Source organism: Nelumbo lutea, chromosome 7 (genome assembly GCF_056320005.1).
Source record: "Nelumbo lutea isolate HS-2025 chromosome 7, American lotus-T2T, whole genome shotgun sequence".
NCBI lineage: Eukaryota > Viridiplantae > Streptophyta > Magnoliopsida > Proteales > Nelumbonaceae > Nelumbo > Nelumbo lutea.
The window spans coordinates 36792474-36898821 of NC_142690.1; the positions used below are offsets into that span (position 1 = coordinate 36792474).

General features: G+C 39.3%; 1 protein-coding gene across 6 annotated transcripts; it reads right to left on the reverse strand.

The window, feature by feature from the left end:
- Nucleotides 1-10729: 10729 nt before the first annotated feature.
- On the reverse strand, nucleotides 10730-54895 carry LOC148846109 (C5orf35). Of its 6 annotated transcripts, XM_088955578.1 has the most exons (6): nucleotides 54615-54692; nucleotides 49426-49470; nucleotides 49122-49216; nucleotides 39110-39227; nucleotides 37487-37761; nucleotides 10730-11817 (listed from the first exon to the last, which is right to left on the reverse strand). In XM_088955578.1, the coding sequence occupies exons 5-6, from the start codon at nucleotides 37704-37706 to the stop codon at nucleotides 10994-10996; spliced, it is 1044 nt and encodes a 347-aa protein (XP_088811704.1). In that variant the 5' UTR covers nucleotides 37707-37761; nucleotides 39110-39227; nucleotides 49122-49216; nucleotides 49426-49470; nucleotides 54615-54692; the 3' UTR covers nucleotides 10730-10993. The 6 variants fall into 6 exon arrangements, with proteins under 6 accessions (XP_088811704.1, XP_088811702.1, XP_088811703.1 ...); XM_088955576.1 differs by lacking the exon at nucleotides 39110-39227 and having other exon boundaries at nucleotides 54615-54698; XM_088955577.1 differs by lacking the exon at nucleotides 49426-49470.
- Between the last annotated feature and the right edge of the window lie 51453 nt (nucleotides 54896-106348).

Below are 106348 nucleotides of genomic sequence, written 5' to 3' on the forward strand. Positions count from 1 at the left end.
AACCAAACACAGTATAACTAAAAACTTTAGTTTCTTTGTCCAAACAAAGCCAAAAGTCAAGCACCCAAGTTTGAAATTAATGACCATTGAAGTTGCACCTGACAAGACGGGTTAGGTTTTGATGTTTTATACCTGCCATTAATGGTCCTTCTCTCCCTTCTGAAAGTGAATTAAAATACACCTTACTGTGGAAGTTTTCCAATCTTATATCTCCTATAAAAACATATACTTGTATTGTCAAAACATCTGAAATCTCGTTACATTAATTTTCAGATTCAGTAGTTTCTTAATAACATCTAGTTTGTTCTTCTATAGTATCAATTTTGCAAAAGGTAAAGCTCCCCTGATTTTTTAGTTATATATTAAGTATGTCATTTTACAGTTGCTCTTGAATAAAATATAAAAATCAAACACAAAACTTAATCGATTCATTTTTTATGGAAAAATTCATGATCAGTATCTGTATTTTTGGTTCGAATGATAATTTTGTCCCTCAATTTTAAAATACAATAATTTAATATTACAACTTGTGCGACAATTCGGTACCTAGCGTTAATACACCATGAGTCAGGACCTTCACCTGAGATAAGGTGCATTTTAGATAATTTTACAATGCCAAAACTAACCTTTATAATGATATTCAGACTATTTTATCCTTTTTCTTTTCGTTGTTATCCCCGTCGGTGCTGATAATCACGACACATTCATTTATTCATTATATTTTAGTGTTCTACCATTAGTATATAGAGCATCTGCCTGCCACGGTTGGGGCCATCTCCACAACGGCTGGGGCCACAAATTGAAGCGATCTGCATGGCCTTTCACTCGATCGAGAAGGAAATTGATGAAAGATGATTTGGCCCGATCTACAAAACGGTGACACGTGGACTTGACTTAGTGCGGGTAACAGCTCAACTTCGTGGCCTATTACGACCAAATAATGAGCTTATAAAGCAGTTCGCCACATCATAGCTCGTAAAGAAGGAACACGCCACAATGCGAGCTCCGGGTTCCCCGAACTACCCCAAAGGGGATATTCTGACACAACTTTAGCTCGCGAGATAGAGAAACTAGCTCGCCTAGGCCCCTAAAAAGATAAGCCGTCTCGGGGACCAATTCTACTAAGGGTAACCCTGAGGTATTCTCAAACTCGTTACAAAGTGGATCGCAAGTGCACAGCATGAGCGTTCCTTAAGAAGATTCTATCTGACAGGCCGTACTGATCAGACTGCACTAAGTCCCTTGCCTACTTCTGTCACCAGGGAAGTTTTACCCACACCTCCCATCCCATACACCCCAATGACATGGATATTTTCATCTTTCAATGCCTCCATGACTTTATCCATTGTCAACTTTGTGGATGTAAAAATATTGAAATCGCCTTCGTAAATGAATTCCATCGTTGGAAGGGGAGCTGGATTAGATACATTATATAACTTCTTTGGTAGGAGATCACCAATGGATTTCATCTTCTCCACGGCTTCCTTGCTTAGGTCATAAATAGAGCGCCAAGAATAAAGTGTATAGTTAACTTTGCTTTCTCTAAGCAACTTATTTCCATTTTCTATGATTGTTTCTAGATCGTTTAGAAGAGATTTTACTTCATCTTTAACATCATCTCCCATCTTCTCTGCTTCTTTAATGATTTTTGAATCTCCTCTTTCACAGATTTTGCTTTCTCCACGTTACTCTTGAATCTAGAAATTAAAGATAACCAACTTTTTCCTTAAGCGTATCCTTCCCGCAATGTTCTACAATGCAATTTAAAATATCCTTGGCCTTCTTCCACACGAAGTCCGAGAGAGTTGATAACATTTTTATATTCGAGGAGAAGAACCAATATATAATTAAAACTAATTAAAGAAAATGAGAATAGATCTTATTTGCCACCTCTCTTTGACTTCAGCAATGTAATAGACTCTTCCACCAGCTCTTTCAAATCACCTCTCTCTCTCTCTCTCCCTTTGCTGCTCCAGCTCTGCACTTTCAGCTACTGAGGACTCGAGGCTGAGAAGACAACTCAATCCTGAAGAAAACAAAACACTGAAAATTTGGGATAGTTGTTGGTGAATGACAAGTCGATTCATTATACAGCCATGTTTGAAAGTATAAAATTTCACTTGACAAGATGAGTTAGTTGTTGGTGTTTTACTCTGTCCAACGATCCATCTGTCATTAACTGAAATTGAATAAGCCTTGTTAATATTTTTTCCCCTATAAGAAATAAATAAAAGAAATTGTATTTGTATTGTCAAAGAAAATATGTATGAAATTAGTCTTGTTTCCTTTATTCTATGGCTCAATGGTTTTGAACAGTTAATGCTAATGTCATTCTCTAATTTTTAAATACCAAAATTGCCCTTAATGGAGAAGACATGGTTTTATATCAATGAAAATACCTCCAAACGGTATTAAAACATACCACGGTGTTTTAATTGTTTCATTTCCAAAATAACATATGGCTATCAATTAGTTCATTTAAACAAAACAATATATGTAGATACTTAGATAGCCTAATAATACCACCATTACATATGTTTGAAAGAAAATTTAAAACCATAATTTTTTAATATATATATATATATATACAATTTCCCATGAGATGCATGGGAAAATCCAAACACAATGTCCAATTTGATGATAAAAATAATCAAAAGGATATATGGAGTGTTAATTACATGCCAAATTCATGTAATTGTATGGCCTATGTTTGGGCTTGGCTCAGGTGGATTAGGTAGTGACCTATGTGGCCTATGCATGGGCTGGATTAGGGTGGAGTGGTCTGTGGCTCATGTCTGGGCTTAGGTTATGGAAGACTGGGTTGTGGCCTAGGATTACTAAGTTTTAGTAAATTACTCACAAAATGCAGCACAATTTAAGCACTAAATACCACTAAATTACAATAATTCACCACAATTTAAATACTAAATATTATTGAACAAAATAAATCACAAATAATCCAAAGTTAAGAGATAAATTCACCACTATTTAAGCACTACCATCAACTATATCACTGAACACGTAAATGAACCACAATCAGTAATTATTCAATAAAATTTATTTTTTCAGTTATTATTCATCCAAATAATTAATTAAACCTTGATAAATATTGATTAATCATTTCATAAAAATACATAAATTAAATTTCTGAAAATCAATAGTTAAATTTTAAAAATACATTAAATTAATTTTAGTAAACTAGTGAAAATTTATCATTTAATAATAATAATAATAATAATATAGTGTCAAATAAGAATAGATTAATTTCAGGTAAATTACTCATTTGAATAATTAATATTATATCTCTAATAAATTTGAATCATTGATTTTTACTGAAACTAATTTTCCACTAAAAATTTGATTGAATATTTAAAAACATCAATAAATATTTGCAAATTTATATTAAAAAATATCAATAAATAATTACTGAAAATATTAAAATAAATTGATATTACAGAAACTTCTTAATAAATATCTGAATTAGAAAATTTTAATTATTACTTTTCAGTAATTATATTGAAAAGTATACAATAGTTTGAAATTTATTAGTAAATGCTCAATAATTTTTAATTATTAATTTTCAGTAGTTGATTTTTACTGAAATTAATTTCCACTAAAAGTTATTGAAATTTTTCAATAATTACTGAAGCGTTAGTTTTCAATAATTTGAAAATTATCAATAACTAATTACTGAAAATATTAAAACAAATTGATATTACTGAAACTTTTTAATAAACGTCTAAAAATTGTTTTCAGTTATTGTTGAAAGGTTTTAATAAATTGCTGAAATTTTTCAATGCTTTACCCCTTGAAAATATTAAATAAAGGAATATGTATTGTATTGTCAAAGAAATATATGAAATCTTGTTTCTTTTATTCCAAGGTTCACTGGTTTTGAATGGTGTTTGTTTTGTTCAAAGCAAAATATCGAGATGTAGTCATGCTATTATTTTTGGATATTAAGCAAAGTTTACAACATTTTTGAGTAGGAAAGTGTAAGCATCTATGGTTATAACCATAAACTAGAGGAGTCTTGCACTTCCTATCACAAAAAACATAAAACAGAGACAGCTTTTATTGCCCAAAGAGAGAGGTTTGGTGCTGGAGAAAAGTGAGTGTTTGTTCATGGGGGCGCCAATGGACCCAATTTAGACTAGACCTGTCCAAACCAAAATCAATTTGGATGGAATGGACGGACCAACAAGACATATTGAATTGGACCAGTCTAGACTTAATGGCCCAAAAGTATTTATTGGATTGGCTAGGACATGGTCCATCCGTAATGAATTTATATTTGATTAGGTTGGATTGAGCCAATATCTGGTCCATTGATAGAAGATAAGAATATAGGTGTCAATGGATCAGGTTTGGATTAGAACCAATATAAATTAAAATGGTCTAGAATATTCATTGGATTGGATTGGACTTGGTCCATTAGTAACGAACTCACATTTGATTGGATCGGATTGGACCTGCTAATGCTTGGATTGGCCGAGGACAACACAATGAATTTGCTTCGCTTCCGGATGCACTGGCTAATGGAAGGAACCGAGGGTTGCCAAGATGGCTAGGAGAGACCAAAGGTGCAGTAGCCGAGGGCTAGAGGAGCCCAAGGTGTGCTATGGCCGAGGGCTGGCGAAGTCTGCCCAAGGTCAGCAGATGTAGGCCAAGGCCGAGTACCTACGATGAGGGGAACATTAGAGGAACCAGGTGCAAACCCAAGGTGGGGACTCCGACGATCAAGTTAGCATGGGCATAGCAAAGAAGGTAGGCGATGTCCGAGGAGTTTGGACGAGGTTGCCAGAAAACTAGAGAGCTAGAGAGCTTGGAGAAATGAGAGTGTGGGGGTCAGAAAGAAGCCCCTTACCTTGGGGGGAGGCATGCCCTATTTATACTTGAGGTCGCCTGAAAGAGGACGCCATAGACGGTTAGGATACGATCCGGCCCTAGGCAGGTGGCCATCCGAGCTCGTCGCGTGGTCGTGCCATTGGTCCCGTGATGGGTGCCGATCTCTGCTCTGCCCAGATAAGCTGATTGGCTCTGCCCTTGACCATGTGTCGACGTGCCAGTGGCCTACCTAAAGCACCTACATCCTTTGCCCCTCACTCTCGAGGTCATGCTGGAGGTCTTAGTTGAGGACATCGGCTTTGGCTGAAGGGAGTGTCGTTCTTGCTAGGAGGTGCTGAGTGGCCTTCTATGATGAGGACCTTGGCTGTGGCGAGGCCAGAGAGAGCAGCCTTCAGGCGCAGAGGTGTTAGTGCCAATTTCGGAATGGTCTCTATATTCCCTGTCCTTCTCTGGAAATAAATGTTATCGAAACTACGTTAAAAATAACCCCTAAGAAAGAACACGTGATACAGTTAATCCCACATGCCTGTGGCATTATCGACTTGGCCACATAAACATAGATCATATCACTAGGTTGGTAAATGATGGTCATTTGGATTTTTCTAACTGTAGAAGATCTTCCAACCTGTGAATCTTGCCTTCAAGGTAAGATGAAGAAACTACCATTTATAGGTAAGCTTGAAGGATCTATCTATACGTACACTTGACCTAATACATACTGATGTATGTGGTCCCATGAATGTTAGGACATGTAACTACCACATTTATTTTATAACATTTACCGATGATTTCTCACGATATGGTTACGTGTACCTAATGAGACACAAGTATGAATCACTTGAAAAGTTCAAGGAATTTAGACAAGAGGTCAAGAAATAGTTGGGGAGACAAATTAAGGCCCTTCAATTAGATCGAGGAGGAAAATATCTCTCCGACGAATTCAATGACTAATTAAAGGAAAATGGGATTGTTTCACAACTAGCTCCTCCTACTATACCACAATTAAACAGTGTATCGAATAGGAGAAATCGGACTCTATTAAATATGACCCGTTTGCTTCTCGTCCACTCAAAATTACCTATATCCTTTTGGGGTTACGCACTAGGGTTGCAATATACATGCTGAATCGGGTTCCAACCAAATCCGTTCCTAAGACTCCATATGAGTTATGGATCGGTAAGAAAAGAAAGTGTAAGACACATGAAGATTTGGGGCTGTCCGGCATATGTTAAAAGAATAAGTTCTAACAAATTGGAATTCAAGACCAATCGTTGCCCATTTGTAGATTACCCTAAAAGCTCTATAGGTTATTTATTCTATGACCCAAAGGAGCAAAAGGTGTTTTGTAGTCGAAATGCATATTTCTTGGAAGAAGACTACATCCTAGGTAATCATCGTCAAGAAATAGTTCTTGATGGTTATAGCCCAGGGGTAGTGGGAGATATCCCACATGCTCCAGATAGTAACCAACCTAGAAGGTCTACCCAGGTATCTATGCCTCTAGTTCGTTATGGCTATGATTAAGAAAGTTACTTAATGGAAGTCATGATCAACGAGGAATATCCCATGACTTATGTGGAAGCTATGTTGGACATAGATTCCCTGAAGTGGGTAGATGCAAGGATCAAAGTATCAGTATCGGGTATCGTATCGGACAACTTGGATACGAATACGGATACGAAAACGCTTAGGGAACACATGGAAATGGACAAAAGATATAAAAATGCTTGGATACACTAGGAAAATGCATAGAAATTCCATAAATATATTAATTATATTAATTTTAATGTCAAAATAATTATAAATAATATATAAATATATAGGAGCTTTATATTTTAATGGTATATATGAATAAATTTATTACAACTAATAAAGAGAAATACATAGATATTATGCAATTTTATTGATAGAGCATCAATCAAGAATCTAAGACATTATATATATGCTTACAAATTAATACATGCACAAAGTCATTATTATTTTATTTCTATTAAAGCCCAATGCATAAAACATATGCAACTATTCTATTTCAATTACTATATTAATATTTCTATTTTACTATTTTTATTTTTTAATGTTAACAAAAAAAATAATTCTCAAATAAATATGTTATTATAAAATGTAAAGTAAAGTATTAATTAATAATTTATAAAAACATATAATTTTAACTTAAAATATACCAAGCCTAATAAATTTTAAAGATATATATCATATTGAAATTCATAAATTTTAATTACTAAAATAATTATTCTATTATTAATATTTTATTTTATAAAATTTCTAAAATACAAAATTATTTTATTTTTATATAAATGTAGATTAGTGGAATTGAGCAATTCAATTTATGTTATATTCTCAAATATTTTGTAAATAATATTTTTATTTTTTTAAATAGTAAAGACTATTAATTAATGCAAATTAAAATATCAATTAATAATTTATAAAAAATTGAATATATATAATGTGCAAATTTATAAATTTTAAGTATTAAAATAATTATTCTACTAATAATAATTTTATTTGTATAAATTTCTTGAAATTAAAAATCAAATTTTGGTATATATGTAGATTTGATAAATTATTTATTCCATTGTTCATAAAATACTAATTTTAAAAATTATTCTTTTTAATTTATAGTTGGAATTGTTGATATATATTATTTATTTGGATTGTATGTAGACTACTAGACGTTAATGTAATAAATGTTAATGTGTTTCTTTTTTCATCAAAAAGTTGTAAGTGGCTTGGTGGTTGAAAAGACATGCTCCTAATTCTTTTCGTAAGTTTAGTTCTATGTTCGAAACATGCGGGCCTCAACTTTTTCAAGTGAGATGCAGTTTATACGATGGCATGGATGCGAGCACGCGATACACTGTTGTGTCAGTGCATATCGGATTGTATCAGTCGATACTATACAATACGCATCGATACAATAGCGTATGGACCAATACGCACAACTGGAAAAATAAGTATTCAATCGAGACGTATCTTGTGCTGATCAAGTCCGATGCCAATACCCGTATCGGGCGTATCATATCAATATTTTAATCCTTGTGTAAATGCCATGAAAGCCGAGATGGACTCGATGAAGACCAATAAGGTTTTGACTTTTGTAAATCCACCCCCTGGGGTGAAAGCAATTGGTTGTAAATAGATCTACGAGGAAGAAGGGCCTTGATGGTAGTTCACTATAAATCCTAAGATATACTGATGCTGATTTTCAGTCAGACCCAGATGATAGAAAGTCTACATCTAGTTACATCTTCATAATGGGATCATGTGCAATTAGTTGGAAAAGTAGTAAACAGGGGTCAACTGCAGATTCCACAACCAAGGCCGAGTACATTGCCGCAAGTAAAGTTGCCAAGGAAGTCATTTGGATGAACAAGTTCATTCAAGAATTAGGATTAGTTCCATCCAGCACATCACCCATTCTATTGTTATGTGACAACACTGGAGCCATTGCTCAAGCTAAGGAACCCCAAGCCCCACTCGAAGTCAAAGCACATCAAAAGAAAATACCACGTACTGATTCAAAAGGTAGCATCGACGAAGAATGTGGCAAATCCATTGACTAAGCCACTGGCACAGAAAGTGTTTGACAAACATGTGGAAAGTATGAGACTTTGGCTTGTACATGATTGAACCTAAGTGCAAGTGAGAGTTGTTAGACAATGTATGCCCTTAACTCCATTCAGATTGATGTACATTTTGTCATTTATTGTAAATGAATAAAGTACATAATTGATTCATTTTATTATGGTGTGTTTCTCTGTAATAACCTTAAACTGAACACTTATGATACTCATATTAGTTTAGAACCTTCACAGTTGTTGGATAGACCTGGAGAGGTTTATCTTGCCAAGTCTGATGGAAACCTAAACTGCCGATAACTGATTTCAATCTTGTTGAGATTTGTTTTGCAAAATATATTTATATAGAGATACATATATATTATGTTTTTACAAAATGTTTGCAAAATGTTTTAATTCCCAAGATCCATGTGAGTAGAGAGTGCAACACTACATCTTGCAACCGAGAGAGAAGTCATCTCTTGTCGAGTAGTGTTTAATCATTATGGGTTGAGAGGTTATGTGTCAAGCCATTTAGGGTTTTTACCTTATGGGCTAATATCACTTAAGTCCATAGTCCTTGGACCTTCATAAGGTGGTTGGACCCAATGACCATTTAGTGTAAATGTTGGACCTACTAAGAGCACATACTGATGGACTCAATGGTTCATTGTATTCAATAGTGAATTCAACCAAGCCTTGTAACATAAGTTAGGCTGAACACATATGGCTTTCGTAGAGATCAATGTTAGGATCCCATGCCATACAAAGAGAGCCAAAGTAGCCAACAAATTAAAGGGAAAGTGAACCTGATAACTTAATGGGCCTAAAGCCCAATTCGAACTGGGCTAATTAGATTAATTAATAGTGAGCGACTTTGAGATTATATCTGCTTCTAGATCAGCAAGAGGATAAGATGTGTCTTATCCACTCAAGATTTCAAATCCAAATAGGATCAAAGAACCCTTTCTTGATAGGATTGGGAATCTGATCCAAAGAAGTTATAAATAGAGGGAGAAATCCTTCTGTTAAACACTTTTACATATCCAATTCTTCTATTTGTTCTTGCCGCCCTACCCAGTTCGATCTCCATTCTTGGACTGATCAAGAATTGTTCTTGATTCAGATTTTTGCTAGAATAATCATATATGAAGTGCTTACATCCCCTGCGTAATCCTTGATGAAGGATTGCAATCCTTGCTGAAGAATTGCTTTGTTGATCATGTCTCATCCTAAGATCTGTCATCTTCAATGGATGTAGGATTTGATACCCTCTTTGGGCATGAACACCTACTTTGGGAGATATTTGCATGGATTCAGTATCAAGTATAACCCTCCCTTAATCTTGGTTTCAAATTTGGTCCGATTTATTTCAAGAACGAACCCTGAAACATGCAATCTTTCTAAAACAGGGAATAGAATTCCTGAAAGAGAGATAATTTTTTTGAATTTTTGCACAACCACCCTGCATGGTTCGGCCATCCATATAATGGATCTCCCTTCCCTTCAATTATATGGTTTCAAAATAATCGTTGACCTAGGCAAACGAACCGTTCAACTTAAGAACCAATCAACTATCTAATTCTATTTTAAACTTGCCAAAATAAATGTTAACTTGGTCAATAGTTTGTTGACCCAAATAATTGAACCACTAAATTATTCAACTCGATAATTGGTTTTATTTTGCAAAAATGTCATAAGCTTATCATTCAAACCGGGTGATCAAACCATAACACAAAAACTAATGGCCAAAGTGGTTCTATTTTCATGTTGAATTTTAAAGCTTTGCGTAGGCTGCATTTGGCACTCCTTATTTTAAGACTTATCTCCTTTTTGTAGTTAAAAACCCAATTTTCCTATGGGCATTTTAACAGAAAAAATGAGATAAGTCCTAAAAATAAAGAATGCCAAATGCAACCTTAGTCAACTTAATTTACTAATTTAGATCACTCGACTTTCTTTATGTAATTTACTTAATTTAATTTACTTGTTCAATTGCTTAATTTACTTAATTATCTTAATTAGTGCAATTTATTTAATTTAATTAACTTTATTAAAAGGGCCTTTTAAAACTTGAGCAATGCCACATAAGGATTCTTTGTTATTTTATTCATTGCCTATTAGATCTGTCAACGTCTCTAATATCATCTATTTTTGCTTTAAAGTGGCATTTCCTTCATAGTTCGAGGGCGAAAATGGCTCTTTCAATTTTTTAAAGTCTAATGTGGTTTTTGGCAAAGTTCCATGATTGGGAGCCAAAAATCCAAAAAACAAAATGGTGAAAATGCAATTCCAATCTACCACATCACTTTGGTGAGTAAGAAACTTCGATTGATGATTCAATAAATCCCTCTCATGGATCCCAAACGCTAATCATTGCAACAACCTTATTCATAAAAAACGGCTTGTCAAACATTGTGATTTTCAATATATGTTGTTCGAAGCTGACAACCAAATACCTCTCCAAGTTGGAAATTGAGAATTTTTTTTGTTGACAAATGGAACAAAAAACTTCCAAAATAAGAAGCATGCATATAAAGGGCACTCGATGCCAAAGCAAAACTGGAGAATATCTAGCCCCACCTCCTTCGGTCTTCCTCCTCATCCACTGGTGTATACCATGCTGGCCGTCTCTTGGAATTGCTCAACCTGTAGTTTAAGAGCACTTCTTCGTCACACAGCCTCCTTGTTGCCACCAGAAGAAGGGACTTCAAAACTGGAACATCTGATCCATCATTAGCTGAGCTCCCATACTTGAACCAAAAGCTGCCAAACCTCTTCATCTTCACCTGTTCTTCATTCCCAAATACCACATTTGGAATGTAGGCTCTCATGTCCTCCTCTGTTAGAGGGAAGTCATATGGGCACACCATGACATTTGGGGACATCCCCTTTGCGGGATGATTGGCAAAATGACCCAAGGCCAATGGGTTCCGCCGCTCCAAAACCTCCCCAGCATTTATTCCTTGACCACCTTTCAGAGGTTTACTAAGCGTCTTCCAAAACCGATCAGAACCTCTCTCAGTATCTACAGACATGATGGGTGCATTGGAACTAACTTCAGGTACAACTAACCCATCCCATAGTTCACGGCTTCCACCACCAGCACCCCAAGGCTGTGCATTGATCACAATTCCATCATACCTAGTGATCAAATAAGGGTTGTGTGCATCAACCCTTGGGTATCCAGGGATATAACGGTAATAAGCTGGGGAGTATATTACACCAGGGTAAAAGGCAACCACAGCACCAACACTAGCTTCACCACTTAAGAATAAGCCTTGGCCAGCTTCCTCGTGGGGAATTTGAGATGGTTTGAGATCAAGAGTGTAACCAATGTAATCTTTCAAACATTGTGAGAGCTCATCACAAGACAGAGCTCTTGTCTCCGGCACAGCTGTGCTGAAACACCAGAAGTTAGTTTCCAGAGAAGCTTTCAACCAGCCTTGATAAATACAGTAACATACTCAACACATGAACTCCAAGAGAAAAATCGGAATCATGCTTTTCAATTTTTTAATGGATATTTCCAAGTATTTTTTCTAGAATTAAAGAAAAATTCATTAAAATATGAGTGACAAGGAGTCACCCAGATAAAGAAACAAAAAATAATAAAGCTCCCCACTCTTCAACCCAACCCCCACCCCAAGAAACAAATTTTCCACAGAACTCAATAAAGAAAACCATCCTCCCGTCTCTTAAAGAACAATTCCTCCCACCTCCAAACATTTAGAAACCAGACTAATGTTATACTTTATAATGTGAAACACTTTATAAAGAACTTGAGAACAGAAATTAGAGTATTAGATATGTTAATCCAGGCAGACTGGGAGTGTTCAAGGTAGTTTCAGCTTGTTCCTTGACCTTGCCTTTAATTTAGTTCCATTGCAACTTTACTGGTGAGAGATGATACCACTGAATTGTCTATTTATATTCGTTTCAAGGATAAACTTCAGAAAAAACAGACGGGTGATTGAGAGGAATATAAAAGGACAAAATTACCTTTACATAAAGTGAGAAATGACAATGTGGTAATAGGCCCAGGAGGATGAATTTTGAGGGCTGTGTTCATAACTATTTTCTGTTGTACCTCTGTTCTCTGCTCTGAGGTTTCATTTTCTTCCGAGCAGATTTTCCCTGCTAATTTTTTCTATAATTAAGGGCCACGTTGGAAGCATATTGATTTTTTCTTGGTCCCTTGAACATGCAGCACTGTCATATTCTTTGCTTATGTTTGAAGCGTGACTTTAGTGGAAATTAGATCAATTTGGGGCGTTTGATTTGATTAATTGTACCTTACTATTGCTTCCTTAGTTAATTCTTAGATCACAAATTTAGCGTACCTGGTATACTGAATCAGTAAATATTGAAATAATTGAGGTCAGTGTTTTAAAAGCGCAAGGCACAAAAAAAGCGCAAGGGCCAATTTGCATTGCTTCAAGTAGTTAATGTGATATAAAACATATTGCATTTTTTATTCTATGAGTCGCCTTTGTACCACGCCCCTCGAGGAAACCCGAACAAGTCCATGTTAGGGTCTGAAATTCTTATTTCTCACATAAAAAATAATGATTTTATAACTTTCATTGCCTTTTAAGAAGATGTTTTATTGCAATGAATGAATAAACAACATTAGCAATAAGGGATTCTCGGAGGTTCGGGGGTGTTGCCTCGAGAGGCATGGTTGGGGGTCCGGGGGCTCCGCCCCGGCCCAGCCGTTAGACTCAAAAAAAAAAAGCAAAAAGCCCAAAATTTTAAGAAGGCACACACCTAGGCGCACCAGGCGCGGTGCATACCCCAAAATGTGCCTCGCCTGTAAGCCTAGGCACACCTCAAGCACGCCTTTTAAATCACTAATTGAGGTAATTGACTTATGGCTTTAGTGTTGCTAATGCTACAAGGGATCAAAATCATCAAGCTAGTGGTTCCCATACCAAGATGAAGTCCACGGTTTTGTTGGTAATGTTGGGGTTATTAATGGAGATCAGGTACCTTAGCCTAATGTTGTGTCCCAACTTAGTCTTGAGAATACTTTTGGGATATATCAAATGCTACAAGTGGTTGGACTCGCCTAGCAACAAAACACCACAAATGACATCTCTGCATTATTGAACCAGCAACAACAACAGTTGCAAAACTATCAACCACAATTGAAACAAAACATGATGGCACAGTGGAAGCAACATAATGAGTTTTTAGAATTTAAGAGGATCACTCCACCAGCTTTTGAGGATACCATTTACCTATTAAGGTAGAGAAGTGGATCCAAGAGAAGGAGAAAGCTCTTAAGGTGTGTCCAAAGGAGGACAAGGTGGTATATACAACTCATTTGCAAAAGGGAACTGCTAATGATTGGTGGACTCGAAAACAGGTGTATGAGGAGAATGAAAAGAATTACACTTGAGATACATTTGTAAAGGCTTTTATGAACATTACTTCCCTAACAGTGTTTGTCAACAGAAAGAAAGAGAATTCATTGATCTAGTGCAAGATAATCAGACTGTAGCAAAATATGAAGCTGAATTCTCCGAGCCTTCCAAATTTGCTATTGAAATGGTGCCAAACCAATAGAGTCGTGCGCATAGATTTGATGAGAGATTAAATCCCCAAGTCAAACAAATAGTTGTTGTATTTGAATTGGAGACCTATGCTGAGGAGCTTAGTAAGACACTATTAGTTGAGAGAACACTGCCTAGAATCAAGATACTGGCAACAATAATCAGAAAAGTGACAGGAACAATCTAGGAATCTTGATGACCAGAGATTAGGGAAATAGACCACAAAGTTTGGAAACAAGAATACTAGAAACAAAAATCAACAAGGTGGGGATCCTTGGTGTCATAGGTCCCAAAAGCATCATTCTAAAGCAAGTTGTTGGATCAATGGAACTTATTTTGCCCGTGGCCAGCAAGGCCACAAACTAGTTGATTGTCCTACAAAGAAAGAAAAATCCAGCATTCAAACATCTCAAAATACTCAAAAGACTACAAGTAACAGAATTGTAGCCACAGATCAGAAGAAAGGAGGTCAGAAGCCTAAAAGTCAAGCTAGGGCTATGCTCTTACTCAACAAGATGCACAAACATCTAATGCAGTGGTGTCAGGTATCCTCTCCGTGTCATCCACTTATGTGTATGTGTTATAATTGATCCTAGTGCTACTCATTCCTTTGTATTTATGACTTTCGCTAAGAAACATGGTTGAATATGTATTCCAAGTGAGATTGAGTTATCTGTCGAAACTCCATTTGGGGGTGTATTGATTGTTGATCATGTAAGTCTTGTATAGTTAAGGTTGATAATTGGGAATTGTTAGCTGATCTAATGGTACTAGAGTTATGGGATTTTGATGTAATCTTTGGCATGGATTGGCTAGCAACCAATTTTGCCTCCATGGGTTGTCACAAAAAGAGAGATCTTTCGAATTCCTTAATAAACCTAAATTTTACTCTGTAGGCGATGGGGCAAAATGCACAACTTTTTCACTTCTCTTATTTTTCTTTATCTCTATTTTCTACTTGGTATCCAAAACTCTTTTAGGGCTTGAGGTCGAAAATGGCATGGAAGATTAGAAGGCTGATCAATTCAGTCGAGAAAGTCCAATTCTTGGATGTTTTGGTGGAGGGGGGCTGTCCAGTGCTGATTGTTGGACAACAGACCAAAATCTGGAGAGAGAAAGTGTCCTACAAGGTCTCAACCAGGTTTTTCAATCTGGAAGTGAGGCAGTTGAGTTTTTCTAGTTCCTAGTGTAGTTTTACTGAGGGTAATTCATCCTGATGCAATTTCTAGAGAATCTGGTGAGATCAACACCCCACCCTGCAGTTTCTATCAAATCAGAAAGAGCCCGGGAACTGTCAACTTCCTTTTCTCTTGCCCCAAGTCAGTTTTTTTTTTCCAAATTGTGTGTTTACACTTCTAAAGGAGATCAATTTGAACTAGTGCATTCAATTGGCCAATCTTCCCTCCATAGGGTTCCAGGTTCTTTGAACCAAATCGATTAGGTCTAGGAAGTTTTCCATTGCTATCTCTTGGTGTTTTTGGTTGTTTGGAGCATAATTTTAAAAGGCGCTGAGGCAAGCCAAAACGCCTAGCCTCAGGTGCCTTCTCCCTTAATAAGAGGCTACCACCTCTATTTTTGAGAGGCTTGCACCTCAAATTGGTTAGGTGAAAGCCTCATATAAAAAGCATTAAAACTGACAGAAAAAAAAATATTATAAATTAGTTACAATATTTCTTAAAATTTAAGAAAATTGATTATTTAGTTGTTTATAAATAAAATAAACCAATCTATACTAAAATATTTCAGACGCTCTTAGATTGTATATGAGAATCTTGTCCCCTCACCTGAAAGGTTACTTTACTTGTGCTCCCTTCCTTAAGTCCCTTTTCTCTTCCTGTGGACAGTTGGGGTTTCCGGTTAAGGAGATTTGGCTCCCCTAAAATTATCATTTTGGGAGAGTGTTTTATGGAAAAATCAACACTTTGGACCGTTTGCAGAAGAAAAGGGCTTTCATGTGTTTGCCCCCTAACTGGTGTTTACTTTGCAAGGCTAATGGTGGGGATTGCTCCCATCTACTCTTATCCTATTCTTTTGTTGTTGCTATTTGGAGTTGGATCTTTGCCTTGTTTGGGTGCAAGTGGAAACTGTAAGTCAGCTGTTTGATCCGTCCTTTTCTATGTGGCCTACAAAAAAAGGTAGAATTATGTGGAAATGCATTAGAGCAGCTATACTATGGACAATTTGGAGAGAAAGGACTATTCCAAGAAAAGGAAAGAAGCCTTTAATCTGTTAAGGATTACATTCTAACTAGGGCAACCCATTGGTTGAGAACTCTGGATTCCTTTCAAACCTTTTCCTTTGATGATCTTTGGAGGAACTAGATAGTCATGGCTAACAGTTCTACAAGGATAGGATACCCCGCAGTGTGGTTGCTTCCTGAAGGATGGATAAAGCTGAATTTTGAAGGAAGTAGTCAAGGCAACCCAGGTGTATAAGGAGTAGATTCTGCTACTTCCAGTTTCTCAGAACATCATCCATAGTTACACTAGAAAAGCACTCGACATCTGAGCCAATGAGCCACCCTGACCATTATTGTTTGAATCAGGTCTTCCTTATTTCTTTCCTTGTGCAGAAATAATCTTGAATTCCTTTCTTCCCAAATTGTCCATAGTATTGCCGCTCTGGTACAACATCTCCACATCTGTCTTCCCCTCTTGTATGGCCATGGAAAGAATGAGGGATCAAACAATCGTTGCACGTCAACCGGAGGGTTCCACCTACACCCAAACAAGGAGAAAAACCATTCCCAAATATAGGCAGTAAAAGAACAAGAGATAAGTAGATGGTAACAGTTCTCACCATTAGCTTTGCATAAGACACACCAATGAGGGGATAAGCTCCAGTTTTTGTGCTTTCTTTGAAGCAGATCGCAAGTGTTAATCTTTCCATGGACAGCTTCCCAGCAGAAAGCTCCAATCCTATGGAGAATTGGCTTGTAACAAAGCTCTTTAGTTGGAAACGAAGGCAAAGAACTAGTGGAAGGATGGAATAGGGCTCTATAGAAGGAAGCACAGGAGAAGGAACCTTAAGGAGTGCAAGACCAAATTCGGCTATCTGGTTTAGAAGGTTCAACAAAGACTTCCTCTAGTAATTGGAGTAAGTTCATCACATTTTGAAGCTCAGAATCTCTTATACCCCTCCCAAGCCCTAAATCCCAACTTACTCCATTGGTAGAGTTTGAGGGAACAAGGAACTTGGCAATAGGCTCATTTTTCAAACAAGAGAGGGCAAAGAGAGAAGGGAATTGTTCTTTCAAAGGGGATGATCCCAACCAAGTGTTTTCCCAGAAATTAACTCCATTACCACTACAAAGATCATACCTGATAAAGGGAGTGAAAGAAGGCAGGATTTTGTTGATGGCCCTCAAGGGAGATGCTTGACCTGCCCTTGCCGATGCTCCAACGTCCCATCCGTTATCCAAGAGCCCATGAATGCTTGCTATGGCCTTGGCCCATAATTTCTCTTTCTCCAACAGCATTCTCCACAACCATTTTCCTAGTAATGCAGTATTCCTCCTTTGTATGCTCCCTATCCCCAACCCCCCTTTGTTTTTATCCCTGCATGCCACTTCCCACCTTACTCTATGTTCCCTCTTACTTCCCCCCGGTTCCCATAAGAAGTCCCTCATTATCTTCTCTAACATCTTCCCTACATCTACTGGAATCCTAAAACTGACAAGTAATAGACCGGTAGGTTAGACAGGGTTGACCAAATCAGAGTATCCTTCCCCCCAAAGTTAAGTAATCTTTCTTCCACGACGCAAGCCTTTTGGAAACTCTTTCTATCACTGGGTTCCAAAAGCTTACATCTTCAGGATTAGCACCAAGAGGTAGGCCTAGGTAGGTCAGAGGCCATTGAGCTATACCACACCCCAATACATTTGCACAATCAGCCATCTCCTCTTCTGTCATATTGATCCCAGCCATACAACTCTTTTCAAATTTTATTTTCAGATTTGACATTCTAGTAAAGAGTTGTACTAACAATTTTAAGTTTTGTATCCACTCCATTTCACCACCCTCACAAAACAAAATTGTATCATTTGCAAACTGTAGGTGGGTGATAGGCACATTCTCCTTTCCCACTCTCCACCCTTGCACTACACACCTTGAATCTTCCTTGAAACGATCCTACTCAAAAATCTACAATAAGAGTGAATAAAAAGAGAGAGAGGGGGTCTCCTTGTCTAATCCCACACCTAGTAGGGAAGAAATCCACCACTTTAACATTTACGAACACCAAGTAGTGGCAAGTCCTCAAACAGCCCCATATCCATTTACACCATCTATCACCAAACCTATTGTCCCTCAAGATCTCAATTAGGAAATTCCAGTCAACTAGATCATAGGCTTTTCCCAAATCCAATTTATAGATCAGGCATTTTCTCTTGGATCTTTTCATTACATCAACACATTCATTTGCAGCCAAGATCTGGTCTGTAATTTGTCTATTTTGCACAATGGCTCCTTGATTTGGACATATGATAACTGGGAGAACCTTCCTGATCCTTTGAGATAAAACTTTGGCTATTATTTTGTAGAGACTATTCACCAAGCTAATTGGTCTAAAGTCTTTTGGGTGAGTTGCAACCTTCTTTTTAGGAACCAAGGCAATAAAGGTGGCCGTCAACCAAGGGTTTATTACTCCTCTTTCAAAGAATTCATTGAAAACCTCCAAAATATCAGTTTTTATTATTTCCCAACAATCTTGATAGAATGGCATAGTAAAGCCATCTGGCCCTGGAGCTTTAGATCTATCCATTGAAAATACAGCCGCTTTGGTTTCCTCTTCTTCAAAGGACTTTTCCAACCCTGCTTTTAGATCCTCAGGTATAGATGGCCACTCCAACCCTTCGACCCAAAACCTTTCACCAATGGACTGCCTGAATATAGATTTGAAATGAACCACAAAATCCCTTGCTATCTCTCCTAGCTGAGATAGGACCTCACCATCAATCTCCAATTTGGAAACAAAATTCTTATTTCTTCTTCCATTGGCCTCAGCATGGAAAAACTTTGTGTTTCTATCTCCCTCTTTAATCCACTTCATCCTTGATTTTTGCCTCCAACTAGTTTCTTCTTTTAGTAAGGTATCCTCCAATTTTTTCTTCAGCTCCCATCTTAATGATCTATCTCTTTCTTCAAGAGAGCCTTGGCCCTCCTTGTTGTCCAACTCTTCAATCTGATCAATAACCTCTTGTTTGATCTGTTCCAATCTACCAAAGTGTTGCACATTCCATTCCTTGATTTTTGCTTTCAATCCTTGTAATCTCCTATGGAATTGCATTCCTTTCCAATTAGCACTAGGTCTTTCCACCTCCCGCCACTCTTTTATTTTATGAATAAACCCTGGATGACTTAGCCACATGTTTTCAAATCTGAAAGGAGTTGGGCCCCATCCTCTCAAGTATTCCTAATAGAGTGCAACTGGCCAACAGTCTGAAGTTACTCTTGGTAAAACCTTCGAGATTAGTCCACCCCAACGTTCCTCCCAATCCACTGAGAATAAGAATCTATCTAATCTGGAGCAAACAGGGTTAAGTTGGAGGTTTGACCAAGTGAAATTGTGGTGGGCTAAAGCAGGCCTCGAGTTCAAAAATATTCGCAAAGGAATTAAAATTTCTCATACTAGTTGTGACCCTTTGCCTTGGGTTATTTGTTTCCTCTATGAATCTAACATTGAAATCACCCCCAATACACCACAACTCTCCCACAAGCCTCTGATAGCACTAAGATCTTCACAAAATTCATTTCTTTCCCTATACCTATTCGGTCCATAAATATTGATTAAAACCCATTCGAATCCATCCTCAACCTGTCTAAACTTAATGGACACTGTAAAATTTCCAAACAGCTCTTCTACTCCTTCCAATACTTCACTCCTCCATAGAGTGATAATGCCACCCGAGGCCCCCCAAGAAGGGGTCATTGCCCAACTTATCGCCCTGGATTTCCATAGGCTTCTTACCCACCTGTTATCAAAGTCTACCAATTTGGATTCTTGCAACAATACCACATCAGGCTTTTTTTTTCTGAGAACCTCTTTTATTAATGCCCTTTTCCTTGCACTCCCCAAGTTCCAACTTATTAACTGTTAGCGTAGGGGTATTTCTGTCTTTATACCTTGATTGATGATGCTGATCTGTAATGTTGTGTTGAAACATGTGCTCTTAACTAAAATAAGGGCACGTAGGTCTTTTCAGTTATTTTTTAATAATAATATAAATACTTACTGGCCGACTAGGAGAAAACACGTTGACTCTTTCAGTTCGAACCAGAATTCTCTCTTCTCCCTTTCTCTCTTTCTCTCTTCCTCTATCACTCTTTCATCTTCTACATAACTGAACTCAGTCAGGCCAAACTCTAAGGCAGACCTGAATTCTAACATGGTATCAGAGCAGGTTAAATCTGCCTAGATTTCTGCTTGCCTAGGGTTCATTCTTTGTGCACCCTATCTAGGGTTTTCCTCTTTTTTTCTGTGTTCGATTGGAGATAAGGGAAAGGGCTGAAAAGGAGTGATCGCCCTCTTCCCTTGGGGGTCTCTATGCCTCCAATCAGGTCATATGTGGTCAGTTGCTGTGATTTCTGAGATCGCCCTCTCCTAGTAGAGGAAGAATAGAGGGCCGAACTGTGTGTAGTTGTTGTGTGTGAAGCGGCTGTTGTGTGTGGACTGCTCTCCTGCTCGCATGGGTGTTACTTCAGCGATAAGGTAAGAGATTTCAGTTCTTGACATCTGTTATGGATTAAATAGGAGGTGTGTTTCAAACCATTTGCTAGTGTTTCGGCCAGTAAGTGCTAGGGTTTATGCTGGTTTCTTTGTGCATATTGAAGGAAGAGATATGATCATATAGTGGTGAGATTTCAAGTAGTTGTAGGAGTAGGGTTTGTGGTGTAAAGATCACACATTCCAGCAACAATTAGTGTTGCAATCAGTATGACAGGTGTGACCTAGTGGTGTGTAGTGTGCAGATCTCAGTGATAATAGAATTCAGCAAGTGTGCAGAATTGGTGATAACATAATGGGAGACAGTAATGATTATAAACCTAGTGTGATGGTACCTACAGACTACCTGAATGTTCAGATGACCTCCATTAAGTTAAATGGAGAGAATTATGTGCCTTGGGCTAAATCCGTTGAAGTCTTTCTAAAGGCAAAGAAGAAGGTAAAACAAATCAGAGAGGAGAAACCCTCCTCTGACTCTCACGAGTATGAAGATTGGGAGCAAGAGGACGCTCAGATCATCACATGGTTGTGGAACAGTATGGAACCCAGGATTAGTGTGAACTTCATGTTCCTTGATACTGCCAAAGACGTGTGGGACCAAGCGAAAAAATTGTATTCGGGGCAGGACAATACAACCAAAGTTTATCAGCTTTATCAAGAGTACTTTAATCCGCAACAGGGAAAGTCTTGAGGAGTACTATGCCAACATGAGGAACATACGTAATGAGTTGAATGTCTATCATCCTCTCACTTCTAATGTCAGGATTCAGCAACAACAGAGAGAGCAGCTTGATGTGACTAGATTTTTGGTGGGACTAAAATCTGAATATGAACCAGTACGGGCTCAAATATTAGGGGGATCAGCTCTTCCATCCCTAGAAGAGATATTTGCTCGACTTCGAAGGATTTCTATCGAATCTACTAAGAACTCTAATATCTCGTGTAGATATGCCTTTGCTGCATCGAGAGACCGTGGTGGTAGAGGTGGAGCTCGGGGAGCTCAGTCTGGCTGTGGTGTTGGTAGTGGTTCTACATATGGCTGAAGTGGCAATGGTGCATGGTGGTGGTCGTACTGGGAGCAGAGATTCAGGGGGAGCCCGTGGTAGAGGACGTAGCTCAGGCCTAAGGAAGTGCACTCATTGTGGTATGGATGGACATACCATCAACTATTGTTATGATTTACATGGTCCTCCCTCAACCTGGGCCAATCATGCCGCAACCGGTGACTCAAGTTCCAGCTCTAAACAAGAGAATCATTCATCTGACCAGTTGCCTCCTACATCCACAGATAGTCCCATGAAGGAGATGGTGAGTGTTCCCTGTGATGAATATGACAGGTTTATCCAATCACAGCAGATCACAGCAACTTTTGCTCACTCAGGTATGGCTTGTCTGGCATCTACACCCAATCCCTGGATCATTGAATCTGGAGCCTCCGATCACATGACTGGAACTCCAGGTGTGTTTTCCTCCTTATCTCAATGCTCAACATCACAATCTGTCACCCTTGCTAATGGTTCCACATCCTCAATTTGTGGTGTTGGTAATGTTGACCTAGATCCTATATCCCTCTCATCAGTTCTGTATGTTCCTAAATTGCCTTTTAACCTTATGTCTGTTAGTAAGCTAACCAAATCACATAACTGCTCCATTACCTTTTATCCTTCTATGTGTGTCTTTCAAGATCTCAAGACGGGGATGAAGATTGGCGGAGGGCATGAAGCAGGTGGACTGTATTATCTTGACAGTGGTGGTGGTAGAACTTCAACAGCTCTCTAGTCATCTCTTTCTCCTCTCCAGTGGCACTGCCGATTTGGTCATCCGTCGCTCAAAGTCTTGAAGTCCTTGGTTCCGTCCTTGAATCAGCTTTCTGATTTGGATTGTGAGTCGTGTCAGTTTGGGAAACACTATCGTGTTCCCTTTAGTTCTAGGGTTGATAACCGTGTGTCGAGTCCTTTTTCTTTAGTTCATTCAGATGTTTGGGGTCCTTATAAAGTAATGCCATATAATGGATACAGATATTTTGTCATTTTTGTGGATGATTTTTCAAGGATGATGTGGCTCTATTTAATGAAAGAAAGAAGTGAATTGTTTACCATTTTCCAAAAATTTTATGCTGAAATTCGTAACCAATTTGGTACCCACATCAAAGTTTTTCGTTCTGATAATGGCCGTGAATATTTATCCTCATCATTTTAGGAATACTTGGACCAACACGGCATTATACATCAGACCTCGTATACCTACACCCCACAACAAAACGGGGTGGCTGAGAGAAAGAATCGCCATCTCCTTGAAACAACCAGATCCCTAATGCATCACATGCAAGTTCCCAAACCTTTTTGGAGTGATGCAATGCTTACCTCTTGTTTTCTGATTAATTGGATGCCCACGTTCATCCTTGATGGTCAGTCTCCGTTTCAGGTCTTGTTTCCCTCTTTGTCTTCGTTCCCTCTTATGCCGAGAGTTTTTGGGTGTGTCTATTTTGTCCATAATCTGGGTCCTGGGAACGACAAGTTTGATGCCCGTTCTCTCAAGTGCATCTTCCTTGGCTATTCTCGAACCCAGAAAGGGTATAGGTGTTACCATCCTAGTTCTCGACGGTCCTTTGTGTGTGCTGATGTCAGTTTCTTTGAGTCTACTCCGTTCTTTTGGGATCTGGTGATGCTTCTTCCTCCTAATCACCTCCTCCCCTTCCACTTTCCGTTGTCGATCCTCCTCCCTTTGTTCCAATTGTGACCAAATCCTTGCCTCCGGTGCCACCACCTGTTGAGCGCCCACCTATCCGTCATGTGTATACACATCGCCCACGTGCACCGGCTACTACTACTCCGGCTACATCTCCGTCGACGAATCCGGCACCAGAACCCCACTTGGCATCTGAGATTGATCTACCCATTGCTTTGCGGAAAGGTAAACGTACTTGCACCCTTCATCCCATTTCTAATTATGTTTCTCTTACTCACCTTTCCGCTTCCCATCGCTAGTTTGTTACCTTGTTATCATCAGTTATTGTTCCTAAAGATGTCCAAGAAGCCCTTGCCTCTCCAGGGTGGTGTCGTGCCATGGAAGAAGAACTCTCAGCCCTTCATCATAATCATACTTGGGGCCTCGCTGCTCTTCCTCCTGAGAAGCAAGCTGTTGGTTGTAAGTGGGTTTATACGGTTAAGTATCTACCTGATGGTAGTGTTGAACGCCTGAAAGTGCGATTAGTTGCAAAAGGGTACTCCCAAACCTATGGCATTGACTACACAAAGACCTTCTCATCAGTTGCTAAGATAGGGTCAGTTCGTGTTGTGATCTCTCTTGCAGCCATGTATGAGTGGCCACTATATCAGCTTGATATCAAGAATGCCTTTATGCATGGTGACTTACTCGAGGAGGTCTACATGGAACAACCTCCAAGGTTTGTTGCTCAGGGGGAGGATGGTAAGGTGTGCAGACTAAGGAAGGCTATATATGGGCTTAAATAGTCTCCTCGAGCATGGTTTGGTAGGTTCAGTGAGGTGGTAAAGAAGTTTGGCATGAAACAGTGCAAAGTTGACCATTCTGTATTTAGTCATGACTCTCCGGGAGGAAAAATACTGTTGGTGGTGTATGTAAATGATATTGTTATTACTGGGAATGATAACATTGGTATTGATTGGCTGAAGACTTATCTGCAGGATCACTTTCAGACAAAGGTTCTGGATAAACTGAAATACTTCTTGGGGATAGAGGTAGCGAGATCCAAGTATGGGATTAACCTGTGCCAGAGGAAGTATGTGCTTGATTTGCTGGAAGAAACAGGCTTGTTGGGTGCCAAACCAGCTGAAACACCCAAGGACACAAATACCAAGCTAAGCAGTGATATGGGTGAAGTGTTTGAAGACCCTGGCAGATACCGACGACTTGTGGGCAAACTGAACTACCTAACCATTACCAGACCAGACATCTCATTTGCAGTTAGTGTGGTAAGCCAGCTCATGCAAAAACCTCTGACTCCTCATTGGAATGCAGTTCTGAGAATTGTGAAGTATCTAAAAGGGGCCCCGGGTCGCGGTCTGATATACAAGAGTGGGGGAAAACATGAAATAGAAGGGTATTCTGATGCTGATTGGGCCGGTTCTATGTCTGATAGGCAGTCTACTACAGGCTATTGCACATTTCTGAAAGGTAACCTGGTGACATGGAAAAGTAAGAAGCAGACGGTTGTGGCAAGAAGCAGTGCAGAGGCAGAATATAGGGCTATGGCGCATACCGCTTGTGAATTAGTGTGGCTAAGGAACCTTCTACAGGAAGTAGGGTACAACATTAATACTCCAATGAAGCTCTATTGTGATAATCAGGCTGCAGTTCATATCTCCTCTAATCCAGTGTTTCATGAAAGAACCAAGCACATTGAAGTTGACTGTCACTTTGTGAGGGAGAAGGTGCTGAATGGAGAGCTAGACACTACACATGTTAATACAGGAAATCAATGGGCTGACTTATTTACAAAAGGCTTGAGTCGGGGAATAGTGGACTACATATGTAACAAGCTGGGAGTATATGATATATACTCACCAGCTTGAGGGGGAGTACTAGCGTAGGGGTATTTTTGTCTTTATACCTTGATTGATGTTGCTGATCTGTAATGTTGGGTTGAAACATGTGCTCTTAACTTAAATAAGGGCACATAGGTCTTTTCAGTTATGTCTTAATAATAATATAAATACCTACTGGCCGACTGGGAGAAAACATGTTGACTCTTTCAGTTCGAACCAATATTCTCTCTTCTCTCTTTCTCTCTTTCTCTCTTTCTCTATCACTCTTTCTTCTACATAACTGAACTCAATCAGGCCAAACTCTAAGGCAGACCTGAATTCTAACATTAACCTTGTTGAATGGGCCGATTTGTGTTTAGTTTATTTTCTTTTAAATTAAGTTGTTGGGCATTGGGCCCATTAGTTTTTATTTTTAAAAGAGCTGTAACTATTTAGTTTGAGTTGCCGCCCTACTAAGGGCATCTTTGTAATAACTCATATTTAAGTAAAATATAAATAGAATGAGGGGCTGGCAGCTAGGGTTATGATAGACAAGCTTAGTTGACCTTCTCCTTTTCTTCCTCTTTCTCTTCCTATTGCTGAAATCTACAACTTTTACCTCTTCCTTTCACAAGAAGCTTGACCGAATCAGTAGATAGTGGTTTCTACTTGGTATCAGAGCAGGTTGAAGGTTTTGGAAGTGATTCTATCATGCAGCCCTAGATCGGCGACTGCATGGAGATTTAAGAGGCTGATCAAAGCTCTCAAGTAAGCCCAGTTTTTGGATTTTATTGATAGATCTGTATGCCATGTAGCTGGTCTAGGGTTTCTCATCAAAATCATGAAAAACTGGAGAAAGGGGAAAAGTCTTGTTTTTGTTGGACTCTTCAATTTTGACTCAAGTAGTGGCGCCTATTTTTTAGGATTCCTTAGAGATTTTTATAAGGGGTGATTCAAGTACCACGTGGTTTGGAGGCTTCTAGAGAGGCCAGTTGCTTTTTCTCTCTCTTCTACCATCCCACAGAAGAGGAATCTTTTGTGGGAAGAAAGTCCAGGACAGCAAAGGAGTGTCGTTGGTTCCAAAAAGTGTTTTGTTTGCTCAAGCTGTTTTTTTTTTATTTGTTTCTATACCCTTTTGAAGAAGCATGGAGGGCCACAGAGTTGAATATAAGCCTAGGAATGAAATGAGACCTGTGGGAGTAGGTGTTGGAGACCCCTTCAGAGTTGGGACCATTACTACAATTCGGTTGGATGGTACAAACTGCTTGGAATGGTCCCAATCTGCAAAGATGGCCATTACGGCTCGTGGAAAATTGGGGTATATTACTGGTGAAGAGGTGAAACCTGAAACTGGCAACTCCCGGTGGGTGCAAGAAAATTATATGGTAATGACATGATTGTGTAATTCCATGTTGCCACATATAAGTAAAATTTTTTTTATGGGCAAATACAGCTTAGGAGATATGGGATGTGGTTGCAGAAACCTATTCACAAAGGGAGAATGTTGCTAGGACTTAACAAAGAGGAATCAGATTATTGCTACAAGGCAGGGAGATAGATCTGTTGCAGCCTATTTTTCAGTCCTTAAGACCCTATGGCAGGAGATCGACCATCTAGAGACTTTTGCTTGGTAAACCACCAAGGATGCAGCTACCTATCAAAGACACTTAGAAAAGTAGGGTGTTCGAATTCCTTGCTAGCCTTAACCCTGAGTATGACATTGCACGACAACATCTTCTTTCCAAGGACAGAGTCACTCTCTCCCAAGCATATGCCTTTGTGTCAGGAGTGGAGTGCATGAGGGATGTAATGATGAAGAATCTCATTTCGGATCAGTCCGCTATGGTAATCTGTTGTGAAATCTAAACAGAATGGAAATGAAAACAAGAAGGAAGACAAAAGGGACTTGGTCTATGACTTCTGTAAGAAGCCAAAGCATACAAGAGATACTTGTTGGAAGCTTCACCAACATCTTGTGCCGACCAGATTGAAGAATAAAAAAGGAAATGCGCACATGGCAGTTACTGGTGACACACTGGCCCCTCCTAGTACAGCTGCTTCGGAGTCCGTTTCAGCTGTTGCAGCAAGGGCCGAGCTTTAGGGGTTTGGGTTAGTTCTGAATCAAAGAGATACAGCTAGTTCTAGTTCAACCGCAAACGGAAAACAAGGTACAGGTAGCACAGGTGGAGCTCACTCTACCTCCTTTGCCCACACAAATAGTTCACATGTCACTACAAACTATGTTTCTGCTTCAGGTAAGGAGAGATCTCCTTGGATTATAGACTCTAGAGCCTCAGAGCACATGACACATTGCTCCACTATTTTCTCCTCTTACCAGCTCTGTTCGAGTAGAGATAGGGTCTCCACAGCTGACGGATCCCATGTTCCTATTGCTGGGAAGGGATCTGTCAAGATTAATGATTCCATCTGTTTATCCTCTGTCCTCCACACTAAGAATTTGAACTGCTCAGTAATTTTTTCTCCTGGACGCTGTATTTTGCAAGATCTGGATTCAGAGATGATGATTGGGAGTGGTCGTAAGGTGAATGGAATCTACCTCCTAGATGCTCTCCCTCTTCACCAAAGTAATCATGTTTGCAGGGACAGTGAGTCAAAATCTGTAGATCGGATTATGCTTTGGCATAATCGTCTAGGTTTACACAGTAAAATATAAGGCAGATGGAAGTATAGAGAAGTACAAGGCAAGACTTGTTGCCAAAGGGTACACACAGACCTATGGAATTGATTATCTAGAGACATTTGCGACAATTGCAAAGATGACCTCTGTTCAGATACTCCTTTCTCTTGCTGCCTCATACTCTTGGCCCTTGTTTCAATTGGATGTGAAAATTGTTTTCCTAAAAGGGGATCTGCAAGAAAAAGGTGTATATGGATCTTTCCAGCTGGTTTTTATGATAATGCTGAAAAGGGAAAGGTATGCAAGCTGAAAAATTCACTATATGGCTTGAAACAATCTCCTAAAGCATGGTTTGACAGATTCAGAAAAGCCCTGATTGTTTTTGGCTACACTCAAACTCAATCTAATCAGACCTCGTATGTGAAGCGCAGGGGATCTTTGGTGTCAATCCTCATTTTTATATGGATAATATTGTTGTCACTTGGAATGATCTAAGTAAAATTGATAGTCTGAAGAGGAACCTGCATAAGGAATTTGAGATTAAGGATCTTCGAGAACTGAGATACTTCTTAGGCGAATTTGCAAAATCGAAACATGGAATTTTTATCTCTCAAAGGAAATATGTCTTGGACCTTCTCCAAGAGACAGAGAATCTTGGAACAAAGGCAGCCAGCACCCCCATTGATCAGAACCATAGAATCAGAGCATCAGAAGGTGAGCCAATAAAGGACCTTGGAAGAAACCAAAGACGTGTGGGTCAGCTACTCCACGAGACCAACACTGGAAAGCAGTTGACAGGATCCTTGCTTATTTGAAGGGACATCCAGGCAGAAGCATATTGCTTACTGATCATTGACAGTTGAAACTAAAGGTTTATACAGATGCGGATTGGGCAAGATGCCTTGATGACAAAAGATCAACTTCAGGACTGTGCACCCTAGTTGGGGGTAACCTAGTCTTATGGAAGAGTAAAAAACAAACAGTTGTAGCAAGATCAAGTGCAGAAGCCGAATATAGGACCATGGCACATGGAGTTTCAGAACTTCTCTAGATCTGTTCGCTCTTAGAAAAAATCGATGTACAGGCAGAAGAACCTATGATGCTATACTGCGATAACCAGGCAACAATTAATATTGTCCATAATCCAGTCCAGCATGATCGAACTAAGCACATTGAAGTAGATAGACATTTTATCAGAGAAATGGTAACTTCAGGAGAAATTTGTCTTCCATACATTTCTTTTGAACTACAGCTTGCTGATGTTCTCACAAAAGGCGTTGCAAAGAATAAGCTGGAGCATGATCTACGCAAGTTGGGAATGTGTGACATCTACTCCCAACTTGAGGGGGAGTGTTGAGTGGGGCCACCTATTTGTGTTGTTGTGTGGGCCGATTTGTGTTTAGTTTATTTTCTTTTAAATTAAGAAGTTGTTGGGCCTTGGGCCTCTTAGTTTTTATTTTTAAAAGGGTTGTAACTATTTACTTTGAGTTGCCGCCCTACTAAGGGCATCTTTGTAATATCTCATATTTAAGTTAAATATAAATAGAATGAGGGGTTGGCGGCTAGGGTATCATATACAATCCTAGTTGACCTTCTCCTTCCTTCCCTTTTCTCTTTCTATTGCTGAAATCTACAACTTTCTCCTCTTCCTTTCACAAGAAGCTTGATCGAATCAACAGATAGTGGTTTCTATGAGCCCATAAGGACTCCTCATGTTCCTCCACTCACCCTACATTCATGGAATAAATTTCAACCTAAAAAGCCTTGGCCAACTGCTCAAAATAAACCCTTTTTTTATGGAAAGTATTATATGAAAAATTAAAAACTTTGGATAGCCAATAAAGTTGGGAAAACCATCAATACAAGATTGGATTAGAGATGATGTATACTAAAGGATTAAACCTGTAGTCATTCCAAATGGTCCCCTACATGATGGATGTTTTCGATTGACCGCATCATTCATCCACGCGGCAGATATAGGATGGGTTGTGCAGGGAAACTCTACATTCAACCCAATTGGCAAACCTTTTATACAAGTATAGATGTATACAAAAACTGTTGGGCAATGAAAAGACCATATCTACAAAGGCACAAAACAAAGATAAAGATATTGAGATTCATGAGTCACAGGACTAAAAAGGACAAAATTAGAAATTACTGCATCCATTGTGAATGTAGGAGTAGCCTCAATAGATGATAAAATGCAACAAAGTAGAGATAAATGAATGGGCCACATGCTTAGAAGACCGCCAATTACACCATTAGGAGTGATCCAAAAATATGAATGAAGTTTTCCAATCAAAACATGCCAACCATATCCATAAACCACTAGCCTTCTCCATAAAGTATCCAACTCCTCAACATAGTTGTCAAGGCAACACCTAGGCACTTTTCGAAGAGCGGCTCCCCCAAGCACCAAGAGAAAAAATATTAGTCGCATGCTTAGGGGACTGAAACACATAAATAATTTATAATATTCATAAGATAAAAATAAATATATAATATATAATATTTTATTGGTTGGTTTTACTTTTTATAATAGGACCTGTTGCATGCAGCATTTAAAAACCGCATGGCGCAAAAAAGGCACAGGGGTCAATTTGCAACCGAGGCGCAAAGCGCAAGGCAAGGTGCACCCCTTTTTGAAGCAAGGTGCAAAAACTAAAAAAATTTGTTAAAAAATAAAAAAAAGTCAAAATTTAAAAAAAATGCCAAAAAACACAAAAAAGAATATTAAACATAATATCAATAAAATATAAACTTAAATTTTAAAACAAATGTTTTAAAAAAGTTAAAAAAATAACTATTGTCTAAAATTAAAATACATAAACATAACATGTAAAGCATATTTAAATGAGAATTTACAAATAAAATCAAACATATAAAACATTTTCAAGCATGTAAAACCCATAATCCCTTTTGTTTCCTCAATTGCATTACTCCAAGTAGCTAGTGTGAGGTAAAACATATTACATTCCTGGGAGATACCAAACATATTACATTCTCCAAGAGACAGAGAAGCTTGGAACAAAGGCAGCTAGCACCCCCATTGATCAGAAACATAGAATCAGTGCATCAGAAGGTGAACCAGTAAAAGACCTTGGGAGATACCAAAGACTTGTGGGTCGGCTACTATACTTGTGTATGACAAGACCGGACATCTCCTATGCAGTAAGTGTAGTGAGTCAATACATGCATGCTTCACGAGACCAACACTGGAAGGCAGTTGACAAGATCCTTGCTTATTTGAAGGGACATCCAGGCAGAAGCATACTGTTTACTAATCATGGACAGTTGAAGCTAGAGGCTTATACAAATGCAGATTGGGCAGGATGCCTTGATGACAAAAGATCAACTTCAGGACTGTGCACCCTAGTTGGGGGTAACCTAGTCTCATGGAAGAGTAAAAAACAAACAGTTGTAGCAAGATCAAGTGCAGAAGCCGAATATAGGACCATGGCACATGGAGTTTCAGAACTTCTCTAGATCTGTTCGCTCTTAGAAAAAATCGATGTACAGGCAGAAGAACCTATGATGCTATACTGCGATAACCAGGCAGCAATTAATATTGTCCATAATCCAGTCCAGCATGATCGAACTAAGCACATTGAAGTAGATAGACATTTTATCAAAGAAATGGTAACTTCTGGAGAAATTTGTCTTCCATACATTTCTTTTGATCTACAGTTTGCTGATGTTCTCACAAAAGGCGTTGCAAAGAATAAGCTGGAGCATGATCTACGCAAGTTGGGAATGTGTGACATCTACTCCCAACTTGAGGGGGAGTGTTGAGTGGGGCCACCTATTTGTGTTGTTGTGTGGGCCGATTTGTGTTTAGTTTATTTTCTTTTAAATTAAGAAGTTGTTGGGCCTTGGGCCTCTTAGTTTTTATTTTTAAAAGGGTTGTAACTATTTACTTTGAGTTGCCGCCCTACTAAGGGCATCTTTGTAATATCTCATATTTAAGTTAAATATAAATAGAATGAGGGGCTGGTAGCTAGGGTATCATATACAATCCTAGTTGACCTTCTCCTTCCTTCCCTTTTCTCTTTCTATTGCTGAAATCTACAACTTTCTCCTCTTCCTTTCACAAGAAGCTTGACCGAATCAACAGATAGTGGTTTCTACTGAGCCCATAAGGACTCCTCATGTTCCTCCACTCACCCTACATTCATGGAATAAATTTCAACCTAAAAAGCCTTGGCCAACTGCTCAAAATAAACCCTTTTTTTATAGAAAGTATTATATGAAAAATTAAGAACTTTGGATAGCCAATAAAGTTGGGAAAACCAACAATACAAGATTGGATTAGAGATGATGTATACTAAAGGATTAAACCTGCCGTCATTCCAAATGGTCCCCTACATGATGGATGTTTTCGATTGGCCACATCATTCATCCACGCGGCAGATATAGGATGGGTTGTGCAGGGAAACTCTACATTCAACCCAATTGGCAAACCTTTTATATAAGTATAGATGTATACAAAAACTGTTGGGCAATGAAAAGACCATATCTACAAAGGCACAAAACAAAGATAAAGATATTGAGATTCATGAGTCACAGGACTAAAAAGGACAAAATTAGAAATTACTGCATCCATTGTGAATGTAGGAGTAGCGTCAATAGATGATAAAATGCAGCAAAGTAGAGATAAATGAATGGGCCACATGCTTAGAAGACCGCCAATTACACCATTAGGAGTGATCCAAAAATATGAATGAAGTTTTCCAATCAAAACATGCCAACCATATCCATAAACCACTAGCCTTCTCCATAAAGTATCCAACTCCTCAACATAGTTGTCAAGGCAACACCTAGGCACTTTTCGAAGAGCGGCTCCCCCAAGCACCAAGAGAAAAAATATTAGGCGCATGCTTAGGGGACTGAAACACATATATAATTTATAATATTCATAAGATAAAAATAAATATATAATATATAATATTTTATTGGTTGGTTTTACTTTTTATAATAGGACCTGTTGCATGCAGCATTTAAAAACCGCATGGAAGAGTAAGCATATTGTTTACTGATCATGGACAATTGAAGCTAGAGGCTTATACAAATGCGGATTGGGCAGGATGCCTTGATGACAGAAGATCAACTTCAGGATTGTGCACCCTAGTTGGGGGTAACCTAGTCTCATGGAAGAGTAAAAAACAAACAGTTGTGGCAAGATCAAGTGCAGAAGCTGAATATAGGACCATGGCACATGGAGTTTCAGAACTTCTCTGAATCCGTTCTCTATTAGAAGAAATCGGTGTACAGGCAGAAGAACCTATGATGCTATACTGTGATAACCAGGCAACAATTAATATTGTCCATAATCCAGTCCAGCATGACCGAACTAAGCACATTGAAGTAGATAGACATTTTATCAGAGAAAGGTTAACTTCTGGAGAAGTTTGTCTTCCATACATTTCTTTTGATCTACAGCTTGCTGATGTCCTCACAAAAGGTGTTGCAAAGAATAAGCTGGAGCATGATCTACGCAAGTTGGGAATGTGTGACATCTACCCCCAACTTGAGGGGGAGTGTTGAATGGGTCGATTTGTGTTTAGTTTTTTTTTTTTAATTAAGAAGTTGTTGAACCTTAGGCCCATTAGTTTTTATTTTTAAAAGAGTTGTAACTATTTAGTTTGAGTTGCTGCCCTACTAAGGGCATCTTTGTAATATCTCATATTTAAGTTAAATATAAATAGAATGAGGGGCTGGCAGCTAGGGTTATGATACACAATCCTAGTTGACATTCTTCTCTTTTTCTTCCTCTTTCTCTTCCTATTGCTGAAATCTACAACTTTCCCCTCTTCCTTTCACAACAAGCTTGACCGAATCAGCAGATAGTGGCTTCTACTAACCTCATTCTCACTTTATCAGAACTTGCTCTTATTACTACCTTCTTTTCTAATTCCCTCTTCTTCTCTCCCCTCTTCTCCTTCCCCCTCTACCACTGAATTCCTCATCCCCTTTGACATCTATCCTTAACCTCTCAACTCACTTAGTTTGAGTTGCTGCCCCACTAAGGGCATCTTTGTAATATCTCATATTTAAGTTAAATATAAATAGAATGAGGGGCTGGCAGCTAGGGTTATGATACACAATCCTAGTTGACATTCTTCTCCTTTTCTTCCTCTTTCTCTTCCTGTTGCTGAAATCTACAACTTTCCCCTCTTCCTTTCACAACAAGCTTGACCAAATCAGCAGATAGTGGCTTCTACTAACCTCATTCTCACTTTATCAGAACTTGCTCTTATTACTACCCGCTTTTCTAATTCCCTCTTCTTCTCTCCCCTCTTCTCCTTCCCCCTCTACCACTGAATTCCTTATCCCCCTTGACATCTATCCTTAACCTCTCAACTCACTTAGCTTCTTCTTCCTTTTTTTCTCCCCTTCTTCCAACTTTCTGAGGTAAGCTTTTAGTTCATTAGGATCCTTAACCTTACACCCTAATTTTCCAATAAAACCAGCAACCAAATCGTTCTCTCCCTCCCTCCTATCCTGCTCCTCAAAATCAACAGGATTTGTTCCTCTTGAGTCAGATAAGGGACCTACAGACTTCTCTGTCAATTTTTCCAGTTCCTTTTTTAAGCCTCAAGAAGATCAATGATTAAACTCCAGATTTTTCCCCTATTTCCTTCTCTTCTCTCTCTGATCTCTCCTCCTCAAAGTTTCGGAAAACCCTTTCAACCATCTTATTTGGAGCTAGCAAATCAGTGACTCTTGGATGGGTAGGAGCAGAGGACTCTGGAAACCTGTTTCAGGCACAACAGAAGGACCAGTACTAAAAACTGAATTGACTTCAATACCTGGTTACAGAGAGGAAAAGTCTGGTGCAATTTGCAGAAAGTTCTTTGGTTTCCCATCCAGCTTAAAACTAGGAACAGCCGCTTCCAATAGGGAAGTTACTGACATGGTGTCATCTGCCATGTTCCTCCAATCCCCCAAACAACCAATCAGAGTTTAGGTCCATATCTAATACTTCCTCCCCTGTATTGCCTTCGCCGATGCTTCCTATGTTGGAGTCTTCCTCTGTCTGAATATCTTCACTGTTGGAATCTGAACAAGGTATCCAGTCCTCATCACCATCCTCGGGCTCCTCCGATCTTGCTCGGTCATATCTTGGATTAGGCCTATCGCTCTGAGAGCTCGACAGAAGTCTTTTTCTCCATTGTAAAGACATCTGTGAGTTTGTGACTGTAGCAGTCCTGTTTAGGTTCCACTTAGAAGACAATAGACCCAAATTATTATCCACTGTGCTTGGCTTCCTTTTGACAGTCACGCGGTGATGTAAAAGACCACGTGCCTCTTGCCCTTTAACCATTGACCTGCCGTCCTTATGTGGTCCTCCTTTTTGAGCCGACCCTTTTGAAGAATGGTTCAGCCCTTTAACTCCACTTGGTTTATTCATCGGACTTTACACTTGTTTTGAAGCTACCCACCGCCATATGTAGAGTAGGATTTTGCTTATCTTTACACACCACCACCTGAGAGAGGGAAAACAGCTGGGTCCTTAGGTTCGTATTCTGAGAATTACAACTTCTATTAAAAGCAGAGAGTTTCCCAGAGCCTTTCCATCTTCCAGACTTTTATTCTTCCATTTTCGTTTAAGGTCTCCCTTTCTCCTGCTTCTCCTCTTGCGATAGGCCACGTGTACTTCCTCTCTCCTTGTCAGCATCGTCTTCTTCACCAGCACCTCCTTCCTTCCACCACCAAGCTTCTAAGGAGGATGTTATCCAGACCTTGTATGCTACATCATCAACAAAAACTTCTACCATCCTCGGAACCAGTTCTGGTTTTACATCTACTATTCTCAGTTTTGCAGCATGAAGGTCAGAACCATCAAAGGATTCCAGGTCTCCGCATAGTTTTGCTATTTTAGAAAAGACTTCTTCAAACCAAAGATGGAAGGGAAGACCCAAAATCCTCAGGTTGATGTTTTCTGTAGGTTTCAGGGTCTTTTCATTGCTTGAGAATCCCCATCTATGCACTGTTGCCAGTCCTTGCTTAGTCACCGCCAAGAGTGCTAAAAATCTGGAAGACTTTGTGGAACTTCGAGTATCGCCTTGTTGTCTTCAAAGGGAGAATTTCCCATTTTACCTGATAGCTTTAGAACCCCTTTTAACTCTTCGCCGAGCTCAATCCAGTCTTTGACTTTCTCTCTCGCTACTACCACCAACTTCTTCTGCCACTCCTCTGTAGAACCATTGACCCAAATTAATGGCTTCAATGGCCTTGTTACATACATGAAGTTGTTCACAACATCATCAGTACCTTCTGCTTCCGTCAAGGCAAGGGTTGACTGTCTTCTCAGCAACTCCAACCTCGCTTCTAACCTTCATTGCTGCTCTCCTTATTTCAGTCTCAAGCCTGGAACACTCCTGTATAGCCTTGGAAATCTGCATCCACCCTGAGGCTCCTTTTCCTTCTGGAAAACAAGTATATCGTTTGAGGCCTTCCCCGTAAAACTCATACACTCCAACATACCAACCTTTCTTACTTTCCTTTCTCTCCGCGATATACTTTTTCCCTTCTTCAAGATGGCAATGCTTCCAGGCTCCTGGTTTAGTTAACCTTGCTATTTCCAGCATCTTCTGAAACCATCCCACAGCCTTTCTTACTAGTATCAGAGAGGCCTTTCTCAGCTCTACTATATTCAAAGCTGCAGTCCTTCTTGTTCAAACTTCTTCCAAAATGAAAGTTTTTGCCTCTATCTTCACCACTTTTCTCCAACTTCGCACTGGTGAGAATCCTCCCTCCATCTACTCCAAACTTCTTCCAAAAAAACTTCAGAGTGGCCTCTGTAATTTTGTCTTTGCTTTGATGTAAATCTCACTTCTTAGGAGAGGTAACATCTCATGCCTCTCCCAGGGCGGCTTGTAATGCGTTCACCATTTGATCTATTTGATAATAAAATTATGTTCAACTATCAAAAAACAATAAAAGAAAAAAGAGTAACCTTAGGAGAAGTTTGTTTGACTTATGTTTCATCTAAGTTGTAGTTAGCTGATGTCTTCACCAAGGGAACCACTAGAAACAAATTTGAGCATGATCTACACAAGTTGGGAATGATTGACATCTATTCCCAACATAAGGGGAGTGTTTACAGTTTAGTTTTTTGTTATGTTTTTTATCATTATTTATTTTTGGGCTTGGGCTGCGGCCCATTATATGGTGATTCTAGTTACCGCCTTAGTGGTCACATTATTGTCCTTGTACACAGCTTTATGTTTTTATATAAATACTAATGAGCGAGGCGGCCAGAACTCTTTTTGGCACCCCTTTCTTCTTCTCCCATCTTCTTTCTTCTTTCTCTACTTCTCCAAGAATTTTCTGCTTCCTTTTTCACTTTCTTCTCTTATTTTAACTGATTTCTATTTTCTACTCCAAGGATGGATGCTTTCAAATGGATTCAAATACATATAGGTCAAGAAACTCAAGACTGGACCTAGTTCAGTCAAGGAATCCACCAATAACAAGGTCAACATGCCTATATATTTGTGTGCCTCTGCACTCTATCATGGATTCGAATATTATGAAGCTGCTGATTATTGAATAGTACAATTTTAAAAATTTCCTCCTAAAATCCAACTTCATAAAGATGTTTAGAAGCAATGAGAAAGATAAAACACAAATTCTCACCAGCATTTTTGGTTGGTAGTTTGCTTCTACCAATAGCCAAACCAAGGCCACTACGTCGGGGAGAAATATTTGTTTGTGTATGTGAGTTAGGTAGCCCTTCCATGCTTTTGAAACTGGGAAGAAGAATTTCATCCATTGATGTGCAGAAGGTTTTGATTTGATAATGGATGTTTTCTTGTACTTGTTTCTGCTGATCAGCAAGGGGCGCTTTGCTAGCCATGTCAATAATCTCTTCTGCATCTGCCTCTTCAGCATCCCTTCCAAGACGATTATAGCTGCAAATTAACAATGACAATCCAGTGGCCAATTAAAAGAGCCATTTTCAGGCAGCAAAGTGTCACAGGTGTATAAGACAACCTTCGCAATATACAAATTAAACCATAAAGTCGATTAACGGCATTGGAAAAATGAATGAATATATCTATATGTGGAATCCAGACATGAAACCGAACTCAAAGGATTGCTCATTGAAAGGCACATAAATGAAATTACGTAAAAAAAATTACTTGTTAAGTTGTTAACAAACTGCAAAGAGTCAATCTATAATTTTTTCTTTTCTTTCTTAATTTTTAATTCCTTGAATTTTTCTCTGACCAATTGAGAATTATGGCAATTAGATGATTACAAATATGGCTGTCAATGGATCAAAACCAATTTAGGTTGGACTCAGCATGGGTTCAAACCCAACCTAAAAAGCTACTCTAACCGGACCCAGCACCCAAACCAACCAAATTAAATAAAATGGGATATTGACCCTAATCTCACCCACCCCACAACAGGTCAGGTCTCACACAGGTCTGCTTAACCATAAGCTGATTAAGAGTCTGATCAAGTATGAATCCCCATCAAGGGTCTTCTCCCAACCCCCTATAGGTGCACTTATTCCAATATGAAGAAACACCAAAAACTGCTAAGATCTGCCCAGTGATTTAGAAGGCGCACAGGCGAGGCTCATTTTAAGGTATGCCCTTGCCAAGGCCCCAGGCACAGCAGTTTCACAAGGTGTGCACCTGGTGTGCCTAACACTTCAGCCCAGGCATGCACATTTTTTTTATTTTTTGCACCTTTTGTTCTATTTTGAACTTTGTGACTGGGCCCAGGGCTCCACCCCTGAACCTTGAACCAAGCCCCTTGAGACAAGCCCAAACTAATCCATGTTAAGGTCTTAAACTCTTAATCCCTACACAAAAAAAAAAATGATTTTATAACTTTAATTGCATTTTACGAAGATATTTTATTCTTAAAAGGAAATTAAAGTTATAAAACCTTTTTTGTGTAGGGATTAAGAATTTAAACATGGACTTGTTTGGGCTTGCCTCATGGGACTTGTACAAAGGTGACTTGTAAAATCAGGAATGCAAAATGCTTTACATCACATTGGCTATTTGAAGTAATGCAATTGGAAAAAAAACAGAGAGATTGAAAGTTTTATATGTTTGATTTTATTTTTAAATTTCCATTTGAATATGTTTTACATGTTATGTTTAGGTATTTTAATTTTAGATAATAGGTCTTTTTTAAAACGTTTATTTTAAAACTTAAGTCTATATTTTTTTAATTAATATTATGTATAATATTTTTTAAACTTATTTGCTTTTTTTGAATTTTTAGGCATTTTTGCACCTTGCTTTGAAAAGGCGTGTGCCTGCCTTGTGCCTTGCACCTTGAGCACAAATTGACCCTTGCGCTTTTAAAACACTGGATCTGCCCAGAAAAGTGCTCTGATACCATGAAATCCAACCTGCAAAGGGGGGAAGGGAAAAGAGAGGAAAAGAGAAAAAGAAGAAGAGAGTAGACAGAATAGAAGGGAATCTTAGTTGACCTCCAGCACCATATCTATTGTTTTATTAGGATAACTCAATGAAAGATAAAAAGAAAAGTAGGCAAGTGGCCTCAACAGCTGTGTATCTAATTAACCAGTTACCAACTCCTGTTGGTGAAGTTTCTGGTTTTGAATCTCTTAGTCAACGTCCTTCAGACTATAATATTTTACATGTTTTTGGTTATGTTTGTATTTTTCAATTAGCACCTCATGAAGGGACTCTAAACCTTCTTCTCAATCTATTTTGTGTTTTTACATTGATTATAGTCCTAATCACAAGGGATTTTTTCTTTGTTATGATCGTAAACACCACTATGCATGTTTTCAAAATGTTGCTTTTCTAGAAAAGGTTTCATGCATTGGCTCCATGGCTAAATCCTTAGGTTCCCCAATTGCACATTTTCATATATTTTACTGCATTAATCCCATAGTTAGCCTTCCACCACTTGCTGTCGAACCGCCTATATTTGCTTATCAAAGGAAGAATGAAGAAGACATGAGTTCAATCTTTACTGCTTCTTTCTTCATTGCTAAAGCCAGATCATCTCGTATTTCTACCTTAAATAAGTGATCAAATCTCCCCCTCTTCTATTATTCCTACCTCTATTGTTCCACTTCATCATTCATCTCGTATTTCTTGATCTCTTGATCATTATGGATTTTTTTCCACATATAGTGCTTTATCTACTATTCTTGACTCTAAAATATCCTAAATAAATACCAACAAGCTATAGCCATTCCACACTAGAAAGAAGCCATTGACACACTGAGCTCCAATCTCTCGTTGAAAAAGATAATTGAGACCTTGTACCTCTTTCATCTAGCACTTCTAGTGATTAGCACTAAGTGGGTGTCTTTCATACTTAAATATGATGAAACTATTGACAAACATAAGGCATGTCTGGTTGCGTAGGGATTAAGCAAGAAAACAGGATCTACTATGAATAAGCATTCGCTCTAGTTGCTAGAATGACCACTGTACGAGTTACTGTTTTGTCATTTATAAGTGGACCATATTTTAGATGGGCATAAAGAATGCATTCCATCATGGGCATTTGAAAGAGAGTTTATATGAAACCTCCTCTAAGTTACTGCACTAATAATTCAGTGATTTATAAGCTGAAGAAATCCCTTTATAAAGCAAGCACCCCACGCTTGCTTTGACAATTTTCGCCAAGTAATCATGATGATAGGATAAGGGCAGAACCAGTATGATATTTTTTTCTATTCATTCCAACTCTTTCAGGTTTACCTTTCTGATGACAATTTGATCAAGGATCAAAATAACAATATAATACACCCAGTATCAGGTGTATCGTATCTGTATCCAAGGTCATGGATACACATATACACAGAGTTTGGTTTTAAAGTTTAGGATGATAGAAGACATCCCTCTCAGATTGATAAAGTAAAAATAAATAAATAAATAACCCAGTAGTATCAGTCTATCGATACGCACTGATACCCAATTTTTGGTATTGGTATGTATCGACATTTTGATCCTTGATTTTGATTACTAGAGATGACTTGGATGGCCTAACACAATTGAAAGATCTTCATAACCCTTTCATGATGAAATATTTTGGGCCATTTACTTATTTCTTGGCTTGGAGGTTACTTAGACGTCACAGAGGTATTGAACTAACAAAAGTATGAATTAGATTCTATCAAGTTTGCAAACTTAACGGATGATAAGCAGGTGGATGTACCCAAGGAGATCAATATCAAACTCTAAACGAGACAGTGATTCTCTTTCCACCAGAATTATAAATTGCCCTAACCCATAATTAAAGGTGTTTACATTGAGTCCAAAACATATTTTCCCTACTCGCTCCTTGTTTAGCAAAGCCATCCACCAAAGCATCAGCTAATCTTTGCACCCAATTATAAGAAACCACTAAGCCTTTAGCCAACCAGCTTATCGCCTTGATCTCTTGCTTGTATTGCCACATTGCCTCTGTTGTCACTCAACAAGCTAACTACCACCCAATTATAATGCCTCACCAGATTTCTATCAAACTTCTTTTTTAATCCCTTAACCCTCTAGCATTCCATGAACAAACCCTCATCTTATGCCCCCTCTAAAGACCCCTCTTTCCCCAGTTCACCCCCTCCCCTCATTCTCCTTTCTTCCTTACTCCCCTGGTTTTCCTGCCACTTCTCTTTCACTACCTTTCCTTCCACAATTGACAGCCCATTTCTTTTCTCCTGCAATTCTTTAAACACCTCTCACAAAATCTTTTCCCCCCACGAAAAAGCCCAGTGTTCTGCTAACCTCCACTTTGTGTTTACCACAGTTTCCAAGTCAATCATTCTTCTACTGTCTCATCATTTTCTACCCCATCATCTTCTAATGGTTTCATTCTATATCTCCTCTTCCTTTTATAGGCTTGAGTAAGCACACTTTCCTAGGATCCCTCTTCCCCACCCTCTGTTGCACTTTCTTCTTCACCCCCCTCTGAGACCCCCTCCTCCTCAGGCCCTATTTGTTTAAATTCAGCCCCTTCTTCCCTAATAGCTCGTCCATCCTCCGCAACATCCATCCCTCCTGATTCTTAACAATCTTCAGCCCCCCACTCCTAGGCATTTATTAACTTTTGATATCACCTCCACTGCTCATTCTGTGAAATGCACCACCTTTATGAATTTTAACAATCTAATCACACAGCAAGGGGTTCAAAGCTGAAACTTGCCTTTATAAGTAGAGAGTGGCAAAAAGAACACGTTGGATCCTTTTCAGCCTCCAATCATACTGCAATATGGAAGATCCCAGTTGTTTCAACTCCATTTAACAACCCAAATACATACAAACAAATAGGGAATAGATTTGCTAACCAGGCTGTTTAGTGAACTTCCCTAGACAACCCAGGAAATTTCTACATGGTAACTAAGCTTGAAGCCTGTTGAGTGGGGCCACCGATTTGTGTTGTTGAGTGGTCCAATTTGTGTTTAGTTTATTTTCTTTTAAATTAAGAAAATGTTGGGCCTTGGGCCCATTAGTTTTTATTTTTAAAAAGGTTGTAACTATTTAGTTTGAGTTGCCGCCCTACCAAGGGCATCTTTACACAATCCTAGTTGACCTTCTTCTCCTTCATTCCCTTTTCTCTTTCTATTGCTGAAATCTACAACTTTCTCCTCTTCCTTTCACAAGAAGTTTGACCGAATCAGCAGATAGTGGTTTCTACTTGGTATCAGAGAAAGTTGAAGGTTCTGGAAGTGATTCTCTCATGCAGCCCTAGATCGGCCGACTGCATGGAAATTTAAGAGGCTGATCGAAGCTCTCAGGAAAGCCCAAATTTTGGATTTTCTTGGTGGATCTGTATGCCTTGTAACTGGTCTTGATTTCTCATCAGAATCAAGTCCCACGTGGTTTGGAGGCTCCTAGAGAGGTCGGTTGCTTTTTCTCTCTATTCTCCCATCCCATAGAAAAGGAATCTTTCGTGGGAAGGAAGTCTAGGACACCAAAGGAGTGTCGTTGGTTCCAGAAAGTCTTTTGTTTGTTCTTGCTGCATTTTTTATTTGTTTTCTATACCCTTTGAAGAAGCATGGAGGGACACAGAGTTGAATATAAGCCCGGGAATGAAATGGGACATGTGGGAGGAGGTGCTGGAGACCCCTTCGGGGCTGGGACCATTACTACAGTTCGGTTGGATGGTACAAACTACTTGGAATGGTCCCAATCTGCAAAGATGGCCATTGGGGCTTGTGGAAAATTGGGGTATATTACTGGTGAAGAGGTGAAACCTGAAACTGGCAACTCCCGGTGGGTGTAGGAAAATTATATGGTAATGACATGGTTGTGTAATTCCATGTTGCCACATATAAGTAAAATTTTTTTATGGGCAAATACTGCTAAGGAGATATGGGATGGAGTTGCAGAAACCTATTCACAAAGGGAGAATGTTGCTAGGGCTTATCAACTGAGGAATCAGATTATTGCTACGAGGTAGGGAGATAGATCTGTTGTAGCTTATTTTTCAGTCCTTAAGACCCTGTGGCAGGAGATCGACCATCTAGAGACTTTTGCTTGGGAAACCACCAAGGATGCAACTACCTATCAAAGACAATTAGAGAAGTATAGGGTGTTCAAATTCCTTGTTGGCCTTAACCCTGAGTATGACATTGCACGACAACATCTTCTTTCCAGGGACAGTGTCACTCTCTCCCAAGCATATGCCTTTGTGTCAGGATAGGAGTGCAGGAGGGATGTAATGATGAAGAATCTCATTTTTTATCAGTCCACTATGGTAAGTGTTGTTAAATCTAAACAGAATGGCAATGAAAACAAGAAGGAAGACAAAAGGGACTTAGTCTGTGACTACTGTAAAAAGCCTAAGCATACAAGAGATACTTGTTGGAAGCTTCACTCACATCTTGTGCCGACCAGATTGAAGAATAAGAAAGGAAATGCACACATGGCAATTACTGTTGACACTCCGGCCCACCCTACAACAGCTGTTGCAGCAAGGGTTGAAAGCTTGAGAGGTTTGGGTTACTTCTGAATCAGAGGGATACAGCTAGTTCCAATTCAGCCGCAAGCGGACAACAAGGTACAGGTAGCACAGGTGGAGCTCACTCTACCTCATTTGCCCACACAGGTAGTTCACATGTCATTGCAAACTATGTTTCTGCTTCAGGTAAGGAGAGATCTCCTTGGATTATAGACTCCAGAGCCTCAGAGCACATGACACATTGCTCCACTATTTTCTCCTCTTACCAACTCTGTTCTGACAGAGATAGGGTCTCCACAGCTGATGGATCCCATGTTCCTATTGCTGGGAAGGGATCTGTCAAGATTAATGATTCCATCTGTTTACCCTCTGTCCTCCACGTGCCTAGATTGAGAACCAATTTAATATCTATTAGTAGTTTGACTAAGAATCTGAACTGCCCAGTAATTTTTTCCCTTGGACGTTGTATTTTGCAGGATATGGATTCAAAGAGGACGATTGGGAGTTGTCGTGAAGTGAATGGAATCTACCTCCTAGATGCTCTCCCTCTTCACCAAAGTATACATGTTTGCAGGGACTATGAGTCAAAATCTGTGGATTAGTGAGTCAAAATCCTTCTCGTATACTTGGATTCAGCACTCCATTCAGCATTCTTTTTCCTCAGGGGGAGATGTTTCATATTCCTCTAAGGGTGTTTGGGAGTGTCTGCTTTGCGCATATCCTTGGTCCTTACCGTTCGAAGCTTGATCCCAAGGCAAAGAAATGTGTCTTCCGTGGATATGCAGAGAATCAAAAAGGGTATCGCTGCTATGATCCAGTCTTTGGGAACCGGTATGTTACTATGGACATTACTTTTTTTGAATCTACGTACTTCTTCTCAAAGAATCCTTCTCAGGGGAGTGTTTTGGGGAAGTAAGTCATTAGTAGACCGATTCATGGGTCGGGCCGGGCTTTCACTTGTCACTAATGAAAATATACTAGGCCCGAGCCCGAGCCCGGCCCGACCAACGGGCCTATAACTTGGGCTCGAGCCCGGCCCTGGTAAAAAGCCCGAAGCCCGAGCCCGAGCCCGAAGCCCGACCAAATTGAAAAAAAAAACAATTTTCCCTATTCAAATTAGAATTACAATTTCAGATAAGTATTTTTTTTCTATTTAAATGAACGATGGGCCTACAAGATGGTATTTTTCCCTTTCTTTTATATTTTAAAACACAATTTTACATTCTTAAATCAAAAAAAAATTATTCAAATGGACATAATCACATAAATAATTTTAAGTTTAATATTAGGTCAGGTCAGGTTGGGCTTGGGCCAGGCTATTTTGACAAAACCCGAGCCCGGCGAGCTGGCTTTTTGGCCCAATTTTAAGCCCGCGGGCCTATAAAAATGTCCAAGCCTGTTCGGGGGTCGGGCCGAGCTGGGCCGACCCATGAACAGGTCTAGTCAGCAATCTATCCCTCTCCTAGTTCTAGTCCCTGTGTCTACTCCTGTCCTTGACCACCACCCGATGTCACCTACCTTGCCACCTCCTCTACGTTCCGTCTCACAGCATTACTCATGGCAGAGACTTCATAAGGCAGTTGATTCCACTACAGAAGAACTCACACCACTTCCTGCCGATCCCTTGGAGACTCCAGATTCAGGTATTCCTCTTGATCCCACTACTATTTCAGGTCCCACTGGTCCTACTAACACTATTACAGATAACCTTGATCTCCCTATTGCTCTTAGAAAAAGGAAGAGAAAGTGCACTGCTCATTGTATTTCACAGTATTTATCCTACAGTGGCCTTTCTCCATCCTACCGTGCTTCTCTCTTCTCTTGATTCAGTGTCTATACCCAAAGGTGTTAGTGAGGCTCTCTCCAAACCTGAGTGGAAGATAGCTATGCAGGAAGAGATGGAGGCTCTGATTAAGAATCAGACATGGGAGATTGTGGACCGACCAAAAGGCAAGGAGACAGTTGGATGCAGATGGGTTTACGCAGTAAAGTATAAGGCAGATGGAAGTATAGAGAAGTACAAGGCAAGACTTGTTGCAAAAGCGTACACATAGACCTATGGCATTGATTATCTAAAGACATTTGCGCCAGTTGCAAAGATGACCTTTGTTCGAATACTCCTTTCTCTTGTTGCTTCATACTTTTGGCCCTTGTTTCAATTGGATGTGAATATTGCTTTCCTAAATGGAGATATGCAAGAAAAAGGTGTATATGGATCTTTCCAGCTGGTTTTTATGATAATGCTGAAAAGGGAAAGGTATGCAAGCTGAAAAATTCACTATATGGCTTGAAACAATCTCCTAAAGCATGGTTTGACAGATTCAGAAAAGCCCTGATTGTTTTTGGCTACACTCAAACTCAATCTGATCACACCTTGTTTGTGAAGCGTAGGGGATCTTTGGTGTCAATCCTCATTGTTTATATGGAAAATATTATTGTCACTTGGAATGATCTAAGTAAAATTGATAGTCTGAAGAGGAACCTGCATAAGGAATTTGAGATTAAGGATCTTCGAGAACTGAGATACTTCTTAGGCGAACTTGCAAAATCGAAACATGGAATTTTTATCTCTCAAAGGAAATATGTCTTGGACCTTCTCCAAGAGACAGAGAAGCTTGGAACAAAGGCAGCTAGCACCCCCATTGATCAGAACCATAGAATCAGTGCATCAGAAGGTGAGACAGTAAAAGACCTTAGGAGATACCAAAGACTTGTGGGTCAGCTACTATACTTGTGTATAACAAAACCAGACATCTCCTATGCAGTAAGTGTAGTGAGTCAATACATGCATGCTCCACAAGACCAACACTGGAAGGCAGTTGACAGGATCCTTGCTTATTTGAAGGGACATCCAGGCAGAAGCATATTATTAAATGATCATTGACAGTTGAAACTAAAGGTTTATACAGATGCGGATTGGGCAAGATGCCTTGATGACAAAAGATCAACTTCAGGACTGTGCACCCTAGTTGGGGGTAACCTAGTCTCATGGAAGAGTAAAAAACAAACAGTTGTAGCAAGATCAAGTGCAGAAGCCGAATATAGGACCATGGCACATGGAGTTTCAGAACTTCTCTGGATCTGTTCGCTCTTAGAAAAAATCGATGTACAGGCAGAAGAACCTATGATGCTATACTGCGATAACCAGGCAACAATTAATATTGTCCATAATCCAGTCCAGCATGATCGAACTAAGCACATTGAAGTAGATAGACATTTTATCAGAGAAATGGTAACTTCTGGAGAAATTTGTCTTCCATACATTTCTTTTGAACTACAGCTTGCTGATGTTCTCACAAAAGGCGTTGCAAAGAATAAGCTGGAGCATGATCTACGCAAGTTGGGAATGTGTGACATCTACTCCCAACATGAGGGGGAGTGTTGAGTGGGGCCACCTATTTGTGTTGTTGTGTGGGCCGATTTGTGTTTAGTTTATTTTCTTTTAAATTAAGAAGTTGTTGGGCCTTGGGCCTCTTAGTTTTTATTTTTAAAAGGGTTGTAACTATTTACTTTGAGTTGCCGCCCTACTAAGGGCATCTTTGTAATATCTCATATTTAAGTTAAATATAAATAGAATGAGGGGTTGGCGGCTAGGGTATCATATACAATCCTAGTTGACCTTCTCCTTCCTTCCCTTTTCTCTTTCTATTGCTGAAATCTACAACTTTCTCCTCTTCCTTTCACAAGAAGCTTGACCGAATCAACAGATAGTGGTTTCTACTAAGCCCATAAGGACTCCTCATGTTCCTCCACTCACCCTACATTCATGGAATAAATTTCAGCCTAAAAAGCCTTGGCCAACTGCTCAAAATAAACCCTTTTTTTATAGAAAGTATTATATGAAAAATTAAAAACTTTGGATAGCCAATAAAGTTGGGATAACCATCAATACAAGATTGGATTAGAGATGATGTATACTAAAGGATTAAACCTGCAGTCATTCCAAATGGTCCCCTACATGATGGATGTTTTCGATTGGCCACATCATTCATCCACGCGGCAGATATAGGATGGGTTGTGCAGGGAAACTCTGCATTCAACCCAATTGGCAAACCTTTTATATAAGTATAGATGTATACAAAAACTGTTGGGCAATGAAAAGATCATATCTACAAAGGCACAAAACAAAGATAAAGATATTGAGATTGATGAGTCACAGGACTAAAAAGGACAAAATTAGAAATTAGTGCATCCATTGTGAATGTAGGAGTAGCCTCAATAGATGATAAAATGCAGCAAAGTAGAGATAGATGAATGGGCCACATGCTTAGAAGACTGCCAATTACACCATTAGGAGTGATCCAAAAATATGAATGAAGTTTTCCACTCAAAACATGCCAACCATATCCATAAACCACCAGCCTTCTCCATAAAGTATCCAACTCCTCAACATAGTTGTCAAGGCAACACCTAGGCACTTTTCGAAGAGCGACTCCCCCAATAATATATAATATTTTATTGGTTGGTTTTAGTTTTTATAATAGGACCTGTTGCATGCAGCGTTTAAAAACCGCATGGCGCAAAAAAGGCACAGGGGTCAATTTGCACCCGAGGCGCAAAGCGCAAGGCAAGGTGCACCCCTTTTTGAAGCAAGGCGCAAAAATTAAAAAAAAAATTGTTAAAAAATAAAAAAAAAAGTCAGCAAATTTAAAAAAAATGCCAAAAAAACACAAAAAAAAGAATATTAAACACAATATTAATAAAATATAAACTTAAATTTTAAAACAAATGTTTTAAAAAAGTAAAAAAAACTATTGTCTAAAATTAAAATACATAAACATAACATGTAAAGCATATTTAAATGAGAATTTACAAATAAAACCAAACATATAAAACATTTTCAAGCATGTAAAACCCGTAATCCCTTTTGTTTCCTCAATTGCATTACTCCAAGTAGCTAGTGTGATGTAAAACATATTACATTCCTAATTCTATGAGCCACCTTTGTGCCATGCCCCTCGAGGCAAGCCCAAACAAGTCCATTTTCAAGCATGTAAAACCCATAATCCCTTTTGTTTCCTCAATTGCATTACTCCACCCCTTTTCTTTTTCATTTTTCTTCTTTTACTTTAGTAATTGTTCTCATCGAGCAACGCTGCAAGAAACACAATCACAAAAGTGTAGAATACATAAAACCAAAAAAACTAGTTAAGAAGAGGTAGAAATCCATTGGCTTCTTATTTTTAAATTCCATCACCTAGTCGAGGGCTAGGCGCCCCAGGGTTGCCTAGCCAAACCTTGACGCCTTAAAAACTATGCTCCTCAAATCATCACAATCATTTCCCTAATAATGCTTTTTTCAGATCTCCAATCCTTCTAAAAGTATAACACCACTAAAAACTCAGTCAAGAAATGCCACTACCTTGTATAGAGGAAGAGGCGATTTATATCTGCTTCAAATTGGAGGTGTCTTGGATCCCTGGCAAACATTGGACTCTTAGCAAGAGTTTTCACAGCCTGCAGGTAGAATGGATGGACAGAAGACCATACCAAAGAGCAACAAAATGGTGAATTAGTAATCAGTTATTTATAGAGAGCATAAATTAAATACATTTAGGGGGCAGGACAATTGATAGGTACAAACAAGAGATTCTCATGAAAAAAGAACTCTAACAACTAAAGACTAAAGACCATTGGCAGGATCAGTTTTTGCTATGGGATATTACCTATGGTCATAAGAATATCCCAGTGCTTACCCACATGCACTGCATCTACAGCACTAATAGGTTAGAAAGGTTAACTATCAGAACATCTAGAACTCATTACTAATCACATTTGAAAAAAAAAAATCACATATCGCTTTGCTAATTCCTTATTGAAATAGAAACTATTTTTTTTTATTTCTATTGAAATCCAAAATATTGCATTTAATAAAAAGCTCAATGTCAAAGGTGCAATACATACGCTAAAGTTACTATTTGGTTGGGGTGGCTGGCAGAAAAAGGGAAGGGACATCAGAATATAGTAGTGACTGGTGAAAAGTGTGTACATTCAAGAAATCGTTTTATGGTCTTAAGCAAATCATCTAGAGCATGGTTTGAGAGGTTTTGGGCAGCCCTTGCCAATTTCAGCAGATCAGCTATACCCAGACACAATTGGATCACACCCTCTTTTTGTCAAGAGGAGAGCTACTTCTGTCACTTTTTTTATTGTTTATGTGGACGATATAGTAGTTAGTGACTGGCGATTATGTGCAAGAGGTTGATTGTCTTAAGAAGTTTCTTAGTACTGAATTTGAAATCAAAGAATTGGGGAAAAAGAGGTTGCTAGATCCAATGATGGCATCTTCATTTCCCAATGCAAGTATGTACTTGATTTGCTTACTGAGATAAATAAACTTGGGATTAAGCTAGCTGCTACACCCATTGACTTGTATCATAAACTGTGTGCTCTTGACGAAGAATTGTTGGATGATAGAGGAGTGTTTCATAGGCTATTTAAGAAGTTGTTGTATATCTGCAGGACTTTCCATAATATTTCTCATGTAGTGAGTGTTATCAGTCAATTCATGCATGCTCCTAGGGATACGCACATGGTTGCAATGGAGAGAATCTTGTGCTTCTTGAAGGGCACACCAGGTAAGGGGATTCTGTTTGGGAATCATGGCCACAATCACATGAAACTGAAAGCCTACACGGATGCAAATTGCACAGGTTGTGTTGATGACAAGCTGTCTACATCCGGATTTTGCACTATGGTAAGGGGGAAATCTGGTTTCTTGGAGAAGCAAGAAACAATAAATGGTGGCTAGGTCTTCAACTAAAGCAAAGTATAGGGGCTATGGCCCATGGTGTGTTAGAATTATTATGGCTGTGGTCTCTAATGAAGGAAATAGGCATTAGTTATGAGAAACCACTCATATTGTATTGTGACCATCAGGCTGCCATCAATATTGCGCATAACCTTATACAACATGATCAGACCAAGCATATCGAAGTGGATAGACACTTTAGGGAAAGAGTAGCATCTGGAGAAGAGTGTCTTCCTTACATTGCTTCTAAAGAGAAGCATCGGACCACTCATGCTGTATTGTTCATATAATTCTACTGATCTTCTCCTTCTTCCTCATCTTTTCTCTAATTTTATCTTGCTATCAAGTTCACTGGAGATAATTCACCAAGCCTGTGTGTTCTATTTATGTGCCCATACAAAAGGTTCTAAGTTCTAACAAAGTAACAATTAGATCCTTGAGGTAGACTATCATGTCCTTGTTCACCTAAAACAGAGTCTAATGGGGTATCAACCTTAAAGAAAAGCATTAATTAAATTCCATAGTAAATAATGTTCTCCTGGTCTCCCCTCCTTATTATGTGGTAAATTTTGGGTATACTTCTTGATGCAGGGGTTCCAGGATTTCCTAAATTTTGGGTAGGGGCAGTAGGTTGAGAAATAAGTGAGCACATAAGCTTAATGAGCCTAAGGCCCAATTCGAATTGGGCTTAAGTTAGTTAATTAAAAGGGGCAAGATCTTATTTATAATCTTATTAGGATTAGCTAAAGGATAAGATAAGTCTTATCCAATCAAGAGTCCAGATCCAAATATCAAATTTGGATTAAGAAACTCTCTCCTAATTAGATTAGGAGGCTGATCCAATGAAGACTATAAATAGGGGTGAATTCCTCAGTTTTAAGACACCACAATCTGTAGAGTTCTCCCCTGTTCTTGCCGCCCCTACCCAGTTCGATCTCCACTTGTGGAACTGATCAAGAAGTGTTCTTGATACTGTTTCTTGGTAGAAGAAGCAATTTGAAGTTGTGCTCACCAGCCCTTGTTCAATTCTTGCTGAAGAATCCCAGTTCTTGCAGAAGAGCCATCCTGTTGATCCTGCTTCACCACACACTGTGTCGTCTTCAATGGAGACGGGTTTTTGATCTTCTCCTTGGGTGTGAACACCTTCAATGGGAGTTACTGCTACTTCGTATCAGGTATATCCCTCACTTCCTATTGGTTTCAGATGTGGTCCGGTTTTGTTTCAAGAATGGTCCTTGAAAATGCAGTTTTCTAAAATGGGGAATGCGATTCCCAGATGGGAGAGAGAAATTTTTGAAATTTCGCCCAACCTTCCTACAGGGTTCGGCCATCCATATGATGGATCTCTCATCCCTTCACCTAGAGCCCGATTTCCATCCATGTTGAAGACAGAATTTTTAACTTCTTCCTCTTCAAAGTTTCTTTCCAACCAAACCCTTTTTTCAGCTAATAAAGTTGTGTCTTCCCACCTACTCAATGTAAATTGGTTATTACTATGCTTGGAGTAAAGGTTATTGAAAAAGGAGAGGAAGGCTACTTTAATTTCCTCGGGATTTTCCTCTTCCCTCTGATTCATTTTCAGTTTGGAGATGAAATTTTCCTTCTCCTTCCCAAGGCATAAGTGTGAAAAAATCTTGAATTATTGTCTCCTTTCAGCCATTTCACCCTTGATCTTTGTCTCCAGTAAATTTCTTCTCTTCTGATCAGTTGTTCCGATTCCTTTTTCAAATCTGCTCCTAGTTCTGAATTATCAACCAACAAAAAAAATGACTTCTGCTATTCAATCAGCACTACTGCAATCTGCACATCACCTTATGGCACTTGCTCAACCAGACACAATATACAATATATATATATATATATACCACTACTGTTAACCACACTATTTCTCACATCACCAAGAAGAAGAGAAGAGATCGCAGGTCCAGGAACTTGAGATCGCAGCCTTCCTCTCTTTTATTTAGGGCTCTGATACCATGTTTTAGTGGTTCAGATAAGCCCTGTTCAAAGAGAAGAAGAAAGAAGGAAGAATGCTGTCGAACTAGAGAGTCTTAACCCTCCTAGTCAACCATATTCTCTATTATATTAAAATAAGGGTACAAAGTTAAATATACCCCTACTTTAAGTATGGGACAAGAAAAATTTTTTAAAAAACAAAAAAAAAAAAAACAAAACAGAATTGCCACATCACTACACTACTTAAACTACAATGAAAAGACTAAGTTACCCTTACTCGACCAACTCTAACAATGATGAAAATAGTTAAAAAGATATATAAAAACAAACAAAAGAGAATTAATATCTGACCTGTGACCCAATCGGGTCAAAATGTTCAGCAATTTAACAGGTCAGGTCACCAGGCTATTGACCGAGTCTACGGTTTTTTGCAGACAAGCAGTGTAATGATGAAACAGACCCCAATTGTGGTCAGTTGACAGGTTAGCCAATCTGACCAACCGCTTTGAACAGGATTGAAAACACTTTTCTTTGTTCTTGGGGATCACATCCCCATTGTTTTCCTTTTCGCAGCCAAACAATGGAACATGAGATTTTTGCACCCAGTTTTCCTTTCTCGTCCCATCCCATAGCACTAAAATTTTGCCACAAACCAAACACAGCCTCAAGAAGCTATTAGATGTCAATTTCATTAAGTGTTGATTCCTTGGTTATTCTCTTCTTCTTTTCGTTGGTTGATGCTGCAAAAGAATCGGATCAAATTCAGATAGGGGTATATCTGAATCTGATCCAACAAGAATCTGAGAGAACCAAATTTGATCTGATATCTGATAGACATGTAAAACATATATTCAAGTTCAATTCATTTATATATCTGGATATCTGATTCAATTAACATGTCAGTAAATCTATATAAAACAAGCATAATTTCATAAGATTAAATATAAACAAACATATATACCAAAAATGAAAAAAAATTAAGTTTATCTAAATCCCAAATCCAATGTAATTCTAAAGAATTTTAATGCTTGTAGGTAATGTATACATGCATGTATGTAATGTATGTATCAATCAGATCTGTTCCTATCAAATCAGATCAAGCAATATCTGAATCTGGACCAATTAATAAATGGATCACATTTTGGGATTCTGGTCAGATTCAATCTGATGGTTGCTAAATGGCTATCTATTTGCAGCCTAATCCTGGATCTCTTCTACATTGTTTTCTAGTAGTCTCGTTTATGGCTAGCAAGCTTGAATTGACATTTACTATTTTCTCAATTGCTCCATCAGTTCTGTAGTCACCTATTACAACAAGATAAATATGAATTACTGACGTTAAGTCCCACTCAACCATAAATGGAGACCTTGTACCATTATAATTAGGTTGCTAAATAGAGGTAATGAATTTTTTCTTTCTTCCAAAAAGGAAACTAGAAAGGAAGTAAGTGAAGCTAAACTTTAAGGCAAATAATGAACTTTATCATAAACTAGGTACAGAAGAGAGAAAATTTTTCTTATAAACCGATAAGGAAGAGAAAGATGGAGATAGAATAGGCAAGAACTCGGATCCCGTTAGATATGCCAAAGCTAGACTTGCTAGAGATGAAAAGACGTAAGTGAAGCATGAGGAAATTAAGGAAAGGTAAAGAATCCATTTACAAAATTATTGAATAAAAAAAAACGATACTTTAATCTTCAGGTAAGTCGGTAAGTTAATATTTTCAGTTGATGACACTTTCAGTAAGCTTAAATTGGGTATAAAACAAAATTCAAAAAGCACAGTCGATCAAGAAGTAAAATATAACTCAAGTCAATTTAGTGCTACTCTGCCTCGTTGTCAACTGGTTCAGAACAAGCACAGAGACACATTTCTTGACCAATGAAATGCACACTTCAGTACCAACATTCTCATATACATGCACCATTTCTGATCAAAAAACATAATTGCAGTGTTGCACATAATTCAACAAAGGAGGTATAGTTTCACGATATTTGCAATCAAAACCAAGAACCCTAGCTCAACGACAAACAGAAAGTATCACTCAAATCAGTGTATATTTAAGTGAGATATGGACGCATATTGCAGAGAAATGAGTACAATGGGTTCTCTTTTGTGAACGAGATACTGATAATATTTCAAATTACCTCTTGAAACTTCTGAAATAGAAACGCCATGGAAATACAGCTCGAAGATTCCCGCTGTCTGTTTGATTTCAAAATGCCAAGTTTTAGTGTGTGCAAGAAACCTTCAAAAACCCTACCCTTCTTACTCTCACTCGGGATCCAGTGCGTTTGGACTCGAAGAGAAGATCCCTTCGAGTCCAGTCAATTTTTGACACGTTGACAGGGCATGATATACTCCCACCCATTCATTCCGCTTCCAACTTGATCGATCGGGATTCCCATTCCCCTATGGGTGTATAATCAGTCGGTTCGGTTCGGTTAGAACCGAAGACTTAACCAATTATTCGGTTTGACCATCTCTCCCAATCGAATTAAACTGGGTTATAATTTAAAACTGAATCGACCCTAAACGAATTCAGTTCGGCTCGGTTCGGTTTTAATGAGTAGTACACAACTAGCTATTAATCTTTAGTCTAGGTTTTAATGAACAATTAAAGCTATTAATCTTTAATATCTAGTTGTTTAGAGTCTTTTAGGCTATTTAATTAACTATTATTAATTAAAAGTTGGAATAGGCCCAACCTCCCAAAGCACAATGAGCAATTGTGAATTGATCATTACCCATTGAAAAATATAATAATTATTAATTAATAGTTATAAAGTATTGAATAGAATATTATATATTTAGTATACTTAATTAAATAAAACCACTATCAGTTCTCAATTCAGTTAGGTTGAAAAGCTCAATTAAACCGAACCAAAACCAAAAGCTAAATTTTTAAAGAAACAAAAACCAAACTGAATCGATATCCAAATTAACTGAAACAAATTAGCGCATTCGGTTCGGTTCAGCTTTCAATTTATCAACCGAATTTGAACGCCCCTACCATCCCCCCCCCCCCGAAAATGTATTTCACTAATTCCCATTCTACCTCCCTCTTCATCATTTTTTTTGCAATAAAACCCCCACTTTGAACTTGATTTGGCATTAAAACCAATAAAAGTGGTTGATAAATCGTTTATTAACAACTAGGCATCACTAAGCACCACATCAGCGGAACAGTGAATAAATGCTTAACCATTGGGGAAAATGTTAAAATGAAGCTTCCCTCAATGGTTGTTGTGCACATAAATCAAGACCAACTTTTATCAATATCAATGCATAGTCCCTTCTCCATGCTAGTTCCCAACAACCACTATCTCCAACAAGGTAAGACCAGTCGTCGTTTGATGGTCCTTCCCCTCTATCTCCTCTATTCTTCCTCCCCCCCCCCCCCCCTTCACCGCTACTAATATTGCCAACAATTGATATTAGCAAATCCCTATTCTTCCCCCCTTCTTTCTTTTTTATTCCCTTCTTATTTCTCCCTCTCTTCTTCCAAATCAATGCCCAACCAAACAAAGATTTTGAATCCACCCTATTTCTTCTTCTTCTTCTTCTTCTAATAGTGGCAAAATTGGAAAATTTGACTAATTCTATTTCCAACTTCTAGTTGAACCAAACAACAACAATCGGAATCCAATTCCAATTCTTGACTAAACCTTACAAGTGGCAGGAATATGTGATTGTAATTCCGATTCCTATGGATTTTGTTCTTATCCACGAACCAAATGGGTCCTTATTTTTCTCATAAAAAGTACCAAAGCTTTAAATTGGTTGGCTAATTAACTCTTCTCTCTCTCTCTCTCTCTCTCTCTCCTTAAAATTCTTCCCTTTTATTCCCTAAAATATAGAAAAAAAAGGAAGCAAAAATACCCAAATTCAGAACAATGACCATAAAACGCCAAGGCCCTGTTTGTTTTCCGAACTATGGTACTCATTGATCGCTTTTCCAACATAATGGTAAAAAAATGACTACATTCTTATGCCTACAAAAATCTATGAGAAGAAGAAACAAGAAAGAGTGAGCTTCAATGTACATCTCAAGGGTTTTGGCAAAGAAGTGAGTGGCGACCATGTGCTATCAAAAGAGTTCTTCCATTGATTTTCCCATTTGCTAAAAGAGAAAAAACCCTAGTTCTTCAAGGTTGAAGGCCCCATTTCAGCCCTTACTCACGGTATTATCGTGTCTCTTGGGCTAGTTCTTCATGGTACTATTCTATCAACCTATTGAGTGGGATATCTTTGTACATGAACTTCAATGACATATCTAGTATAAGATAATGGTGTTAAAAAATGAGAACACTAAGAAGGCAAGAAAGGCTTTGGTCGAAACCTGAAAAAATAATTAAGGTTTGGTAAAGACCTTGGTGTTTTACTAGTTTAGGTATAGCAAGTGCCTGTGAAATTTGGCTAAATTTGGGTAGAACTTGGAAATCTATCTAAGGTTGTAGAAACCTTGAAAAACCTACAGTTGTAAGGCTTTGCTAGTGCCCAAGAAATTCAATTAGTTGAGTTAGTGGAAATCCTTAATGTTGGTTTGAGGTAGAGAGCATAAGCAAGGTAAGCCAAATCTCTATAAAATATGTGCTCTCTCTCTCTCTTTCTCTCTACCTATCTCTCTCTCCCCCTTCTCTCTCTATATTTATTTAATTTTAGATTTCAAGTCCGTCCAATTATTTCTCCTTGCACTTCGCTAACTGCACTACATTCTCACAAAAGAACATGCTTTGTAGCTATTACTTTGCAACCTTGTTCATTTGCCTTGGTAGTTGCAAAGTATTGTCACTTACATCTATATTTTGTAGATGTTTGAGCATATTGCTCATGTACTATATTCACATATAGTCAAAGGCATGAAAAATGGCAAATTGAGAGATGTAGTCAACTATCCCTAAAATACATGGTCAACTACCTATGACAGTTGAGGCATGAAACGCCTGTTTGTAAGATGTAGTCTACTACCCCAAAATGTATAGTCGACTACCTGTGACATTAGGGGCATGGACTACCAATTTAGGAGATGTAGTCAACTACCCAAAAATGTATGGTTGACTACTTGTGACAAAAGGCATATAAACACACACATACACACGCATAAAACCTTTATTCCGCTGCACTTTGGTTCAGCCATTCAAGATGGCTTAGATATTTTTAAAATTTGGGTAAAGTTTTTATCTATACCCAATTCACCCCGTTTGGGTTTAAGAAACTAGGCAACAACAAGTTTGTTCTTCTCATTTCCATCTCCGTGCTCAGGGATTAAACTAAAGATTCTTAATGTAGGATGGTAGTGTAGAGCACTAGAGGTGTCTACCTAAAAGGCAGAAGGTGGCAGTGGGGTTATTTTTATGAGGCATAAATTAGGAGAGCAATAGGGGTGGGATAAGTCTAGGGTTGTGGTGTAATAGGGTTTACGTAGGGTTTCAAGTACACATGCATGATGAGCCTCTTCAGAGGTTCCCTATCTATAAAAGTTTCCTCAAGGGAAGGAAGGAAGTTTTTCTCCTTTTAAGGGAATCTCAAGTGTATTGGGAAGAACTAGTAAGTGGATTAGGGTTTCACCACATCTCTATGTGGATACACCACATCTCTATGTGATACTAAAGATGTTCCATCAAGAATTGTCTAAGTGTTGATGTAGGTTGTGTAGCATAAGGTGTAAAATGCACGTATGTGAGGTTAATTGCAAGATCATGACGAAGGGGAGGACAGTTCATATTGCATTGTCATAGTGGCTTGCGATGAGAAACTGGAACATTGAAGCACATGACATAACTTCTTAGGATGGCACAGTGTCACGGGGATAGTCGTTCGGCCCCCGTGCGACACTCGAATGTGACGAGTAAACCTTTACATGCTACCGATTCACTCGACTACCTTCCTCCCCTCAAAGATTACATTAAGCTTTTGGGGGAGTATATAAAAAAACATGAAAATGGTGAAAAATCATACTATGGAATTACAAGATTGCCATTGGCATTCCCCTCATACAAAATACATGCAATACCCCACCCAAGACACTCTTGGACACTTGGATGGCATGCTGTGGGCATGATGATGGCACTTGATAATGCAACAAATTGGTCACTTGTGATAGTCTACCCCACTCAATCCAGTCTTCGTCCTCGAAGACCAACTTCTGCTTGTAGTGTGAGTCTGATGTTGGTGAAGGAGGATTCTTTAGCTGCCCCACGATCTTCTTTTCTTCCAAGGCCTGTGAAGGGATGAGAGATCCATCATATGGATGGCCGAACCCTGTATGAAGGTTGGGCGAATTTCAAAAATTTCTTTCTCTCCCATTTGGGAATTGTATTACCTAATTTAGAAAACTGCATTTTCAATGTTCGTTCTTGAATCCAAACCTGACCAAATCTGAAACAAAAAGGGAAGTGAGTGATATACCTGAGACAAAGTAAAAGGAACTCCCAATGTAAGTGTTCACGCTCAAAGAGGATACCAAATCCGCCTCCACTGAAGATGACCCAACATATGTTGAGATAGGATCAACAAGAATGGTTTTTCAGTAAGAACTTGGATTCCTCACCAAGAATCGAGTAGGGTGGTGTGAGCACGACTTCTGATTGTTTCTTCACCAAGAACAATACCAAGTGATGAACTGACAATTTATCTATATTTTATGAGGTTTTTGCATGAAATTTTATGATGGTTTAATTAAATTTTGCCCTATTTTAGCTTGATTGCAAAAAAGATTTCAGGGGGAGCCAAATCAACAAAAAGAAGGCAAAAGCAAGAAAAGAAAACCCAAAATTTATCAAGTTCAGCCCGGCCCAGCCATGAGAGCAAGAGAATTTCATTCGGCCCAAGAAGAGCAAGTGAAACTCTTTGGAAAATCCAAGGGAAGAAGCCTAGCAAGAAGGAAATTTCGGCCCAGCCCATTTTTAGCCCAAATAACAGCCTAGAGTGTAGCCCACTTGAGCTCAAAAGCAAACTAAGTTGTAGCCCAAATAGCAGCCCAAAGGGAGCTAGGGGCGGCAACTCCTAGAAGTTTCTTGAAGAGAATGAGGGAGCACTCTAGAAGGTTCATGAGGGGTGTAATACACCCCATTCTAGATGCTTCAAGAAGGGGCAAGAGCCCCTTTGAAAAACTATATAAGGAGGCCTCTAGGAGGGGAGAAAGTTGTTCAATTGCTTGAGAGGAAGGCTCTCCCACTCTTAGAGGTTCAACCACCTTGAGAGAAGAGAAGAGAAGAAGGCTAGGCGCAAGGAAGAAGAAGAAGAAGGGCTGAAAGAAGTTCAAGACAAGCAAACTAGAAGAAGAATGTGAGTTCGAATTGAGGGTTTGTGATTCAAAGATCTTTTGTAATAAATCATTTGTAGTTTCATTCTCTTTTGATTTGAATTCAGTTTCATTGTTATATTTTCTTTCTTCTTTCTCCTTGTTTCCATTCTGCTTTGATGTATTTCAGCTTGTAAAATTTCAGTTCAGCAATCTAATTCTTTTTTATTCATTCAAATGGTCATGAATTATACTTGAAGTTTCTTGAATAAGGGTGTTATTGTAGAGTAATTCGGCCAACTAACCTTCAAAACTCAGATCTGAATTCTCAGATCTGAGATTGCAAGATCTGAATTGCTTGAAAGAGAATTCAGATCTGCAAATTTCAGATTGGGCGAATTAATCTACAGCTTGGAATTCCTAGAGTGCTTGAGAGAGACTCTAGGAATTCAGATCTATTATTCAAGAATTGAATTGAGTGCAAGGTTAGAGATAACTTGCACAATTCAGTTGGTGATCAATTCAGATTTGAATTGATGCCTTAGAAGTGTTTGAAGAAATGCATGCATGGGGATTAAATTCTTGCTAGAGATAGAAGAACCGTCACTCATGCATAGGATGAACATGCGCTTGAGAGAGGCTGTTCATGACCTTGGGGTTTCACCAAACCAAGGCTCAATCATGATTCATTCGAATGATCCAAATTGATAGATTGCTGAATTCTGAGATTGACATTTACTCCTTACTCTTCTAACCTGATTTGAAGGCAATTGGGCCAATGATTTAGATAGATTTTAATTTAGGATTTCTTAGCTTTCATTAGAGTTTTGATTTATTTGTTGATCAGATAAGAAGTGTTCAATTTAGTATTGGTAATTGTTTCCTAAATCCTCGTGGGAACGATACTTCACTCACTACTTTATTACTTGAACGGCTAGTGCACTTGCTAGTGTCACAATGAGCAACACATCACCAAGAACACTTCTTGATCACTCCAGTAGGTGGCGATCGAACTAGGATGGTGCCAAGGGCTAAGGGAGCAAAAAGACTGTAGAGAGAATTGTGTTCTGTAGGATTCGCCTCCTATTTATAATCCTTTAAGGATCAGCTTCCTAAACTGATTAGAAATGAGATTTCCTAATCTGAATCTTGTATAGATCTGGACTCTCAAGTTGATAAGACTTATCTTATCCAATTGCTAATCCCAGTCAGATTATAAACCCAGAACGGCCCATTTTAATTAAACCATTTAAGCCCAGTTCAAAATGAGCTTTAGGCCCATTAAGTCAGATTGCTTACTTTACCCATTAAGTACTGGCTAGTTTGGTTCTCTTTGTATGGCGTGAGACCTTAACATTAATCTACACATCAGCTACATGGGTTCAACCAAGCATTTGTTACAAGGCCTGACCGAATTTACTATATGTCACAATAAACCCCTGAATCCATCACCATGGGCTCTTAATGAACCCAAAATTTTCACTAAATGGTCTTTGGGTCAAGCCATCTTGTGAAAACCCAAGGACTGTGGACAGATGCAAGATTAGCCCATCAGATATTACCCTCAATGGCCTTACACTTAACCTCTCAGCCCATAATGTTCAAACACTGCCCGACAAGAGAGGACCTCTCCCTCGGCTGCAAGGTACAGTGTTGCACTCTCTAATCACATGAATCCCGAGAATTAAAACCCTTTTGCAAACAATTTGAAACCATAATATACAAGTATATCTCTATATAAATATATTTTTCAAAACCAAATATCGAACACATTTGAAATCCACTATCAGAAGTCTAGGTTTCCATCAGAAAGAGTGCATTCCCCGATCATTCACTTTGTCCGACAAAGGGGTTGATCTTATCACTATCATCACCCATTCAGATGAATTCTCGGATTTCCCCAACATACCCAGGTTTTAACCTGGTAAAGGATCTCACTGATTGGCATATCAAAGACAACCCAATCCGATAGCTAGTTTAGTACCATAATCGAGTCTTGGGGTCAGGTGTAACATTCCAGTTTTGCCCATCTATCTCCAAGGTCCAAGGCAATACTAGAATTTGGTCCGGTTAAAGGTTTCAAGAAAAACCCACACTACGTGCACCTCAGGTCTCACCCTGGTAGCTAAGACAAGCTACCCCAACCAACTTGGCTGCACATCAGTGTCATTCTTGGCAGAATAACTCCCTAGATCTACCCAACAGCTGTGAAGGTTTTAAACTAACACAAGTCACTTAAGTGTCCAATTTAAGGGTATTACACAGAAAGACACCATAATAACATGAATCAATTATGCATTTTATTCATTTACAATAAATGACAATAAGTACATCAATCTAACAACTCTCACTTGCACTTAGGTCCAATCAGGTACAAGCCGGAGTCCTATACTTTCCATGTGTTTCTCAAACACTTTCTATGTCAGTGGCTTAGTTAATGGGCTTGCTACATTTTCCGTTGATGCTACCTTTTGAATCAGGACGTTCCCTCTACCAACTATCTCCCGTAGTACATGGTACTTTCTCTCGATGTGCTATGACTTTGAGTGGGTTTGTGACTCCTTAGCCTGAGCAATGGCTCCATGTTGTCACACAACAGTGGAATGAGTGATGTGCTGGATGGAGCTACTCCTAATTCCTTAATGAACTTCTTCATCCAAATGGCTTCCTTGGCAGCTTCACTTGTGGCAATGTACTCGGCCTCAGTTGTGGAATATGTTGTGGACCCTTGTTTGTTGCTCTTCCAGTTGACTGCACATGACCCCATCATAAAGATGCAACCAGTTGTAGACTTTCTATCAACTGGGTCTGACTGGAAATTAGCATCAGTATACCCTTGGATCTGCAGGGAACTACCATCAAAACCAGACAAAACTCTTTTACCCTTCAGAGGTATTTTAGTATGTGTTTCACAGTTGTTCAGTGCTCCTGACCTGGGTTAGGCTAAACCTACTTACCACACTCACTGCCTAAGCAATGTCAGGCCGAGTGCACAGCATGACATACATGATGCTCCCTACAGCTGAAGCATAGGGAGTCTCTCTCATGCCCTCAATCTCCTTGGGAGTCTTGGGAGACATACCCTCGGAGAGAATGATTTCGTGCATAAAAGGATCATTTTCTTTCTTAGAGTTGTCCATATTATATCTTTTGACAATCTTGTCAATGTAAGTAGACGGCGATAATCCTATTATCCTCTTCGATCTATCTCTATAGAGTCGAAGACCCAAGATATAGGAGTCTTTTCGAAGATCTTTCATGGAGAATTGTTGTGAAAGCTACACTTTCATTGTATTTAACATCCCTACATCATTCCCAATGACTAGGATGTCATCTACATACAGAAGCAGGAACATAATGTTATCTCCCACTATCTTCTTGTAAACACAGGGCTCATTTGGAAACTATTTGATAGTAGAGTTAAACTGGATGTTCTGGCTCCTAGAAGCTTGCTTAAGTTCATATATGGATCGATTAAGTTTATGTACCATGTGTTCTTGACCTGTAGCAATGAATCCTTGCGGTTACTACATGTAGATATCTTCAGGAAGATCTCCATTCTGGAATACGGTTTTGACATCCATTTGCCAAATCTCGTAGTCATAGTATGCTACTACAGCTAGTTGGATCTTAATGGATTTAAGCATGGCCACGGGTGAAAAGGTTTTCTCATAGTCGATTTCCTCTTTTAGAGCTGGTGGGATATCTGCCACTATCCTTGGGCTCTCCTCATCAAAAACAACTTTCGGATGAAGATTGTCCAAAATGTAATCTTCCTCTAGGAAGTAGGCATTTTGACTGCAAAACACATTTTGCTCTTTTGGATCAAAGAACAAGTATCCTACAAAGCCTTTGGGGTAACCTATAAATAAGCAACGACTGGTAAAGGATTCCAATTTGTCAGCACTGGTTCTTTTAACATGCGTTAGAGAACCCCAAATCTTCAACTGTCTCACACTTGGTTTCTTACCGGTCCATAGCTCATATGGAGTCTTAGGAATGGATTTGGTTGGAGCCCGGTTCAACACGTAAATCACAGTCTCTAATGCAAAACCCTAGGAGAAGGAAGGAAGTTTTTCTCCTTTTAAGGCAATCTCAAATGTACTGGGAAGAACTGGTAAGTGGGTTAGGGTTTCACAATATCTCTATGTGGATACACCACATCTTTGTGTGATACTAAATATGTTCCATCAATAATTGTCTAAGTGTTGATGTAGGTTGCATAGCATAAGATGTGGAATGCACGTATATGAGGTTAAACCGCAAGATCATGATGAAGGGGAGGATGGTTCATATTGCAATGTCATAGTGGCTTGCGATGAGAAACCGAAACATTGCAACACATGACATAACTTCTTAGGATGGCACAATGTCATGGGGCTAGTCATTCGGGCCCCGTACAGTACTGGAATGTGACGAGTAAGCCTTTACACGCTACTGATTCACTCGACTACCTACCTCCCCTCAAAGAGTACGTTAAGCTTTTGGGGGAGTGACATAAAGAAACATGAAAATGGTGAAAAATCATACTATGGAATTACAAGATTGCCATTGGCATTCCCCCCATACAAAATACATGTAATACCCCACCCAAGACATGCTTAGAAACTTGGATGTTATGTGATGGGCATGATGATGCGGCAAATTGGTCACTTAGGATAGTCTCCCCCACTCAATCTAATCTTCGTCCTCGAAGACTAACTTTTGTTTATGGTGTAAGTCTGATGTTGGTGAGGGAGGACTCTTCAACTTCTCCACGATCTTCTTTTCTTCCAAGGCCTGCGCAAGTGATTGGGTAATGGGTTAGAAGGTTCTTACGGTGCTAGGGAAACCTAAGGCTCGATGCTAGGTTAAGTCCTTGGCTAGCGGCTTGAAGGTATGTCAAATGAGGCCTTGGTTGGCTTGCACTACTAGCTAAGGCAAGGTTTGGAGCAAAAGTTGGACTTGGTTTGTTTGGGTGTTGTAAATCATGCAATGTTCCTCGATGTTCTCTTCTCACTGGGCTACTGGGCTGGTCAGATGGAGGCCAAGTGTTGGAAAGGTTCTTATTGAATTGGGGTGACACTCTTCCCATTATGGTAGGTAAGTTGGGTGTTGGAGTTGGCCTTGGGTCTTCTCTTGGGCCCATCAGTTGTGGGCATATGTGCCTTTTGCCATGAAGGTGGCTTCTACTGATGTTGATGTTGGTGCTGGAATAGTTTTGGGGGGACTTCTTCTGGATGATGACTAATGTAAGATGTTGGAGTGGGGGTTTTCCTTGTTGGCACGACACTGACTTGGTTGTTGCTTGTCTCTTGGTATAGCTGTAGGGCTCAAAGTTGCTTCCCATGTACCTGGGGGGCTGATGTCACTGGGATCATGCATGGAGAATGCTCATCTAAGATGAGTAAATGGTCAAGGTGTGGCATAAGGGCTGCTTCTGCCTATGTCAAGAACTCCACTCCAAGAGCAACTTGAAAATCATCCAAGGGAACCACAGATAAGTTGACTTTGCCTTTCCATGGTCCACTTGTAGGTCTACTTCACGTGCCATGCCTTCTACTGCCTTGGCCCTTGAGTTAATGGCCTTAATCCACCCTATGTGTTTGGTAGTGGTCAAATCGTCGCTTTGCCTCCGCAAGTGAGATGAAGTTATGGCTGGCTCCAATGTCCACCAATGCTTGGGTCGGCCTCTCGTCGAGTGTGATGTCTACATATTTCAGCCCCTTGGGGGCTTTGGTAGGTCGCTTAGATGTGGTATCTTTCTTTACCATGCCATTTATAAGTTGGAGGGCACCTATTCTTGGTGTCGGTGTGGGATTCTCCTCATCACTCTCTTCATCATCACTAAGTTTGGCGATGAAGGCATTGGTTTTCTTTCACACGGGACAATCGCTAGTCCAATGCTTTTCATTGCAAATGTAACAAGGTGATGGAGGAATCGTAGGTCTCCTAGTGTACCAGTGGCCTTGATAGCTTTGGGCTCCTTGTGGCTTCTTTCCCTGTTGATAATTGTTAAGCTTGTCAGTGTGCACTAGTTCCTCCGATGAAGAGTTCGATTGTTGATCTCCCCCACTCAAACTCATGGTACATGGGCTGGATGGCTTTTGGTCTTCTTCATCTGGTGTCTTAGATCAACAAGCTACTTAGTTGTGGCCATGGTTGTGACAAGGTCCTTCACACTGTGCCATTGAAGTTCAAGTTCAGCCTATGGCTTGAGACCGTCCATGAAATTGAACAAGAGGTCCTTGTTTGACATGTTGGAGACCTCAAGTGTCAAGGCCGAAAAATCTTTGACATAGTCATGTAGCAATTCTTTATGTCCAAGGTTCTTTATTCTTCTATGTGCTAGGTACTCCACATTTTCAAGGTAGAACTAACGGTTGATCTCATGCTTGAATCCAGCTCATGTGTCAATGGTGCGGGTGTTACGTTCAATGTCTTGACAACACCTACGCCACCATAATAGTGCAATATCATTCAAATATGTAGCGGCTATACGTACCCAAGTTTGGTTGTCAATAATGCTAGCGGCAGAGTAGGGTGTTGGATCACGAATCTTGATGTGCATGGGAGCTAGGGTGGCTGAAGTGCTGGTAGAGTTGGTCACCACCCTTTTTAGTCGAGTTGTCTCATCTCTCATCTCGTCTAATTGTGCTTGGAATCTGTCTAGCATGCCCTGTAGGCTACTATGGGAAGGCCCTGCTCTTGAGCATTGTAAGGTGGTGTGCATTTCTCTAAAGGCACCATTTTATCGCCCTTTTAGTTCCACCACCGTATTATCAACAGTCTCCAGGTTGTGGTGGAGTTCATTGACCCGACCTCGGGTTTCACCTATTGTCACCTCGCAATGTAGGATGCCCATGTCCATGCTAGCTAGTTGGTCGACTGATTTGTCATGCTTGCTAGCTTTAGTTGTTCGGCCCTTCAGGGCTTGTGTCTTGGCAGGGTTGTCCAGTGGAGCCTTACCGGTGTCATGGGCTTGGTACAACCCATGTATGTCATTGGCAATGTCGCGGTTGCTCTTCATTGTGCTGAATAAGGGACGATTGATAGAGTCCAAGGTGCGTATAGGAGCTCTTGCTTTGATACCGACTGTCATGGGGCTAGTCGTTCGAGCCCCGTGTGGCACTTGAATGTGACAAGTAAGCCTTTGCACACTACTAGTTCACTTGACTACCTACCTCCCCTTAAAGAGTACACTAAGCTTTTGGGGGAGTGACAAAAAGAAACATGAAAATGGTGAAAAATCATACTATGAAACTACAAGATTACCATTGGCATTCCCCCATACAAAATACATGAAATACCCCACCCAAGACACACTTGGACACTTGGATGGCATGCTGTGGGCATGATGATGGCACTTGATTGTGCGGAAAATTGGTCACTTGTGACAACAATGCACTAAGAACTATGGCATAATGTTTTGTTGTGGAATCTTTTTTGTGTTGGAATTCAAGAAGGGCAATGTGTCTAGGGGAAGAGGTCGTGCTGAAACCTGATATTGCTTATTTTAGTGCTTTATCGCATTGCTATTGTTTATGAATTGATCATTTGTGTAAACTTATCGCAAATTATTCATCATTGGTGGTGTGATGCTAATTCCCATGTACTTACACCTTGTATAGTTGATCATTGTGCTTCCCCTGAATTGTTAGTTTAAGAATGAATACCATCTATAGTTGATTTTTGTCAGGTTGTTTGGTGAAAGTGAGGTCAACTGTGAGAGAGAGAGAGAGACTATGGAGACTACTATATGTGGGAGAGTTGCTCTTTTGCCCAATCACGTTTTCAATCCAAAACCAGGTTTCTCTTTCTATCATATGCTCTTCCTTTATTCACTTGTTTTTTCATTTAAAAATTCATTTATTTCTTGTTTAGTTCTACTAGAAGAAGAATTCAATGTTTAGAAATATAGTTTTTCTTGTTACTTTTATCCTATTTGTTTTGCAAATAATTTCACCTTTTTTTCTTCTTGTCGCTGTATTCACTAGCAATTGCTTGTTCTATCATTTTCTAATAGGCTTTTAGTTAATTCATATGCCTATTCAAATTTATTTGGAAATTATGGGTTTTGAAATTATGGTTGTGGAACCACATTGTGTTGGCTAGTGGCTACCTCTCTTTCTTTCCTCTCCCTGGGTATGATCTTCTTGCAAGAAAATGAGGGGAGAAAGGATATACAATGATAGTGGGAAGAAAAAGGGAAAGGTTTTACATACCTCGTCCCTGGCACCAAACAAATATACCTTGCCCCCGTACACTAGCGAGGCTGGAAATCCTAGCCCCATCCCCGTCCCCGTGAGCAACTAGGATCCCTAAATTAGCCAACATGGTTTCATTCACATTTTGGGTTACACTTGAACTTGCCCTTGCCCAATTTGATTTTTAAAGGGTATGTCAATGACTTGATTTACTAATTATTAAGTAGCTTGTGATTATCCATTGTAAAAAATTAATATATATTAATTATAATGTATATGTATATATGTATATCAAGGCAAGTGGATAAATACCATCCCCACCCATCCTCTTTCAAAATAGTTTTGGGTTTCCCCGAAACCTACCCCAACCCTAGTCAATGGCCAAATTTTGTTTCTTTGGCTATAAGTTTGCACTTGTAGCTAAATAAGTGCAAACTTAATACCCAAAGGAAATATGGATCATGTAAAGAAACTCTACTCTGGTCAAGATAACACTACAAGGGTATACCAACTATACCAAGAGTATTTCAATTTACAATATGGAAATCAAAGTCTTGAAGAATACCATGCTAGTATGAGAAACCTCAAGAATAGGGGTGTAAACAGATCAAATTCGAGTTGAATTAGGCAATATCCGAATTTGATTTCAATTAGAAAATCTGATATCTAATTTTGATCCGATATCTGACGGATATTGAAAATTAGTATTCGAATTTGATTAAATATTTGAATATTCGATTCAAATTCGAATTCGACTAATTAATTATTCTAGGTAATTAATAAATATATAAAATAATAATTTTATTTATATAAAGTATATGAATATATAAATTATATATATAATTAAATTACTATATATATATATAATATAAGAATTAAATAATCAATCAAATTCAGATGTTTATCGAATCGAATCAGATCATATCAAAATTCGAATCTAATTAACTATTCGAAATGAATATGATATTAAAATTCGATCGGTTAGATATTCAAATAATCTAAATTCAATTCAATTATGTTGAATCTCAAATTTGAAATCGGATTTTCGAATACCATTGACACCCCTACTCAAGAATGAACTCAATATTTACCATCCCTTTAACTTTAAATGTTAAAATTTAACAACAGATGGAGCAACTTGATATAACTAGATTTCTGGTGGGTTTAAAGTTAGAATATGAGCCAATTATAACACAAATATTAAGGGGTTTTGATCTTCCCTCTCTTGAGGAGGTGTTTACTCAACTTCATATTATTCCACATGGACTTACTGAGAACACTACTATTGATAGGTCACCATTTGCTATAGCAAAATGGGGAGGTTGTGGTTGAGGTGGTGATCATGGAGTTAGAGGAGGCCATGGTGGTCCCATGTTTAGTTGAGGTGGTGGAGGTAGTGGTGGTCTGGATTCAGGGGGAGGTCGTGGTAGAGGACGAGGCAATGGTCCTAAGAAGTGCACCTATTGTGAGTAGGGTGGTAAGGCTATGCGCGAGGGATAGTCTAAAGGTTAGGCTAAATTTGTTCTTGGCTAAAGGTTAGGGTGAATGAAATGATAGAATGATGATCTCATTATGAGTCAGACCCCTATTTATAGGTAGAGATCCTGAGGTCCTGAAAGGAAGAAGCTAAAAGTGTTTGACTCACACTAGGAAAGGGAATCTTCAATTCGGTGTCAGTTGTTAGGGAACACCTTTAGGGTTTTATCATGTGTCCTATGAGGTATCTCGAGGATGAGCTTTCCTTTCATTTGAGGATTCTCATATTACACATAGGCTACTTCCTTTTGCGAGTCTCTTAGAGTGACATGGCATGAATGACGTCAATATTAATCTTACGTGTCCTTTCTAATCCAACTGGGCATTCTGTCATGTGCATTATTAGTGAAGCACGTGTTTCTTTACTCATTTCTAACTTGCGATGAGATAGTTCATCGCGGTTGTGCGATGGCTTTAAACTCATTACAAGTCTAAGCGGGTCTTGAGCTCATTGCAACTCATTTCAGGTCTTGAGCTCATTGCATGTCCACGCGGGTTCCGAACTCATTACAAGTGTATGCCAAGTTATGAACTCATCGCAGGCATTCATGGTATTGGTTTAGCACCTTTTGTGCTCTCATGGGCTAGGTAACCATCATACACCTACATTAGCCCCCTACTTATTGGTAAGTGGGGGCTTACCGACAAGCATTTCCATCAATGGGTTTTCTTTGGAGGTTCGTGGCAGAGCAAAGAGAATGGGGGACTGTGGGTGTCGGGGCACCTCGTTTCTTTTGTTTTCATAGTGTTAGGTTTGGTGATCGTTCCTGTTCCTGATTGGGGTGCATGATAGACTGTGCACATGAGATTTTTTTTTTAATTTGGGTAGGTTATTAGCCCCCTGCTTATTGATAAGTGTGAGTACTTATCAATAAGCATTCTTGAATTACCGTGTAGTGGCCTTGTTCAAGTGAAGGACAAGGTTGTTTGTTTTGTTAACTATTCGCTTTCTTTGTAATTCAGCCCCTTGTCTTTTGATAGGGTTCTTTTTATCGAGAGGTAGTTCTATACTAAACGGGTTGGCAAAGTTCTCTGCCCCCTGCATCTCGATAGAAGGTAGCTAGTTAAAAGGCAACTAGCCTGTAATTTGCTTTCCAGCCCCCTACTATTGTTGGGGATTCTTTGTAGGTGTATCATGTATTGGTAATTTGATTTTTAGCCCCCTTGTTTCTCGATGGAAAATGCTTTGCCAAAGAAAATTGGGATCATGGTTTGATTTCTAGCCCCTATCTTTGGTAGAGTATTTGTATCGTGAAATACATTGATGTGTTTGGTTATTTGCATAGGGCTTTCTGCCCCCCTATGTGCTCATGGGTTGCTTGGTTAACTACATCCCGTACTCTCTATTAAATGTTTGGAGGACGTATGGGCTTTTCACATTCTCATGCTATTTAGTGGTGGTGATCTGATGTGGTTTTCATCATGTCTCTCGCAGTCGTCTCGCATTAATGCACTATAGACGTGTGAGTGGCTTGGAGATTAGGTGTTTATTTGTATGAAATGATGGTTTGCTAACATGGCAGTCCTTTTAAAATTGGTCTACCAATTGTCCCACTTTTTTAGGGTATTTTTGAAATTTTTGTGGGCTTTCTTTTCAGCTGAGCGACAATGGGAGACACTTGCCATTATTTCCCTTGGTCTTCCATGGCGCCGTTTAGACTTCTAAACTCGTGCGAAGCTTCTACAAGAAGGTGATGCCGGAAACGCTTTGTGCTTTCTGATTGCAATTCTATTTTGAGTCCTTTGTGCTCACTATGCTTTTGTCTGCATTCATGCTGGGAGTGCGTTGTGCTTTCTGTGCTCATTTCATTTCTCCTTCTGAGTTCTCTTATTTCTTCCAATCTTGTTTTTGGTGATTGCTCCTCATTCTCAAAAAAAGGGTGAGTGTCCTTTCATTGACTTTGTACGAGTCATGGATACTACGGAGTTGCTCTCTGAGTGTTAATCTTCCAGAATGGCAGACAGAGGGAAGGGTTTCTGGCCCCCTATGCCAGTGTCAAGAGGTAGAGAAGGGGAGCTTGATGCTATGGAAGGCAAAGAGTTGATGTGTTTTTATGGTCGTTTAGACTATTCAGTGTCATTCCGGTGCCATGAGCCGAGGACTGATGATTCAAGGTCACTAGCAAGGTTCTAAATATCAACATTGGTGTTGGTGCTTTTTTTATGTTTTATTTATTTTTTCAAAATCAGTTCAAAGGGGCTAGTTTAAGGCTCAACTACCCTCTGAACCAGTGGCTGACCCAATGCAACCCCTGTAGGGGCGTATCAGGAAGCCACTGACACGATACATATTGGCCGATGCGGGTTAGCCTTGTTTTTCTCCTGACGCCTTCTTTCATGCCCTGAATCGAAATACATATTGGCCGATGAGGTAGAGAAGGGGAGCTTGATGCTATGGAAGGCAAAGAGCTGATGTGTTTTTATGGTCGTTTAGACTATTCAGTGTCATTCCGGTGCTATGAGCCAAGGACTGATGATTCAAGGTCACTAGCAAGGTTCTAAATATCAACATTGGTGTCGGTGCTTTTTTTATGTTTTATTTATTTTTTCAAAATCAGTTCAAAGGGGCTAGTTTAAGGCTCAACTACCCTCTGAACCAGTGGCTGACCCGATGCAACCCCTGTAGGGGTGTATCAGGAAGCCACTGACACGATACATATTGGCCGATGCGGGTTGGTAAGAATAAAAATTATCATATTTTGATCCCTAAATATTCAGTCTTTTATACTTAATTAATACTTAATTGGATTCGTTATGCTTGTATTTCGATTCAGGGCATGAAAGAAGGCGTCAAGAGAAAAACAAGGCTAACCAGGTAATTTTCCATAGTTTCGGCACCACGTTGTAATCTGGGAATAACTCTCCTATCTAGAATCCGATTGAGATTATTCAAGATTCATTGGAAAGATAAGGAAAATTTCCAGAAATTTCATGTTTTGAATTTTGATAGATTTGGGCTTAATCAAAGTCGAAATTGGGCCCGAAGTTTGAGCAAATTCGTAGAGTAGCCCAATTCACAGTAGAAGCCCAGTTCACAGAGAAGCCTTGCAGGAACCCAATTCGTTGAAGAATCCCAATACAAATACAAGAATAAGCATACTGTAAAGAGTCCTATCAGATTTAATTTTCTAATGTAATTTTAGAAAGATAAAGGAGATTGAGATTACCAGATAAGAGATAGGATATGATTAGATCTAAACTAATCATTAGGAATTATGACTTTTCTATTTTTGAGAAAGGACTCCAAAAAGGAGTTGGAAACAATCCCTCCTCCTAAAGCTATATAAAGTGTGGGGGGGGGGGGGGACTAGCACTAGGCACCAATCAATCTGGGGAGCAATCAAAAGTCCTCCACGTGAGCTTCAGCTTTCAAGGAAGCAATCAACAACTTAGGAGGAGAAGAAGGCGACGACAAGGAGAAGACAAGCTCATCGATCTCAACTTCAAGGGCGACATTATGAGTTCTTTCTTATACCTTGTTTGTTTAATCTTTTTTATCATGAACTAGTTTATTTATAGTTGGGGCTATGGAAAGCCTAACCACGACCATGGATTGATTTTTATTTAATTCAATCAAACTGTTTTTATTTTCATATTGTCTATGAGTTATTATGCATAATGCAATTAGGAGCTTGGCCACCTCTTAATTGATTTGGTTTATGTGAATGAACCAGAAGGGGAATTCATATAATAGACTAAATAACTCATAGTGTGAATTGAATGGTATATAGGAATATATATACATGATTCATCTGATGATACAGGTTTTTCATAGAACTTAACACACTTTCTATCTTGAGAACTCTAATCGAGGAATCGGAGGGTTACTTGATAGAAGTAGGTTTGATATATCCTAAAAGAGAATATTAAATAAATTAGAAAAAACTTCAACTTATGAAAATAATAAATTATCTTGGTTAATTTAATAAATTGATATTCATTGGAAAAGTTAGGTGGACCAGTAGTTCAGGCACTTCTAGTTAAATCGTTGCAAGTTCAGTCATTGATTGCCTTTGTTTTTATCTCTTTTCTTTTTCTATATTTAATTTTCAGTAGTTCCTATTGTTAGTTCCTAGGGTTATATAATTATAGCTATCAAGTTTTTGGTATCATTGCCGGGGATTTAGTCCTAAAATAATATTAGAACTTGTTAACCTTGGTTAATTTGGATTTTACTCTTTATTTAATGTGTTCAAATTCTTGTTGTGTTTAGATTAGTTAGTGTATGACAAAAACTAGAGGCGAAGAACTAGCAAAATTCGACCCTGAAATAGAGAGAACCCTTCGCATACTGCAAAGAGCCAACAAAAGTAAAGAGAGAGAGCGGGTTGAAGGAGGCGAACCAGCAAAAGAAGTTGAGGAAGAGATGGCAAACGAAGCAAACCAAACTCTTTTGGACTATGCTTGTCAAACAATTGATGGGGCTACTTCTAGCATTTGCAAGTCAACGATTCAAGCCAATAACTTCGACATCAAGCCAGCGATTATCCAAATGATCCAAACAAGTATTCAGTTTAGTGGGTTGCTGAGTAATGATCCCATTGCACATATAATTAACTTCCTAGAAATATATCACACATTCAATAATAATGGAGTTAGCGATGATGCTATTAGGCATAGACTTTTTCCATTCTCATTACATGATAAAGCTAAGGATTGACTTAACTCACTCCCTGCAGAAAGTATCACTACTTGGAAAGAATTGACTCAAATTTTTGGCTAAGTATTTTCCTCCCTCTAAAATAGTAAAATTGATCATTCTAGTTGTATTGAGGCCATATATTCTAGTTGTCCGCAATTCTTTGTCGTTCTGTATTGGTGCCAGTGTTCCTAAGGACTACGACCAATGCTGTAGAGGCCACTCACCCTCTTGCTCATGTGGCGCACCTTGTGCTCTGGCGTGAGGTTGTCACCTACCTTGATTGGGCCAGTGAGGCACAAGTGACAGCTTACCCTCCTAAATGGATTTTCTGGTAGTTTGGTTATGATGGGATGTATTCTAGAGCCATTGGAATGAATTAGCATTCCCGGGTGTTACTCAATTCCCTCCTGCATGGTTCAGGAGAGTTGAGGTGTGCAGGTCTCCGCACCTATCTTATATCTGCTCATTGTTTGCGGGATGCAATTGTTTATGGTTGTTGATCACCACCCCCGTCATGTCATGGCTCCACTACCGGGTCACGCAGCTGAGCAGGGGCAAGAGGAGGCCCCCTCCCAGTCTGGTGCCCCTCACGTTGATGTAGAGGTGCGAGAGTTTCTGGGCTTCGTTCGTAAAGGCAAGCGTCCTATTATTGGAAATGTTGAGGGTAGCCGCCCTACTGCCTACAACAGGTCTAGAACAGCGGGGGTGCCTAGGTCCTTTTGGCTGTTAGTGCTGGGGTTAGTTCAGGAATTAGCGTCTAATGTTTAGACATCCTAGTCTAATAGTCATCTAGCTGGAAGTGCTCATCAGGAGCATGCTGAGGAAGTTGTAAAAGATCCTTCATTTCTTGTTCTTGAGATGGGAGAGATGGATGATACAAAATCGGCTCAATCTGTGGTTCTAGTCCTTCCTGCCAAAGTGATTACTATTCCAGTCACTAGTGGGCGATTAAAGAAGATGGCTCCCCATTTTCGTAAGGAGTCAGAAAGTCCTAGTTAGTTTGCATTGCTCTTGTTTGGTTTAGGTTTGGATTTACTGGGTCATCTATTATTGTGTATTGACTTTGTTATTACAGTCATTTGTGTTGAAGCGGGTGGAGGCTGGTGAGGCTCGCTCGGAAGCTAAGACCCCACACGTCCCCTCTGAGGGTGTTGTGGGTGAAAAGTTGTGTGATTCTATTGTTTATTTGATACTTTAATATGTTTTGTTCATATGCTTTAATCGTGGCGTATTTACCTTGTTTTAGGAACTCCATGATGTAAACCTGGCGGATGTCGTTGTGGTGTCTGTGATTAGGCATTTGTTAGAAGAGTTGAAGTCTTTGCATCCCCCTATTGAGGGGCAGAACCTATCTGAGGGTCCTTCTGTTAGTCCAGGGAATGAGGGTGTTCGCATGCGCGAAAAGGGATTCTATTGACTGCGTGTCTGTACCTGAGCCAGAGCGAGAGCAAGGGTCTTCTGTGCTAGTGCAAGAACAGCCCCCCAGGGGCCCATTAGGTGAGACCGAGGCAACTTAGAGACTTGAGCCCCCTGTGCCGGAGCAAGAACAGTCCCCTAGGGGCCCTATGGGTGAGGCTAAGGCAGCTCAATGGCCTGAGCCCCGTGTCAGAACAACCTTCCAGTAGTCTAGTGGATGAAGTGACGAATGAGCAAAGGCTCTTTGATGTGGGCCACGAGGAGGAGCTTAAGGAGGTGGCTGCTGTTGAGCAGCCTTGTGTAGATTCGATCTTAGGATCCCAGCATGAGGAGGAGCCTAAGACTTGTGTGGAAATAGCGGTGATTCAATTGCAATGTTCCGAGGCTTCAGTGGCTCCAGGAGGGCATTCTGAGACTCAGTCTGAGTCCGATCATGTGGCTGTTGAGATTTTGTCACCATCTGATACTATGTAAGTTGCAGAGGAGCTCGCATTTGTGTATTGGGAGGTCGAAGAATACTGTGAATTGCATGAGCTTCTCCTTTTGGGTTACTCCATTGTTGATCCAATTGCCATTCAGGGTCTTTGCAAGAAAGAAAAGTACATCATTTCGGACATTGTGGCGAAGACTACCTCTCTGATCTTTCAGAAAGGGTGGCTGCCTACTGGAGACGTTCCAACAGTGGTTATGGATGCATCTTTGAACACCATTGCGGCCATGATGAATTGTATTACGGATCAGTCAATAGATGAGCTTTCATGGTCTGGTTTTGCCAACTGGATAAGGACCTCTTCGTCGTTTACCTCTATGAGCTTTAGGATGGATTGGATTGAAGAGAGAGAGTTCTTCTGACTCATATTTTTTGGAAGGCTGGCTACAAGGATTCCTAACCCCTAACTGCGCAAGCTTCAAGCGAACTCCATTTGCGCCACAAAGTTGTTCAAGCGAATCTTAAGAAGGCCAAGGAGAAACTAAATGCCATGCTTGATGAGTGTGCCCACCAACAGAAGATAGTATGGCAATATGGGGAAGAAGATAAGGAGCTTACAGAGATCGAATTGCATTCGCAGGGTCTGGAGGAGATCACCCGTATGAGGGACGAGTGGTACAAGGAATAGGATTTTTTATATACCTTCATGTTATGTAAAGCAGTATTTTGTTTTCAATTAAAGGAGAATTTTTGTCCATATCTGTGTGTGTTGTTTGTTATCCATTCTTTGAATTTCTGGCGGTTATAATCCTCTTAGTCTTTGCGCAAAATATGAGGTAAAAGAGTGATGCTAGTGGGTTTATAGACTGAATGCAACGCTAGTATGCTTATTGGGCTAAGCATGATTCTAGTAAGCCCTTCAGACCCTATGCATCTTTCAATAACTTGGGCTTCCCTTTAGTGATGGCAAAGCCTAGTAATTTGTCTTGTGTGTAAGACTGCAATGCTTTGCTCTTGCGATGAGCAGAACCCTTATCGTTTAAGTGATGTGAGTGTTTTGGCCTCCCAAAGTGTAATCATTTGTTTGATTGTGGCAATAGATTTTACAAGTATTTGGCAGGTTGCTCGGTACCGCTTGGTATATTTTCCATTTAGTCATTCCCTGGCATCATCCAGGCTTGCGATTAAGCTTAGTCCCATTTGGGTTATCCGCACGGTGTTTCCAGGGTTGCAAGATGTGTGTATTGCTCATTGCGATTTCGCATGTGCTTGTTGTCGTCAGGCTTTTGTTGTCGCGATCTGGAAATGTTGACTATATGTATTATGATTTCAAGTATAACTTTGGGATGTGCCATCACATTTGCAAGAACTTAGTGCTGTGGTTTTTGTCATACCTGGTGTTGCCAGGGCTCTCCTAGATTTCCCAAAGTAGATTATCATACTTTAGAAGGCTAAATACTTAGGGCAATTAAGTGTTGGAATTTGTTCTTGGCCCCGGTGTTCCTTCTTAGTCCTACTAAGGTGCCTTATTGCGTTGGGAGTTGCCATACCTTCTTCGGGTTGCTAGGGAATATGTCAACACATTTGGGGTTGCCAAGGAATATGTTATTGCACCTGCCGGAATAGGGCCTTCCTGGCGGACTAGGGCATATGTCACCAGACCTGCTAGAACAGGGCCTTCCTAGCAGACCAAGGTATAGAACATAATATAGATAGTATGCATAGTTATAGAAGAGAACTTTGAACAATTTATTTATGAATAATAGTATGTACAAAAGAAACATAACATGCTTTATTTAAGATTAATAATAAGTATAAAGGACATATAACATGCTTTGTTTTGTATACATAAAGGTATAACATACTTTGTTTGATGATAAATACAAAAGATATATAGCATGTTTTCTTCAAGAATTCGCATTCACAGTTTACACCATTTATTGTAAGGCCTCAACCAGTGACCATTCACTGTCTCATCCTGTTCATATGTAGCTACATTCTTTAGTACATAGTACCCTGTTGGGTGAGCTTCTTGGATGATATATGGTCCAAACCAGATAGGTGCAAACTTGCCAACTGATTTACCTTGTCTAATGTAGAGTGTTGTTTCTAGTACCTTGTCGCCCTCTATGAATTTTCTGGGCCTTACTAGTTTATTGATGTTAGAGGCCATGAGTTGTTTGTACTTGATTTGTTTCTATAGTGCTTTCTCTCTAGCCTCTTCTATGCATTTTAGCCTATTGCTGAGCATTTGGTCCATTTCGTCTGTCTGGAAGTGTTTTTCCCATTACATAGGCTACTCGGGCGAGCACTGTCTATATCTCTACTGGTAGAATTGTTTCCTGACCGTAAACCAGAGAATAGGGTGTTGTTTGTGCACTCTTTCTGATTGTTGTGAGATAATCCCAAAGTGTTTCGAACAACTTTTTTGCCCAATCCTTTTGGTTTTCTGCTACCATTTTGCGCAGCAACTCTAACAAAGTCTTATTGGTTGCCTCTGTTTGCCCATTCCCTTGTAGGTAATAGGTTATAGATGGGCCTAGCCTCGCCCTATACTATCCCAATAGGTCTCGGACTTCTTGGTTTTTTATTGATAGCCAGTTGTCTGTTAAAATCCTCATTAGGACTCCAACTCAATGGACTATATGCTGCCTTAAGAAGTTTACTAGGTTTTCTACACAAATTCTTCTCAGTGGTATGGCCTCTGCCCAGTTTGTGAAATAGTCAGTGGCTACTATGATGAAATAATATCCCTAGAAATGTGGGTGTATTTTGCTTATCAGGTTTACCCCACAGGTGTGGAAAGGCCATAGTGTGATAATGGGGTGGAGGTCATTGGCTCGTTTATGTATCCATTAAGTATGCACTTGGCATTTGTGACACCTTCGTACATGCTTCTAGGTATCTTCTGCCATTGTAGGCTAGAGGAAGTGCAAAATATGGTTGTGTAAGGCTAGTTGTCCCTGGTGTGGGGCTGGTTCAGAGTTGTGGGCTACATTTAGCACTTCTTCTATTTCCACACCAGCTAGGCATCGCAGAGGTTTCCTAGTGTAAGACTTCTTGTACAGTGCTCCGTTATGTAGATAAAATCTTTTGTCTTTTGCTAAGAGTTTTCTTCTCATCATTGGTTCAGATGGTGTGGTATTGTTTTCAATGTATTATATGTACATATTTCTCCAGTCTATATCACCAATTGTGGGGCACTCATTCCTGTCTGCCTCTGGTATACACTTCTCACAATCATTCTGAGTCTTGGTCGCATCTGTTTTCATCTCTGACCAATAGTATCCCATCCTCTATAATCTTTTATAAAGTGTTGTGTCACATCTCCACAATAAGTTTTATGAGTTTCATTTAAGAATACTTTTGCCTCTTTGGGCCCTAGACATCTTGCCCTGACTCCATTTGCCATCCTGTGGTATAGCATTCTGCTCACTAGTTGGAACCTTAATAATACCTTGCCATCCTACATTGCCTCTGTTCGGTTAATTATCTTCTGTATGACGTTCTGTCACCAATCTTCTGTTGTTATATCACATTTTCTCTACCTAGTGTCTCAATCGTTCTGTCAATGGTTCACAGTGCATCTGAATTGTAATGTTGATTGGGTTCTCACTTTTCTGTATTTTAGATCCCAATGTGGCTAATGCGTTGGCATATCTATTTTTGGCTATGTTTTGGTGCTCATAGGTTACTTACATGTCCTTGGTTAATCTTTGGGTCAGTGTCTTGTATGGAAGGATTGTCAACTCTTTTAATGTGGTGCTGCCATCCATATTCCCTATCACTAATTTAGAATCTCTTATTACTTTAACTTTCTTTGCTTCGAAGTCCCTGGCCACTGTTAGGGCCAATACTAGCACCTTGTACTCAGCTATGTTATGTGAACAGGGGAACTACAACTTGAAGGAATAGGCTGAGGTATCTCTAGCAAGTGAAGTCAATGTGACTCCGGCTTCAGCGAAGGTGTTTGTACTACTTCCATCAAAGGTCAGGGTCCACTCTCCATCTCCTACTACTGTGATGATGGCTAGCTCTCTAGGTACTTATTCAAAAATGGGGAAACTATCATCGGTAAGGAATGTAGCTAGAAGGTCTGTGACCGCTTGGCATTTAATCGCCTATGGTTGGGTGTACTCAATGCTATATTGATTCAACTACATCATCCATTTAACCAGTCCTCCTAAAAGTGGAGGTTTGTTTATGAAGTATTTGATGGATTCGCTCCTTGCGATCAACTTCACCTTCTGGTCTAGGATGTAGTGTCTGAATTTTTGTGTGGCAAATACTAATGCCAAGCACTGCTGCTCCATGTGGAAGTAGTTATTTTCTACTAGTTTCAAGGTTCTATTGGCATAGTATATCAGACACTCAATGCCCTCATCATTGTCCTAGGCTAATAGGCATCCTACGGACTTTGAGTTTGATGCGATGTACACCTTAAACTCTCAACCACTCTTTGGTGGTGACATGGTTGGGGCTTTGGCCTAGGGTTGTTTCAATTGATTGAAGGCATCTTGATATTCTATTGACAATTTGTACTTCGTAGACTTCTTGGTCAATTTTAGCAGTGACATTGCTGTGTGTGCTAGGCTAGGGATGAACCTTATGAGATATGAGACTTTACCTAGGAAGGTTTTTAATTAAGACTCAGTGCTTGGTGGAGGTAGGTTTACAATTGCTTTCACCTTAACTTCACCTAGGTGGATTCCAGTCTAATCAACTCTATAGCCTAGAAAATTTTCGGACTGTACTCCAAATGCACACTTTAATGGGTTAAGTCTCAGGTTAAAAGCTCTACATCTGGCAAAAACTTTTCTAAGTATTTCAAAATGGTCTTCTCTCTTCTTTGCCTTGACCACTATGTCATCTACATAACATTCAATCTCCCTGTACATCATATCATGAAATACACTCGTCATTACTCTCTAGTACGTGGCTCCTGAGTTCCTCAGGCCAAAGGCTATCATCTTGTAATAGAAGTTCTCAATTGGTGTTCTGAATGTCGTGTGTGGTGCATCTACAGGGTCCAACCATTGAATCTATGAGGATATCCATATTCGATAAGGGGAACTCAACTTTGAGACAGGCCCTGTTCAAATCTCTGAAGTCGACATAGCACCTAAGGTAGGGGTCTGAGAAGTTAGTGTGCTAATTTTGTTATAATAACCGAAAACTAATCTACTAGGACTTGGACACTAACCTTAGTTGTCCATTATTCTTTTTGACTAGAACCACATTAGCTAACCACTGTGGGTGTGCAATGCGCTTGATGAAGCCTACTTTCAGAATTCACTCAACCTCCTCTTTGATTTTCAGAGCTATTTCTGGTTTGAAGATTCTTTGTGGTTATTTTATAGGTTTGAATTTGGGATCTATGGACATTGAATATTTAACAAGGGCCATGTCAAATCCTGGCATTTGGTCCTACGACCAAGCGAAGATACCTTGGAACTCTGTAAAAGAAAACGTAGTTCAGTTTCATTTTAACACATGGCCTACTATTTGTGATGGAAAAAGAAAGGTTTCTATACCTTTTAAAAGGTCTAAAAGTCTCTATTTCTCCTTATGTCCTAGCTTGGCCGAGATGTAAAATGGCCTTTTCTCTACTCCTTCTACGGCCATGTTTACTTCCTCTAGCGGTTATTCCACAGTATCAATAGAGTCTTGCATGTGCTTGGGAGATGCATGGACCTCATCATAGTACTCTACGGTTTTCTCTATTTTTCCCCTATTATTTTGGGTAATTTTCAGTATCCCTTTTGTTGTTATCAATTATATGCGTTAATTTATCGCGTCGTACCTTTGATTCTGGTGGGCTCTGTTTTGGTTATTCACTGTCTTTTTGCAATGAGATAATCGCGATGTCCATTTGTGGAGGTGAGACAACAAAATAGTTTTGATTAAGGCAAGATTGAGAATGTGTTCATACATTTCCTTAATTATGAAGGTGTAGGTACCTCATTTTTGCGCTCCTTAGTCTTTCTACAGCATTTTGAGCTTCAAGCATGCTTAAGCTAACCTCACGATCGATCTGGGGGTATTTTTGGAATTTTACAAAGTTGGGGCATCGAGGATCCAAGACCAAAGGTACATAGAGCCTAGAAACCTAAACCCAACGACACCAAGATCGCCCAAGTCCAACACCGTTTACCCCATCATTTTAAGACCCGAAGCTGGAACCAATTCTAATTGTCCGATTGGAGTCATTTTAATCTTAATTCTCATTTCACATAAAATCCAAAATTTGAGATCATAGGTACGTAGAGTCCAAAAATTCAAATCCAACGACACCAAGATCACACGAGTCCGACACCGTCTACCCCATCATCCTAAGATCCAAAGTTGGAACTGATTCCAATCATCCGATTAGAGTCATTTTAAACCTAATCCTCATTTCACTTCAAATCCAAAATCCGAGACCATAGGTACGTAGAGCCCAAAAATCTGAATCCAACAACACCAATATCAACCGAGTCCGACACCATCTACCTCATGATCCTAAGACCCGAAGCCGGAACCGATTCCGATCATCCGATTGGAGTCATTTTGACTCTAATTCTCATTTCACATCAAATCCAAAATCTGAGAACATAGGTACGTGGAGCCCAAAAATCTAAATCTAGCAACACCAAGATCACCCAAATCCGACACCACTTACCCCTTCATTTCAAGACCCGAAGCCAGTACCGATTCCGATCGGACGATTGGAGTCATCTCTTATCCTAAATCCTAAACCCTTGAAAATCTGAAATCCAAACCCATAAATGGATAGAGCTCGAAATTCCGAGTGCAACGGTGCCAAGATCGTCCAATTCTGACACTGTTAGCCCCTCCATCTTGAGACCCAAAGCTAGAATCGATTTGAACCCTCTGTTTAGAATCCTCTTCACAATTACTTCGAACATAGGGCATTTCACAGCCAAAACTTCCCCTCAGCCTCTAGAAACATCTTAAAAATCTAAAACTTGACCAGTTAATAGCTTGCAATCAATCAAGCCAATCACCTAAACTTGGAATGTCCAATTTAGGTAAATTAGTGAAATCATTCATTCTTTGTTTTGATTGATTGAGAGAATCTCACACAAAGCTGTCTTGACAGCCCATTCTCTCAATCAATCTCTCTCCAAAAACCATTTAAACATCAGCCATTGATCTCCCTTGTCTCCCATCTCATCCCTCCATTCCCCTCTCAAAAAATCTATAAATACCACCCATTTCTCACATCCTAAACACACAATCTTACCTATACACAAACTAGCTTAGGGAAAGAGCTCAACAGCCATTACCCACATCCCAAAGCCTCTCCAATCACTCTCCAGCATCCCTAGAATCCCTCCATATTAGTTTGAAGCCAAAAAGCACCATTGGGTCGTACCTCAATTCAAGAGAAGAAGTATGAAGCCTTTTTGAAGCAACATCGGTGTAGTAGAAATTTACAAGCATTCAGCAGTGCAGCAAAATGAACCAAAATTCATTCTAAAGCTTGGGAACCACTCAAGGAAAATAAAGCATCCAAAGAAGTGCAGCAAGTGTGGCAATCGAGGTCAATGGTTTTGGTTGCATGTTTGAAAACGGTTGAATGTTACGTTTTGAATAAAACTTCCAAGGTGTGTTTTCTTTTGGATACCCTTTGGATATCTTATAGATTTGTTTTTTTTTTAACTAACAGATGTGCACTTTCTTTACATTTCTGACTTTTTTTTACTCCAATCTATTTTCTTGTTTTATGTCTTTATTTTAATATCTTATGGTTTTAGTTGACTACACTTAATGTCACTCCATAACATGTCGTTTAACCCTGTTCGTGTATTTGTTTATCATAATAAGATATTAGTTTTTTTTCGCCCTTTTAGCAATTGGTTCCATCATTGAAAGTTTGCATTAGAAGAATCATGTTACATCCCATGATAAGTCCTATCATTCACATGCATCAAGCATTCATGTCCTTCATCAAAGCCCACCACATGATAGATAAAGATCTATTAGATGCCCTCACCTTTCATACTATGCATCAAATATTAAGTAATAGGACATGGAATCTCACAAGTGAGTGAATTCATTCCAAATCCCTCCATCTATGGTCACCATTCATACCATGCATCAAACATTTAGTAATAGGAAAGTCTCACAAGTCAGTGAGTTCATTCCAAATCCCTCCACCCATGGTCACCATTCATGTAGTCATTGCATACTTAGGCACACAATGTATATCTACTTTTTATTGCTTCTCATAATTCCAACATATGTAGCTAGCTAATTTCAATAGTTTTCAAATCTTTGTCTTAGTTCGTTAATTAATCTTTTATTGACTTAATCCTTTTCATTGCAATTTGGTAATTGTTTGGATCGTTAGTTTAGTTAAATAATTTATTATATCCATCCTTTTTTTAATTGTTTTTCTCCTTTCTAGCATTATCTTGTTGTTTATGGATAAACCTTTTTTCCTGCTTCTAGTTAGTTAATTTATCTTTTTAAGCCCAAATTTATTAAGTCTTCCTTGGAATATTAGTGAAATAGGGGCTGGTTTAACCGGGCATGTGTGGGGTGCCTAATACCTTCCCACACTGTACCTTGGTCCCCGGACCCTAAAAATCTCATCTCTATTGGGCAACGAGTCATCAGAGAAAAAAATATTTTTCTTAAAAAATACCGGGTTTTCCTAAACTTCCCAATTCCAAAAATTTAGATGGTGACTCCAATACTCCATGCCCCAATCCGTCACCCCCCTCTGGGTCAGGTAGCCACAAAAGGCATGTAGCTTGGAGAAATCATTTGGTAATAAGCACAATGATCACTTGGTATTAGCAGTAAATATATGCATAGTAGTCATTTGATTTCAGCATAGTAGCAAATGCATGCATGTAGAAAGAAGTCACTTGACAGTAATAAATGTATGTATAACAGTTATTTGATTCTAGCAACGGCAATATGGCTTACAGCGATCAGTTGTAACAAATAATAATTGTAAAGTCATCATATCTCGGGGATAGCTTTCTTGGTGGCCGGCACGCCGTTGTCCTCATAGTCCTCCTCGATGGTGTAGTACCTCTTCTAGTAACTTGTACACACCTCATTCTCTTCTTTTGTAGTGTGGCAGGGGATCCTTGCAGGATTCGGCTGCTGTACAGTCTCTACTTTGGCAATTCTAATCTCACCCTTGTCAGCTAGATCGGTGTAGTAAAATTTAGGTAAATTTAGGTAAAAAAACCCAATATATCAATATGTCAAACAATCCAACTAGTAAAATCATTCAAGGAATTTTTCATATAGTTTTTGACTCATAAGAATCAATTTCCCTAGCTTTTCCACTTCTTGTTGGACTTTCAAGAAAAAGGTAGTGTAAATCTCTTGCGAATGGATACTTAATACAGAGAGAAAAAACTTTTCTCTTGGGGAAAGGGTACAAACTGACAACCTAGACATGGATATCACTAGTAATTGCATTTCTCAAAATGTTTAAAAATTTGAGTCATCAATCGATTGTTTTTTTTTCTGTACACACATAGCGTTGTGGAATCTACTGTAAGATGACTGCATGCATGACCAAGTAGATTTTTGACATTTTAAGACAAACCTATGTTATTGATTATTAATGTAAATAGGTTTGGCTCATGGTTAACACACTTGGCTTTATGCTCATCTAAGTTTACTTCAATATTTCTTTCCTATTTATATTACAAACATTAAACCGTGGGCCATATAAGTGAGTTGTATTTATAGCTTGTAATCTCCCTAGGCTAACTTGCAGCAATTACCATTCTATTCTTCAAAATTTCTACCCAAAGGAATTTGGTCTATTTGTTTTTGCTTGGGTTACCTCTATGTTCTGAAAATTGTCAAGGTTTGCTATTTTTGATATATTCCCTTCTTTTGAAATCCTATGTATTAGCAATTAGAGGAATAAGAGAGGGCATCCCAAAGTTCTAAAGCTTTTAAAATATGTGTGTATCAGTGTCTCCATGCATACTTAGGTGCACTAATACAGATGGAGCGCATAGTACCAACACAAATGGGGTGTTTCCAATTACTCCATTTTCAAATGAATATCACAAAATATCATGCTTATTAGATTTTACAATTTTACTAATGGAATTAACAACTGCAATACATGTTAAAATTCAGGAAATTTTGTTCAAATTTTAGGATTTAATTTTGGTGAGACTAGTTTCTAGGGCTTGAGGATTAGCAATTAGAGGAATAAGAGAGGGCATCCCAAAGTTCTAAAGCTTTTGAAATATGTGTGTATCAGTGTCTCCATGCATACTTGGGTGCACTAATACAGATGGAGCGCATAGTACCAACACAAATGGGGTGTTTCCAACTACTCCATTTTCAAATGAATATCACAAAATATCATGCTTATTAGATTTTACAATTTTACTAATGGAATATCACAAAATATCATGCTTATTAGTACCCACACTAATGTGTTGCCAAGTTAGTTGGGGTGGCTTGTCTCAGCTGCCTTGGTGAGACCTTAAGCACATGTAGTGTGGGTTCGCTTGAAACTCTAAACCGGATCATTTTCTAGTTATTCTCTAGACCTTGGAGACAGATGGGCAAACCCAGAAATTACACCTAACGCCTAGACTCGATTATATTACTGCACTAGGTGTTGGATTGGCCTGTCTTTGATATGCCAATAAGTGAGATACTTAGAAGTGGTCAAAACCTAGGTATGTTGGGGCAGTCCGAGAATTCACCTGAGTGGGTAATCATAGTGACAGGATCAACCCCTTTGTCGGACAAAGTGAATGATCGGGGAATGCATTCTCTCTTATGGAAACCTAAACTGTCGGCAGTTGATTTCAAATTTGTTGAGATTTGTTTTTGCAAAATATATTTATATGGAGATATGCATAAATATTATGGTTACACAAAATGTTTGCAAAAGGTTTTAATTCTCGAGATCCATGTGTGTAGAGAGTGCAACACTATACTTTACAGCCGAGGGAGAGGTCGTCTCTTGTCGGGCAGTGTTTGATCAATATGGGTTAAAAGGTTAAGTGTAAAACCATTTAGGGCTTTTACCTGATGGGCTAATCTATCATCTGCCCACAGTCCTTGGGCCTTCGTAAGATAACTAGACCCAAGGACCATTTAGTGTAAATGATGGGCCCATTAAGACCCATATTGATGGACTCAAGGGTTCACTATATTCCGTAGTGAATTCGGCCAGGCCTTGTAACAGAGGCTAGGCTGAACTCGTGTGGCTTATGTGGAGATCAATGATAGGGTCCCACGCCATACAAAGAGAACCAACGCTTAAAGGGAAATGAGCTTAAAAGCTTAATGGGAAGGCTAATCGTGCAAGAAGAAAAGGAAGGCTAAGATAAATCCCTAGAAGAAAGCTGCCATGCCCAAGAAGCAGAAGAAGGACAGAGCATCAGATGCTTATCACTTCTGTAAACAGACTGGCCACTTGGAGAGGAACTATCCTCAGTACCTATATTCTAAGAAACAAGGTAATTTTGAATCTTGTGTCATAGAAATCAATTTGTTGGTAACTTCTGTTTTCTGGCGTATTGACTCTGGGGCATCGACTCTTGCGTATACCTCATTGTAGGTGTTCAGGATAAGTAGAAGACTGAGTGACGGATAAGTAACTCTTCACTTGGGGACTTCTGCAAGTGTTGCCGCTACGGCTATAAGAACCATAGTGTTATTTTTCAGAGAAAGATCCATTGTACACAATGATTGTCTTTATGTACAGAATTTTAGAAGAAATTTGATTTCTGTTTCAAAATCGTGTGCGGATGGATGGATATTCTATTATTTTTGGTAATACGATTACTGTTAAAAGAAATAACAAATTCATCGCATACGGAGAACTTGAGAATGGTCTCTATGTTCATCATCCTTCTCTGGAAACTAACATAGCCAAAATTACGTTGGTTGATATCCCCAAGAAAAGAATCCGTGATACAATTAATACCACGTGCTTGTGGCATTACCGACTTGGTTATATTAATATAAATCGTATCACAAGGTTGCTAAAGGATGGTCCTTTAGATTTTTTAACTGTAGAATATCTTCCAACTTGTGAACTTTGCCTTGAAGGTAAGATGACGAAACAAACATTTAACGGTAAGCCTGAAAGATGTATAGGCACGCTAGACCTTATACATACTGATGTATGTGGTCCCATGAGTGTTAGGACTTGTAACCAGCTCGCGTATTTTATTACATTCACCGATGATTATTCTCGGTATGGTTTCGTGTACCTAATGAGACACAAGTCTGAATCATTTGAAAAGTTCAAAGAGTTCAGACAAGAGGTCAAGAAACAGTTAGGGAGAGAAATTAAGACCCTTCGATCGGATCGAGGTGGCGAGTATCTATCTAACGAATTCAGGGACTACTTGAAAGTCAATGGGATAGTATCACAGTTATCTCCTCCTGCCACACCACGACTAAATGGCGTTTTCAAAGAGGAGGAATAAAAGCTTATTGGATACGGTCCGGTCACTTCTTGTGCACTCAGAGCTACCCACATCCTTTTGGGATTTTGCATTGGAGACTGTGATATACGTGCTGAACCAGTTTCCAACCAAATCAGTTCCAAAGACTCCCTATGAGCTTTGGATTGGAAAGAAACCAAGTGTGAGACACTTGAAGATTTAGGGATGTCCAACACATGTTAAAAGAACGAGTGCGGATAAATTGGAATCCAAAGGCTCTATGGGTTTCCTATTCTTTGACCTAGGAGAACAAAATGTGTTCTATAGCCGAAATTCCCATTTCTTGGAGGATGATTACATCCTGAACAATCATCGTCAGAAAGTTGTTCTGGATGAGGAGAGCTCAGGGTCCATGGGAGATGTCTCACAAGTTCCAAGTAGTGACCAACCTAGAAGATCTACATGGGTATCCAGGCCTTCAGTTCATTTTGGCTATGAATATGATAGTTACTTGGTGAAAGCTACGACTAGTGAGGAGGATCCTGTGACTTATACGAATGCTATGTTGGGCAGAGATTCCTTGAAGTGTGTAGATGCCATGAGAGCTGAGATGGACTTGAGGGAGACCAATGGAGTATGGACTCTAGTAGATCCACCCCCTAGGGTAAAAGCAATTGGTTGCAAATAGATATATAAGAGGAAGAAGGGCCTTGATAGTAAGGTGGCCATGCTCAGAAAGAGGGCCCTGAAAGGGTATACTCAGAAAGAGGGAATCGATTATGAAGAAACTTTTTCGTCGGTGGCCATGCTTAAATCTATTAGGATCCTGCTAGTTGTAGTATCATGCCATGATTATGAAATTTACCAAATGGATGTCAAAACTACATTCCTAAATGGAGATTTTACTAAAGATATCTATATGCAGCAACCGCAAGGTTTCATAGCTGCGGGTCAGGAACACATGGTATGTAAATTAAATAGATCCATATATCGACTTAAGCAAGCTTCTAGGAGTTGGAACATCCAGTTTGACTCTACTGTCAAAGAGTTTGACTTTGAGTAGAATCCGGATGAGCCTTATGTTTACAAGAAATCCAGTGGTGATAAGATTACATCTCTGGATCTGTATGTAGACGACATTCTACTCATTGGGAATGATGTACGAATGTTGACTACGATGAAAGTGTGGATTTCGCAGCAATTTTCCATGAAAGATCTTGGAGAAGCCTCCTATATACTGGGTCTTTGACTCTATAGAGATAGATCGAAGAGGATAACATGATTATCCCAATCTGCTTACATTGACAAGATAGTCAAGATATACAACATGGAGAACTCCTACAAAGGAAATGTTCCATTCAGGCATGGAGTCACTCTCTCGAAGGTCATGTCTCCCAAGACACCCGAGGAGATTGAGGGCATGAAGGACGTTCCCTATGCCTCAGTCGTAGGGAGCATCAAATATGCCATGTTGTGCACTTGTCCTGACATTGCTCAAGTAGTAAGTGTGGTAAGTAGATTCCAGGCCAACACAGGGTAGGAGCACTAGACTGCTATGAAAAACATACTTAAGTACCTTCAAAGGACAAAAGAGTTTTGTCTAGTATTCGATGGTAGTTCACTACAGTTCTAGGGGTATACTGATGCCAAATTTCAGTCAGATCCAGATGATAGAAAGTCTACATCTGGGTATGTTTTCATGATAGGATTGTGTGTTGTTTGTTGGAAAAGCAGCAAACAGGGGTCCACGGCAGATTCCACAATCGAAGTTGAATACATTGCCGCAAGGGAAGCTGCCAAAGAAGCCATATGGATGAAAAAGTTCATTCATGAATTGGGAGTAGTTCCTTCCAGCACATCACTGGTTCAACTGTTGTATGACAACACTGGAGCTATCACTCATGCTAAGGAGCCACGAGCCCATTCAAAGTCGAAGCACATCGAAAGGAAGTACCATGTATTGTTGGAGATAGTTGGAAGAGGGGACGTTCTGATTTAGAAGGTTGCATCAATGGAGAATATAACAGACCCATTGACTAAGCCACTACCACAGAAAGTGTTTGAGAAACATGTGGAAAGTATGAGACTCTGGTTTATACCAGATTGGACCAAAGTGCAAGTGGGAGCTGTTAGATAGTGTATGCCCTTAGCTCCAATCAGAATGATGTACCTTATGACATTTAATGTAAATGAATAAAGTACATATTTGATTCATGTAATTTTGATGTGTTTTTGTGTAATACCCTTGAACTGGACACATATGAGACTCATGTTAGTTTAAAATCTTCTTAGCCATTGGATTGATCTGGGGAGATTTATCCTGCCAAGGCTGACATTGATGTGCCGCCAAGTTGGTTGGGGTGGCTTGTCTCAACTGTCAGGGTGAGACATGAGGTACATGCAGTGTGGGTTTTCTTCAAACCCTGAACCGGACTAGGATTCTACTATTGCCATGGACCTTGGAGATTGATAGGCAAAACTGGAATGTTACACCTGACCATAGACTCGATTATGATACTGTACTAGGTGTCAGATTTGGCTATTTTTGATATGCCAATCAATGAAATCCTTAGAGGGGGTCAAAACCTGGGTATATTGGGTCAGTTTGAGAATTCATATGAGTGGGTGATCATAGTGACAAGATCAGCCCCTTTGTCGGACAATGGTAATGATCGGGGATGCACTCTCTCTGATGGAAACCAAAGTTGTTGGCAGCCGATTACAATCGTTGAAATTTGTGTTTGCAAAATATATTTATATAAAGATTTACACACACAGACACACACACACACACATATATATATATATATATATATATATATATATGTGTGTGTGTGTGTGTGTGTGTGTGTGTGTGTTTGCAAGAGGTTTTCATTCCCAGGATCCATGTGAGTAGAGAGTGCGACACTGTTCCTTGCAGTTGAGGGAGAAGTCCTCTTTTGTCGGGAAGTGTTTGATCATTATGGGCTGAGAGGTTAAATGTAAAACCATTGAAAGTAATACCTGATAGGCTAATCTTGCATCTGCCCACAGGCTTAGGGTTTTTATAAGGTGGCTTGACCCAGGGACCACTTAGTTTAAGTGGTGGGCCCATTAAGAACCCATATGATGGGCTCAGGGGTTCACTATCTATCTGTCTCTTATAGTGAATACGGCCAGGCCTTGTGGCAGAGGCTGTGCTGAACCCATGTGGTTAATGTGTAGATCAATATTTGGGTCCCATGCCATAGAAGGAAATCCAACTAGGCAGTAGTTTGGAAGGTTAGTGAGCACATGGACTTAATGGACATAAAGCCCAATTCGAACTGGTTTAATTTGATTAATTAAAGATGGGCGGTTCTGTAATTTAGATCAACAGATAGGATAGGGAGTTATCCCTACACACTCAGAGAGTCCAGATCCAAATAATGATTTGGATTAGGAAACTCATTATTAGATTAGGAGGTTTGATCTTAATCAGCAGATAAGATAAGGGTTTATCCTTATCTCTTAAAGGAGGAGGGGGCGAACCATTCTATGCATCATCTCAACATCAGATCTCAGATCCAAGAGAGAATATCGCAATAGTAAGACTGCACCATCTTCTTCTCTTGCGCCCTCCTCCTGTTGCCGCCATTGCCAATTCGTTCTCCACTATAGGAGTGATCAAGAAGTGTTCTTGATATCAGTCTTTGGAGAAAGGCTGATCTGAAGTCGTGTTCACATACCCTCCATCGAATTCATGCTGAACGATTCGGTTCTTGTGAAGAAACTACTGATTCTGCTCCACGCTACGCTGTGTCATGTTCAGTGGGAGCAGTATTTGGAGATCTCCTTTGGCGTGAACACCTTCATTGAGAGTTACGACTCTGTATCAGGTATATCCCTCTCCTACCTTTTGGTTTCAGATCTGATTCGATTTAGGGTTCAAGACTGATCCTTGAAAATGCAGTTTTTTAAAACAGGGAATGTGATTCCCACATGGGAGAGAGAAATTTTTGAAATTTCGCTATCCATATGATGGATCTCTAATTCCTTCATTTAGTTCCAATATCTGTTAGAACAATAGATTCGTCTCCCCTCTTCATTGTCGTAAATAGTTTCCTTATTTTTCTTTTAACCCGAGTCCCTTGAGTTAAATTCATTAAGCCATGTGAATTAAATAATATTAACCCCTTAAGCTAGATTTATTAAGACAAGTGAATTAAATAATATTTTGGTTAATAACAATATAATTGGTCTGAACGGTGAATGGTCCTAAGCAATTATTTTAAATTAAATCCCATTAAATTAGATAATACAAGCATTAATCATCTTACTACCTCAATAGGAAATTACTTGAGTCATAATTCGCAAAATTAATGTCGAAAATCTCTTTACATCTTATTTTTCAAAAATTATTTCCAATAAATACTAAAAAGATATTGTACTTAAAGATGATACCATTCTCAAAGGACAAGTGTTATTTAGAAAGTTATTACTTATTGAAATACCCCTTTTTAGAAATCAATATTTTAGTGATAAAATAACACGAATAGGAAGGACAGACATAGAATTTAACAACCTCTGTAGATTAAAGATGAATTTGGCAACATAAGCGCTCGTCTTTAGAAATCAATATGTTAGTGATAAAATAAAACGAATAGGAAGGATAGACATAGAATTTAACAACCTCTGTAGATTAAAGATGAATTTGGCAACATAAGCGCTCGTCTTTAGCATCCAGAAAGAAAAGTATCATCCCCCATAGAGTTACCCGAACCCTAGCTGACTATTGCTTTACCACTAACTCAATATTTCGTATAAAGCTTAAATTCGTTAACATTAGCAAAATAATACGCGCATGCATCTTAAACCCACTTTGGCTAGTCCAAAGTTTGGTTTATTTCATCATACTGAGTCGAAAAAATATATATAATAAAATAAAAAAATTAAATTTAAATAAAAGAAAATAATAAAATAATAAATAAACAAAAAATAAAAGTATCCTCACAACTTCATGCACCCAAAATTAGGTAACGGTTTGTCCCTTACGTTTAACTACTGATTTATATGCTCCCATAAAAAACATTAAGTGGCCAACATTCAGTTTTCTCTTTATGATTCATTGACTGTTATTATTAATAATTGCTAGGATTATTAACATTTAGGCCTTCACCCTAGGTCATTAAATGATAACTTTATCCTCATTGATTCCTACTTAGTATTTTCGTTGTTTTTGTGGGCATCTGATTCATGGTTTAGATTAGCTGTTTGCTTTTCAGCCTTCTTTGCATGTCATCTTAATTATGCTTTTCTAATTAGATCATGTGGTCAATTTCTCCAAAGATTATTTTGTAGTGGTTACTAGTTAATTTTGACATGGGTTTTAGCATGGCGTCTCCATCACGTAGTTATTTTCAAAGCATACATTCAATATTGTCTCTTAAAATATATTATTTGCTTTTGAAATTACGTTTCATCGTATTTATCGAGAATATGTTTTCAAATAAGATCATTTTTTTTTACTTCATAGTGAAGATATGACTTTGAATCGATTTGTGAATTTTGAAATGAATTTTAAGCAAGCGATTACCCATTCATCTCATATCTTGCGATTCACTAACATGCTTCTTGCAGCATTACATAAAAATCTTGATCAGCAGCCCAACCCATTCATCGCAAGCCTGGTTTACTAGGACCGGGCACCGCCTCCAGGTTGACACCTTAGTTGTACAAAGCCCACAACACCCTAAGCAGTCTGGCACCCCAGGTACACATACAAAGCCCTAGAGACTCCAGGTATCTAAGTAAGCCCCGGCACCCCGGGCAACAAAGCTCTAGACACCCTGGGCATCTCAGTAAGCCCCGACACCCCAGGCATCCATACAAAGCCCCAAACACCCCAGGCAATCTAGCACCCCGGGCACACATACAAAGACCTGGACACCCCAGTCACATCAGTAAGCCCCAGCACCCCAGGTACACTACAAAGCCCCGGACACCACAGGCAATCTGGCACCCTAGGCACACATACAAAGCCCTGGACACCCTGGGCATCTCAGTAAGCCCCGACACCCCAGGCATCCGTACAAAGCCCTAAACACCCCAGGCATCCATACAAAGCCCTGGACACCCCGGGCACACATAAAAATCCCTGGACACCCCAGGCATCTCAATAATCATTGACACCCCATGCATCCATACAAAGCCCTGGACACCCCAAGCAATCCGACACCCTAGGCACACATACAAAACCCTGGATACCCCGAGCACATCAGTAAGCCCCGGCACCCCATGCACACTACAAAGCCTTGGACACCCCGGGCACATCAGTAAGCCCCGACACCTCAAGCACACACAAAGCCCTGGCAACCCCAGGCACAGATAAAGCCCTAGCAACCCCAGGCACAAAAAGTCTTGGAAAACCCAAGCACAGATAAAGCCCTGGCAACCCCAAGCACAGACAAGCCCTAGCAACCCCAGGCGCAGCCACACATCCATGTAACCATTGGGAGGCTTTATCGACATCAGGTACGATGCCTGTTCATTTTATAAAATGCAAATACTTCGTCTAAACTTAGAAATGCAATGATTCAAGGGGGGGGGGGGGGGACAAACTCCACCTGTCTTGCACAACTGACAACAATACTTTTCTAAAGAACAACACTAATTCCGACCATCGCTACCTCACTCCCATAGGAAGGTTCAGGTTTTCCTCTCATACGCTAACCAAAATCTTACCTCGAAAGGCAACAAAGGCCTGATGCTCATAATCAATCTTTGGGGTAGTTGCTTCCCAAACAAGGTTGCGATGAAACCCGAACTTCTGCTAACTATTTATATTTATATTGATCGAACTCCAATTGTATCGCTCGTGGAAGGCCCCCGTCGACCTCAAACACGACAATGTTGTGATATCGGGACAACTCTCTATGAACATGTTAAATATTTACTCATTCTATGTAACTTTATTGCACATAATAGTACCTCGTATATTAGAATAACACTGCTCGACCTGTGATAAAGTTCACCATGTTTGTGCCAATACTTAACTACGATACTCAACCTGTGATAAAGTTCACAATGGGCTCTCAACCCAGAAATACTTAATCCTGTCATCTTGACATTTCCTACAAACCTGCGAAACACTTTCCGATATTAGCGAACCTCGCAACTTTCTTTCTCAACAACGTTTAACACTCGTGTTGAGCCCCCAAACTAAGGAGCACACATGATTTCTTTTTATTAGTTTGCAATTAATTGTTCATTACACTCACAATGGTGTTCAATTACGATTAAATACTTACAAAATGTACTTATTTGTAACAGAGTGCACAAAACAATCAACTTTAAAAGATTTGATTACCATTCGACATTTGCGCTAATACAAATTGTGACAAAAATTCACAGACCATGTGACTTTCTAAACCACACTACCTACAACCCTGATTCAGAATCTTTCTTACAAACTAATATGTGATAAATTTTTATTACAAGATCGAAATTCTGGACGAATGACGAAGTTCTCTCGGAAGTCGTTGTGAAGGTTCTCTCATATGGAAGCTTTAATATGATGAAAAAAAAATCTCCTCTACATTTAAAATTCGTTATGCATCAGAACTCGAACATAATATGGTAAGGCCAATAGCCCACTGACAGCACGATAAAAGCACAAACACAAAAGAACTTAGAAATTGGTACATTTATGACACAATGGTACATATTTATGACAAAATTTGCACCATTCTACAAAAAGGATCAAATACACTTTCATATGTGCATGGTCCAAAATCTCACACAATAAATGAAGGGCTTTCCTTTGTCCCATATTTTAGATACCCAACGCGATACTAGCAATGCCTTCTATTAAAGCAAAAGGGGTTGGGTATCCTGTCCACAAAACACCCATACAACACCCTCCCACTCACCAAGAAGATGGAAAAGGCAACACACCTAGCAAAACCTCACCTGAGACATTCTATCAAGATACAGGGGGGTTGCGCCCACCAAAGCAGTAATGGGATCACCTCTAGCCACTCCCTCCCTTGTCAATGGCCATGGGGGGCTGAAATATGAAAACTGAGCAATAGTTTTCCCATTGCCAAGAAGGAGCATCACACATAGTAATTCTCAATGTCTTTTGCTAATTTCCTTCCCGTCAATGGTTAGGGGGGCTGAAACACACAAATAAGGCATATCAATGACCATTGACAAGAAGAAAATCACCAAAAGACAAGGGGGCTAAAGCGTGGAATATAGGGAGTCCCCATCATAGACACAAGACGCATCCCATTTACACAAAATCACAAAATAGGGCAAATTCCAAGACCCAACACATGCAAACCAACTCACCCCAAGATCCAAAAACAAATACGAAAGCAAGTGCTTATTGATAAGCTCCCACTTACCAATAAGCAGGGGGCTAATGTAGGTACATAGTGGTCACTAAGACCCTTAGATTACAAAAGGTGTCAAACCAACACTACACGGATTTGCGATGAACCTAAACATGTGTAAAGCAATGATGAACCTAACACCATTATAGAATCTTAGAATCAGGGTAAAATGGTAATAGATACCAATTACACATACATCTTTAAGTTACGTATGCGAGTTTAATAAAAGTATGCCACTAAACGATGACGTCACTCGCGCCACGTTAGTATAATAGGGTCGCATATGCAGAGAATCTGGAAGGGATAAGATTCTCTGATAATGATCCCTTAATATTAAAAAAAAAAAAAAGGAAAGATCTCATTTTCTAACAGAAAAGATCCTCTTTCCTAGCAGGAAAGAACTTTTTCCTTGATAACCTTAACTTCTTGCCTATAAAAGGGAGAGAGAAATTCTTCCCCAGGGGGACAACACAATATAACCCTGACCTAGGGTTTCCCACAAGGCTCCACTTTCCCTTCTCCTTTTCTCTATCTTTCTCTCCCTTTTCTCTTTTTCTCTCTTCTCCACCTCCTCTCTCATCCTCGCCACCATCTACAGACCTTCGGAGACTAACCGACTCCTAGGAGTCTACAATGATTACAGGTTCAACTCAATTTCCCAGCGCAAGTCCAGATATCGGATGTTATTCACCGCTATAGTGAGCGGGGCAGCTGGGTTAAGGTTAGGAATCTATAACCGCTCCATGTTGAATCTTTTGATGTAATTCCGGAGTTTTTCATCTATCCTTTGGATGACATTTAGTAAATAGGATGCTGATTTTGGGCTCTTCTTACTCGTCGCGAAGTGCGTGGTGAATAGGTCGGCGAACTGGTTCCAGCTTCTTATTGAGTCCACAACCAATCCCAAGTACCACATTCGGGTTGTGCCCCAGAAGGTAGTCGAAAAGCCCATGCAAAGGCTCACGTCATTCACCCCGTATAGTTACATTAGGGCCTGGAAATTATCGAGGTGGTCGACAGTTAGTAATTCCATCATAGGATTCTAGACTAGGAGCCTTGAAGTCTTTGGGCTACGAGGCCGTGAGGATCTTGGTGGCCAACGGCGAGGTGCGGGTTACCGGTTGCACCGACGAAGCACCAATCTGGCTAGCCTCCATCTCACATTTCTTCTCTACCTCACTTGCGGTTGGGAAAAGATGACTCTTTCCTATAGTGCGGCGTGGCATCTGTGATGCCTCCTTAGGGACCCTTCGCTCGAGCTTGTGGCTTCGGTCCTAATGGCCACTGTGGCTCGACTTAGTTCTTGTATCGGGGCTTGGTTCATGTTTTGATTGGGAACCTAGTTCTAGTTCTGGTTAGCAACCTGGTTCAGGTTTAGCCTAGTGTTTTGATTCTATTGATGTTGTTTTTGCGGTTGTTGCTGTTGTATCCCCACCAGGGTGTCGAATCGCTCCTCCCATGTCCTCATCTGTAAGTTCATTCCATGAATGTACTACACCAATTCATTGAACTGGCGCACTTCAATCCCAGTAGGAACCACTGAGGGCTTGACTAGAGGGAGAGGCATATTCACCTAGTGCAGGGGAAAAGCTAGGTTTGGCATAATCGGGATGGTTAGCAAGGTCAAGGGGATTGAGAATTGTCCAATAGTCATAGAGGGGGCTTCATGGTGTACTACAGGCCGGTCCTGCCCCCTGTGACTAAGTTGTTGATGGAACCATTGCTTGAAGATGCCACTAAGATTGTTGAAGTGAGAAAGTTGAATGAGAACTTATCTTTTTGTTGCGGTACCCCAAAGATGGTGCCAAATGATATTGCTCAATCTGGTAGCTCTTTGCTAGTAGGAGGCGACATGCAGAGAGATAGTGTGAGAGTACATGGGTTGATTTACCCGAGGAGGGAACTCCAATGCTTAAGTTAGTGAGCTGGAGGTTTTTGGAGAGAGCTAGAATGCAAGATAACCAGAGTATGTGAGAGCTGAATCGCGTGTCCCTTTTCTTAGGGAAGTGATGCCTTTATATAGGTGTAAGGAACTGAAGGCCTCTTGTAATGGGTCTGCAATTCCTGGAGAACCACTCCCGCTAAGTTCAGAGAGGATCTCTCAATCAATTACACGATCCACGCAGAGGGATAAGGTCCATTTGACCAATTCTAATGCAGACAATGTTGATAGGTAGGCTCAACGGTTGAGCGTCATTACCCTAAAGAAGTTGGTCTCATTAACTGGGTTAAGGAATAAGTTGGCGAGCCTGTCTCACAGGTCGCTACCTGGGCCCTAGTTTGCTCAGCTGGTCCTCGATGAGGTCACTCCTTGCATCGAGGTCCCTTAGACCGAACAAGTCGATGTACTATAGGTCAGCCCTAGATGAGGTGCTACTAGCCACTCTGCTGAGGTTATCTGCTTACTTTATGTTGATATGTCACCTTGTTGCTCAAAAAATCCATGTGTCGTGATGTTATTTGGAGGACCAAATTACCCCTCATCAAAATCAAAATACAAACCAAATATCAAGTTGTTTAAAAATCCTATTACCTCAATTGGTCGGAGTATCATGTTATCAACACAAAGGTCGTAAGGTTGTAACTTTGTATGTTCAAGTCCTACGTAAGCTAAATTGTTTATACCATGAGCATCATAAGGACAAGCTTTGATATATTAATTATGTATTTGATATCAAATTGGCAGTTAGTTCATCAAAGATAGCAAAAGGCCAAGTAAGATGGCACCTAGGTTTAGGTAAGGTACACCTTACCAAATAAGTCTTTCCTTTGAGCCTAAGCATGCATACACATCATAAAGTAGAAATTAAGTTGAAAAAACTTACATGAATCTTCCAGATAGCTAGACAGTTGGAAAGTTGAAGAGAATGCAAAAGATCATTTGGTTATTCTTATCTAGTTAGGTTAGTTTGGGCCTAGTACATTATCTAGGAACAACTAACCAATAAACAAGAATATTTCGGGTGTGATAACTCTATATTTTGATGCCTTAAGGGCATCATTTTAGGGGTATTTTTGGCCTTATAATAGTCAAAGTATTCCCTTTTTCCAATTACATTCAATGTTGTGACCCTTGAGGGTCTTTGTGCAAATTTTGTGGAAAATTAGGGAAGTTTCATGGCTGAAATGTAGATTTTGGGAAGCTGGTGTGAAGTCCAGCTAAGAGAGGGGTGTTTTTGTGAAAAACTGAGAACAGGAGGGTGTCTCCTATCTGCTAAACCCAGAATGGCGCCCCTCCTACTGTATTAGCATGCACCCCTCTCCTTAGAAAGCTCTAGTGCACCTCTCCATTCATTCTTTTCATCCTTAACAAACCCTATCCACCCCTAACTGCTAAATCCTCACCTTCCATCCCTTCTAATTTCCACCATCCAATCTAGGGCACTCTCTTTTTAGCATTGTAACCTTAGGGAGCCACCTAACTTCTAATCTTCACCATTCATCTTTTAGCCATTAAATCTCCTACATAATATTGGTCACCCTCTCATTTTCTTCCCAGCCTTAGTATGACCCTAGAACCATCCTAACCCTTCATTCTAAACCTTAGGGCACCCATATTTTTGCTAAAATCCAGCTGCCACCCCTCTCTTTCTCTCTAATTCAAGTTATATCCACCATTCTCTATAAAAAGGACCCCAGGGGCCTTGGAGAAGGGATTGGTCAATTCACCTAGTTAACAAGGCTAAGGTTTTTTGAGGAGTTCAAGCGTTGTAGAAGGGGAGGACGACCAATTCTTGTCAGGAGGGGTTCCTGCAAGCTGTTCAACCAATCTGCAACTACCGCCACTAGATCTAATCAACCACTCTTTATTTTCTTCATTTTCTTTTCTGCTATTTTTATTTATGCTTTTTTTAGATTTAATCCTTGTTCACTTTTCTATTTTGCATATCTGATTTCGTCTGGTTCAAGGCTAAGGTGTCTCGAGGGGTTCGAGGGTTGTAGAAAGGAAGGACGCCCGGTTCTTGTTAGGAGGGGTTTTTGCAAGCTGTTCAGCCGATCTGCAGCAACTGCCACTGGAATTTTGGATCAACTTTGTTTATTTATTTTATTTCTTTTGTTGATTTATGCACTTTATTAAATTCTGAATTTTAATTATTGTTTTGTTTAATTCCAAATCATTTAATTACAGCAATAATAGATTTTATTTTCTTAATTTTTGCAATTCTCGATTATATTCTCTTGTCCAGATCTAAGTACATATTAATTTTCCCTCGCTTCCCTGTGGATACGACCCGTTATCATCCCATTACTATGTCAATTGGTGTTTGAGAATTGGAAAAATTTTATAAATAATTAAATTGGTGTTTCAGAGTGTTTAACAACGCGCTTCCGGACACACCAAGTTTTTGGTGTCGTTGCCGGGCAAGCATGGAGAAAAATTTTTATTTGCTTTGTCCGAATCTCTTTCATTATTTTTTTCTTTTTCATTTTATTGTTGGATCCCTTGTCTCAGTTTAGTTCTTATTTTTCTTTGATTCTATAGGACAGAATTGCAAAAAGCGGGGTACCGGAGCGTTGCGGGATGGAAGAGAAGAGAAGAGAATTCGGATTGCCTTTCAGGTGTTCGTTCCATTTTACTTTTGATTTTTTTTATTTTTATTTTTGAACTCTTTTTTTTTAGTTGAATAGTGATTTTCGAATTCTTAATTATTTTTTCCCAGATACGATTTATTTTTTTTAGTATTGTTTCTTTTTTCTCTTCAATTTTGTTTCAAGATCTATTTTTCTTTCTTTATTTTAATTTCTTGTTCGAATTTCTATCTTATTAGGCTTGTTTTTTTCTTTTATTTCAAAAAATAATCATTCATTTTATTTTATTTTATTTATTACCGCATAATTTTCTTTTGTTTATTTTATTTTTGGTTTAATTTTTAAAATAGCAATTTTCTTGTTAGAATTTATTTTGGTAGTTGTTAATCTTTATAGCATAAATAATTCTTTTATTTTCTATTTTTATAATTATTTGTTGCCTTATTTAATTCTTTCATTTTAGTTATTTAATTGAATAATTAATTGTTAAATAGGAAATTGTTTAAAATTTTGAATTAGAGTTTAAATTTCGAATTTAAATTTAAATTTAAATTTGAATTTGAATTTGAATTTGAATTTGAATTTCAAATTTCGAAATTTAAATTAAAAATTTCGAATTTTAAAAAATTAAAAAATATAAAAATATAAAAAAAATAACACTTCAAACGTTTTGCATTTGCATTCCAACATCTAGGATTTGATTTGTTTTAGAGCATCCATCATATGGGGTTATTTAATCGCTGAAATTATTTTGTTAGTTATGAATGTGCTAGGTTTTCTTTTTATTTTAATTGCTTCTTATGCTTAATTTATTTTATTCTTTTATGTTATTTCACTGAATTGCATTTTAGAAATAATTGTTCGTGCAATGTAGTTAGATGCATTCATTTTGTTTGATGGTTTTGTTTCGTTAATCCATTGAAGGGCACCCAACTTAAATAAGATAAGGTGGGGATTTCATCACCCTACCTTGGCCTAAAAAATCACCACTCATCACGTGTGGTTTACCCAAAACCCTAATTTAAAATTTGGATAGCAAGATCCTTTAGGGAAGCCTCACACTTGGTTCAAAGGTGTGCTGAATTTTAGGAAAGCTTGTAATTATTTTCCATAACCAGCGGTTGGTGTTTAAGGAAAGAGGTTATATGGCTACACCAAAGCGGGTTTTGTAGTTACTTAATTAAGTCCTTGCGAGAGCAAGAGAAGCCTCCCACATCCCCACCTCTTACCTGGTTAACCAAAGGAAGTGGTGTAATTCCAAGTGAACGTAAAAGGATTCACATTGGTTGAACAACTAGTTTAGGAAACCCTAGGTCACCCTAGGTCGTGTGGTTGATTTTCTTGCATTTAAAAAAAATTCAAATTTGAGTTTAAATTTCAAAATCTGAATTTGAATTTAAATCTCAAAAATTTAAATTTCAAATTAAAAAAAATAAAAAAATAAAAACAAAAATTCAAATTTGAGTTTGAATTGCTGAATTTAAATTTCAAAATCTAAATTTGAAATTAAAATTCAAAATTTAAATTTCAAATCTCAAAAGCAAAGAAAAAGGGGTTAAAGCAAAGATGAAATGAATTCAATGGTCGGAGTTTATGTAATGAGAAACTACTTCCAACCTGAGCCTTGGATAAAATGGAACCACGTGTCTCGACAACTGGACAAGATTAATGGGATGGCCTAAATACTTGACTAAGTCCTTGCACGTCATCAACAAAGTGGCCCATACTCAATCTTGTCATCCTATTCAATATGTTCCATCTGTGCAAGCCCGACCCATCATGTTAGGCAATGCCCTGTGATAAGCCCATGTCAACTAGTCAATTCAAACCAAGTAGATGCGGCCAATAGATTTTTCCAACCCAATGCTAACCCATTCTTTAGTCCATATGACCCTGGGTGGGAAAATCAGTCCAAATACACTTACAGCGCCCAAGCCCAAGAAACCCCCCTGCCAGATATGCACTCTCAGTGTCTGAAGCCCAGACCTACTAGGAGTACAATGATTACCCTGGGACTCAACTAGCTCAACCATGTCAAACCTATACACAGTCCCAACAGCAATATCATCCATCTAACTCCATGGCCCAGCAATTTTAGAGGCCAAAAGGGCAGAACCAATTCCAGCAGATGTATCCTAGGAACCAATTGGCCCAATCTTATCAGGCTTACCCACAACCTCCTCAGACCCGTATAGTAGATGACCAATTCATGCAACTTTAGCAGTTGATTCTCAATCAGCAATAGTCCATTAATATATTAAAGAGCCAAATAAGACAGCTAGCCAAAACCAAGGCGAGAAGAGGAGTAGGGCAACTACCGAGTAAACTGGTTGTGAACCCTAGAAATCAGCCACCAGGTTTTCCTCCACAACAAATTCAACCACCTCCTAAGGACCCTTAGCTTGAAAATACCAAGGTTGTTACAACTTTAAGGAGTGGGAGGATTTTAGAGGACCCGTGTGAGAAAAAGAAAATTGAAGAAAAAGAAAAGGAATAGGAAGACCCTAAGTTGGGGGAAGAAGAAGAAGCAAAAGAAACTTTAGAAGAAGAACCTTTAGTAAACCAACCCATAGTTCCCTTTCCAATGGCACTCATAGTCGGGCCGATGCGAAAGAAGAAAGAGAGTCACAACGAGGAGAGTAGGGAAGTCCATATTAACTTCCCTTTCCTTGACATGACCCAACATGTCTCAACCCATGCCAACTTCTTGAAAGAGTTGTGTACTCAAATGATGGAGCCACGATCGGCTCCACAAAAAATGATGCTCTCGGCAGATGTTAGTGCAACTCTCCTAAACCAACTTACTCAAAAAATGAAAAACCCGGGTGCTCCTCTAAGTTGCGTCATCTTTGGAATCACCTTTGATTGGGCTCTATTTGATCTTGGGGCCAGTATAAATCTGCTTTCTTCGATTTATGAGAGGTTCAGGATCGGCGAGTTTAAACCTACCCCAGTAATTCTGCAACTCGTTGATCGGTTAGTCAAGACTCCTTGAGATGCTATTGTGGATGTCATTGTCAATGTAGAGGGTTGTCATTTCCCATTGGACTTTGCCATCCTAGACATGACTCCAACTGAGGAACTGAACCATATCCCGATAATCTTAAGATGTCTATTTCTAGCAACGACCAATGAAAACATTAACTGTAAATTGGGAGAAATGGACATTTCATTAGAGGACCTCTATGTATCCAAACCTAGGAGGATGAGAGCAAGGTGGATATAGTGGACAATCTTTTAGAGGCTCTACCAACCCCTTGGTTAGCCCAATCTGAACCCTGTCTGTCGGAAGATGAAAGTGAGTCAGAGAGTTCAGATGAAGAAAGTGTGTGAATGTGTCCAGCTAAAGACGTTAAACTTAGCGATGGTTGGGAGGCAACTCAACGTGGTTTTTAGTGGGTTTTTCTTTTAGAATTAGAGTTTTGCTTTTCTTGTCTCGAGATCAGTTGGCAAACCTTAAACCCCTCGGGAAAACCCTATTGATTGTTCCCTTTGGCCTAAGTCCCATTTGCATCATTCTAGTCTTGCCATTGGGAACAATGGCATTTAAGTTGGGGGTGAGGAAAGATTTCACTGAAATCTTTGAATTTTTTTTCCATTAAAAGATATTCCCAAGCAAAAAAAGTTGAGGAAAGTGATAAAAGAATATTGAATTTTGTAGAAATTGGTAGCAAGTAATATGAGTCAAAATTGGTGTCATTTGAATATTGTCGAAACCGTTTAGAAATCAGAAAATACTCCTAGGTTTTCCCCTGCCAATATAAGAGGAGAAAGATTGAGAAATTAGACAAAAATTTTTCAAATTGTTATAAATAGTGGACTGCCCTGAACAGTTTTGCAAAAGAGAGAGAGAGAGAATAAAAAGTCAATGGATACCCTAGACTTAGTAACCGGGTCTCTTCACCTAAGCCCAGTGTCGAGATTTGCATCAAACGGAAAAGGGAATTCCAAAGATAATCACCTAACACTTAGTAATCGGGTCTCTTCACCTAAGGCAAGTGTCGAGATTCACGTCAAACGGTGGAAGGTAACAATAGAAATAAGTGTGCAAATCTAGTTCAGGGGTAGAAATCCACTGTCAAAATGATAAGAAGAATGCATGTCTGATTTTAAAAATCAATCTCAACTTATCAAGACAGTCTGCAAATGGAAGGGTAAATGAGATTTTTAAGCCAAGATTTTGTAATATTCAAAGTAAGACAATTTTACCCCTTAAGCCCAATACCGATCTCTACAGAGTTTGAGAATTCTGGAATCAGGATACTTGGCTAATTTTGTTAGGGATGACCTTGCAATGGGAAGGATCTATATACTCTGTAATTTTAAGGCTGCATTGGTAAGGGACTAGCAATGGTTCAGTTGGGGGTGTGATAACTCTGTATTTTAATGCCCTTAAGGGCATCATTTCATGGACATTTTCGGCCTTAGAATAGTCAAAGTATTCACTTTTTCCTAATTAAATTCAATGTTGTGACCTCTAAGGGTCTTTGTGCAAATTCTGTGGAAAATTGGGAAAGTTTCATGGTTGAAATGCAGCTTTTGGGAAGCTGGTGTGAAGTCCAGCTAAGAGAGGGGTGTTTTTGTAAAAAACTGAGAGAAGGAGGACGCCTCCTATCTGCTAAATCCAGAATGGCGCCCCTCCTATTGTATTAGCATGCTCCCCTCTCCTTAAAAAACCCTAGTGTGCCTCTCCACTCATTCTTTTCATCCTTAACAAATCCTATCCACCCCTAACTACTAAATCCTCACATTCCATCCCTTCTAATCTCCACCATCCATTCTAGGGCACTATCTTTTTAGCTTTCTAACCGTAGGGAGCCACCTAACCTCTAATCTTCACCATTCATCTTTTAGCCATTAAATCTCATCCCTACATAATATTGGCCACCCTCTCCTTTTCTTCTCATCCTTAGGATCACCCTACAACCATCCTAACCCTTCATTCTAAACCCTAAGGCACCCATATTTCTGCTAAAACCCAGCTGCCACCCCCTTCTTTCTCTCCAATTCCAATTATGTCCACCATTCTCTATAAAAGGGACACAAGGGGCCTTGGAGAAGGGGTTGATCAATTCTCCCAATTAACGAGGGTAAGGTTTCATGAGGAGTTTGAGGGTGTAGAAGGGGAGGACGC

Excerpts from the sequence above, each read along its gene's own strand:
- LOC148846109 (XM_088955573.1), bottom strand. The coding sequence starts at position 47,751 with ATGAATGATGTGGCCAATCGAAAACATCCATCATGTAGGGGACCATTT. Across the intron at positions 39,228-47,690 it reads ACCATTTGGAATGACTGCAG|GTTGGATTTCATGGTATCAG; the intron begins GTTTAATCCTTT and ends CCCCCTTTGCAG. Across the intron at positions 11,818-37,486 it reads ACTACCAACCAAAAATGCTG|CTGTGCCGGAGACAAGAGCT; the intron begins GTGAGAATTTGT and ends GTTTCAGCACAG.